General features: G+C 39.4%; 3 protein-coding genes and 1 pseudogene across 5 annotated transcripts; all 4 read left to right on the top strand.

The window, feature by feature from the left end:
* The first annotated feature begins 9,001 nt into the window (after positions 1–9,001).
* On the top strand, positions 9,002–29,159 carry slc2a11.3.S (solute carrier family 2, facilitated glucose transporter member 11 gene 3 S homeolog). Its single transcript, XM_041580296.1, has 12 exons — positions 9,002–9,256; positions 12,670–12,768; positions 13,259–13,419; positions 14,709–14,833; positions 15,664–15,793; positions 17,000–17,145; positions 19,128–19,315; positions 19,982–20,092; positions 20,607–20,708; positions 23,709–23,784; positions 23,985–24,112; positions 27,954–29,159. Exons 1-12 carry the CDS (start codon positions 9,233–9,235, stop codon positions 28,158–28,160), a joined length of 1,497 nt encoding a protein of 498 aa, XP_041436230.1. The 5' UTR covers positions 9,002–9,232; the 3' UTR covers positions 28,161–29,159.
* A 16,321-nt stretch (positions 29,160–45,480) lies between these two features.
* Positions 45,481–49,573, top strand: ddt.S (D-dopachrome tautomerase S homeolog). Its single transcript, NM_001093982.1, is given in 3 exon segments — positions 45,481–45,603; positions 46,871–47,046; positions 48,639–49,573. Coding segments are annotated over 3 exon segments (357 nt in total). The 5' UTR covers positions 45,481–45,495; the 3' UTR covers positions 48,712–49,573.
* A 12,620-nt stretch (positions 49,574–62,193) lies between these two features.
* LOC108705126 lies at positions 62,194–122,801 on the top strand (annotated as a pseudogene).
* A 7,403-nt stretch (positions 122,802–130,204) lies between these two features.
* On the top strand, positions 130,205–143,343 carry vegt.S (vegt protein S homeolog). 3 transcript variants are annotated; one of them, NM_001088202.1, is given in 9 exon segments: positions 130,205–130,283; positions 138,737–138,884; positions 139,579–139,681; positions 139,951–140,115; positions 140,232–140,378; positions 140,523–140,593; positions 140,919–141,007; positions 141,124–141,298; positions 141,753–143,343. In NM_001088202.1, coding segments are annotated over 9 exon segments (1,368 nt in total). In that variant the 5' UTR covers positions 130,205–130,207; the 3' UTR covers positions 142,147–143,343.
* Positions 143,344–144,179: the final 836 nt, after the last annotated feature.

Genomic DNA, 144,179 nt, shown 5'->3' with positions numbered 1-144,179 from the left:
AATGTTCAGAGGAACCCTGGCAATCATATTTAGGGTGCTTTTTCTTAGTATGTAATGATACATGGGCGATATGGTGCTGGGAAGTTGAAGGTTTGAGGCAATTTTCAGATATTTCACCAAAACCGACAATTCTGGGAAAGCCTTGCGACTCAGTAGTTTGGAGCAGAAAGGCATGGGTACCCATTTTAGATTCAGTAGAATGTGTACTTTCCAAAAATATATGGGTTTGGGGGGTAAACATATATTTTTGTGTTTTTACCCCACAAAAAATGCAGTCAATGTGTTGATTTCTCAGTAGCTGAAGTAAAGTCCTGAACAATTTGGATGTGCTAACTTCATATTGGTGTCTCTAAATGCCAGATACTTTGGTAAACCTATGCATAATGGGTATCAAACTGTTCAGTGGACCCCTGGCAATCATATTTCAGGTGCTTTTTCTTGGTACCTAATATAGTTTGGGATATGCGGAGCAGCAAAATAAAACCTTTGAAATGATTTTTCAGAATTTTGAATTTTTTGTTGAAAAACCGCTATATTCAGACAAGGTTTTATGTTTGGTAGTTGGGAGTAGAGAGACATAGTTACCCATTTTGTAATCGGCAGAATGTGTACTTTTCAAAAATGTATGGTTTTCTGGGGTAAACCTACGGTTTCAGGATTTTTTGCCTTAGAATCTAAAGCATGCCGTTTTCTGCCTTAGTGCTTTCAAAATTCGGTAATATACTGCCGGGAGTTTTTACTGTACAGAAATCCTAAATCTCCCTAAAACTATACATATCTGGTATTGGCACGTTCGAGAGACATAAGGCTTTCCAAATCAGTTGGATTTTCATCCGTAAAATGAAATATTTTTCTGGTATAAATTGATATACGATGAAAAATGGTAATTTTTCATTTTTTTTTGGTATTTAGCACTATAAATTTTTTTGCACAGGGGGAAATACATGAAAACTCAGGCAGATTTAGAAAGCTCAGTTTCTACCGAAAAAAACAATGTATAGTTTTCCTAGGTAAACTATAGGTTTCCCCTCAGAAAATGCCCCTAAAGTGAGAGAGCACAAAATGTTTCAAAAACGGCTGGCATTTCGCGTAACCAAAATGTGAAATTCTGCTGGCACTTAAAGGGTTAAGTTAGACATCAGACATTTTTATAGGATAGTTTCCTTGACCGTTAATTTCACTGTAAAGACAAGTGTTTTGGTCCCCAGCTTATGTGAGGTGATGGTATTGCTCAGCAAACTCTTCACTCAATAATAACTTGTCCAGCAGCTGTACTGTGGTCAAGATCACAAAGACATCTTGCACAATCTGGAACTGGAGCCCTTCTGGTAGATCACAATCTACATTTCGTGCAACACTGCCTTGTGGCAGCTTTTTCTTCAGATTTATTTTATCTGTTGTTCTGCTTATCCATATACCTGAATTCCTCTGTTTTAACCCTTTTTCTCAAGCATTCTTGAAAGTTAGATGACCCTTAATTTTTCAAAAAAAAAAAAAAAAAATTGTAGCACCCTATCCTTGTCTCTGTACATACAGTTGTACCAGGCATCAAAATGTATCTAAAATTGCATTTTCCCACAAAGATTTTAACTGTTCCTTTCATCCCCCTTAATACAACACTTTATTTATAGCCTTTACAGGGGTATGTTTACAAGGGTTGTTTTTTTTTAAACCCCCTTTACTCATTATGCAAAATATATATAACCTGAATCAGACGCTTGCACTCTGAACCAGTCTTCCATGAACGTGGGTGCTGGGTCAAAGTATTTATGTAAAGTTCAAGAGGACCCGCACACCTTAGTGAACCAAAAATTTCTTTATTTTTCAAACTTGTGCTTCCAACGTTTCGACCCACATTAGGGCCTTTATCAGGCCCTATAGTTTATAGTGGGAGGTAGAAGAGAGGTCACGTTTGTCTTTTGACATGTCATAACAAAGGACAATGAACTGAGGTTGTCTGAGAGCCAGTATATGCTATGTAGAAACACATAAACTAGAAAGATGTGGCATCCCTGTTTGTAATTCTCAGTGACCTGACAGGGCCACTGTCTAAGACTCCGTTTATGTTTACTGCTGGAGTCAGATTTATGAGAATCACAAGAGATTCCATTATCCTGGGACCAACACAGCAGCTGTGATGTAGCCATCCATTCCTCCAAAAGATATTTTTATCCCTAATCGTTATCCACCCACAGCCCAACCCAAGTTTTCTCTTTTAATCAGTCAAGTCATCAACCGCAATGAACGAGGAGCTTGTGGCTTAGGAGGCCTGTTTGCTGATAACTTCAAGATCTAGTGTTCCCATCCAAAATATTTTCTGTGCTTAATTTAAAAAGTTTGTTTTTTCTGTTGTCCCACTGTGTATATACACTACAACTCTAAAGCTTTGGAGCAAAGCATGATGAATTCTGTAACTAATTAAATGTAAAGAACACACAAAAACTGAATTAAGCTTTTGTCTTCAAAGAGCATTTTGGGCACATTTGGATAGTGCAAACACATGTAATGGAATGTAAAATACATTTCATCTGTCTAAATTTCACTAAAAGCTTTTTTTTTTTTAACTACAGGCATTGTAAAATCATTTGCAGACTGTACAGTTTATGCCATCTAGTGTTTAAAGTTTAACTTGCACCACAAAATATTATAAGCCCCAGTCTGTCATTTGGTCCTGTTGTATAAACTCCTAGATGTGACTAGGGTTGCCACCTTTTCTGGAAAAAAATACAGACCTTCCTATATATTTATCTTGTTTCCCTATTAATAACATTGGGATCTAAGATCATTTTTACCGGCCAGGCCGGTAAAATACCGGCTAGGTGGCAACCCTAGATGTGACTCAAAGCAAAGTGTTTGCAAAAGCTAATTTTAAAGCTGTGATTTTGGTAGGGTTTGCCACCTTTTGCTAATGCTGTCAGATTAGCAGTATACCAAACTGGGGATGCATAAAATCCATCATTTTTGGATTTGGATAAATAACCTTATCCACCACCAAAAACATTTTGGCGTTCACTGAACTGGATCTGATCTATGATATTCAGAATTTAGGAGAATCAAAAGATTCTATCAATTTTGAATACAAGTTCACATTCAGTTGGATTTGCCTGAATTCCGAAAAAGTGCTAGGATTCATCCAAATCCTAAACTAAATCCTGGATTTGGTGCATTACTGGCTTTTGTTTACTGTTACCTATTCAGTAATGCTGTGAGATCCATTGTGACAGTGATACCTAGGGACTGCACTAGGCAAATCCATTATGGAAAAGGACCTTGGAGTCCTTGTAGATGATAAACCTGGATGTAGCAAGCAATGCCAGTCAGCAGCATCAAGGGCAAATAAGATCTTGAGCTGTATTAAAAGGGTCAGGAAGAGGTTATTCTTCCACTGTATAGAGCACTGGTAAGGCACAATCTAGAATATGCCCTACAGTTTTGGTCTCCAAAACAGGACATTGTATTAGAGAGGGTACAGAGAAGAGAAACTATGTATAAATATATAAGGGGATCATATAATCTCTCTAATGCTTTATTTATCAGCTGACACAAGGTCACCCATTCCGTTTAGAAGAAAAGAGGTTCTGCCTAAATATTCAGAAGGGATTTTTTTTTTTTTTTTTACAGTGAGTCAGCTGTGAAGATATGGAATTCTCTCCCTGAATCAGTCATACAGGCTGATATATTAGATAGCTTTAAAAGGGGGTTGGATGGCTTTTTAGCACGTGAGGGAATACAGGGTTATGGAAGATAACTCCTAGTACAAGTTGATCCAGGGACTACTTTGATTCTGAGGCAAATTGGAGAGGCTTCAAATGGGGTTTCTTGCCTTCCTCTGGATCAACTGGCAGTTAGGCAGGTTAAAATAGAGTAAAAAGGTTGAACTTGATGGACTTGTCTTTTTTCAACCTAACTTACTATGTTGCTATGTAACCCATGCTAATATAGTTATACACATTAACAAATGACTGTAAAAACTTTCTTTTCTTTGTATTCACAAACAAATTAAATTGCTTGCTAGTGCCTTATAATGGTGCCATTTGTATCAACCAAAGTGCAGAACACATACTGTATCCCAGAGATCTCTCTCAATGATAACATCCCTAAAAGAAATTGCTCATTGGCCACTTTTGGAAGCCCTGTACGTGTATGAGAACCACATTGAAGAAAAGTAAAAGTGATCATACATGGGTGGTTTGGCATTGAGACTCTTTCCAGAATTGACACATGCCTAAATCTGAATTGGTGTAAACCAGTACTGAACTATCCAAAATTGCCCATGGTTTGTTCTTCTCTTGAAGTTTAGTCAAAGCTACCAACTTCTTGTACTATACAACTAAATCTAAACATACCCATTTCAAGTGACAACGGAATAGTAAAATATAATATGAATACAAATGTACATAGAGATTCTGTAGGCAGCATTCTTTGTTCCATGACCAATTCATGTGGCACAATTTATGCATTACAACTGGTTGGTTATAATTAAATGTGCAACACAACTATGCTTCTGCTGTGATAAAGTAGCAGTGTTTTTTCTTTAATTTGAACTGAAAAACACAAGCCCAATTTAGTGGTTATTTAGAGTTATCTATCTTTGACATTGGGAACCCTAAGGATAATTTAAATGGAAAAAAAACAATACTGTTTGGGTCACTCAACCAGGTGAGCCATATTCAGTACTGTAAAAAATGTCCCCCGATTTTGAATATGGGATAACATGAATCATTAATATCCGTAGGAACCCTTTCTTCAGGACACAGCTGTATTTGCAAATGTTTGTTTTATTAAAATCACTTTTATTCTTCCAGATGTGTTGCAATAACAAAAATGTTAGATAGCTTGGGACTTTGGACAGCTGTAAATACTCTTGCATAAACTGGACAAGACCTGTATTTGTTAATGATAATTTTTAAGCATCTGTTAAGCAGTGGGGCTCATTTATAAACTTCGCACAGACAGATTGATTCGCAGAGTAAATATATTTGTCCTTTGCATGGTTACATTTATAAAGCTGAATAAGAGTGTGCAAACAGAATTGCAATTTTTTTTTCACATTGCGAATGTCTATAAGAGCTTTTTAAACATGTCAAAATCCATTTGAATTACACCACAACTTTGGTGGCAGGGAGAAAATATTCGCAAATTGCGAATTTAAGTTACTGTAAACACTATTTTTACACACAACAACCTCGCACAGTGGGCGCACTCACGCAAACACCCATCTCATTTGCGAGCAATTTGCAAGAATTTATTCACAATGCAATTCTCAAAAACCGGAAAGACGGGCAGAGCAGTGCAATATATTAGCGTTCAGGAAAAAGCATCTGCAGAACAACCATTTGTGTATAAATATGCGCTGTGTAAACGTTATAAATGACCCCCAGTATATGGCTAGAAACACCTTTGTTTAACAAGGCTACAATAAATGGACTTCTGTGTAGTATATTGTCTAAATGTAGTCTATTATCATAATTAAAATAATTATATTTTCCTTATTATTTCTTATGAAGCAGTAAGGCTAATGTCACTCCACAAGCCTAAAAACTGCAGGTCCTTCCTTCTCTGTCTGTGCAAATTCAATCTTTATGTCCTGAGTCAACCCTGTGTGTACAGTGGCAGGCAAATCTTATTCATTCCTGTTAGGGTGGTTGTGGTTGATTTCGCTACTCACTCATGAAGAAAACTCATTGTGTAACATTAGGCTAAAGTCACATCAGGCTGTTTCTCAGCCTGCATATACGCTCTTCTCAGGCCACTCCAGCATCTGTACTAACTGCACAATAATAATGCAGGTCAAGGCACCCACATTCAGACTTTTCATCTAGTATATTGTTTGAAGCATCCCTTAGAAATGGCTTTCAACTAAAGATTTTATAAAAGGCTGGTATATTTTAAGGAGACTTTTGTTTTCTTATGCTGCCCCGTATTATGTCTATAAGGTTAGTCCAGAATATCAATAGGAGAAGGCCTGAACAGAAACAGGAGTAATAAAAAGCAATAACAATACATTTGTAGCATTGTTTTTTTTTTTTTTTATTTAAATGTTATAAGTGTCCAAATTTGAAAATTGGAAAAAAGTCAAGACTAAAAAAGCAATTAATTAAAAACTATATTAAAAACAATGAAAACCAATTGAAAAGTCACTTAGAATTGGCTGTTCTATAACATACTACAAGCAGGCCTGGATTTGTGCAAAGGCCTGGGCCTAGGGCGGCAATATTTTAGGGGCGGTATGCTGCCCAGCTGCATTGGGGAATGTGCTGGGGATGTGACGACTGCTCCCAGCCAACACTCTGCCACTGTTGGTCCAATCAGCCTAAGGCTGGCACTGAACTCCTGAAAGGCTGAGAGGGGTAGCCACAACAGTGAGATAGTGTGGAAGGGGGCAAGTAGGGGAGTTGGGGTAGAGAGCTAATTGTTGGATGTGGGCCAGGGGGTGAGGAGCAAGAGTGGAATCAAGAGGTACTTGCTTTGTCCCACTGCAACCAACTCAGCTATACCGTAAATCACAGCAACTTCCAGGCCAGTTTCATTGGGTTTCAATCACGTTTTATAAATACCTAACCCTACAAACTGACTATAACTTACAAATTAAACAAGAATGTAAATATTTAACTTCCCCCGTCATCAATTTATGTTTAATCTGCTAAAATGTGCCAGGTCTAAGACTGAATGTCGACTGGTAAGGTTCTGCAACCCATTCTGAGATGGCAGTGTGGCCCCACAACCTGGTAAGTATCCATACACAGATATACAGCAGCTTAGTGTAAAGTAGCTATGCATGTGCTCTGATGGTTGTACCATTATGCACTAAGGTAAGGGGTAGACTTATTAATGCACTTGTGCAGCATTATGAAGAATTTCATCATACTTTTATGGGAAGAGAAAAGGCGCCCAGGGCCTAGCCTAGCACTCGGGAACAGTCCCAGTCGTTTGTTATTCCTCTACAAAGCTTAACTATTAGCATCATGCAATTAAATGTTTCCACTGCTCCAAATAAATGTTTCCACTGCTGTGATCTTAACACCACTCCAGTTGATACTGGATAAGGTTTCTTTGCCTCTTTTCATTTATAAAACCCCAACACTCTCTACAAATAGTTCTTGTGCTGACATGGCTTCTGCAGTTTATAACTCAGCAGTGAATGTCCTAAGGACACATCACTTTAGTTAAAGTGTGTGCAATGTCCATATACTTTTGGCTAAAAATGCATTCAAATATTGTTTTGAAAAATCAAGCATGGTAGTAATTTTTCTTGGTAGTGTTGGTTTTTGCATGACAGACTATGAATCATTTTGGATCACTCCATCATGAGAAATATTGTTACTACAGCTAATGATCTCAACAGATACATACAGTGCTCCTTGCTTACATTTAGGATGTTATCTGTGCATCTTGAACGTTTACAGTAGTATGCATGTTGTAACTAACAACATTTGTTTGAGCAGTTTAGTTACAAACTTAAAGCAATATAGGGAGCAGACCCTGTGGCTGCAGAGAGCCAGACAAGGTCTCACATGCTGCATAGCACAGGGGTACCCATAATTATTTTTTTTTTTCCGTGGGGCCTTGGGAGGCCAGAATATAGTAAATATAATTATAGCATGTAGCATAAATTCTATTACGTTTGCCCTGTGCTATTTATTGCAACACTATTAATATAGCTTTTAGTATGTTATGGAACTGCCAATTCTAAGCAACATTTCAATTGGTCTTCATTTATTTTTTTTATAGTTATTTGCCTTTTTCTTCGGACTCTTTGCAGCTTTCAAATGGGCGTCGCTGATCCCTCCCAAAAAGCAAATGCTCTGTAAGGCTACAAATGTATTGTTATTACTCATTTTTATTCCTTATCTTGCTATTCAGGCCCCTCCTATTTTTATTCCAGTCTATTATTCAAATCAATGCATGGTTGCTAGGGGAATTCGGACCCTAGCAACCAGATTGCTGAAACTGTAAACTGGAGAGGTACTGAATTAAAAGCGAAATAACTCAAAAATCGTAAATAATGAAAAATGAAAACCAATTGCAAATTGCCTATTCTCTATATTATTCAAAAAGTTAACTCAAATGTGAACAACTCCTTTAATGTCATACATGGCAGTAATGTAAAAAAATCATAGTTTGTTTAAATTAATATACTGAATGGTACTTAATTCAGGGCAATGCCTATGATGGTGTAGTTGGGATCTACAGACTTTGAGCAGTACCGCACCCCTTGTGCTTCTATGTCTATAAGCTTGGGTGGACGGTTGTCGACCAGTCTGACAGCCAATGATCGCATACATACAGGAAACATATAAATTGGAAACTGAATCAGTATGCCCTTTATCAAATTTGGAGGGGAAGCAAGAGATGCACACTTGTACATTACTTACTTGTGAAAGCTGTGAGGATATTTAGTGTATTGCTTCAGTACTAATACTGTTAACATCTTTAGGCAATAATAGTCACCAAAAAGGCAACAGTTGTTTTGTATCCATTAGAATTACAATGCCACAATGAGCAGAGATGGATAATAATCTCTAAAAAGTGGCAAGACTTTAATTGATACGGAATGGATACAATAACAGCCTGGGGTATTTTGGTAACACGGGGAGGCCCATTTATTAAAGTCCGAATTTATCTCATTATTTTCTGAAAACTACTTCGAGCAAATCTGTACGGGTTTTTTTCCCCTTATTTATCTACACATTTTCCCAAAAATTTCCTATGCGGGAAAAAAACCTGTGAAAACAAAAAAAAACAAATTTCAGATTTTCCACCTGAAAACTCAGATTTTTTATGATTTTTAACTGAAAACCACAAAATCTTTGGATTATTGCATGAAACCCATTGCAGATCAAGATATCTTCGGGACTTCTCCCATTGAAATGCAGGATTTCCATCCTCGTGGTATAATAAATACTGAAAAATGTGTGGGGTTTTTTTCCACTAAAAAATCAGATTTTATAGTAAAAAAAACAAAACATTAATTTTTCGGGTTTTTTTGGCATTCGTAGTTTAAAAAACAACCCCCTTAAAATATAAACATTTTAGGTATTCTCTAAGAGCGTAAATAGAGTGAACTAGCTGCTAAAATGCAAGAATTCAAAACCAGAAACACATTTTTTTTTTATAGAATGTAACTTCCATATGAGATAAACGTGACATTGTCCTGGTCGTTTCATGCCCAGCACTTTACACGTTGCAGTGCCAAGTTCCTGGACAGAAAGACTCAAAAGAATATTGAAAAATGGAAAGTAGGCTCCAGGACCTGGTAAGTGCCCAGATGATTCTCCAGCTCTCCTCAGACCAAGAAAGCTGAGTGCATGACTGCGGTCCCTTATCTTTGCCTACTATGGCTATTAAGCTGTTTGGTAACATACTTTATATAGTTACTTACTATAGTTGTCTTTTATATGTTTCTCTGTTGGACTGAGAAAGTGATGCTTGTCTGGGTTTAATGTCATATAGTGTCACATGGAATTCTGATGTAAATATTAGTTTCCAGCATTAGAGCTACATTAACTGTATCATACATGTTAATACGAGACCTCTATAAATTAGAGTAAGTAAAGTAAGTGTTGCATGTAGATATGTATTAAACGGGTAAAAAGCAAAAATGCAATTTGTGGTTAAATTCTGGGGGTGCTGCATATAAACTGTGAGCAAGCAGAATTAACAGATTAACTACTGTATGTTCCTGACTGAATCAATAGGTGATGGGCTATGAATAATTACTGAATTACTTCTACTGTATATCTGGTTCATTTTGGTAGTTTGGGAGTAGGACTGTGCGATAAGCCTTTAGATAAATACTGCAATATTGTGGAATAAGTTGTACTCTAATTTTCGCTAGAACTAACTGTATAATTGATATTTTGCATAATGAAAGAATATTCTAAACACATTTCCAATATACAATAGTGAAATAAGTTTCATGATTTTAGAATTATTTGTAAAAGCAGTTGCTATTGAAGGCAGTATCATACTCCATATTTCATTTACCCTTGGACCACCAGATGAGGTGATACCAGTTACAATTTTTAAACAGGGATTCATTAAAAGGATATACAGATACAGTAAGTGTGGGTTTCATCATTAGAATGGGATGGGGCTTCCTACTGAGGAGGCTGATGGCAAAAAAGAGAAGTATAAAGATCTGTTATCATCTGTGGTATCTGTATCAGGCTTGCTATCTTATCAGTTCAAAGAGGAAATTTACCTTTAACATTATTTGCTTCTTTGCAGCCTGCAACTCTACAATACACTATTCTTTACCTATACTATAAATCTACTATTCCCTATAAACACTCTGAGAAACAGCTAAAATAGGCTCCTGAATATATTAATTCGCATAGGATTGGGTATTGTTTTATGAACTGCTTATACACAAAGCCTGGATTAGGATATTGGACTTGGTGAATGTAATATAAGTGCAAAGTTTGCATCATGTTTAGATACCCATAGCAACAAATCATAGGGTTGCCACCTCACCCATTTAAAAATGAACACATAAGGAATACACAGCCTGCATGGCTAATTAGCAATTCATTTAAATGCATGCTGCAGACTGAACTGCTTTATGTGCAGCCATGCATCTAAATGAAATGCTAATTAGCCATGCAGGCTGTGAATTTCATATATCTTCGGTTTTTAAGGGTTGAGGTGGTAACCCTAGGAAAGGGGCTGAAGGAAATTAAGCAAAGGAGTAAAGAAAAAAGGTAGCTGGGTGCTGGCCCGGACACACAACCCAGGAACAGGAAAAGTTAATAATGTCCCGGTCCTAAACATTGATTCTGTGATACAGGGTTTTTAAAACACTGTTAACCAATGGGCCGGTTTACCATTAACGGTATGGGGCAGGGTCAACCTATTTAAAATGGTAGACTTACCCAAATTTTTAATAATTTCTTCAAAATGCCCCAATAAGGATACCCCCGCAGGTCTTTAAACACATTGATGCTATTCTTTCCCATTTATCTGGGCAAACAAACCCCCTAGAGTCAACAGGCTAACACTCCTAGCTCTATTGGACAAGGGGGGGGGAGCCCTCCCGCCCGCACCTCCAAATGTATTACTATGCAAGCCAACTAGCGCTCATACAAAACTGGCTTAAACCTGACCCCGAAAACTCGCTTACAGCTCTACGTGCTACTGTGGCAGGATCCCTTGAAGCAATTAGGAACGCTCCCTACAGGACAGCCAAAAACACCCCCGAACTGCCCCCCACGCTAATCTGCCTGCAAAAAGTGTAGACGCTTGCCACCAAGGTTTTTTCAAAAGCTGTGAACCCTCCATCTCCCCATACCCCACTATGGAGAAACTCCAATCTGCAGCACTTACTACACCTACCGGACTTCAAGTACTGGCCAAAACTAGGGGTAAGACACTTATTAGATCTTTTAGTAAACAATATTTTTCTGACCCGTTTCCAACTAGCAACTAAATTAAACTACCCAAACATAGCTTGGTACCAATATTTCCAACTTAGACATGCTTTTGCGACCCAATTTGGTAACCTCGCTATCTCTACCAAAACCCAACCACATGAAGACAGGCTGTGGGTTCCAAATCCACAAAAACTTTGTTCTGGCCTGTACAAACCACTGATATCCACCATCAATAGTCCATTAAACAAAGCTAAAACTAAGTGGAATGATCTTATTCCTGCTCTAGACAGCGATACGTGGGAAGATGCAACAGGGGAACTGTACAGCTTTTTAATTTCTACAAAAGATAGGATGGTACAATTCCTTATCATACACTGCACATATATCACTCCAATCAGACTTAAAGCCATGGGCAGAAGCCCCACTGGAAATTGTCCCAAATGCCAACACCCAGACACTGGGTTCTTCAACATGCTTTGGTCATGCCCCCTGATTCAAAGGTTCTGGGCCAAGGTAGTAGCCTACCTGACTAATGAAATCCTTCTCCCTGGAGCACTAACACCAGAGGTGTGCCTACTGGGATTGGTGAATAAACTGGCACCTCTGAATAAAATGAAAAGTCTACTAAGAACCCTGCTTTTCTATGCCAAAAAGCAGATTGCCATGGAATGGATGAGCCCTCAACCCCCCACAGTAAAGCAATTGGTAAAACTAGTCAATACTAGGCTCCCGATGATTAAGTATGTGATATGTCTAGATATTTCTCAGTAAATGAAATCCTATTTTAGCATGCTTAAATCCTGTGAGAACAGATGCAACATGTACTACACACATGGACTCAATCTGTAACATACTTTATTTTCCAAATGTATAATTGAATGTCTTAATCTAATAAACTGTGGTCCTGCGTGACCAATTACACTCTTCATGAACAATGCCTTCTTTGTTAAATTTGTGCTGTTTAAAATGCAAAATAAAAACCTTTTTAAAAAAAATAATAATAATGTCCTGGTCCTGCCACTAGGGGATTGGCTAGGCTGCAAGAAGCTTCAAATTTCTTCCTCCAGCCTAGCCAATCCTCTTGAGTCTGTACTAGGACTTGCATCTTGAGGGGAAAAAACAGGAAGTAAAGCTCTTTTTTTTTCCTTTTTTTTTTTCTTCTTCTCTTGATTTGTCTACTCACAATTGTGCTGCATTATGTTGTTGTACTGGATCAAAGAGTTTATAACATGAGTATAATATATGCAATATTATTCAGTACAGTTTCTTGGTTCATTTGAATCTTTGTCATAACTAGGTTCAGCACCGGGGTCTTCTGATGATGATATTTGTGCTGGGAATAGGCGGTACCTTTCAAAATGGATTTCACATCTCTGTCATGAATTCCCCCTCAGTGGTGAGTGATTCACAGTTTAGCAATTTCTTAATCTTTCTGCAAGTCAAATAAAAACATTACAAATTTATTGACCTGTACTTGCAAAACACCCCAGATTTGCCAGAAAAGAAGCTCCCAAATGTGGTTGGGTTTTCAAGAATCCATAGGGCATTAATGGGCATACTGAATTAGCAGTTTAGGCTAAACCATATCACATTTTTGTTATAAAATGTTGAAATGTCTAAATGATTGCTATGAGTCAGCAGCTTAAACACTGTACACACCACCTAACAGGAGATTTTGCATGTTCCTGGTCCATCTGTGTATGTACAGTAACTGCTATAATAGTTTTATTAGCCCAAGTCAGATCTTGACACGCCTTTGTGGGATGCGCTTGCACAGTTCTCTGTGTATTCCAGGTGCCTTGCTAGTGCCACTATTCTAAAGAATTCCAGCTCTAATGACTTACTTTATAGAATGAGCTTCCAGCATCTTATCACTTCTCTTTCAGTTCATAAAGAGGTTTATCAACAACACATGGATATATCGCTATCAGTCCCCAGTTGAAGATAACACGCTCATGATAATTTGGTCATTTATTGTGTCCATATACGCCATTGGGGCCCTTTTTGCTTCACTAGGAGCAGGATATCTTATATCCAAATATGGCAAGTAAGTGAGATAGCTATGATTCTAACTTTTGTAGTCACACTATAGAGCTCAGGTTGGTCTGACAGTTAAAGGGACAACATACTCTGTATATACAGTAAATAAAATATCTATTCACTTTTTCTGTACAAGCTCAGTAAAATATATTGGCACAGGTTAATCTACCCAGTGAGCCTTATTTATCCACATATTTGTATGTATCCCCATATTAACAGGAGCAGCCATACTAATGCTCTGCCAAATACATATTTAATGGCATCCTTAATTAAGTCAATTACTTTTTAGCTTGAAGGGATTCTGTCACAAGAAACCCAGTCTTTTTACAAAATGCATCCTTTAATAGTGCTCAGCTCAACAGAACAATAGGAAGGTAACAAGATAACAGCTCCGTGTAGACAACTGCATTGCTAAAAATGTTTCCATGCCCATAGTGGCATATATGAGAATAGCATTCAATAGTAAAACACCTAAGTCCGGACATGACAGCTCTAGTTACATTGAGTATGAGAAACAATAGCTTATGTGATAGTTAGGGGGTGGCCATAAAATGGGCATGGTCAAAAATGTTGCTGCACTATGTGTGGCTGATATTTTTGTCCCTCTTTACATTTTTTCAAATGTTGAGGTATGAAATTGTGTAGACTGCAGGCCCGGATTTGTAGCAAGCCCACAAAGGCCCTGGCCTAGGACGGCACAATTTTAGGGGGGCCAGGCTGCCCAGCGCATCTAGTCTTTAAAGAGGACTGTGTGGAAAATGTTGACAACCTTTCAATCTCCTGCACGTGAAGTACCAGTGCAGCATATAGTGTTCACGCACTCAAGAGGGGGCGGGAGCAGAAGACAGGAGCCAGCTTAGGGGAGTTGGAAATTGAAATCCAGCCCTGGTAGACTGTCTCATACCAAAAGGATTGTTTCTTGCTGGGAAGTTCCTGCCCTCTTTATAGTAGTTTAAAACTTGCAGCTGGTTTGCTTGAGTTAATCCCAATAGTGAGAGGTCATTTGTTCCCCTTGTGTGCTGCTAAATAACTGGTCTTCTTAAAAGTAAATCCAGCAATCAGTATCCCTAGACCTGTGGAGTAACCCAGTCATAGTTACAGCCTAACACTTGTAGCTAAATATCTGTCTGTTGTGTGAGAAAAAGTCATAGCCCTGAGTGAGACTGTCTTCTGCAGCGCTTTTATTCACTGCAACCCCCACTGAAATTTTGGGAATGGGTTATGCCTATTAATTTGACGGCATCAGATATTTGGCTTGGTATGGATATCCTTTATACTGTACTTTTCCCATTACAGGAAAAGATGCCAACTCTGCATCTGTGTCATCCCTCTGGTTGCTGCTGTGTTAGCTGGTTGCAGTAGCTTTGCCAAGTCTTTTGAGCTGATCCTTATCGCTAGATTCCTTTACGGTATAAATGCAGGTAGGTGTCTCTGACACCCCACCCCTTTACAACAATGAACAGTTCTTCAAATCTGTACAACCGTTCTAAAAATCACCCTCAAAACTAAATACAAGGCCCTGTGTACAAGCTGGGAATAAGAACAAATGATATAATAATTCAGTTAAGGCAAATTCTTGCAACTATTTACCAAATATATATCCTTCTGTAAGAACATCATTAATACATTAACAGGCTGCAATACTTTTTCCTTGTGCTAGCAGCCAGCCACTACTTGAAATCAGCCCAAAAATCTTTTCTGCATGAGCCACACCCATCGCCAACCGAAGGACCTCACATTATTACAAATCCCAAGCTGCACCCCTGAATACATACTGCCACAAAATACATGTTATTATTATAGGCCATGTAAAGGAATGTGTTAAAAATGAAAAAATGGTTTTCCCTGAGAAGTCCACCCCTCTATAATTGTGCCCTAGGCTGGTGCCTACTCTGACTTCCCCAATCATTGCTCCCTAGTCAGGCACCCACTGTGCTTACCCCTAGTTCTGGCCCTGCAGCCGATTTACCAAGGTTTGGAGTGGGGAGCAGAGTGTGCTTAGCTAAATGTGAGGGCCAGGCCCCCAGAAGATTTTTTTGCAGTGAAGGCACTTGTTACATCATCACATCCCTGCTTTTCAGTAAAAGGGTTTGTAGATTTGTAGCATCCACTGTGTTTGAAAAATAAACATACAAAAAAGCATATAAATCAAGTTCAACCTTTTTTTCTAGCAAAACCTACCTGACTGCTAGTTGACCATTTGACTTGCACATACAGTGCACATATGAGTGTTTTATTTCTCTTTTGTTAGGAATTGGCTTTAGTCTTCACTCACAATATGCAGGAGAAATTGCATCCAAAAAGCTACGTGGTTTCACAAACACTAGTATCTCCATTTTTGTTACATCTGGAAAAATGGTTGGTCAGATATTTGGGCTCAGGTAAGTCTAGTACTAAATTGTCCCTTTATCTATGTTATACCAACCACTTCATCATTTCGTACTGTATTTAAAGGAAAACTATACCCCCCAACAATGCAGGGTTTTACAAATGTAGGCAGATGGTGCAGATTCCTTGCGCTTACCACTCTTCTGCAGCAGTTCCCTGTAATGGAGCAGGCACAGAGCATGTGTGCTGTAAGCCATTGCCTAGCAACCAGATGCATAGTGATCCGAGGGCTTGCAGGAAGTTACACAGCAGTCTGGGAGTGGCCGATAGGAGGAGGAAGCAGAAAAGCCTGGCAGAGAAGGGCCTAGCAGAGAGAACCATGAGGTGGCAACAGAAAGAGACATGTGAGATGCTGGAGGGCATACAGAGCTGGAAGGCCCCACTATAAGCTGTCATTTGGATCAGGCTGGCACAGGGATGCCAGATACTGTGTTGGTGAGCAATATGTTGCTTGTGAGCCACTGGTTGGGGATCACAGCTAAAGATCTTAAAGGAGAACTAAACCCCTTTCTAATAAAAACCTCTACCCTCCATAGTCCCCCTCCCTGCTCCCCCACCCCGCAGAGGTGTTCACACAAGTAAGCTGGTAATTACCCCTCATTGCAGAGTCAGCACAGCAGAGCTCACGGGGGGCAAGTTTTTAACTTCAGAAAGTAAGCAGCGCATTGATGCATGCGCAGTTGTAGCAATATTCCGGTCCCAAACAACTGCGCATGCGCCGAAAGCCATGGAAATTGCCGAAGGGACCAGGAGATTCCAGAAGCACCACAAGATGGCCCCCATGAGCTCCGTTGCGCTGACTCTGCAATGAGGGTAATTACCAGCTTAGGGGCATTTACGTGTGCGAACACCTGTGCGGGGGGAGCAGGGAGGGGGGACTGACTATAGGGGGTACGGCTTTTTATTAGCAAGTGGGTTTAGTTCTCATTTAATGGTCATTGTTTGTGTTTTAAATGAGGTGCGTATGTCCTAATGGTCCCTGCTAAAAGCACAGTATGGATAGCCAATCACAGCCCTGAAACAAGCAAAGACAGGCTTCAGTTCCCTGTGAAGTTCTGACATTCTTGTTTTTGGCACATTCTTGTTTTTCCCCCACAATATGTCTTCTTTAACCTAACTTATCTTACTATCATGTCAATAATCAGTGCAACAGTATGTTTCCTATCTGGAATCTTTGGATTTTCTTTCTTTAACTCCAGAGAGATCCTGGGCACAGAGTCTGTTTGGCCTGTGTTAGTGTCTCTGAGTGGCTTCTGGTCACTGATTCAGCTGTGCACACTGCCATTCTTTCCAGAGTCTCCATCGTACCTCCTCATGAAGGGTGACAAAGAAGGGTGTTTGAGAGGTATGTGATGTAAACACTGAACATATTTAGAAACTAGTTCCCAGTGGAAAAGTAGGAACTGATGAATGTACATTTCTGAACCCATATTTTACTAGTAATTCATTATGTGCAAGTGCGCGTAAAACTGCTAAGGTGTTTTAGAAAATGTATGCAATTGTAAAGAATGAATTACCAGTAAAACACAGGGCCAGGAAACTGCACCGATAATTCCCATTTTGGGTGAATGTAGCAATTTTATACAGATCAGTAGCACATTGATAAAGATGTGCTGGTATTACCTATAATAAAGCAGAACAATCTATACCATAAACTGCTCCTGCCTAGTGGTGCTTAACACTCTGGTCACTCAATGTGGAGAGAGAACAACCAAACCATAAAAACACCACCACACAGTAAACTTAAAAAATGATGGCAAGCCACTTTGTTTGCTAGTTTCAAGTAAAAAAAAACAACAACAACGTTTCAGGGATATAACCCTTTGTCAGGTGATCCATATTACATCCATCTATGTGTTGCCATAGAGCTTTACTCATTTACCAATATACCCCAATTGGGAAAGAAACACACAATATCTTGAAAGTAATAATCCATAATCAATTAATAATTATATTATTATATAGCTATTGCCCTATTGTATTATTATAGTTTATACTATCAGAAGCAACGTTCAGAAAGTGCAATACTCAGTGCTAGATCCCATCATCCAAAATACTTCATTAACATACCTTACAACCAGGTTTTGCAATTACAAAATACAAAGACTTTGCTGTACAGTTAAATAAGGGTTATGTGTTGAACAAACTATAAAAAGCTTTGAAAAGAGCATCATACACTAAGGGGGCAATTTGTCAACGTTTTTATTTAAATTTTTGCCACGACTCATTTTTTTGCACAAAAACTCTCAAATTCAAGCTATATTTTCAGTGCATTTTACACAAATAGATCCATTTCCTACTTAAAACTCAATGTTATTGTTTTTGTTAGGCACAAGGCAACCAGATGGCTTAAACTATGAATTTGATCTTCTGTTACGTCTAATGTATTTTACCTTAGGATTACCATGGGGCCTTTTCAATGATTTATAATCATTTCTATTTATTTAATGATATTGCTTGAAGCAAACTAAATATCCCTGTGATTGTTATCAAAAATACCTCCCCTTAATGCGATTGGCTTTATTTTTTTTAAAATATTAAAATGTATGTAAATCGATGCTGTTTAGCTCCTGGCAGGCACGAAAAATATAAGATTATATATTGTAATTATTGAAGGTGTAAAATAAACCATACCAGCTGCTTATAGTGGTCTGGGCCACTGCCAGCATGTCTTATATCTGTTCTTGTGACCTCTCTCTATGCTGAAGGTGTGGAGCATGTGCACCTGAGCCCATCATTTATAGTGGTAAAAGTACATCCACTCTATGTCGTACTGGATTTATTGTGATATCAACGGGAAGGGGTTTGCACAATTACATCAGCAAAGGGAAAGGGCCTGAAGTACTTACCAGCTGAAATCTAAGCTTGGGGCTTTCTTTCTATGTCTGAACTCGCGGGTCCCACAGATTTCGGGTCCACCTGCTCCTCACTACATTGTCTGATGCCAGCCACCTCATAAAATGTTCTAATGGCTCAAGACAGCTCCTCTCCTTTATAATTAGTATAATGGCACACACAGAGTTTAGTTCTGCACACAGGGGTGCTTGCATTGGCAGTGTGCATACTGAGGATTCTTCTGAAGCCCTGCAAATTATTATTATTTATTAAGCTTTACTGTTGGATAGAAAATTTCCTAGAAGTAAGTGAAAAGCATTTATGTTTCTCTTTACTGTATTTTTCCCTCTAGATCTCGGTGCTAGACTATATACCCAGCCGACACCTTTACAGTTTTTCTTATATAATCTGTTACTTTCTCCCTGATTTATTGACCTACTTTTCATTCTTCCAGCACTAAAAAATACTTTGTATTATTAATTATATGTACAGCTCTGAAACAACTGTGGGGTGATGGAGACTACCAAACAGTCATCAATGAAATGTCCAAGGAACAAGCTGCTAGAAGTGGTAGGAAAAGTCTAACTGTCCTGCAGCTTCTGCGGGATCCTTCCCATCGCTGGCAGCTCTATGCTCTTATTGCCTTGACAGTTGCTCTGCAACTTTGTGGGGTCAACTGGGTAAGAAATGAACCACATAGAGAAAGCTTTATGTTAAGCCATAAACTGTGAATTTGGAATTATCTGTATAAAATGTTCAGAACCTCAGGAAAAGGGTGGATTAAACTTGAACTGCACTACTTGGTACTTTAGAGATGGATATTCTAAAGCCCTTCAGATTCAATTTCAGGTTTTCCTATAGACTACTATAGAAAACCCCACAGTTAACTGTGGCAAACATGACCCTCCTTTTACTTAGAAACTCTCACTCTTATCTATATAAGTCTCAGGAACTCAGATCACTGCCATTCTCATCCATGCAACCAACACCACTGAGACAAACATAACTTGCTTCTATGATCATCCCACCCCTAAATCTATGCCTGGATCGCCACATAGAACTATATACAACAAGAAAACCAGAGGGGTTGGTTCGTCTTTCCTGCAGAGTTATTAGCCTTTGATGTTTAGATTTTTTTTAATGATCCAACAAAAATATTGTTCTGATATGCAATTCAATCTATAAGGGCAAAACCAATATTTATCATTGCCCAAACCTTCATGAATTGCTTATCTAAGGCCCACATAATACAAGGCTGTTGTGCTTTAACTTCCACTGTTTTATGAGGCAAACCCTTGAAATAATATATTTGGTATATTTATCAAGCTTTCCTCTATAATTCCCAGATTTATTTTTATGCATCTGATGTGTTCAGATCTGCTGGATTCCACAACACGCAAATCCCATATTTGACTATCGGCGTTGGAATTTGTGAAGCCACGTCTGTGATCCTATGCGTGAGTATCTAATGAGCAGGCAACTGATGGGAACAGAACTGTAGATGGAATGGGTCACACAAAATTTTAATCCAATTTGTAATTAAACATAATATATTTGTTAGCAGAGCCTACAAATGAATTGTGTGAATTATGTGAAATAATGTTAATGCTGTTAACCTGTAAATAATGGGTTTTTTTTTCTTTCACTCAGTGTCAGAACTGAGGCATCTGTAGGTTATTACAAGGAAGGGTACTTTCACATAAAATTTAAATAAAACAGAAAAAAAGCTTAAAGTGTCAAGGTGTTTTGATACTTATCACAGATTTCAAACACAGAACAATATAGTACCGATCCTAGGGATTACATATGTCATTATAGCATTAAAGGGGATAACCATCACATAACAATAATATTATTTCAGTGTTTTATATTTATGACGAATTGCTCAAAAACATAACAAATACATTGTTCAATTGTAGATCATGTTAAACATTTAAAGCACTAATTGCTCACTAACACTCTTCTCTACAGAGTCTGGTGGTTGATCGTTTTGGCAGGAGGGTCTTCCTTCTTGGGGGTTATACAGTGATGGTATTGGCACTGGGCCTTATCACCATAACAATCTCATTTCAGGTAAATCCAAAACTAGGCTTATCTCAGTAACGGAAAAAGAGATTAAACCATTGCTTATTCCTTATAGTAGTAGAGCGGGTACTCAATAAGCAATCTTCCCACCAGTTGTGTAAAAATTTAAGAAGGTTTATTTGGTATACATGGAAGTAGCCTTATGTGTTTTGTGTTGCGAGAACACTTCATTATTCCATACCTTATCAGGAGAACAATAGACATATACCAGCAAAGAGTATATTTTTTTTATGCTGGCCTAAACTCTCAGGGGTAAATTTACTTAAGGGCGAAGTGGCTAACGCTAGCAAAAATTCGCCAGCGTAACGTCGTTTTGCCACTCCGCCGATTTACTAACGGTCCCTGGCGTAAATTCGCTAGTGAAGTAGACAGACTCTAGCGGTACTTCGCACCCTTACACCAGGCGAAGTTGTGCTCTGGCAAAGGGACGTAACTATGCTAATTCACTATGTTGCAGTCATGCTAAAAAGCACATAAATGTTGTGCCAATGATACTATTAACTCATAGTATTTGTGTCCAAACACTCTCCATGCACTCTCACATAGCTGCACCAAGTGCCATTGCATGCATGAGGCCTCTTTTGCTGAATCTTGCACGTGTGCAGCTTTGTTGGAAAAAGAAACCTATCCTCAGATTGTGGGGTTTGCTAACAAAAGTGCTAAACTGCACTAGTTAAGTTACCTTTACCAAACATATATTTCACTAATTTGGAGTTAAGTGATGAAACTGATTTGCTGCTATTTGTTGTGGGTTTTTGCACTGGTGCCTTTGCAGTTAATGAGCCCTTGTATAGCCTGTGTTATTTCTCACGAAATGCTTTTTAAACCCCCTTTTCTCAAAGTGTGTACCTATGACTCCAATTACTCCTACCCTGATACATTGAAATGCAAGTGTTACCTCTTGTGGCCTAGTTTAACTCGTATTAGGGTAATGACACAGTGGGTGCTTCGATTTGCTTTGAGAGCTGCGTTTTTAACTAGGCAAAAACACACTGCCACGACACCCTTTGTCTTTGATAGAAAAGCTGTGTTTTACAAGCAACCATTGCATGACAAGAACTTGCAGTTATGGGTTTTTTGGTGCCACCTTCTGGGCTTCCTAAAAATGCAGTGTTTAAAGCACCCTGCCATTGTGACTTAAAGGAGAACTACACCCCCCCTACCAAAAGCCCTCCTAAACTTTCAGGCATTGAATGCCTGAAAGTTTGGGGAGCTTTTGGTAGGGGGATTAGATCTCCTTTAATATCATTGTCAATCTACCATCACCTTTCATGTGTCATAAACTCCTAGGTGCCTTCAACTTTCTTGCACGCCGTTTTATTATCTCCCCAAATGTTGAAAACAGTCTATCTTAGGGTTGCCACCTTTGTCAGCAGCTAGGGGTAGAGCAGATAAAACTGGGGGTGGGACAGGGATATTGGGTTGAGTGTGCACTAATGCTGGTGGAGTTATGACCGGCTATTGCATCACTTAGACATAACTAGGGATGCACCGAATCCAGGATTCGGTTCGGGATTCAGCCAAGATTAGGCCTTTTTCAGCAGGATTCGGCTGAATCCTTCTGCCTGGCCGAACCGAATCCTAATTTGCATATGCAGTTGCATATGCAAATTAGGGGCATGCAGGGAAATCGCCTGACTTTTTGTCACAGAACAAGGAAGTAAAAAAATGTTTTCCCCTTCACACCCCTAATTTGCATATGCAAATTAGGATTCGGTTCGGTATTCGGTCAAATCTTTCAAGAAGGATTCGGGGGTTCGGCCGAATCCAAATATTCGGACATAACTGCCTGTATTTTTGTCCTTTTTTCTCAGTGTTTAAACTGCACTCAATATTCTGCCTGATGAATAAATCCAATCCTCTAATTACGTGTATGATCTATTATACAAAAATAAGTTATCCAGAAAGCTGTGAAATACAGCAATGCTAATTAAGAAAAAACAATGTCTTATTAAACGGAAAGTTGAGACACAAACAGGACTTAGAAAAACCGAACTGTTCGGGTCAAAACCGAACAGGTGGCAACCCTAGTCTATCTGCCTACTGATATTTAGATCTTCTGCCTAACTCCAGTCTCCTTCTCTTCTTAAACTGGCCATATATGTAAAGGTCAGATTATAACGCCCATTGGGAGACGACCACATTAATGTGCCAATGTCTGATAGATATCTGCCTAGTTAACATTCTTATATCTTTCAGGTCGGCCACCATAAAGGCATAAGATAAAATAAGATAAGCTGCTGACTTCTGAAGGGGCTGAATGAGCATCTTAAATCTGCCTGTGCATGGCCAGCTTTAGATAAAGATGGTTGGATTAGGTCAAGGTCGGACTGGGGGGCCCGGGGACCACTGTCCAGGCACCCCCTCCGACCTCCCCACACGCCCCTTACTATGAGGCGCTGCATGGTGTGCACACATGAAGGTGTGCTCAGCACGCTCTGCGCAGGCCGCGCGGCGCCGAAAGTTTTTTTTGTGTGGAATGCCATTATGTGGGGAGAGGGGGTCTGGCCTGGGCTAATCCGACACTGGATTAGGTATTTTACTCAACCCAGGTGTAATTTTAATGTACCCTTGCATTTTACATTTTGGAGCCTTTGCAGCAATGACAGATGACAAAGATTACAGTATATCATAAAAAATGGAAGCTGTGTCAACCTGAGTAACCTTACAAAATCCCTAAAAAATCACTTCTTTTTAATTGAACTAGAGTATAAGTCATACAAACATTAAGGATGAGTGATTGCAACAAGTGGGTAATGCTGTTGACTATACAAGCCTAACACATACATATATAATGAGTAAAAGCAGAACAACATATATAGCAAAATATATGACAAAAAAGAAAAATGTGGGAAGCAAAGTTGTTTAAGCTTAGAAAAGCTTACATAGATGAATATAAATAAGCAAGTTGACTACAAGTACTGTAGGGTATGCTATGTTGTCATATGAATAAGTATTATGAATAATAATAGTTTATTGTTTTACCAGGCACATGCTACCTGGCTGCCTTATTTTAGTGTCTTCCTGCTCTTTCTATTTGTTTTGTCATTTGGATCAGGACCAGGTAAGTGTTAAAGGAATATTAGTGATTACAAATTAGAATTGGCAGCTAGTATCACCCTAATTCCAGTGTATCTGGGCAAATTATATTTTCCATGTTTTAACGTTCTAAAGTCATAATGGCTTGCAGTCAGCTAAGTGATTATAAGTCTGGCTTACTGGCTAAACTTGTCTGGTGCTTTTGCTGTTTTGCTCTTATTTTAGGTGCTACCACAATGACTGTCCTAGTGGAAATATTTTCCCAGATTTCCCGCACTGCAGCATTGGTCCTAGTGGGATCAATACATTGGCTTCAATTATTCATTTTAGGCATGGCCTTCCCGTTCATACAGGTAATAGGTAGTTATTTTGAGTATGAAAATTTAGAGAATCTGCTGCAAAGCTTGGCACTGAGATCTGAATTAGTAAGCGTTGTTGGTTATTATGTGAATGGCATTCAGTCTGGAGACAGGCAAAAGTAGTTTTAAAATATGAAGCACCAATTGCAATTTAACTTGGAATATCACATATATCACTATAAACTATATTAAGCTAAAACTGGCCAGAGACTGGGAGATCTGCTTGTTTGGTGGATCCTTGCCCAATTTGGCCACTCATGCACTGGGCCAAATCCACATGATACATACAATGTTGCCCTGAAGCAGGACTTCCTCATACATGGGAGCAATATCCTGACAACTTTCTCTGAAGGGCCAAGTAGCTTGGTCAACTTAAAATTGACTTCAAGTGGAACTGCCAGTGTTAGGTTTAGGGGTTCGGGGCCCACCAGGACCACCAGCCTAAGGGCCCACAACCCTCACCCCCTTCGCAATCTCTTGCCCCCCCAACACCCCATTGCATACCTCCTCTTTCCTCTTGGGCTTCAAAAATTTCAGCCAGCAGGGGGGAAATGTCACAGTGGAAATTGTATGTATAATGCCCCCAAAATTCATAGCAGGATGGCACAATAGCAATTTCATATATTTATACAATTCCATGTATGAATTCCCCCAGAATTTATAACGGGATGACACAATGGCAATTTTATGTATATATACCCCCAGAACTAACAGAAGGATGACACAGGGGCAATTCCATGTATATATACCCAAAGAACTCATAGCAAGATGGACCAGTGGCAATTCAATGCATAAATTTCCCCTAAACTGATAACGGGATGACACAGTGGCAATTTTATGTATATATACCCCCAGAACTAACAGCAGGATGACACAGGGGCAATTTTATGTACAGGTATATATATCCCCAGAACTCATAGCAAGATGGTGGCAATTCAATGTATAAATACCCCCAGAACCATAGCAGGATGGTACAGTGGCAATTCCATGTATAAATACCCCCAGAACTCATAGCAGGATGACACAGGGGTAATTCCATGTATATATACCCCCAGAACTCATAGCAAGATGGTACAGTGGCAATTAAATGTATAAATACCCCCAGAACCTATAGCAGGATGGCACAGTGGCAATTCCATATATAAATACCCCTAGAAATTTCATGTATATACAGTGGTGTGAAAAACTATTTGCTCCCTTCCTGATTTCTTATTCTTTTGCATGTTTGTCACACAAAATGTTTCTGATCATCAAACACATTTAACTATTAGTCAAAGATAACACAAGTAAACACAAAATGCAGTTTTTAAATGAGGGTTTTTATTATTTAGGGAGAAAAGAAATCCAAACCTGTGTGAAAAAGTAATTGCCCCCTGAACCTAATAACTGGTTGGGCCACCCTTAGCAGCAATAACTGCAATCAAGCGTTTGCGATAACTTGCAACGAGTCTTTTACAGCGCTCTGGAGGAATTTTGGCCCACTCATCTTTGCAGAATTGTTGTAATTCAGCTTTATTTGAGGGTTTTCTAGCATGAACCGCCTTTTTAAGGTCATGCCACAACATCTCAATAGGATTCAGGTCAGGACTTTGACTAGGCCACTCCAAAGTCTTCATTTTGTTTTTCTTCAGCCATTCAGAGGTGGATTTGCTGGTGTGTTTTGGGTCATTGTCCTGCTGCAGCACCCAAGATCGCTTCAGCTTGAGTTGACGAACAGATGGCCGGACATTCTCCTTCAGGATTTTTTGGTAGACAGTAGAATTCATGGTTCCATCTATCACAGCAAGTCTTCCAGGTCCTGAAGCAGCAAAACAACCCAAGACCATCACACTACCACCACCATATTTTACTGTTGGTATGATGTTCTTTTTCTGAAATGCTGTGTTACTTTTACGCCAGATGTAACGGGACGCGCACCTTCCAAAAAGTTCAACTTTTGTCTCGTTGGTCCACAAGGTATTTTCCCAAAAGTCTTGGCAATCATTGAGATGTTTTTTAGCAAAATTGAGACGAGCCTTAATGTTCTTTTTGCTTAAAAGTGGTTTGCGCCTTGGAAATCTGCCATGCAGGCCGTTTTTGGCCAGTCTCTTTCTTATGGTGGAGTCGTGAACACTGACCTTAATTGAGGCAAGTGAGGCCTGCAGTTCTTTAGATGTTGTCCTGGGGTCTTTTGTGGCCTCTCGGATGAGTTGTCTCTGCGCTCTTGGGGTAATTTTGGTCGGCCGGCCACTCCTGGGAAGGTTCACCACTGTTCCATGTTTTTGCCATTTGTGGATAATGGCTCTCACTGTGGTTCGCTGGAGTCCCAAAGCTTTAGAAATGGCTTTATAACCTTTGAAATTGAACTCAGGTGTGATAAACCACAGTTAAGTTATTTTTTAACAAGGGGGGCAATCACTTTTTCACACAGGCCCATGTAGATTTGGAGTTTTTTTTCTCCCTTAATAACGTAAACCTTCATTTAAAAACTGCATTTTGTGTTCAATTATGTTATCTTTGACTAATAGTTAATGGTTTTTGATGAGCAGAAACATTTAAGTGTGACAAACATGCAAAAGAATAAGAAATCAGGAAGGGGGCAAATAGTTTTTCACACCACTGTATACCCCAGAACTCATAACAAGATGGTAAAGTGGCAATTCCATGTATAAATACCCCCAGAACTCACAGCAGGATGGCACAGTGCTGATTCCATGTATAAATCAACAGGATGACACTGTGGCAATTTTATGTATATATACCCCCAGAACTCATAGCAGGATGGCACAGTGGCAATTCCATGTATCTATACCCCCACAACTTACAGCAAGATGACATAGCGGCAATTCCATGTATATATATATATCCTCAGAACTCATTGCAAAATGGTACAGTGGCAATTCCATGTATAAATACCCCAGAACTCACAGATGGTACAGTGGCAATTTTTTGTATAATACCCTCCAGTGACAGAACCTTACTGGGAAAGCATCATCAGGTCAGTAAAGAGTTGAGGTGAATACTTATTGAATGTAGCAGAGGCACAGATTTGCCTCTGTGACCATCTTTAACAATGATTGTTGAGCTGAACTCGGGTAGACACCAGGTAAAGGCAGGGAGACATGATTTTGCCTAACCGCAGGGTCTGACCTGGCTATCCCTGTAACACATTATGGCAGCAACCGCAAACTTATCTACAACAAGCAAATAGTCCACTTCTGTTAAGCTGGCCATAAACGTGCAGATTTTAGCCTTGTTTCTGACAAACAATTGGACATTGCAATCTTCTGACCTGCCAATAACCATTCAGATTAAATAAGGCAGTAAAAGAACAAATCAGACAATGTTTTGGCCGTGACAGCAGTCGTATGAAAGTTATGCCCAACAAATAGTAGTGTCAGTGACCCACTGATATTGTCAGAAAGGCAATACTTGCAGAGATCTTATCGTTAGCTGACAGAAATCTTCTAACCTGTCCAATCGACTAAACAACCTATTGCCATGGTATGAAAAATGTTAGGACGATCCACATATGGTTCAAAATCATATGAAACTTTGATTTGTATGACTTTATCTTTGCGTCTATGGCCAGCTTGCACCGTGTTGCTTCTGCAAACCAGCGGAGTTCCCTTTCTCCGTAGCGTGCTATTATTAGCCTGTCCTTTTATTAGTATCTCAGGCCAGCCTGGGGTCAATACAGCAATGGGTACTGATTATCTTTTGTGGGACTTTCATATTTATGGCACAAATTTCAGGGGGTGTTTTATTTAGTTAGTTATTAAGTGTTTAATTATAAATGATGGTGCTTTGAATTTCTTGACCTTACAGTGTATTTCCATTTGCCTTGTCTCTCTAGGCTGCCATTGGACATTTTTGCTTTCTCATTTTCCTTGTCATAATTGCTGCCTGTGGGATATATTTGTACTTTTTCCTCCCAGAAACAAAAGGAAAATCTTGGCTGGAAACGAAAGAGGATTTTGATAAATACAGCTGTAGGAGACAAAACATGGTTGAGATTTCAGAGACCCTGCCAGATATCTATGTAATATCTAGCAAGCTTTGAACAGCAAACATGGCTGGATTACATCCTGGAATTAATAGTATGGAAACATCTCAGTTTAAATTGGGAAGCTTATGTGTGCCTATAAAGCTCTTGTATCTTTTCCAACTCATATTTATAACATACTACATCTGACAATGGACTGATAGACATTAACTAATAAATGCCAGGAGCCAATTTTAATGGTTTAAAAAACATCAGCACACTGCATTACAAGCCATTCTACCCCCCAAACTGAAGCGATGTCATGTTCACTGAATGTGTAAAATACACAAAAAATACTGGAAACAAGAGAACTAGAGAAGTTAACTCACATTCACATTGTAACTGTTGAAGTCAGAGGTGCTACTAAGAGAATCTTGGCTCAGAAGGCAGTACCCCACACATTATCTGGGTAGCAGAATGGCGCTACTGGTAACTTTAAGAGCTGAAATTCCAGTTTTGTAATTGTGCTTCCTGCTCAAGCAATGTAGCCCCCTCTCAACTCAACCGTAGCTTCAGAAGGTAAGCACATTCCAGGGGCATTAGTAGCCCAGTGACAAATCTCCTCTTATTGGGCGACTAATCTCCTCAAAATGCCTTCCCGTTGGCAAGAATGTGAATCTCCGGCAGGATGGCATAGTAACGCTTTGTTTTTCGAAGTCGCTCAAAGTTTACTGAGGAAACTTTCATGGGGACTTAAGTAAAACAAAGCGATCCGTGGCACTTTGTTTCCCGATGAAACTTCGGACGACTTCGAAAACCAAAGGGAGATTAGTCACACCTGAAGAAGAGGAGATTTGTCGCTGGGTGACTAATCTCTTCAGAATCGCCACATGTGCCACCACCCTAAGGCCAGACGTGGCGTTTTTACGTTGCGCTTTTAAAGAAGAACAGCCAGGCATAAATACGCCACTGAAACCACATGCGACCATCAACATGCGTTTTTCATACGGTTTTCAGCACGTAGGATTCTTTTCCTAACATGCACATCTCATTGTTCTCATTGAATTTGGACACCATATTTAAAATACGCTGCATATTTACGCAAAGTGTGGTTTCAAACGTGCAGATCCCATAGAGTCTATTGATTTGGTAGTTTCTTGACATATTGACGTTTCTGCTAAAAAAAACGCCAATACTGGCGTCCTGTGTGAATTGCCATAGTGTGTTTTCCATTAGTTTCAGTGGTAGTGCAGTTTATGTGTAAACTGCACTACCACTGAAACTAATGTTCTTTTTTAAAAACGCAACATAAAAACACAGCAAAAACGCCACATCTGGCCTTGCCCTAAGGGGGTGGTGTAAGAGATGCCCCTGGTAAAAGTAATGTATATATGTGCTGTATGTATAAGTTTATTTGTAAATTGCTGTTAAGCAGCTGCAGTGCCTTACAATGCATAAAAGTACAATATAAATAAAAGTACAATATATAAAAGTACGCAATAAATATACACAGTACACATAGTTCATATAAGGACACAGCTATGTGATAAGAGACACAGGGAAGGAGATCCCTGCCCCTAGAGCTTACAGACTAAGTGGGAGGGTGAGTAACATAAAGGCACAAATTGGAGGGGAAAAAAGTGCAAAACAGAGACTAATGTTCTAGTGCTTCAAAAGGTTGACTTTAAGGGGTATATTTATGAAAAAAGTGAAGTTAGAGATTGCCACAGTCCTCTAGAGTGAAATTACACCACTCTCCATGTATTTCTATATGATTTTTTAAAGAGTATTTATCAATGGGTGAAAGTGAAAGGTCTTCCTTTGATAAATACGCCTTTCAAAATCCCATAGAAATGAACAGAGAGAGGTGGAATTTCACTCTAGATAGAAGACTGTGACAATCTCTCACTTCACTTTTTCATAAACATACCCCTTAGTTTTTTCATGAAGTGATTTATAGAGAGAGAGCACTCCTTACGGAGGAATTCAGAGGGGTATATTTATCAAAGAGAGAAGTTAGAGATCGCCACAGTCCTCTAGAGTGATTTTCCGCCAATTTCCATTAATTTCAATGGGATTTTGAAAGGCGTATTTATCAAAGGATGAACTTTCACCCAGTGATAAATACTCTTTTAGAAATCCCATAGAAATGAATGGAGAGTGGCTGAATTTCACTCTAGCGAACTGTGGTTGATTTCTAACTTCACTCTTTGATAAATATTCCCTAGAGATGGAATTCTAGAGGTAAGGAGCAGCCAGATAGAAAGGTTTTAGATCAGAGGTGGCAGTGCATGTAGATGTGTAAGAATATGACTTTGAGAGGAGCGGAGAATGAGGTGAAAATTTCAAATATCAGTATTATGCCACACACTGCCAAACAGGACTGTCACTGTGGGGGGGTACAGCGGGTACTGCAGTCAGGAGCCCTGAGATGGAAAGGTATGATTTATGAATGGATCAGGGCCATGATTTTGCATGTAATGCATATTTTTTCATTCAGGCCCCAATTTCCTTGTTGGCAGGGCCACCACCCAGGGAGCCCAGATGACAGAAAGACTAATAATTTGGGAGAGGGCCCTGCTATCTTAGCAGTATGGTGTCCATTATTATTTATGTTGGCCCTGCTCCTACGGTTGATAACCACAAAGTATTCTAGTAAAGCTTATAATACTTGACTGTGCTTTGCTGCTGTTTAAAGTTGACACATTTCTCTGGACTCACCTACAATGGTTTATTATGCTATCTATGTATGAAAGTATATGTAGTCCCTGGTCATTTAAGGAGAAGATACAGGTGAAATGCCATAGAAATGAAGGAAGAGTGGTGGAATTTCACACTAGCAGACTGTGGCCATCTCTAACTTCACTCTTTGATAAATATATACCCCACAAACTGGACAAATAGAATGAAACAGAAAGCCGATAAAATAACAGCATAGTGAATGTATGGGGGTTGCTAGCTGCACTACTACACTACTACTCTTATGGAGGCTCTGCAAATATTCATTGTACCTACAGGTTTAAAGGGAAATTTATCATATAACCCCCATTTGAGCCCACACTGTTTATCCCTCCCAATGTCAAAGAACCCTAATCAGAGAACTTTGGATCTGTAACTGATTCTAGAGATATATACCTGGCTCTGTGCTGCAATGGTATCTTCCAGCCTGTGCCCAGGTAGAGATATGTACCTGACTCTGAGCTGCAATGGTATCTTCCAACCTGTGCATGCCCGAATTTGTGGAAAGGTCTGGGCCTAGGGTGGCAGAATTTTAGGGGGCAGCATGCCGCCCAACCGCACGCGCCTTGGTTCAGAAGCACCTGGGGATTTACATGAGATACAATAGTTTTTAAAATTTCCTGTGCACCAGTCCCCAATACTCCAGACCAGATGCTGAAAATTTGCACATGTACACAAAGGAAGAGGACCAGATATGATACCCTGGAGGTAAGAAATCGATCAATAAATCAGCATGTGAATATTCACAGATTTATTTATTACAGGCCAATAAAATAGAGAGGATAAATAGCATGCCGGTTCTTTGATGTGTTTGTACTCATATAGCTCTTTCTCATTGGGTCACATGCATTTCACACTGCACTCTGTACACACCCTGTATGGCATGTGTAGAAGGGACCATTTTGCACTTAATTGATTTTTTTTCTTTCATGATCCTACAGGGATAGCCATACAATGCGGCAGTTGACTGGTGGTCATTTGGCATCACCATCTGCAAAATGGCCACCGGAAAGGCCCGCTTTAACAGCTACAGTGAGTTCAGCTATTCCATCATGTTGTATGATCCTGAAAAACCTCACTTGGTGGATCTGATAGATCTTATGAAAATGGTAAATAGCAAAAGTGGGATCAAGTAGAAGGGGATGGCATTGTAATACAAATATGTTTATGACCCATTCCTGCTCCTTTGCCTTGGATAAAGCGGAACCGAAAATCTCTGAATCTGATTTGTTTATCAGAGTTTATCACCTTGGCATCACCTTTTGGGTATGAAAAACAGTGGAACAGGAAACAGAACTTGAACTGAAAATGCATTCAAAAACCCATATTTTAATTTTTGTTTGCCATTATAAAGCTATTTTTTCCATCAGCTGCATTTTTAAAGGGATACTTAAACTGATAGCTTAAACTGCCAGATTCTTGCTAATCACAAGGTTTTAGAGTAGAGCTGATAGGCATTATGCCAAATTAATTTCAACAAATGTGAATATCTAACCTGCAAACATAGCTATGTTAGTAAATAAAAAAAACTTCATTATTAAAATGTCATTTTATATTTTAGCTCCTTGAGTTGAACCCAGAAAAGCAGCTTGTTGTGCAAGGAGACATTAGGTGCCATCCATTTTATAAATCCATTGATTGGATGGTGCTGAAAGAGAGAGGAGCCCAACCACCTTTCTAGTCGTGAGAAGTAAGAACATGATTTGTGAATAACAATGAGAAATTAAGCCCTGGGTGAATAACAATGACTAGTGAACTAGGTGGGTCAGAAAGCAGTAGATTTCGTTTGTGGAAATACTGTCATGGGAAAAAACATTTTTTTCAAAATGAATCAGTCAATGGTGCTGCTCCAGCAGAATTCTGCGCTGAAATCCATTTCTCAAAAGAGCAAACAGATTTTTTTATATTCAATTTTGAAATCTGACATGGGGCTAGACATTTTGTCAATTTCCCAGCTGCCCCAAGTCATGTGACTTGTGCTCTGATAAACTTCAATCACTCTTTACTGCTGTACTGCAAGTTGGAGTGATATCACCCCCTCCCTTCCCCCCCCCCAGCAGCCAAACAAAAGAACAATGGGAAGGTAACCAGATAACAGCTCCCTAACACAAGATAACAGCTGCCAGGTAGATCTAAGAACAACACTCAATAGTAAAAACCAATGTCCCATTGAGACACATTCAGTTACATTGAGAAGAGAAAACAGCAGCCTGCCAGAAAGCATTTCTCTCCTAAAGTGCAGGCACAAGTCACATGACCAGGGGCAGCTGGGAAATTGACAAAATGTCTAGCCCCATGTCAGATTCAAAATTGAATATAAAAAAATCTGTTTGCTCTTTTGAGAATTGGATTTAAGTGCAGAATTCTGCTGGAGTAGCACTATTAACTGATGTATTTTGAAAAAAACATGTTTTCCCATGACAGTATCCCTTTAATGTCAGCAGTTTAAAAGCAAATACGTGATTGGCTGCTCCTTTTATTTCATTACCCTTCATCTGACTTTTCAGCCAACATATACTAATGCTGCATTTGTTAATCCTTTTCGGTTCTCTGGTTCTGACTCTTGAAACAACATAATAAAGCCTGTTCTCTTCAGGTTTGTTAATTAGTTGGCTTCTGCTACCTTGATTCGGGAGTCTGAACCAGATGTGTAGAAACTATAAACAGCCAGACAGATACTGCTGTTAGCAACAACTACATTTACAAGTATCTTGAAAACCACTGAGAAATGCAATTAATTTACTGTCGGATGTTGTTTAAAATTACATTTTCCGTTAATTTGCATAGTGCAGTCGCTCTTCTCCGAATCTTCTCCAGTTCATCATTGTTCTTTTTACAGATGTACCCTGTACATAAGATTCAGTCTGTTGATTCATACAAAGGATAAGGGTACGCTTCCTCCAATAGGATCAAATGCTATCCAGTATCCAATACAACAGAATTTTCCTTGAGCTTGACTAAACAGTCAAATGATGGAGCACCAGTATGGGGTGCCGTTTGTCCCAAATACATTAATTCTGTGTAGGGATAGTTCTGTATACAGAATGCATTTGTGACAAACGGCACCCCATATATCTTGGCCTCACTAGGTTATAAATCTCGTGGCCGGCTTTCTTAAAGTAGAACTAAAGCAAGGATTTAGGCTAGAAATGCTACACCTGCCCTGGCTGCTGTCCATTAGCCTCACACTACACAGGATACATAGAATATAAACAATATAGAAAATATAAAAGAATATTGTAAAAGACTGATTAGCAATTAACTCAGATTCACAGAATCATGTTCCTTTTATAGTGGTTACCAACGCCTTATTAAATTCTGTGCCAGATGTAGCTTCCCATTAAGACAAAGGGGGGGAGATGTAATAAAAGTCGCAAAGAGCAAAACAATTCGTACCAATAAGAATAAAAATCCACATCTCGCAATGTAATATTGTTCCTTAAACTGTTATTGCCTTGCAAATTGTAATTGCGCACTCATAAGAAGTGCTTGAAGGTGTCATATTCTTTTGGAGTAAACTTAACGACTTTTTCAGTAAGAAGTTTTATTACATTTACTGCGCATTGGCGCAAACTAGAAAATTCACAAACAGTCTTCCACTCTCAGAAGTGGTCACTAAACAGTTTCCGGGTTCGCAAAAGCTAGATTAGATCAGCGCAAAGCAAAATTTGATCGCGTAAAAGCATAACTTTTCAATTGCAGATAGTTTTTTCATTAACGACTTTTATTACATTCCCCCATAACAGTGTAAAATCTATTTCTACAATACACAATGGTAATTAAATGAATTACACAACAAACTTACATATCCAATTTTATGTGGGAACATCAAGAGAAAATCGAATGGGTTAGCACTGTATTCATTTGTAGAGTGAGTTCATCCATCAAAAAATATATATAAAAAAACAAGGGAAAGTTGTGCTCACCACTAATTTTTAAAACCATTAGGCAGGGGTGCAATGAGGGTGTGACCACAATATACATATAGACAAATACAAAAGTCCTTTGTCTATATTTATTTTGTGGTCACAACCTCATTGCACCCCCGCCTAATGATTTTAAAAATTAGTGGTGAGCACAACTTTCCCTTGTTTGTTATAGTTATACAGGAGCAGTGACCAGCTCCATGTTGTAGCTCCCACCCCTCCCAGCTATAGTCAGGTGATCCCACTTGTGTCTAATAAAAGGGCAGCCAAGTTTGGGAGTTTTACTTTGAAAGCAGCTAGTAAGTTGCAGGTAAAACATAGTCCCTTTGTAAAATGTATAATGAAGCAATAGAATTCTTAATGAATCAGATGAAAATTGAGCATAGGACTGGCCAGATATGGGATGACTGATGTAGTTGGCCAGCTTAAATACATTGCAATACAGTGGTGTGAAAAACTATTTGTCCCCTTCCTGATTTCTTATTCTTTTGCATGTTTGTCACACAAAATGTTTCTGATCATCAAACACATTTAACTATTAGTCAAAGATAACACAAGTAAACACAAAATGCAGTTTTTAAATGAGGGTTTTTATTATTTAGGGAGAAAAGAAATCCAAACCTGTGTGAAAAAGTAATTGCCCCCTGAACCTAATAACTGGTTGGACCACCCTTAGCAGCAATAACTGCAATCAAGCGTTTGCGATAACTTGCAACGAGTCTTTTACAGCGCTCTGGAGGAATTTTGGCCCACTCATCTTTGCAGAATTGTTGTAATTCAGCTTTATTTGAGGGTTTTCTAGCATGAACCGCCTTTTTAAGGTCATGCCACAACATCTCAATAGGATTCAGGTCAGGACTTTGACTAGGCCACTCCAAAGTCTTCATTTTGTTTTTCTTCAGCCATTCAGAGGTGGATTTGCTGGTGTGTTTTGGGTCATTGTCCTGCTGCAGCACCCAAGATCGCTTCAGCTTGAGTTGACGAACAGATGGCCGGACATTCTCCTTCAGGATTTTTTGGTAGACAGTAGAATTCATGGTTCCATCTATCACAGCAAGTCTTCCAGGTCCTGAAGCAGCAAAACAACCCCAGACCATCACACTACCACCACCATATTTTACTGTTGGTATGATGTTCTTTTTCTGAAATGCTGTGTTACTTTTACGCCAGATGTAACGGGACGCGCACCTTCCAAAAAGTTCAACTTTTGTCTCGTCGGTCCACAAGGTATTTTCCCAAAAGTCTTGGCAATCATTGAGATGTTTTTTAGCAAAATTGAGACGAGCCTTAATGTTCTTTTTGCTTAAAAGTGGTTTGCGCCTTGGAAATCTGCCATGCAGGCCGTTTTTGCCCAGTCTCTTTCTTATGGTGGAGTCGTGAACACTGACCTTAATTGAGGCAAGTGAGGCCTGCAGTTCTTTAGATGTTGTCCTGGGGTCTTTTGTGGCCTCTCGGATGAGTTGTCTCTGCGCTCTTGGGGTAATTTTGGTCGGCCGGCCACTCCTGGGAAGGTTCACCACTGTTCCATGTTTTTGCCATTTGTGGATAATGGCTCTCACTGTGGTTCGCTGGAGTCCCAAAGCTTTAGAAATGGCTTTATAACCTTTACCAGACTGATAGATCTCAATTACTTTTGTTCTCATTTGTTCCTGAATTTCTTTGGATCTTGGCATGATGTCTAGCTTTTGAGGTGCTTTTGGTCTACTTCTCTGTGTCAGGTAGCTCCTATTTAAGTGATTTCTTGATTGAAACAGGTGTGGCAGTAATCAGGCCTGGGGGTGAGTACAGAAATTGAACTCAGGTGTGATAAACCACAGTTAAGTTATTTTTTAACAAGGGGGGCAATCACTTTTTCACACAGGCCCATGTAGATTTGGAGTTTTTTTCTCCCTTAATAACGTAAACCTTCATTTAAAAACTGCATTTTGTGTTCAATTATGTTATCTTTGACTAATAGTTAACGGTTTTTGATGAGCAGAAACATTTAAGTGTGACAAACATGCAAAAGAATAAGAAATCAGGAAGGGGGCAAATAGTTTTTCACACCACTGTATATGGACAAACAATCCCTGTTTTGTTTAAAGGGTAAGGCATTTTTCAGTAGCAGTATGCACAAAATGTCTCTGTCTTAAATATATTGATAATGGGTTGAGTGCAGAGGACTCTTGTATTTATCTATTGATATATAAATATATTGTTTATTTCAGCAATGTGTCAGTAAGTTGGGACACTTAGATGGCAGGTGCACCTCTAGGCTAGAAATACACAATTAAATCTATAGTTCTAATTTGTACTGCGGCACAGCAACATTTGTGTTTCTTAATGAATCTACATTTTCCCAACAGCCTCCATAAAGAGTCTCCTTTATCTTACTCTACATATTCTAAAACAAAGAATTACTCCCAGGTCTTGCAGTATTCACAAGGCTACTTTTATACATATGGGATTTTAGATATGCTTTTAAATGTATACTGTGAGATGGTAGTTGATCCTATCTATCTATCTATCTATCTATTAGTGATGGGCGAATTTGCGCCGTTTCGCTTCGCCGAAAAATTCGCGAATATCTCGCAAAATTCGTGAAACATCGAAAAATTCGCGAAATCGCGCCGGCGTCTAGTTTTTTTTGCCGCGAATTTTCGTGGGCGTTTCGTGAATTTATTCACTGGCGGCGAACCGCACAAATAAATTCGCCCATCACTACTATCTATCTCTGATTGACATATTTCTTTGCCGTTCATGTTTCACCAGTGAGTTCTGACTAATTCTGTGCCTTCCAGGGAGAGGTAATGTGAAAGACTGACAGTTGCATATGTATTTATAGTCAGTGTGTTGAGGGAATTTTCATCATATAGTGATGTAGTCGCTTATTATAATAATGTATGGTTTAAAAAGTTAAAACCTAGATCGCCCCTAGAATGACCAAAAAGGGCCAATACTGAATTTGAATTAAACTGAGATTGGGTGTACGCATTTTTTACTGTTCAGACATTCTTGTATCCATAGCTGGATGACTCAGACAACAGCTTGAAATAATGTTAGCCTTACTAGGATGGCCACTGACCCAATGTTGAACTATAACGAGGTAATTGAAATCAAAAGTCTTAAAGATATTGGTTCAAATTTCAAGGGGGTCAAGGCATTTCTTCTAGGCAGTTCCATCAGCAAACAATGATTCTCTAGAAGCCTGTTACCTACATACGAGGTACTGGTTGTATTTAATTAACAGAGAATCATACTGGTAAGCTAGGTTTCCTATAAATAATGGGTCCAGAAGAGAGGGATGGAGGTATGAGTCGGTGTATCTCTTTGAACAAAAAGGGGAAAGAGGAGGTCAGTGCTGACTAGATATGCCACAGTTGCCATAAGCTGGGTGTCGAGTAATGCATTCTGTTTGTCCAAAATGATAACACATTTTAAGGAACATCTAAACTCACTTCATGGCTTGGCTAAAAGTACTCTGCCCGGGGAAATACATATCCTGTATCTACAAAAAGTACTATGGTCCTAACTATCCAATTTTTCAATGGTCAGGTCTTCATATAAGTTTTCACTGGAGACTGAACATGGATTTTTTTTTTGATTTTTTTGCACAAGTACATTTCTTGTGGATACTTCCATTGACTTGTCCTCTCTGCATCTCAGAGCAATTACTGAGCGATCCTATATCTATACTGCTCTCATACTCTGACAGTCCTTTGGTTACAATCTACTCAATATTATTCAAACACTTGATTCTCTCTTGATATACCTCACCTCCATTTTTCTGATGATATTTCCCAAGATGATTTTGTCCCTGGAAAAAGAAAACAAAAACAGGAGTTTGGTCACATTGTGCAGTTGTTTGGAGCATCTGCCCTTGCTGAACATTTTATTCAGTGTTATTATGTGTTTTTTTGCTCTCTTAAATGAAAGCCTTTTTGCCTTAGTGAATCCCCAAGAACCACTAATCACGTAAACAGAAAAGAGAAGTATTTCGTGGTCTGTGTTACGTTTCATGGAGCGATGTGACACTGTGGTTTTGCAAAACACATTTGGCTTTTGGGGTATATCATTGGAGCATCCTAATTTACAGTAGCAGGTGCACTCGAATTGAATTGCTTTTAAGCACCTGGCTGGTGTTAACAATATAAATATGTTATATTGTCTGTTTTTTCTACTAAGTATCATACGTAAGTGTGACTAGAGTTTCTCTTCTCAGCGTGCTTACAGTAGGACAGAGCTGCTACAGTATATGTATGGTGCTACAGTGTCCTTCAATGCACTCTATTTGTACTTCTTTCAGGGGGCAATACCAGTGCTTGCTCTGCCCAAAAGCAAAAGCTGCAACTTGACATAGAATTGTTGTAATCCATCCACATCAACTGCAGCTCAGATTGTAAAGGGCATGATGGGTGAAGGAGATCCATGGGAGTATAACTCTAAAGCCTGGGGCCCTGGAAGGAATTGCAGTTGCCATGCAATTTGACTTGTTTTGCTAAGTGATTGGCCCTGCCATTACACCTAGTTGCTTATGAAAAATATAAACATATGCTAGTGTATGCTTAATCCTATGGTGCTACATTGCAATGGTCATTCAAATTAACTCTCTCAGAAACAGACAGCATAATTTACCCAGGCTCAAACTAAGCTTTTGTCTAAATCCAGCCATGGAAATATTATGCAACAAACAATTTGTTTTTCTCTCAGTCCTCATTAAAGGAAGCACTAAATGCAAACACTGTCCTTGTCAGATTTAATTAGATGCATCTGATGTAGGAGCCCTGTTATCTCTTGGAGAGGACAGGGGCGTATTTATATTAAGGCACCCGAGGGCCTGTGAACTCCATGGACAGGACCTGCGCAGAGGGGTAAGTAGCAACTTAGGGGCATTTGCCCGGGGGGAGGAATTTTAGCGCCGAAGGGGTTGACTTCTCCTTTAAGGCGAATGCATGATACATGATTGCTCCTGATACACCATCTGAAGACTCAGTGTTACTCCCATTCCATTCATTGTCTGTGTGCAGAATTTCTGTTCACAAAAAAAACAATCTGCACCAGTGATGAATGGAAGCCCCTATGCATAAATTACCTGTTTTGTAGCAGAAGCCAACAGCTTCAGTCAGAAATGATTTAAGAGATGGCAAGGATTTTATCTTGAACAGAAATCTCTGACCCCTTGTGATCTGCATGTTCCCAAACTGCTATTGTGTAAACCTTAGTAATGATTAAACTGATCCCATACTGGAAGTGGGTCTGTGTCCGCCTAAAGGTGACCATACACGACTACAGATCCTTTACAGATTCGGTAGGTTATCTGCCAGTTTATGGAGCCCTCAGACAGGCCTCCCCAAACGATATCTGGCCTAAAATTGGCCAGATCTCAATAGGGAAGGCTTGTTTTCTCTGTCGGATTGAGGACTGCATAAGCTCATACTTTTCGCATCCCCTTCATTGTAATGTGATTGTTTCGCCCTAGGGACAAATGATTGCATTACCACGATATTGCTCACCCAAGAAAAAATCAGAATTGTAAAAGTTTTTATCGCTGAAGACTTTTCAGATTTGATGCATGAAACCTGCGGCTTTTTCAGATTATTGCTTAAAAAGCACAACATTTCCGGATTATTGAATGAAACCCAGTGCAGTTCAGGATATCTTCCAATTGAAGATCTTCCAATTCCAAAGACGGGACATCTGCCATTGATTTATATATCCTTCCCAACAACACCTCCTCCTTCATAATTCATTCACCGTTTTCTTTTTCTCGCTTTTTACCCAGCTTACAGGGTCCTAAAATCTTCAACAAAACCATCCTTCAAAAATGTAGCAGTATACGTTTAACCATGGGATCAGTTTTCTGCTTTAATTGGGTTTGGCTTCCTTGCCGGCAGTGCTGGGAATAAACTACATGTGGCAATTGATTCCACAGTTATCTGATGCATAGTTACCCCCACAGCAAGAACAATTATGCTTGAATTTACAATCAGCCCCCTCACGTCAGTTTTCATTAAATCACCAAAACACCTTTTTTGCCTTAAAGGGATGCTGTCATAGGAAAACATGTTTTTTTCAAAACGCATCAGTTAATAGTGCTACTCAGCACAATACTGCACTGAAATCCATTTCTCAAAAGAGCAAACAGATTTTTTTTATATTCAATTTTGAAATCTGACATGGGGCTAGACATTTTGTCAATTTCCCAGCTGCCCCATGTCATGTGACTTGTGCCTGCACTTTAGGAGAGAAATGCTCAGTCTCAGTGGGACATGGGTTTTTACTATTGAGTGCTGTTCTTAGATCTACCAGGCAGCTGTTATCTTGTGTTAGGGAGCTGTTATCTGGTTACCTTCCCATTGTTCTTTTGTTTGGCTGCTGGGGGGAAAAGGGAGGGGGGTGATATCACTCTAACTTGCAGTACAGCAGTAAAGAGTGATTGAAGTTTATCAGAGCACAAGTCTTGGGCAGCTGGGAAATTGACAATATGTCTAGCCCCATGTCACATTTTAAAATTGAATATAAAAAAATCTGTTTGCTCTTTTGAGAAATGGATTTCAGTGCAGAATTCTGCTGGAGCAGCACTATTAACTGATGCGTTTTGAAAAAATGTTTTTTTCCCATGACAGTATCCCTTTAAACTGGTGACCTGTTTATCATTCACAGCATCCCCCCACCCACAGCATCCAAACCTCTATGTCTTTCAAGTAAAAACTCAGTACATTGTTAAATGAAAGAATTATTACTTTAAGTTGTGTACACGTTTCAGCAAATTTTTTGGATGCTCAGACATAATAAACTTAGTCTTTTCTTTTCCTTCCTGTAAGCTTTACCTCAAATATATCATTGGACTTTTCTGCATGTATGAACTGTTTTCTTCGCTAAATGCTTATGTATAGATAAAATACTATATGTATCTCCTGCTGAGGCCACTTTTATTATACTTTGTTTTTCAGCTACAGGCCATTCTTTAACAATCCTGGGATATTTTTTCAACACGTCAAGTATTTTTGACCCTGAAGAACCACATGTAGCCTGTCCTGCCTGTTCATCCAGGTTCAAACTTGCTGACCCTTGTTACTGTTAAATTTCTTTTCTTTAAATTATATTCTCATTGGTTTTAGCTGTGTGGTCAGATTTTCCTTCATGTTCGTCTGCTTTACTTGTGCTGCAACTTACGTCTGCAAATAAACAAGCATAATGGGGCCACATGCTCATTGCTAACCATTTTATGCCTATACCCGTCTGGGGACCTGCTCCTGTACTTCATGGCCCTGCTGCGGAATTTATATTGCTGGGCTGTGTTGTGTTGCCATCTGCTTCCACAATGGCAGTACCTATATTTCATACCTCCCAACTGTCATGGGACAGTCCCAATTTTTACTTTTCAGTCCTAGATTTTTTTGTCCAAAAATTCTCCTTAATCTCCAACACTGATGCCAGAAAAAGATGCAAAGTTTCTGAAACTTAATTAAAATAAGAGACTTTTTGGCAGAGAACCCAGAACAATCAGCAGCTTAACAATTTAAGATAAGCAAAGATACCAATGTAACTATTTAAGATAAACAAGCATCTTATGGAAACTGAGACTCAAAGCTTAAATGGCAATTTCATCTTCATAAGTGTCAGGAAAATGGGTGTCACGGTCGGCACCCAACACCAGAACAAATGGTCTTGGCTCGTGCTTCACCTGTAGTGTGACCGCCTTTGGCCACAGGAGGAGCCCTCAGCTACTTGGATGCCACCAGGACTTAAACGAGAGGTGCAAGACCAGATGTTCTGGATAGGCAGAGGGGCACGATTGTTAGTGAGAGTCTTTGGGCAGAAGGTCGTAGTACAAGGCGTTAGGCAATAGAGTAGTCAGATCAGGTCGGGGCAGGCAGAGAATAAACGTAGTCAGGCAGGCAAGGAACAAATCAGGAAGTCAATCAGAAGTGTTAAGGAGAAGAGGTAGTCGGTATTCAGGCAAAGGTCAGGATCCAGAGGTCAGAATAGTCAAAAAGCCAGGCAGGGGTCACAACAGGAATCAAAACAGGTTCAAAACAGGATAGCAAACGCTCAGAACAAACTCCTATAATGGGCAATGTGTAAAAAGAAAATGTACCTCTAAGTACTTTTAAATTTCGTACCATTGCGCGCTGAAATTATAAGTCGGCGCGCCTTTAAATCCAAAGAAGGCGCGCTGCACGCTCCCTAAAGTACCGGCGCCTGAGGCGCAGAAGATTTGTGCGGTGGGCGTCCCCGCCAAGGGTGCGGCAGGCGTCCCTGCCGTCCCCCCACTAGACCACCAGGGTGAGTCTTTATTACAATGGAACTCTTAGCCACATGTGACTCTTGGGCATGGTCACAAAGGGTTACACTCAGTCACCTTACACATGGGTTAGACTAACATCAGACAGCCCAAAACATACCGACACCCAGAAAATGTATTTGCTGCCACCATCCATTACCAACTCACAATACACCAATGCATCAGCCACTCTCTCCTGCTGTAGTCATGGTTAGTTCTCACTAGTTCAACAAATACTCCAGCAGCCAAAGGGTTAAATTACATTTATACTCTCACACTATCTGTACTAGTAATTTAGCATATCAACAGATAACTTTCCCTTTCCACGCCCACACAGAATTAATACACACAGGCACAAGTTTTTATTCAATTCTATATTAAATATTACAGAACTAAGCAGTGTTTATAGATTTTAGAAAAGTTGTTACCAAGAAAACATACTTAAAATACAAATATACAAACAGTTAATAAAATAAAAGGGATTAAAACACTGTGAAACTGTGTAAGAAGGTTGGTGTGGCTTTGTCCAGGACTATGACTTATGATTCTGTGCATCATTCTGGGGTTATGGAAGTGATTGTGTTTGGGTGAATAAGGGCTCTTACACACGGCTGTTTTTACCTGCGCTCCCCTACGTTGCGATTTCAGACTCGCACAGAAGCATGTATGCCCCGAACGCAGGTGAAATGCAACATGCTGCGTCCCAACCTGCGTTTGGCGCCTACATGTGTCTGTGTGAGTACAGCCTCCTTCAATCTAATTGACTGCGTCTAATCCTCCCCTGCGGCTGAACGGAAAAAAAGCGCAATGCAGGGGAGAACAGGTAAAAACACCCGTATGTAAGAGCCCTAAGGAAGCACCTCTACTTCTGGAACTACGAAGTGGCCAAGAGAAACTTGAGGTGCAATCTGTGATGGAGTGTGGCCTGCAGGCATCCCTCTGAATCCTATGCTGCCCAAGCTGCCTCCTCTCCTGGTGATACAAGTTATGTGATGGCATGTCGGAAGGATGGCATACTGTGGGGGCTAAGTTGTTCCTCACACCACTTCCTGTGCTCAAAAGGATCTGCCATTGTGGCTCTTACGAGACTTTGCGCGACCCATCATGGAGACAAAGTCTAGACCACTGATGTTCAATCCAGAAGTTGGTTTCCTGCATTCCGTAGCATGTTCAGAGTCTGTATAGTAAATGATTAATTTTTTTTTTTCATTCCAGTAAAAGGATGGGGGACCTGCAGAAATATTTTGAGAAACATCAGCATCGGAGGGGGTCAAAGGGGAGCTACGGGACATCGGCTCTTTGTGACTTCTGCGGGCTTCCCATAGCTTCAGCAATGTCAAGGTGGACCCGGCTATTTTAAAAAGTGCAGTACAGCTGGGCCCCCCTTCAGGCCCAGGCCCCATACAACAGTGCCCCCTGTGCCCCCCTGATGGCGTTCCTGCCTGTTGAATGCAAAAAGAAATCATGTAGAGGGGTTAAATTGAACTGGGAGGTGTGGGGGACAAGTGTAGAATGGAATATAGACTGAATATACTAGCATAAATTGGGAAGTAAATGGGAGCAGTACTGAGAAATAGCAGGGGTAAGTTTATATTGTGTTAAATGGTGGAGTAGGGTAACTGAGTAAAGGAGTTAAAGTACTTATGTGTTAAATACACCCTAGACACACAATTTGTCACACTTATACAAATGCACAGACTCGCTCACTTGCACCCAGGCCCCCTGCATTAATCCTTAATAATCAAACACCTGCGTGTGAGGGCCATAAGAAAGATTCACAAACATCTACATTCAAAAAGGAACCTGAAATATTTGGAGGAAACAGTTCATCCGATTCCTTGTACTGTTGAAGTGCTGGGACTGGGAGATCCTTATAAAAGGAAGGGTTAAGATGTGTAGCATATTTTTTTATTAGTCTGAGTAGTTTAAGCAGGGCCCATTTCTTTTTGAAGGGGGCTTCACAAACATTTAAGCACTGATTTAACTTGTTGGACCAGGTTTTGATGCTAAAGCTGATGTAAAAAAAGGAATATATACTGTATATGTATGCATTTAAGCAAAGGCAAATATTTTTTCTTCTGAGGTACAAACTGCCCTTATTTGTGGACGCAGAGCCTCTCCTGCTGAGTGTGCATGCCTGTGAGAATGGAGTGCTGCTGGCTAAGTTTGCACAGGGAAATGGAGGGGTTGGAGAGGGGAGCTGACTAGAATAACAGTTTGTAAAGATCCACAGTATTCAAAATCCACTTGTAATGTTGACATTTCTGTATGCTATATATATATATATGCTAATAATTTTATGTTTTAGTCTTTCATGTAAAATATCTGTGTTACTGCTCCTTTAAAAGAAAGCTCAGAATTTGGGAGGTGTATCATGGTTCAGCCAATGAGAAGCCTGCATCCGGTTGTGCTTTAGTGTTGCTGCTAGAGGAATATTTCACCCTCATTTCAGCACAGAGAGGTGCAAGAGAAAGGAAGAATAATGCCGTTTGTAGAGCTGGAAACAAATCTGCCTTCTCAAAATGTACCCCAGGACCTGGCAGAGAAGCTCTGCTCGGCCACCGCTACCATTCTGGGCAAACCAAGGGAGGTGAGTTGGCATTTACAGCCCAGGCTTGGCACTGGCTGAAGCAGAAAGTAAAGGAGTGGGGCACATATTACTCATGTGGCTTCTCACTGGGTCCCTGGGTTTTGCTTGCCTGCTTTTATTTTCATGGCACTTCATACTCAAGCTACATGACAGGAATAACTATTAGTTATTGGTCATGTAAAGCAGGGGAGAGCTAAGTTGGAGGGGGGGCAGGGCAAAATCACAGGATGGAGAAAGGCGTCATTCACAGGCCTGGAGGTCATAGAATCAGATCCCAATACAGTGAATGACCTGCAGCCTCAGCTCCTTTTTTTTTCTGTCTTTGTACACGTCTATTTGGAAGTGTTACTTCAGTTTTACTCTCTCTGTATTCTGCCTGTAACAAATGACTGTATTTATTATACAGGAGAGTTTATTGTGCTTCCATACCTCCCAACATTTTGGAAGTAAAAAGAGGGACAAAAAATTTTTTTCCGCACGCAGCGCAGCAATTTTTTGACCACACCCCTTTCTGTGGCCACACCCCCTAATTACCATGTTTGTTTTACAAAATTTGGCAGGTTATGAAAGTTTGAAAATATTTCTCCTTATCTAAACTTTGTTTTTGTGTCTCAAAATTGTTACAAAGTATCTTATTTGCACCTGTTAGCTGTTCTGGGCTCTCTGCTAAAAGAAAATTAAGTGAGAAACTTTGTTTCTTTTTCTGGCTGTTCAGTGCAGAGAAAAGAGGGACTTTCCAGTACAAATGAGGGACTGCGGGTTGAGCTGTCAAAAGAGGGACTGTCCCTCCAAAAAAGGGACAGTTGGGAGGTATGTGCTTCTCCCCTGTAGAACCAGTACTGCCTGGAGCCCATTGCAATGGCTGTATGGCTGTAACACTGCTACTCATGCTTCCTCCAGCTATACCCCTCCTCACTCTACACTACATTACACAACTAAGGCCCCACATACGGTTCTCCCCCTGGATTTGAAAGCAGAGCCAGAGCTACTGCCCAACAAGAATGAGGAGTCAGGAAAAGGGATAATTTTATGCCATTTCAAGCATGTTCATTGTAATGTTAGAAATGACTGTATATGTATTATGGGATACATTATTGACCCCTTGGTAATGAACACACAGTATAACTTTTATGTTCCAAAATGTGACTAATATTGGACTATACTGAATTCTGCATTCCTGTGCTAACTGGTCCTAATCTGGCGGAAAGAGGTTCTTGTCACTGTGTGGTTTTTCCTGTACCACAATTTTACTTGTCTGTCTCCCCAGAGGGTAAATGTGACAGTGAGGACTGGAGTCTCCATGGTAGTGGGAGGTTCTTCAGCGCCATGCACCCAGCTGTTTATCTCCTCTATTGGAGTGGTGGGAACTGCGGAACAGAACAAGGAACACAGCGCTAAGTTCTTTAATTTCCTGACAGAACAACTGGGCCTTGCACAGGACAGGTAAAAATGGGTTCCGTGTGATGTATTGTTATATTTTTATATCACACCTTGCAGAGAATGTTTTTATCACATTAAATCCTTGGGTTATAGAGTTTACAATCTAAATGCTAGACCCATTCTGGGATTACAGACTTGGCAGAATATATATGTATGGAGCTGCCAACTGAATTAAACCCAGGATTTTCTACCAGCACCATGACACAGAATCTACATTTTCCCTATAGGTTTGTGCAAGTGAAGGTTAAAGGACTCTGGTGGAGAAAGGGTATGAAAATGTTTTGGGAGTACGGCTAGTGCCACAAGGACTGAAATCAACCTGCTGAATTATACAGGCCTTTTCCTATTCGGAACCATTGTGTCAGCTTCTGCACAAACATACTCTGGCAAAGAAACACTGGACTTAGCATTTTGCGCTAAATTCAGCAGTGTGTGTGTGTGCCAGAGTCGACACAACGGTTCCGGATCCCAAAAGAAGAGGAGGTTACAGCCCGTGTATTTTAGCAGGCCAATTTCAGTCCTTGTGTGGCACTAGCCTAAATGCTATGGAAAAACCATATCTGTTTGGCTGTTTATAGTGTCTTCTTATTCTGATTTCTAAAACAATGCAATGGAAGCCAGGTGATTAACTCTTCTGATATATTGTTTCAAGAGTCAGAACCAGGAACAAGAAAAGAGAACAGAAAAATATATACTACATTCAATTGCAATTACAAATAATAAATGTAACAAATAATAAGACCACTGAAAATGTTTAATGTATGTTGGAGCGTTATCCCCATGTTGTTTGTAGAGCAGGCCCTCAGAGCAGTCCTCCATGCAGTTACAGCTAAAAAGCTAGTGTTTAATGAAGTACAAACATAAATTACAGCCTTACGCGTTTCGTGTTCTCACAACACACAAATCATAGGCTCCCTGTCGATGTCTGTTCTTCAATAAACACCTGCTTTTTAAGTGTAACTGCCTGGAGGACTGCTCTTTGAGTGCCTGCTTTTAGGATATCCTAAAAATCCCATAGAAATGAATAGCGTATTTAACTCTGCCTTTAGCTAGTAAAGAAGCATAGGGCAGGCAGAGTATGGCACACACAGGGAGCATAGGGAAGGCAGAATAGAACAGGAGACAAGGAAACCTATCAGGACTAAGATGGAGAGGTCATACTGTGCTACATACAGTGACACAATGCTGGTGCCCCTCCAGCAGTTTGTGTGAGGTGTGAACAATGTGGGCACTTTCAGTCTGACGTGTGAAAAGTACTGGGCTTTAGGGATGTGAACAATAAGTGTTACAGGTGTGAACAATGCAGGGGGGATTGCAGGTGTGAACAGTGCAGAAGCTCACTGTCTGAATGTGAGGTGTAAACAATGCAGGGGCCAGTTATTTTCAGTACTGATACTTTTAAAAGCTTTAACAAGGGAAGTAGTCAGACCAAGCAGACTTTCAAAAGGGGGGTTCGGCCAGTTGGACAGCACTGCTCTTAGATATAGCTGATCCATAGAAAAACATAAATTGCTGGGTAATTGTGTCTTCAGCTGAACCCTACTGTGTGCAGAAAGAATTATTCATTAATCATTTCTTTCTTTATTTTTTCAAAGGATTTTGCTGAGATTTGTGCCAATAGAGCCATGGCAGATTGGAAAAAATGGAACTGTTATGACTTTTCTATAACTTCTCATAAGAAATTAGAGGCCACGGCTGCACAGAATCATCATATCCATCTCTACTCTAATCAAGATACTAATTGTACAGTCATCTGTATGCTATATGTCACCTGACAAGACACAAGCCATAGCATAAAAAGCATTGTCTTCACAAAAAAAGAGCCTGAACACCACAGATTGTTTTACAGTGAATTGCTCTTCATTGAAATACATTTTTGAAGATTTCTCACAGTCCTGTGTGCCGTTGGAATTCCTTTGCTGTACTCTGTTGTGGGGCTGCCAAACCTCTGCCAGTGAGCACCAGGCATATTGCTGTTATCTGTTGGGTGTGCGGGATCCTGCTTTGTTCCTAGCACAAACCCATAGGTCCATCAGCATGTGTGGAGCTACATGGAGCGTATATTGGCGGAAAAATGCACATGCATGCATTTTTGTGTCTATCTGTTCCATGTAGTGGCGGTGAGCACATTAGAGTGAATCTGATTTCCACTGTCACATTCCATGATGCTCAGGCCCTGGTATTTCAAGGACAGACAGGACCAAATGGCCTCCAACAGGCCCAATAAATAGTGACTGTCTATGGCATATTATTATCTGCAGTGCCTGTGGCATTTGCCAATAACCAATTTCTATGTGGTGGGAGTGCAGTGGCCATAGCTATCGGCTATCTCTCAAGAAATGAGATCCATCACACTTGTCCTTTAGACAAGTCCATAATATATTGCCATAGTCCATATTTTTGTGTGAGTCAATTTTCTGCTTGAAATCTAAATACATAGTACACTTAAACTGATCCTGTGTATTTAGTTAGTGATTTACTGAAAAATAAACATTGCTGGTGTGTGAGGCTCAGGCCAGACTGTGTCAAATTTATGTATCCAGTATATTTCTTGATATTTCTTTAGTAATCTATTGCCACCTTTTATTGGTACGTCCACTTTATCTATGACTTGGAATTTGAGTTGGCTTATTGAATGTCTTGCCTGATAAAAATCTTGGTGGACCTGTAATGAGGTTTCTCCTCTAAGTATTGTGGATTTGTGTTTTGAAATGCAATCGCTGCCCGTTTGTGGAGTTTTTCATATATAAACCAAGCCACATGGGTGCCCCCCCATTTTACGTTTTAGAGGGGACTAGGAAAAAATTATGTAAAATCCAGGAAAATATAAAATCAGGAAAATGTGTACTAAAAGGATATAAGCACAGTAGTCAGTTTTACTTTGAGATACAATATTTACTATGTTAATAACAAGGGTTAAAAATTGCAGCGTTAATATTGCACTATGGGGGGCATGTGCAAGACTCTCTGTCACATACACAAACTAAAGCAATAAGTGATTGGTGCAGGACTGTATAAGGGGCAGACTCATTGGAATTAACCATTTACAGGCAGGACCATGGCAAAATATACATCTGGTTAATAGGGATGCACCAAATCCAGGATTCGGTTTGGGATTCGGCCTTTTTTCCTCAGATGCAAATTAGGGGCTGGGAAGGGAAATCTAGTGACTTTTTGTCACAAAACAAAGAAGTAAAAAATGTTTTGCATATGCAAATTAGGATTCGGTCAAATCTTTTGCAAAGGATTCGGGGGTTCGGCTGAATCCAAAATAGTGCATTCGATACATCCCTACTGGTTAGTATTTTAAACCTCTTTATTTCACAATTAACAACATTCCTAGAGGAAAAAAAAACAGTTTTTGGGGACATCAGGACAACATTTTGATGTAAAATCGGGGAAAATATTACTTAAAATCAGGGAAATGCACCCATTGAAATGCATTATAAATTGGTGGGACCACAAATAAAAAATGGAAAATGCGGGAAAACTTAAAATCAGGGGACTTAAAATCGAGGTTTCACTGTATATGACAAAAGTTTCACATGTGAAATAGTTCCTGATTGGAAACTGTTTACCAGTATGTGGATAGTAAAAGTAATTGCCCTTTGTCACTTAGTCACGCTGGGTACACTGTGAGCATGGAAAGCTACCATACTTTGAGTTCTGTAAAAAACATTGTGTTTATTTCTTTTGTAACCCTGTGTGAGGCGCAGCCAGGGCCACCATCAGAAATCATGGGGCCCCGTACAGCAACATTTTCTGGCCCCCCTGGCCCCGCCCATCCCAGATCCCACCCCACACCACAGTAAAAAGTCCACACATACACCAGCGCTAAAAACAGTAAACCCCTCACTCACAAGTTTTTTAAAAAAAACATTGGTTGTCAGGGCCCCCCTACAAGTTAAAAAAACATTGGTGCCAGGGCCCCTATTAAAATTAAAAAAAAAAAAAAAACATTGTTGGCCAGGGGTTCAATACAATAAAACATTGGTGTTCAGTGGAACTTATCCTAGGTTCTTCTTCAGTTTCCTTTCGTAGCATCGGGTCTTTTTGTGGCTTCAGGACTTCAACTTCGGGTACTTTCGTGGCTTCAGCTCTTATGCGCTGCTTTGGGTCTTCGGCAAAGACAATATTATGATTGATGTAAAAGAAGGTTTCATTTCTTCATTTCTGGTGTCAGTATCTCTTTAAGGTCCATCTGTTGGAAAGGGCCCCCCTGGAAGGTCCAACCTTTGTTCATGAGATGAGTGTATAGGTATAGTATTACATCAGAGTGTCAGTAATTCTGTCATTCTTCATATCTATGGCAGCAAATACATATTACCCCCTTTCTTACCTTAAAGGGGTGGTTCACCTTTAGGTTAAATTTCAGTATGTTATAGAATGGCCAATTTTAAGCAACATTTCAAGTGGGTCACTGACCCCGTTCAAAAACTAATTTGTAAGGCTACAAGGTTATTGCTACTTGTTACTACTCATCTTTCTATTCAGGTCCTCCCTTATTTATATTCCAGTCTCTTATTTAAATCGGTGCATGGTTGCTAGGGGAATTTAGACCCTAGCAACCAGATTACAGAAATGGCAAACTGGAGAGCTGCTGAATAAAAAGCTAAATAAGTCAAAAACCACAAATAATAAAAAATAAAAACCAATTACAACTTGTCTCAGAATATCCCTCTCTACATCAGTTAATTTAAATGTGAACAACTCCTTTAACTGACCTTCAAGCTAGGCTTTTTATTTCCTTAGTAATGCTGCTTATGGTTCGATTAAAAAATTGTAAACTTTTTTTTTTTAACTTCTAGAATAAGCAAGCAACATGAGCACTAGAAAGATCTGCCAAATAATAAGGTAAAACAGACATACTAGGATAGAATGGCAGCAATACTAGGCTGGTGCTAAGATGGTTACACAAATACAGGCTGGAAAGAGAGGCTCCCAGTGCCAATGTTACAATACCTGACTCTTCTCCACTGCTCAGTCTGGAGTTGCAGGGTGAAAAGCTTTCCCACTCCCTCCCTCCTTCTCGTCCACATCAGTAATGATATACCTATAAATTGCTCCTGCTGAATTGTGCTCAGCCTCCGTGTCAGCAGCAGCAGCACCGGAAGAACAAGAGAGTGTCCTTGCCTTGCCACACAGAGTTTATTGAGTGACAATTAAGAAGCAGCAGGGCTTCGGATTTTCAGCTGCACATGACCAGGTGACCTTCAGTGCTGTTAAGGGGGGCCTGGCTAATTTGAAAAGTGTAACACAGCCGGGCCCCCCTTCAGGCCCGGTACAGCTGTACCTCCTGTGCCCCCCTGATGGCGGCCCTGCTTACATTACTACAAAATCTTGTGGAATTTGTCTGTTTCAAGTCTTTCTGTCGTCAGATATTGTGTTCAAATGCACTGGTGTGACAGCATGGCTATAATAACCAATCTTTCTTTTATACATACTGTATATGGCTGTAACTCTTTACTTTGCATTTTAGTTTTAGAGTATTTTATACTAAAGTACAACTGACATGAATATAGCGTATGTGTAACACTACAAAGCAGCAATGTAGAGTGCAACCGATTAATGTTTGTAGTACAAAAAAAACAAATGACACAACTGAAATCGACAATTTAAATACTTTATTGCCAAATTTTATCTGACCCAGTTACTGATCTGTCTCACTGTAAATAATATTATTTTTCATTCATAATTGTGCAGTATATCCCCTTCATGGTCAGCTCTTTAAGATTATCTGATGTGACATCAGTTTTTTAATATTCTGTATGATTTTGTTTTGTTTCCTCCATTCATTATTGTATATGCAGTATATTCCTTCATGGGACTGTGTAATGCAGGGGTAGGGAACCTGCGGCTCCAGAGCCTCATGCGGCTCTTCATCCTGCTTGCTGCGGCTCAGTCTTGCGGCTTTGCCTGCCAGGTCGTATTTACAGCCCTCGCACCTGCTGGTGGCTTCTTGAGTGTGCGACCGAGGTAAGCTAAGCGGGCAGAAGGTGCGAGGGCTGTATAGACGTCCCAGGAGTGACAGGTAAGACCGAGCAGCAGCAAGATGATTCATCATGGTCCTTACCGCAGTCACACACTCAAGACAAGAGAGAGACGATCAGCATGGAGCTTCAGAAACAGAAGTCACATTAAACATATGAGAACACTAGCATTTAATAGGGCTATTCAGTGTTTAATTTATTTCAAAGTAGCCCTGCATATACACAATGCACAAAAGTTTATAAGCTGTGTTATGTTTTGCGGCTCCAGACTTTAGTTGGAGAGGGGCAAAATGGCCCTTTTGATAGTAAAGGTTGCTGACCCCTGGTTTAATGTGTCTGTCTATTTCAGTAACTATAAACATTTGAGGTATACAACTGTCTGCTTGAAAATTCCTGTCTCAAACACTGAGGATAAACCCCCCAAAAAAATCCAAATTCTTTAAAATGATTTCCTGTAATGTAATAATGTAATAAAACACTCAAAAGGGAAAAAACAGTTTCTGCGAGTTTGAGTCCCACAACTCAAATTAATCTAGTTTTCATCGAAAAAGAAACTCAAATCACTCAAATCATTCTACAGAACAGGTTTTAGATGGTGAATTTTCGGATCTGAGCTTTTTCCATGGTCGAGGTATAATAAATCTCGAGGCGCTAAGTGTGTATACTACTGCCAGATGCTGTAACTCCTATGTTTATTGCCTTCTGACCGCTGCCTCTCTCTGTCTAGTCGCCACGTGTACACTCTCGTGCGCGTAGTCCTCCGCGTCTCTTTCCAGCTTCGTTATTTTCCAAGATACTCTGCCGGAGTTTATCAATAATTTCCCGATGGCGTGCATGTAGCCTAGCTGCTTCCTCCGCTCCCACGCCTGCTGCCAATTCAACTCTGCGTGTGTCGATCTGATCTTTAAGTGTGGTGAGTCATTACTTGCTACAAATCACACAACATGTTTCGGGCATGTTTTTCATTTAAGGTGGGGAAAGAGACTGGATACATATTGCAGCACCATTATTAACTATTTATTTTTTCTAGCAAATGGATTGTCTTGGCTTTTACATGTGGACTTTTAAAAGACTGTGTTGAATATAATGATATGGACACACCTGAAGATTCTGATTGTCCACTTGGTGGGAGGATGGGTGCGTTTAAAAGTTTTCACGCTTTACACTGAGATTACACTTGAGAAAGGGCTATGCCCAAAACATGTCGTGTGATTTTAAAATGTTTTAGCAGTATCTGCTTCTATGAGTGCTCTCCTCTAACTGCTATTTCACGAGTTTATATGGGATTGCGGTAATCCTTCACTGAGGATTGAAGCACTGACAAATTAACCCCAGCATGGGCAGAGCGGAAGAACAATCCCCCCTTTTTTTCATGAGGTACAGTAATTGTAATAGCTAGATACAAATAGAATTCCTGGAGGAGCCGACTTGCCTTATAGATACAATAGGTCCATGTCACTGCTCTCTTGCTGATTTATTTGCTTTACATTCTGTTCCTCCAGCAAAAGCCACACCACAGGAGAATCGGCTGCTTTTGCTTCCAATAAGGATTAATTATATCTTAGTTGGGATAAAGTGCAAGGTACTGTTTTATTATTACAGAGAAAAAGGAAATCATTTTTGAAAATGTGGGTTATTTGATTATAATAGAGTCTATGTGAGACGGTCTTTTCTGTAATTAGGAGCTTTCTGGGAAATGTGTTTCCGGATAACGGATCCTATACCTTTATACTAAAGTACAACTGGCACGCATACAGTGCATAGTGTATCACTCTTCTGTCTTATACCAAATGTCAATGTAAAGTGTAACCGAATATAGTTTGTAGTACAATAAACAAATGAAATTTCAAATATTTTTATTGCTGAATATTATTTCACCAAGCTACTGGAGGGTCTTTGTTTCAGTGGAGCGAGTCTGTGAATAATATTATTTTTCATTCATAATTGCCCTGGATGGGCAGCTCTTTATGGCATCACTTTTTAATACTCTGTATGATTTTGTTTTAAGTTTCCATTCCATTTCCATTCACAACTGTGTATGCAGTATATCCCCTGCACTGGAAGCTCTTTATGATGATTATAGCAAGCAGAACTGATTGTGGATGAGAGGGAAAATCGTTGTGAGAGGATATTTCCAGCAATGTTCCCTTTAATTCCTTCTCAGCTATATGCGCAAATAAATTCTTTTGTGCACACCACAATCTGTTGTGTGGATTGGGTTCAAAATTTCAGATTGGAAAGTAATATAACAATTATATATATATACAGTAGAATCATTTCATATTTGCTTATGCAGTATATCCCCTGCATGGGCTCATTGTATTTCAATAATCCTGTATATAACCATTCGTGGAATACAGAGTTCTGCGTAAAGATTCCTGTGTCGAACAGTGAGGGTAATTCCTCTGATATCATTTTGTAATTGCAACATTTCATTGTGGTAAGAGAATCTGAAGACAGAAAATTCAAACAAATACATTATTATTCCACGCAGGATTGATTGTGAATGTCTTATGATGAGTTGAAAAATCATTGTTACTTTCAGAGGATTTTATATGATCACTTCAGATTGTCTGTTTGGAGAGCAATAAGGAACACGACTTGTATATACAGTTTTTACTGTTGTCTTCTGATTTTTCTAACCAGGACTCCCCACATTATATCTGTCATGTTGGCCTGAGTTCTGCTTGTAAAGCATTACACATGTACACAGAACACAAAAAAGAGGCAGGAGGCCACGCCCTAAGTAATAAAGCGCCACAGTCTTCCAAAACGAAAGCACCTCCAGAGCGAACTTTAAAGTTTTTCATTTATGAGAAAATTTTATACAGATATGGGATCCTTTATGCGGAAACCTGTTATCCAGAAAGCTCAGAATTATAGAAAGGCTGTCTCCCATAGACTTTATTTTATCCAAATTTTTAAAAATGATTTCCTTTTTCTGTGTAATAATAAACAGTAGCTTGTACTTGATCCCAACTAAGATATAATTAATCCTTATTGGACGCAAAACCAGCCTATTGGGTTTATTTAATGTTTACATGATTTTCTAGTAGACTGAAGGTATGAAGATCCTAATTACAGAACAGATATTTTCCCTGAAACCCCCAGGTCCCAAGCATTCTGGATAACAGGTCCCATACCTGTACCATATTTAAAAAAGGAATTCTTCAGGTTTCAGGACCAAAGCCAAGAATGAACCGTCAACCAAAAAAAAAAAATACAGCAAATGCAGATAAATACCATTTAAACAATATACAAGCCAGCCAAAGGTACGCAGTTTATTCAAGTAAGTTGCAGGTAAAACTTAGTCCCTGTGTAAAATGTATAGTGAAGCAATAGAATTCTGAATGAATCAGATGAAAATTGAGCATAGGACAGGCCAGGTATGGGATGACTTTGACGTAGTTGGCCAGCTTAAATATATTGCAATATATGGACAAACAATCCCAGTTTTATTTAAAGGGTAAGGCATTTTTAGTTGCAGTATGCACAAACTGTCTTAATGTCTTTAATATATTGATAATGGGTTGAGTGCAGAGCAGTGGCGTAACTAGACCCCAAGGGCCCTGGTACAGAAATTTACAACTGGGTCCCCCCTAAAAGTATTGTTCATCTATGAGTTACATTTTAGTATGATATAGAGAGGGATATCCTGGCACTATTTGCAATTGGTTTTCATGTTTTATTATTTGTGGGTTTTGAGTTATTTAGCTTTTTATTCAGCAGCTCTCCAGTTTGCAATTTCAATAGTCTGGTTGCTAGGGTCCAAAGTCCCCTAGCAACCATGCATTGATTTAAATATGAGACTGAAATATGAATAGGAGAGGGCCTAAATACACAAATGAGTCATTAAAAATTAGCAACAACAGATAATGTAAAGGTTACATGAAAAAAGGACATTAGACGTCACTGAGGGGTTGTTCTGTGACCATATAAAGACACAAGGCTGCAGGCTGAGTTATACAGGGAACTCTGAGTATCACTCATGTATTATAAGGGATAATGTACCCCCACTGTAAATGACAAGGGTATTAGAAGCCGCGCAGCCACTGCGGAGTTTGTGACTTGTCTCTAGTGATTATCTGGGGGGCGCATGTGCAATTTCACACTATTAAAACACCACTTATGTAAACTGGCAGAACTGCTCTCATCAATATCACTCTTTATGCCATTTTGAGCCATGCTGAAAGGAAATGTCTGTGCACAACTACTATGAACGCAGTGTCCCAAGTCCCAATAGGAAGAATTGCCATATCAGTGCCGCATTTAATGTTCCCGTTCACATCGGGCCAGGTTGGGATGAGACGCATACTATTCAGGGCTTCCCTGTCTGTGCATTGTCTATTGTGAAATCAGTGGCCCAAGACTATTAAACCCTTTCAGCTCCCCTGCTGCTTATTCAAATAGGCAGAATTGCAAAGATACCCACTTTTATGCCCAGGGCAGCCATAGCACCATAGCTATACTGTAAATCAGCGGCCCAAAGCCATTTACCCCTTTGAAACAGAAGTTACTTATTCACAGGACCCAACAATATACTTATTTCACTTTGATGGGTGCCACTTTGCACTCCCAGTTATTTTGGGCCTGGCTTGAATGAGATGTACCTAATGCAAGGCATCCCTGCCTACAGGTTTATATAATTTAAATCATAGGCCCAAAGTCATTTTAACCCTTCAGAACCCGTTACTTATTCAAAAAGACTAAATTGCAAAGATTTCCACTTTGATGCCATTTTTCCTGTGCAGATCCTTTTCAGATCAGGCTGGGGATGAATGTAATGCACGGCATCTCTGGCTGCAAATGTATAGGTTCAAATCAATGGCTCATCCTCGTTTAACCCCTTCAGCACCCGTTACTTATGGATTTTATGCGGGAAATCCCTTGCTGTGCATTATACTTTGAAATTGGTTACCCAAAGTCATTTAACCCCTTTTGCACCCCTGTTACATATTCAAAAAGGCAGGATTGCAATGATGCCCACTTTTCCTGCCCAGAACCCTTTCAGGCCAAAATGAATTTTATGCAGGGCATCCTTTTCTGTGCATATACACTTTGAAATTGGTGGCCTAAAGTAATTTATCCCCTTCAGAGCCTATGTGACATATTCAAAAAGGAAGATGCCCACTTTGATGCACTTTTCTGCTCAGAATCCATTTGGGCCAGGCTGGAAAAAAATGGGTTTTATGAGGGGCATCCCTCTCTGTACATTTATACTTTGAAATTGGTGGCCCAACATAATTTAACCCTTTAAAGCATTAGTTATTCACCAGTCCAAATGAAAAAAGATTGCCACTTTGGTGCCACTTTTCATGCCCACAGCTGTTTTGGTCCAGGCTGGAATAAGCTGTAGTTTATGTAGAACAGCCCTGTCTATAAATGTATACTTTTTAATCCATGTCCTCAATTTAACTCTCTAAAACATCAGCAGGGCCGGAACTAGGGGCAGGCAGAAGAGGCATCTACCTAGGGAGCAACACCCCAGGGGGGCTGAGCAGGTACCTCTTGAAAAGCCTTCTACCTACCTTTGTCCGGGATTTCTTGCTGCCGCTGGCTCTCCACAACTGGCTCCCTAATTTTCAAAACCAGCCAAAGTCAGCTACATAACCAGCCCAAAAGGCACTTCAAAAGTAACCGAAAAATAGTACAATATGTGCAGTGAAAAAAAGTCTAAAAAAAATAAATGAATATGTGTGAAAATAAGCCTTCTTCAAAATTTCCATGAAGCAAAATGGGACAGATTCAACTGTCACCAGGGGGCATAAGTACAGAGGGGGGCCCAGGAGGTATAGGGGACCCATAAGGCCCTAAAACATATCCAATTTCAATAAATATTGGTAAACAGGTCGACCTCAAGACATTTTGGTGGCCAGCAGATTTTTGCCCCAAAATTGTCTGAATTGAGGAAAGTCACCGGAAAATTTGAGAACGCTTAAGAGTGATGGAAGGCTGGGGTACACAGCCCAAACTCTGGTAAACCCCAACTTCTACACGTCAGTCCCATTGCATGCTGGCTATTGTAGTCTTACATTAAACTCAGCAGTCGGCCAATTGTTAAACAAAAACGACATTACCCAGAGATGCAGGCTTGGCACATTAGTGAAAGAAAAACACTTTGGTTGGTTTCCAAAGTACAAACAAGCCAAAGGCCCAAAAAGTAACCCATATCTGTACCTTGGCTACTTTGTTCTTTTAAATCCCGCCTGGGTTTTAAAATAGTAGCCCAATTTGGCTGGAAAACCACCAATCTGACAACCCTGGTGCTCGTGCACGTTTACATAAGCATGCACTGGGAGGTGGGCTGGCTGTCTGGGTTGCCTAGGGCATCTGGTCCACCCCAGAACATCAGTTACTTATACATTGACTGAATAAAAAATAAAACTTCAATGCACAAAACAGGTTAAATAAGAATCTAACTTTTGGCTGCCCTTTGAAAAGTAGAGAAGGCCAGAACGTTAGGTAAACATGCACAAAGTTTAACCAAGGCCACATTACATGAATTGCAGTCATTGCTAGGACAATGACTGCAAATTCAGAACTGAGTAGTGGACTTCATAGACGCCACCTTCTTCCACTTCAACCTCTGGGGCAAATTTACCAAGCTCCGAAAATTCGCCAGCGACGGCTTTGCTTGGACGTATATGCTGCAGCAAATATATTACACTACACAAGCCCGGGAAACCTTAATAAAAGAAAATAGAGTTGTTATATTGCCCTACACATGAGCCCAGTGTATAGTTTATGTGCCATATGTTATGAAAAAGGGACTTAGAAAAATTTTCAACTATTTTTTGAATAACTCCTATCTACTCTATTGCACTTCGCCGGGTCTGAGGTGGCGAAGGCAAGTCTGGCGCAAGAGGTAACGTTCAGTAAAATGTGCATCTTAGTGAATTTGCGTAGTTACGTCCATTCGCCAGATCGCAAATTTGCCAGGCGTTAGGGAGCGAAGTAGCGCTAGTCTATCCTCTTCTCTAGCGAAGTTATGCCAGCGACCGTTAGTAAATCGGCGACATACCAAAACGACGTCTCGCTGGCAAATTTTCTCCCACATTAGTCACTTCGCCCTTTAGTAAATTTTCCCCTATGTGCAATATTGTGCATGCAGGGTGATCCCCATGAGAGAATTTGCAACACACACGGAAAGAGCTACAGCAAATGTAAAAGAAAATAACAGTGACTAAGGCAACTAAAGTTAAAAAAAAAAACTTAGTAAGAGCTACTGTAGCAAAGAATTCGGCGGTAGCTATTGAACTAAACACCGGGAGCTGAGGCTCTGTGTTGGCAGCAAGGACAAAAAATGTTATTTTTACCAGTAACAAAGTAGGAGCTATGAGCTGCAGAAACAAAAGGAAAATAAAAATTGTAAACAACGCAGCTCGCAGTCACCGCCACTAAACCATATTGCCTGCGCTTGAATGAACTGTACGTTGTGCGACAGTAGTGCGCTTATATATGTGTGGCGTGACGTCACACGCCCGCGAGATGAGACTTGTGACATCTGGATTAGCGGTACGGAACTTGGAATGCAGCAGCTGAATGTTAACGGTGTTGCGGGATATTGGTAACTGGGCGCTGTGATAAAAAAAATCTGGACTGTTGGGCGGTATGTGAAGAGGAGAATATTTTGTACAGAACCTGGCGCCATGCATAGTTGTCCCTGTTAAGTGTGCAAATGGAGATGTTAGCTGTGCTGCAGTGAGAAGAAACTGAATGTTGAGCTGTAAGTATATGAATGTTTGCTTTGCCATTAATGTTTTGCAAGTGCACTTAAATGTGGTTGCGCTGTTAGAGTAAATCACCGATATTTAGTGCAGTTTCATGTCCTGTGTGTGTTGGAAATGCAGTATGTGCTCTATCTGGGCTTTTGAACACTGTGCATTCACCTCATAAAGTGGATATGCCCCCAGATATGAATATAAACACTCCCAAACTGCATGTACACAAATAAACATGTTATCTATGTAACCTTTTAACCCCACCCAAAGCTATTTATTTCATTATCTGTCTATGACCTTATTCTATCTAATACCTAATCGTTGGACATTATCTTCTTAGAAGACTTTTGCCTTAAAGGAAAACTAAAGCTTAACTTGAGAGTTGAGAAGTAAGATAGAAATGTTGTACATTATGTTTTGGGTTTCTGTACCAGCTCAAGGCAACCACAGCCCATTAGCAGTAAAGATCTGTGTCTACAAAGATGCCCCAGTAGCTCCCCATCTTCTTTTCTGCTGATTCACTGCACATGCTCTGTGATGTTGTCACTTACTGAGCTTAGGGACGCACTCACAATATACAATACACATAGAATAGAAATGTCACAATATAAGGCTGATTAGTAATTAATACAGATAATTACTACAATGCAGCACAGAAACCAGTGCAACTAACAACAGAATTTAAAGGGAGACTCCGGCTTCCAAACAAAAATATGATAAAGAGGCCTACATAATACAGAACCCCTAAAATATCCATCACAGTTACCTGTTTCTTCAAAAAGTAGGAATACATGAATACATGAGGGACTAAACACTGATTTTACAAATTGTAACAACTTCTCCACAGCTTACAGGCAGCATGCAGGAACTACATAACCCACAAAGCATTACACTGTTATGTTCCTGTACTTATTGAAATCACATGTGTAGGGAATTGTGAGGTTTGGAGGATGCAGGCTAAGGACAGCGGGCTTTTTATACAAAGTAACAGTAGTCAGCCAGCTCAGCAACGTAGTTGGCCAGCTCAGCAGGAGAGCAGGGGCTAGGCTTAGGGAACTGTTCCAAACTGTAAAAAATCACAAAGTCTGCATATTTTTTAATTGATTATATTGCAAAGTTGCTTGCAATTATGTTTACTTTTCAAAAAGTTTGTTACATTTGTGTGGAGTTCCCCTTTAAAATCTGGTAAAAAATCAGATGTTTTTAGCCAAGCTCTTAGGAATTGAAACTGTATCTTTGAAATACATTTTGAGATTAAGCATTCTAGAGAATTTAAAGAAGTCTACTTCCCACCCAAATGGGTCCAGTTTGTAATGTGGTACAAACCCCAAACCTTTATTGATAGCAGCAGTTTCAGCTGCAGACAGGGAGAAAGAGGATAGATCAACAACGACTTGCGAATTCTTTCCCTGCGTGGATATGGTTCCCTGGGTCCTGGGATGTCGGAACCTCCACCAAATTTGACAGTAGGTAACAGGTGTTTTTCTTTGAATGCAGTGTTCTTTTTCCACCATGCAAAAAGCTTTTTTGTTATGACCAAATAACTAAATTTTTGTCTCATTAGTCCAAAGCACTTTGTTCCAAAATGACTGTGGTATATCTAAATGAGCTTTTCCATATAACAAGTGACTCTGTTTGAGTGCAGAAAGGGCTTCTTTCTCATCTCCCTGCCATACAGATGTTCTTTGTGCAAATTGCTCTGAATTGTAGAACGATGTACAGATACACCATCTGTAGCAAGATGTTCTTGCAGGTCTTTGGAGGTGATCTTTGGTTTGTGTGTAAGCATTCTAACAATCCTCCGCATATGCCGCTCCTGTATTTTTCTTGGCCTGCCAGACATGGGTTTTACAGCAACTGTGCCTGTGGCCTTCTATTTCATGATTACATTCCTTACAGTGGAAACTGACAGTTTAAACCTCTGAGATAGCTTTTTGTTGCCTTCCCCTAAACCATGATACCGAACAATCTTTGTTTTCAGATCTTTTGAAAGTTGCTTTGAGGATCCCATGCTGTCACTCTTCAGAGGAGAGTCAAACAGAAGCACAACTTGCAATTGGCCACCTTAAATACCTTTTCTCATGATTGGACACACCTAAGTATGGAGTTCAAGGCTTAACGAGCTACTCCAACCAATTTGGTCTGAAGAGTCAAAGCCAGAACATCAGAAAATATAGACAGACTAGACACATAATGCTTTACGTAGATGTTACATTTGCCAATAACTTTAAAATAATTGATCATTTTTATTTTTCTATATGTTGGAAAAATGCTTTGAATTGCATTTTCTTTTGTTATGAAAAAACAGGATATTGTCCACCACTAGAGTATGTTAAAGTGATTTTATAGATTTTATAGCTGACTTTTTGGTGGATCCTAATTGCTTTTAATATTTTCCTATTTTTGTATATTATATTTTGACCCATAGATTGAGAACAGTCTTAAATCCATAGAGAGGTGCCAGTCACTAGAGGAGATTCAGAGGCTGCATGAAATGGCGGACTGCCCCAGAGAGACCACAACAGCTTCTTCTCATGCAGGTATGGAGTATAGTTTATGATTTCAAGTGCTATCATTAACACCTACCAATAGTTAACAATACGTTGTTTATCACAAAGAAATAAAATACATTCCCTTTTTTTCTTGTACAAGCAACCTCTCTAATACTGATTTTACTAGGATGTGTCTCATGTGTTCACCTTCACAGGACCCACTACTAAAGCTAGAAGACTTTACACAGTGTTTTGAGTGCTCAGAAGTTGCTTTTCATGAATCAGTCCGGAGAATAATGAACCTGACGTCAACCACGGTGAAAGACGAATGGGTTGACACAGCAACACAACTCCTCACAAGGATTGATCTGTCTTTGTCATCTGACGGCAATATCTTGCAGGAGCCCAGTCTGACACCAAGGCTGATCTGCCTGAGCAACAACCTCATACAGGTAACTGTCACCAGAGGCTTTTTCTTCTTTGCAGACTATATGTACAGTAAAAGTTGATCGTAGACAGAAGTAAAGCATCGTGATATTTTTACCTAAATCATTTAATCTTCAACAAACATCTAACTTATTTCAAGTCTGGTAAAAATGATAAGCTATTTTCATGCAATGCAGGCTTTTTAGTTAATCAGTTTAAAGGGGTGGTTCACCTTTAAGGTAACTTTTATTATGTTATAGAACGGCCAATTCTAAGCAACTTTTCAACAATTTTTTATAGTTTTATAGTTATTTGCCTTTTTCTTCTGACTCTTTGCAGCTTTCAAATGGGCGCACTCTCTTCTAAAAAACAAATGCTCTGTATGGCTACAAATGTATTGTTATTGTTACTTTTTATTACTGATCTTTCTATTCAGGCCTCTCATATTCATATTCCAGTCTCTTATTCAAATCAATGCAAGGTTGCTAGGGTAATTTGAACCCTAGTTACCAGATTGGTTAAGATGCACATTCAAGAGCTGCTGAATAAAAAGCAAAATAACTCAAAAACCACAAATAATAAAAAATGAAAACCAATTGCAAACTGTCAGAATATTACTCTCTACATCATATTAAAAGTTATCTCAAAGGTGAACAACCCCTTTAATGCTATGGTGCATAACATATGATCAGCCTTGATGTCTTAAAACTCCCCAGTGCATGCCTTAAAGCAGTGGTCCCCAACCAGTAGCTCGCGAGCAACATGTTGCTCACCAACCCCTTGGATGTTGCTCCAGTGGCGCCAAAGCAGGAGCTTATTTTTGAATTCCTGGCTTGGAGGCAAGTTTTTGTTGCATAAAAATCAGGTGTACTGCCAAACAGAGCCTCTTGTAGGCTACCAGACCACATAGGGGCTACCAAACAGCCAATAACAACCCTTATTTGACATCCCCATGGACTTTTCCATGCTTGTGTTGCTCTCCAACTCATTTTTACATTTATATGTGGCTCACGAGTTAAAAAGGTTGGGGACCCCTGCCTTAAAGAGAGCACAGTTGCACAGTTTAAAAATTACACCCTTTCTAGTTGTAGCAAGGAACAGCCCTTGTTCTGTTTATCGAACGTGGTGGGATATACAGCAGTGGGCTAAACGTTGAGCTTATTTCCTTTTTTTTTTTTTCTAATTTAGTCAATTAATTGCAGTAGTATGGCCATACAGGAGGACCACAAATAACCTTCTGGTTCCTCTGTACTTCCCTGGATCATCCTGCATCGAATCGTCTAGTACGAGGAGGAAGCATTCCACTACATGTGCCTTCAACCACGCATCAGTAATGGAAAGGAAGGTGATGAATTTTACTGTAACATAGCTGCATATTCAATAAGGGTATGGTGCCATATTATTTGTTGAAAGTTGAATCTCAGCTGTTCAGCACTACCCAGGCATTTTCTCATTTGAGTAAACTGCAAAGAAAACTTGTTTTTTTTCCTGGTTATGTTAAAGTGCCTACCTGAATTTATCTAAACATTTTCTCTTTAGGCTTGGGCAAGGAGACACCTTCTTGCCACTCCTAGTCTGCCCCTCTTGACTACAGAATACATTTTGGCGCTCATGGTGTATAGAATGGATCTCAAATTGACACCAACTGCTGAGAAGTTTCGAGGGTTACTGGGTGAGGGCAAATTTTTGTTTTTGGTATATAGTATATAAAAGATAGTTACTGCAGTTTATAACTATATTATAACGTACTGGGAAGTAAACAAATTTGTATTTATTTATATTTCATAGAAGACACTAACACACCAATGTTGCCACGCTCTCATGCTTCTGAACACAGCTCATGAGTACCTTGGTAGAAGGTCCGGGTGTTGTAACTCAGATGGAGCCCTTTTGAAGTTCTATGTAAGCTTGATTCAGACAACTTTAAAAGAACAGTCACTCCAGGCTTTATAAATTACATTTTTTGCTAACTAACTATATCATAAACATTTTTACTTTGCACAGCCTATCTATTTACCTACTTGTTTATTGTTGTGCTTTTTGCTGAAAAAATTATAGAACAAACAGCATGGATGCACTAGGTGGCTGATAAGTGTGAACTTCCTTTAAACTTCCTGTTTTCAAGAAGTAGAGGAGTTTTTTTTGGTCTCATTCTATTATCAGTCAATATTTTATGATAGGATGTAGGGAATATTAAGATTAAAACTATTCCTCCACCATTTAGTAGGGCCCAGAGGCGTTGGGAAAAGGTATTTCCTGCTCTTAGTGAGGAACAGTGGGAGGAGGCTACTGACTCACTTTATTGTGATTTAATTTCTTTGCGTGACAGGCTGGTCCAATACAAATCTATTCATCAATTATATATAACCCCTAAAAAGCTTCAGACAATGGGTAGAGAATTGGAAGCCAGATGCCCAAGGTGCCAGTAGTTAGATGCATCTTTTCTGCACCTGGTGTGGCACTGTCCTCCAGTGCAGCAGTTTTGGAAGGATGTGTTACAGTATTTGGCTGATAACTTAGCGTTTCCCCAGGTGCACTAACCGGAAATTTGTTTATTGGGATTGGTGGACGATCTTGTACCTTTAAGCAAAACCAGAATACTTATGAGGGTTATACTGTTCTATGCTAAAAAGTTGATGATAATGAACTGGATGGGTATAAATAGTCCCACTGTCATCCAATGGGTTAACTTAATTAATAAAATACTTCTGTCTATTAAACTTACTTATCTGGCTAGAGGGTGTATGGGGAAATTTGAGAGAATATGGGAATCGTGGCTGGATATTAATCCGATGGGGAATTCTTAGAAAGTGGAAATAGTATGTCAGTTTGAGGAGGTACCTATATAAGAGATAGTATATAACATGGGCAGAAGATAGGGGGTGGCATAATATAGTGTATTTATGGTGGCAACAGTTGCTTCTTATGTGAGGGCGAAAGGAGGCACTATTGCTCTATTCCTAATAATATGCGAATTGGGCCTGCATTGGTGGGAACATTTTATTTGTTTACATTTGTGATAAGAAGATATGCGATAGAATACTAAACATGAAACTGAGATAAGTGAATTCCCTCCTTCCCCTTTTTGGGTTTTCCCTTTTTTTTTTTTTTTTTTTTGTTTCTGTGTTGTCGCTGGGTTTGTCTTTTTATTTCTGTATGTAGTGAAGGTGTGTTCTAATTGGGTACAGTTGAGATCTGGAAGGAACAAATAGTTTAAGCTTTTGGTTGGGAACCAACATCAATTCCCTAAAGAACACTTGCACCTGTTAATTATGAGTAAATCCACGAGCACTAAATAATTAGGCGTCGATATGGGTTAAGTATCAAGGGTAATGCGCCGCAGTATTACAAGGAATCGGTGGGTATATTAGCATTGGCACTGGCACTATTGTTCACTGGCATTAATTAATTATTTTTTCCCTCCTATTTAGCACTATTAGCACTGCCACTTGGTTTTAAAGGGGAAGAAGAACTAATAAATGGAAGGATATAAGTTTACAAATAATATATGGTAAATTCACAACAGTAAATTTAAAACAACACTGGTATTTTAAATTCATAATGCACAGGTATCATGTATAGGTATAGTGAATTGTAACAATATTGGTAGTTGTATACAGAGACACTAGTTAATAATATCACATCAAAGGAATGTTAATTGATTGGGGTTCAATTGTATGATGGGATGGTCCTTTTAAGATTCTATTTTTTCAAACTTGCTGTACAGGAATGTATGTCATTTAACTGTTGAAAATAAAAAAATAAATTAAAAAAAAAAAAAAAAAAAAGATTAAAACAATATTTGTCACTCTGCATGTCTTGACTTCTACCCTCATGTAAATTATTTTAGGTACGTGTGTTGCATAAAGAACTGTCTGCCTCCAATATTGAAGACACCCATCCTTACAAAGAAGAGTTGGAGATGGCAATGGAGCAGTGCTTCTACTGTCTCTTTGGCTACTCTAGCAGGAAAAGCAAAGCTCGCTACCTCAAGGAGCACTCTGTGCAGCAGGTGACCTTTTTTTCATATTATGTGACTGATAATACTATCCTTGTTATGTCAGTTTGAATTTCTTGGTTTTCTGTATTGTTGGGTCAGTTTGTGCAACTTGTTGATTTTGTAGCTTCATAGGTATAAGTACAGTCCTTTGTGAGCCTTTTTTAATATGTCCATAAGTCTGTTATATAAATGATTTATTTTCTTGCCACATTCTCTCCCTTCTTGGAGAGTTAATGGAAGTGTGACCATTATTAACAGCACAGCTTTTTTGTAAAGTGATCTTTTACTTGACCATTTCATTGGTCCATAGGGTCTCAAAATTGGGAGCTTTTTGATGCTATAACTTTTATTTCCCCTGCTGTTACACTCCTACCCCTTGCTTCTTGCAGACATTTATGTTTTTCTTGGTCTATAGTCACTCAGAGATACCCGAATTTCCGCCCATTAACTTTCTTCACTTTTACCTCAAAAACTGTTAATTAATCTTTCCATGTATTTGTTAGGTAAAGCAGAAGAGACGAGGATAGTTCTCTCCTTTTATTCCTTCTGTGAGTACTCCGCCTGCTAGAGGTTAAATATTTAATGTGTAGAATGAAATGTCATAGTGCATAAAAACCAGACCTCTAAGGAAGTCGGTGTCAAAATGCATCAGGCTGTGACACCACAGTGGTGCACATCTACTGGGAATCACGCAGAGAGGTCGAGACACTGACCCCCTATTGAGAGGTAGGAATGCACTGAATTCAGATTCGGTTAAGGATTCGGCCATTTTCAGTAGGATTCGACCTACTGGTTTTATGCAATTTGTCATTATATTCTACTTAAAAGTGAGTGCAATATTAAACATTTTATGGTTTAATAAAAGAGATTTAATTCTGTTAGCGCTATTATGTTCTGCAGTACCCAAAGATTGGGAAGCTGTACTCCATCTACCAAGGTACTAATAATTGTTATTAATGCGTTATTTGATATATAACCTTGTTAGTATCAATCTGCGGTAAATGGTAAGGTTCTTTTTTTTTTTTTGTTTAATCTTTTTAACACACATTCTATGCCAACCTTGCCCTAAAGTTGAACCGTTAACACCTTGGTGCCCAGTAAAGTTGTTAATCCAATCTGTGCATATAACTGGTGAATAGAATAATAAAATGCACAGTACGTTGGAAAGAGCAGAGGCCTAAAGCTGACCATAGATGCAAAGATCCGATCATTCTAATCCTCGAATGATCGAACTTCACCATCTCCCGACCTGCCACTAACCATTCAGATCAAATAAAGTACTAAAAGAACAGATCAGCCGATGTTCTGCCCTTGGCAGCAATCGTACGAAAGATATGTCTGACAAAGCTGGTGACAGTCTCCCACTGAAAATTGTCATATCGGCAATACATGCAGAGAAATTATCGGCAGCCAACAGAAATCTTTTAACCTGGCCAATCAACCAAACGACCGATCTCCGTGGGACGAAAAATGTCAGGGCTCTGCACACATGGTCCGAAAATCATATGAATCCTCGATCGGATCTTTGCATCTATGGCCAGCTTAAGTCCATTGCCAATAATTGTCTCCTGGTCTCAAAAACTTTTCATTTTGATTATTCCCTTCCCTGAATTACTGTAACAACTCATAAGTATATTTGCTCTTTTTTTCTTTTTGTTTACTGTAAAGTAGCTATCCTCCATGGAACCTGATCGGAAACCTGTATTGACTTTACAGGGTAAAGAGCATATAGGAAAGTTAATATACAAACCAAATGAGAATCATCGGAATATTTTGGTGTTGATGGGGTTACAGAAGAGGATTTACAATAGCAATTAGTGTTTCCAAATGAATGTAATGAAATATTTAGTATTTACTTGAACCCAGCCATCTAAATGGACACTGAATATTACTTGGACACGCATCCTAAAGTAGTCAAAAGTGGGAACTGTTGTGAAGCACAACTTTAGAATGTTACTGTACATTTCATACATGTATTATTCCCTTTCATTTTAGGTGGACCTGCTATGGGAAGATGTGGTTATCATGTTTGAATACTTCAGACCAAAAACTCTTCCCGAATTTGACAGCTACAAAACCAGCACTGTATTTGCTGATTTAGCTAACTTGTTAAAGAAGATGGGATCCATTGTACCCCAATCAGAAAAGCCAAAGCTGAGCATGGAAAGCGTGTCTGCTTATATTGAGGGCACAAGTAGTAAGGTATGCTGTTGCTTGTCACTGAAATGCTGGTGCTTCTTAAAAGCCAAACAACACCAATAATTATTGTTCAGGTAAACACATTTGATTTAAGCTTTTAATTGTGGTTGCTCTGAGTTCGGATGTCAACAGACATTCATTATATTGCTTACAAAATGCAGTCTATGCAGAATGGAACTGTAGAAAACCCATATTCATGACTTGGGTCTTAAATAGCTACAAATATGGGAAAAAAATGTCATGCATTCTAATAGGTAGATTCAGGTTAATATCAAATCAACCCATTATTTACATATTCAGATCTGTGCTTAGTTGGCAAAACTGCACATGGGTGTTTTTGTTATTTGTGCTAAAAAATACTCTTTTGTTGGTGTCACCCCCGCTGGAGAAGATTTAGCTTGAGTGTCAAAACGACCTGTGTGCTGTCACCAGGGCTGCCATCAGAGGATGGAGAGGTGGAACTGTTGTCTCTGGCCTGTTAAAATCATGGTCTGTAGGGGCCCCCGGGTGTGTAGCAAATGTTATGTAGCTTGCATTAGTTATGTATAAAGTTATGTTAAAACGTATGCAATTTATGTAACTTTCGCAAAAACTGCTGTGGCTTGCCATACATAACCTATATAGAAGCTAATAGAACTTGTGTATCAAGCAGAGAAGCTAGGCAGGGGCAAACTTCACTGACCACCAATCAATTAGCAAACTTAAGGTAAATTCCACTGACCCCCCCTCCCCACAATGAACTGAACTTATCATTTCATCTATTTATTCAGTCTACATGAATGAATAGATGAAAGATGTTCCAAACAGATGCCAGCCTTAAAGTTATGTGACTAATGGTTCTATGGGCTAAACAGATTGATTTTGCACAATGTGTCAATATCCAGGTATAACCACATTCAAATGTGCTGTTTTTTCTTGTTCTCAGCCCAAATTATTGAATCTAACAGGAAGCATTTTAAGGCCAGTATTTGCTCCTGTCCATCTTGTCCATGTAAGTCATGGGGCATATTTAAATGCATAGTTAAAGGGGACATGTCATCCGAAAAATATACCAAATCCTATTTTATCACTTTTGTCAAGCAAAATAAACTTTAATTACACTGTATAAATTATTTGAATCTTGTTTCCTTTGGTCTGGAAATTCATAATTATAGCAAGCAGGCAGGAGCCATATTGTGGACACTGTTATGATTTTGAGATGATGCAAGGCTTGCTTTAATGTTTGTGCACCAGAATGGAGGTCCTGATGTCCATTCCAGTGCACTGGTTACACAATTAAATGGTAAAGAGAGGGGGAATGTGGGGAGTGCAGTGACATCTAGTAAGTGCTGAATGGAAAGTGAAAAAAGTAATTGTCTGCCCACCTCTATGCCTAAAGCATAGATGAGGGGCAGACAATATTTGATTGACAGCTAAGATTTTTATAAATATATTTTATTATTACATTTTTTCAAACAAGAGACAGAAAAGGAAAAATAAATTACAGGAAAAGAGTGGCATTCACAATATTTCCTATACATAACAACCCACATCTAAATGATAATAAACAAGAAAAAAACAAAAAAAAAAGAAAGAAAAAAACAAAAACAAAATCCCTTTGGCAACCAGGGTTTTACAACCTTTATCTTTTTAGCAGTGGTCCTAATTATTCAGTTCTCATAGTTCCAGTATACTTCTTTAAATACGCAATGCTAAGTTGAGTGTTGTATCTTTTTCATATATTAACCATGGAAGCCAAGTTTTTTCATATGTTTCCATATCATTTAGTAATATATGACCCAGTTTCTCATTGGCTGCTATCTGAATTATTCTCGTTTTGAGAGATGCTATAGGTATATCTGTCTTTTTCCAGTTACTGGAAACATTTATCCTAGCTGCCATAAGAATATGTTGACACAATCTATATGTTATTTTAGGCATCTTTTTTGGTCTCATTCCTAACAGCATAACAAAAGGATCCTTAATAAATCTAGAACCTATCACTTTTGATAACAGGTGGACTACCTTATCCCAGTATTTAGATACAACCTTACATTCCCACCATATGTGGGCCATGGTTCCCCTTTCAGTACACCCCCGGAAACATCTCGTGTCACATGAGGGATAAATTCTATGCAATCTAGCTGGAACCGAGTACGCTCTATGTAGCAATTTTACCGATGTCTCCATGACAGTTATACAGTTACTTCCCTTATTCGCCATTAAGTTGCAATTTGACCACTGTTGGGTTGAAAGTTGGTCACTAAAATCTTTTTCCCACTCAAGCATATAGGGAAGCTTCTTATTGTTTGAGACCAGTCGATTTAGTTTTTTTATATACAAGGCTAAGTATCCCGGAAGCCAATGGTGTTTGTTTACACACTGCTTCAAAACTTGACAGAACTAGACAGCTAAGATTTTTAAATCAGTTTTGAATAGCTATGAATACTTTAATAAAAAAAGAGAGTTTTGATTTCTTGGTTAATTTGAAAAGGACTTTTATTATACAGAGTGACAGGTCTGCTTTAAGCGGTTCTACACAGAAATCCACTTCATTCACCAATGCTGCCTGTTTAAATGCACACAAGACAGGGCAGATGGGAGCAGAACAGCCTTTTCTTTCAAGGGGGAAAGTGCTGCATATGCACCTGGCCTTAAAATACAACATGGTACTATATGTCAACTCTGAAGTGACATATATGCCAAGATGGTGGGACAGTATCATCAAAATTACCAAACTGTATGACCAAATATGGATATGTTACTGGATAGTAGAATCAAAAATCAAATGGATTTTCAGATTCAAAGTATGCATTCTGATACTGCTGCTTATTCAAGCTCATGCCTGATTGACAAACCCAACAATATGCATGATTCAGAATGCATTCTTGAGTACTTAGAAAGCTAAGGTTTGTTTTAGCCAGGCCACTGTTTTTGATTTTCTCACTCTCATTTGGAATGGTTGGTAACTATGAGTTGGAAGAAAGCTGATTGTAATTCCAGTATTTATAAAAGAATTACATTCTCAGCCAGTAAGTTTGGCATTTGTAGTCTGGCATTTACTTGAAAGTTTCTTAAAGGAGAAGGAAAGGATCTAAATGAAAATCACTTTAATATAATTTATCATTCGTCCGACATAAGGATAAATCTACACACTATGGTCAGCTTTGGTCTAGTTACATAGTTACATATAGTTAAATCGGGTTGAAAAAAGACAAAGTCCATCAAGTTCAACCCCTCCAAATGAAAACCCAGCATCCATACACACACCCCTCCATACTTTCACATAAATTCTATATACCCATAACTATACTAACTGTAGAGTTTAGTATCACAATAGCCTTTGATATTATGTCTGTCCAAAAAATCATCCAAGCCATTCTTAAAGGCATTAACTGAATCAGCCATCACAACATCACCCGGCAGTGCATTCCACAACCTCACTGTCCTGACTGTGAAGAACCACCTACGTTGTTTCAAATTAAATTAATTTTCTTCTAGTCTAAAGGGGTGGCCTCTGGTACGGTGATCCACTTTATGGGTAAAAAGGTCCCCTGCTATTTGTCTATAATGTCTGCTTGTTTTGTCTATACTGTACTTGTAAAGTGTAAACATGTCCCCTCGCAAGCGACCTTTTCCCTCATAATTTAAGTCTTCCAACCCTCTAACCAGTTTAGTTGCACTTAGTCTCTGCACTCTCTCCAGCTCATTTATATCCCTCTTAAGGACTGGAGTCCAAAACTGCACTGCATACTCCAGATGAGGCCTTACCAGGGACCTATAAAGAGGCATAATTATGTTTTCATCCTTTGAGTTAATGCCCTTTTTTATGCAAGACAGAACTTTATTTGCTTTAGTAGCCACAGAATGACACTGCCCAGAATTAGTCAACTTGTTATCTTCAAAAATCCTTACATCCTTCTCATTTAAGGAAACTCCCAAAACACTGACATTTAGTGTATAACTTGCATTTATATTATTTTTGCCAAAGTGCATAACCTTGCATTTATCAACATTACACCTAATTTTCCAGTTTGCTGCCCAGAAACAGTACTTTCGATGGCCACCTCCAGGTCATTAATACAAAACAAGTTCGGTTGTATGAACGGCATCATCAAACAGGATTTTAATAATTTGCAATTTTAATTGGAGTGGTTTTATATGCTGGACTCCTGTAGGGGGCACTTTAGCTTCTGATGAAGTGACATTTGGTCACGAAATACGTTTGTTCCCCTGCCTGCTCACACAGTGTGTTTTAACATTTGAATAATAAAGATTTTCTATTTGTTTTTTCCCATATGCTATATTTACTTTCTTTTTTTTGTTTAAGGGGGCCTATCAGCCTGAGAAATAACTCAAAATCCTATTTTATGAAGTTAGTCAAGCAAAATAAACTTTACTTACATTATATAAATCATTTAAATATTGTTTCTGTTAATCTTGGAATTCACAATCACAGCAAGCAGGCAGTCTCCATTTTGTGGACACAAGATTTGCATCATGCCAAAATCTTGTTTATGCACCAGAATGGGGGACCTGATGCCCATGCCCATGCACTGGTTTCATAATTTAACAGTTACAAGGGAGGGGCAATATGGGGAGTGCAATGGCATCTTGGAAGTGCAGAATGGAAAGTAAAAGTAATTGCCTGCCCCTCCTAAGGCATAGATGAGGTGCAGGCAATGTGACTGAATTTTTGACAGCTGAGCTTTTAAATAAGTATATGAATAACAGGTATGGATGATTTATTAATAATAATAAATTGTGTGTCTTGTTTAATTTTAAAAGGACTTTGATTATACAGCTTTGTATGTCTCTCATCTCCTGATCTCAACCCAGAACTCCTAACTCGCGTCTCCTCCTGCCTGTCCGCTATCTCTACCTGGATGTCGCAACGCTACCTTAAATTAAACCTCTCTAAAACTGAAATGGTTCTCTTTCCTCCAATTAACACCAGTAGCATCCCCGAAGTATCCATCATAGTTAACAATTCCATAATCACCCCCTCTCCCCAGGCCCGGTGCCTTGGGGTTATCCTAGATTCTGCCCTGTCACTCACTCCTCATATCCAATCACTTATTAAATCATGTCACTTCCACCTAAGGAACATATCCAAAATACGATCATTTATCACCCAAGACGCTGCCAAAATTCTTATTCACTCTCTCATCATATCGTGTCTAGACTACTGCAACTCTCTTTTAATTGGCCTCCCCCTCCAGAGACTGTCACCTCTCCAGTCCATAATGAACACTGCTGCGAGGCTCATACACCTCAGCAACCGCTCCTCCTCTGCCTCTCCATTCTGTCAATCCCTGCACTGACTTCCGTTACCTTTCAGAATCAAATTCAAATTAATGACACTGACTTTCAAAGCACTTCACAACTCTGCTCCACCCTACATCTCTGAACTCATCTCTATATACTCACCCACTCGCTTACTACGCTCCTCTACTGACCTGCTACTCAACTCTTCTCTCATTACCTCCTCACATGCTCGCATTCAAGACTTTGGAAGGGCTGCACCCCTCCTCTGGAACGCTCTCCCACGGTCTGTCCGACTTTCTCCCAACCTTTCTGCTTTCAAAAAATCTCTGAAAACGCACTTCTTTCGAGAAGCCTACCCTCACTCTGCTTAACTACCAAATGCAACACCACATACAGTACCACATTTCTCACCCACTTACTTCGATTTTGCCCACTCCCACACCTTTTGTATTACTCCCTTCCCTTTAGACTGTATGCCTATGCATAGGGCCTTCCTCACCTCTTTGTACCTGTATTGATTGTGATGTTTGTTACTCCATATATTCTATATATGTAATTCATGTGATGTAGTTGTATAATCACATTTACTTTACAGTGCTACGCAATATGTTGGCGCTATGTAAATACATGTTAATAATAATAATAATATGTCTGGATGACAGACAGATGCACGAGCAAGCCATATCCCAGATAAATTAAATTCAAATGAACTAAAGAGTGATGGTCCTATCTGGAAGCACGCTACTCCTGTCCTGAACTCTTTTAAGAGGGCGCTTGAGATTGATAGTTCAAATCTGTCTCTGTGGATTGAGTATGGTTCTTTGTCCTACACACTCCATACCTTTGCCTCTCGCCAGCTGTCTCACTTAAAGAGGTGTCTCCAGAGGTGGTGACTCACATGACACTGTGCAACTTGTAAATTGTAGTCATAGAGGCAATAATTTCTAATCAAAGAAGCATAATGAATTCACTTCAGTGCAACCAGTGTGTAGGGTGTACCATCATTTCTTACCAAAACAAGCAAGTGTTGCATAACAAAATAAAATTACATCAGTTTTTACTCACAACCCGATCACTAATTACAAATAAAAATGGCAAATTTTGTAAGAATAGCAGGTGATCAGTGCATGACCATACACATGTTGTAAGTTCATATAGCATAAAATAGTTGTTGCAAAGTTATACGGTAGGTACTACTCCTAAAACGAATTAATATTCCTAGATGGTTTCTGGAATTTGTTATAAAGGTAGAATTAAACGGCTAAATAACATGAACTCTTTTTTCCAAGAACAAATAGATGTTCTTTGTTGTGAACAAAGAAAGGTGCTCTGCCTTTTAGATTTAGCAATTGACCCTGTTTATAGGACAGTTTAAGTTGTATTTACTTGCACGTGTGTAGTGGTCTTACTACTGGCAGAATTAAATAAGATAAATATTTCAGAAATGTGCCAGTAGTGCTGCGTCTTTAGAACATTTAATAAATCTCTTTATTTCTCACAAACATGTCAACTTGCCTTGTTTTATTTTTCTTATACTATTAAAGGAGAAGAAACAGAAATATAAAATGTTTCTACAGATTCATGCATATTTGATTATAGCTTCTTTTCTATTACACGGTTAAAAGAACGGCGGGACAGCATGCTGCAGACAGCCAAACTGTGCTTTACTTCTACTTCACGCTGTGAGGGAGATGGGGATGAAGAAGAATGGCTGATTCACTACATGCTATGCAAAATCTCAGAAAAACAAATGCTAGCCTCTGAGGTTTATCTACAGCAGTACAAACAGGCTGCTCACTACTTGCACAAGGAAGCTACCTGTTATGCCAAAAACAATTCATTACCATATCCTCCAGAGCTGTCTATGGAAGCACTAGAGGTAACTAACTAGCAGAAGCACATTGTTAGGGGTGCATGTCATTATGTTCTATGATGCACAGGGCCACGTCATGTGTCAATTTTCAGAAAGAATGCAAATCATATAAGAGATTTGTATTGTACATACCGTAATATATTATATTATCTGCAGATATTGGTTTATATTATATAAATGCATGGAATGGTAGAAAGGATGGCAAGTGTTCCACATTCCATGTCCTCAGGTTCCAGGGCTGCTGGTTGAAATGTCTCTACGTTGACCTTGCTTTCTCTAACCTATGTTTATTGGCTGCTGGTGGAGGTGCAGTCTGCAGTTACTGATGTGGCTCATTCTATTTCTTTCTTTTTCTAGAACATAGCCAGGACAGCATGCCAGTCATCTTGTCAGACTCCAGCTCCACACAGGTTACATTCACAGAACCTGCGAGCTCCCAGGACAGCACAAAGCGACCGTTCTTAGAAAAGAAAGCCAGCTGTTCATACACTGCAGTTCATTTCCGAGAGATTCATGGAACCAGCTGATGAAAGAGGTATGGCATAATCTGAAGAGCTTGTGGTTTCTTTAGCTATTCAATTATCCATTTGTGGCAAGATTGTATATACCAAGATTAATATTTTGTCATATTTTCTAAAAACAATACCTTGTTGATTTCATAAACAAGCTCATTGTGTATGTGTTTGGTATCGGATCTGAACATTCAGCCACACGGCTGTCTAAAAATAAAAATAGACAGAATGTATGTATTCATGAATTTCTAAATTTGTGTTTTTGTCGCTACGTCTTCCTCAGTATGTGCTGCACAGAAAAGGTTGGTATTTCCCAATAAACTGATAATGATTATAAAAATATAATTTATATGAAAAAGAAGATTTTGCTTTATACAGAACTTTTATAGAGGTTCTGTTTCATAGCCACAGACAACAATCAAAAAGACCTGACTCCTGAGATATTCTGCAATTATTATATTGACAGTTGGTAAGAGCTTACCTTGCCTATGATCTGGGTGATTCTTGGTGAACATTAATTAGTATGCTTTTTCTTAATTCAGTATGTAACCAAGAATTGATAACTTGTACACTTTAAATATCAAATGAGTAGTACTGTAAAATACTAATAAATTGTATTATTTGCAGGAAAAATGGAAGATCATATGGATAACCCTTCTACCACAGCGGAGTTAGAAGTGCACCCTGAATCTTATATCGATGTTACATGTACAACACCTATAAGGACTAAGGAGTAAGGACTTTCTAATGGGAGATAAGAAGAAGACAGAATCTGTAGGGGATGTGTATATATGGATGTGAATATCCCCAAATTCTCCCTGATGGATTAGAAGAGCAGCGCAAAGTTCTTTTCGAGCAGTGCATCAACTCCTTCAGGTTGTGTCTGAGCTGGTTTTCTCAGCACTGCAAGAGCTTGTACAGATTAGTTTACCTGTATACCCACAGCAACACTTGCCAGGTAAGTGCTGTAAATGTTACATTATATTTAATTTAAGTATAATTAATTATATTAATTATATTTAAGTGCATAACCTGTTACTTTTTCATGGATATTGTATAGTAAGCTTAACTAATCATGTCAAAAATGGTTCACCTCTAGAAAGGCCAACTGAAAGGGCTTTACCGGGCAGAACAGCAACTTGTATTTGTTAGATGTTATTATAAAATTAACTTGTATCCTTTCAGAGGATTTTGGATAGTACTATGAAACACACTTACCCCTCCCCAGGAGAAAATTAGCCCATGAGTAGTAGAGTAGAAAAATTTGAATTCTGTAAATCGGTATATACTAACTAGAGCCCTTTCCCCGGATGTTGCTGAACTGCAACTTGTATTCTTAATAAAGTGCTAAAGCATTGTGGGAATTGTAGTGCAACAATGTCTGATGAAGGTCTTTGGGAATCTAGATTTCATAGAACACTGGATGGATATGTGGTATAATGAGAACAAGTCTTATGGATCCCATATAAACTAGAGTTGAATTAACTTTAAATCATGCTGTGCTGGCCCATGATATATACAGTATCTTGTAATTTTTAGGTGAAAAACTTGAAGAGACACTGTCACATTAGAGACTTTGAAACACAGATGCTGTATCACTGAAGTAACGGGGAAGGTGTAAATTTAGTGAACAGAATAATAGATGGGTAAAAATAAAAAAACAAGAATAGGGAAGTAATTTTGCATGAAAATATGTGTTCAATATACTAAAAGTGTGCAATGGAAAACAAAGTTTTAGAGGCAAGATGCAGGAAAGAACAAGATAGAAACCAGCATAGCAAAGACATGTTAAACCATCTAAGGGGAAAAGTATAAATGTTAAAAAGTAGAATAGTTAAAACTAGATTAATGGGCAGATTTATCAATAGTCAAAGTGAAATTTAGAATTTTCACGTTTTTTTATGGCCAAAACTGTCAAAATCGACTAGGGAATAGTTCAAATTCTATTTGAGTTTTTTAAAAAATTTGAATTCGATTTTCGAGATTTATCATACACTGGCCCTTTAAGAACTCGACTATTCACCACCTTAAACCTGCCAAATTGCTGTTTTAGCCTATGGAAGACACACAGGAATCAATTTGGAGTTGTTTGCAGCCTTCCTGACATTCAATTTTTTTTGTGCAGAAAAAACTAATCGATTTTGAAAAACCCTAATCGAATTCTGTTTGAATTCGAGTCGATCCTATTCACCCAACTTTGAAAAATTTGATTTTTTTTTTTTAAATGCAATTCGATAAATCTGCCCCTAAGAGTAACAACTGTGTGATGTAAATTTAGAGAAGCCAGTGACGAGCAATTTGCACTTATGCTCTTAACAAACCAAACTATATTACTATACACCAAAACCACAGACCGCTGTCAAGGCGCTGATCAAGAATATCAGGAATCCGGCACAATTAACATCAAGATTCGGCTTTATTCACACATAGGAAGGATAACAGTGGAGGATGTACAATTCTAACGCGTTTCATGCCCCATAGCTGGGCACTTCATTGACTCTGATGAAGTGCCCAGCTATGGGGCATGAAACACGTTAGAATTGTACATCCTCCACTGTTATCCTTCCTATGTGTAAATAAAGCCGAATCTTGATGTTAATTGTGCCGGATTCCTGATATTCTTGATCAGCGCCTTGACAGCGGTCTGTGGTTTTGATGTAGTAGCCGGCAAGGAGTGACCAGCATATCGCGAGAGCAGTGATCGAGCAGGACGGCACTTTGGTCCGGGTGAGCTCCGCCATTGATGCTCCGTGAGTAGAGCTTATATTACTATACACCTCTGTAACAGTGCAGTGGATTGTAGGCGAGACCAGGGGATCACAGTCTGGGGTGACCATGTCCCTGTCATGATAGGAAGTATGAAAAGTAAAGGCAGACTAATCCCAATAAAGATGTATATATAACAATTAATTTAAAAAGAAAACTAGCATTCACATTCCCCATGAACAATTCTAGAAATGTGTCTGTGATCTGTAACACCTGTGCACAGATTTGTGAAGAGGTGAGGTTAGGCCATGTTCAATAAGAATATCATGATAAGAGCATATGCAGGCATGTCAGCAGAGACCTGCTTCAGTGGGAGACAACCCTGCACAATCTTCCTGCAGTTTTCAAACTTAAAAAACTTGCAGCAGAGAAAGATCCACTTTGTGTCAGCATAGCCTGATTCACTGCTTATCTGCCAATGATTATGAATTAGGGAGTCGATCTCAGCAAGGCAGCTCAGTTACGTAGTGACTCATTCAGCGCTGCAGAGAACACAGTTTGAAAAACTGCAGAGGACAATTTTGGAGTTATGTCAAGGGCTGTTTTTTCAGAATGAAATGCAACTTGAAGCTTGAACTTCGTACATAACATGTTTTGTGTCTTCAGTAGCAGCTTCTTCTGGCTATTCATTCATACCTCCCAACTGTCCCGTTTTCAGAGGGACGGTCTCTCTTTTTGTTCTCTGCTCTGAACCGCCAGAAAAAGAAACGATGTTCCTAACTTAATTGGCTTTTGTCAGAGAGCCCAGAACAGCCATTTTTGTAAAATGAACATGGTAATTAGGGGGAAATGAACATGGTAATTAGTGGGCAGAAAAATGGGCGTGGTCAAAAAAAATTCACTGTGCTACACGCGCCAACTCTTTGTCCCTCTTTTTATTTCCAAAATGGTGGGAGGTATGTTCATTGGCTTTTCCTAGAAACAAACAGGGCACATTTTGGTGCAAAAAGTAAAATGTATGTCAAAATCTGTTGAGTGTGTGGGCTCACAGGCTGACTGTCTGTTAGTGTATACACATCAGCAGAGAAAAGCTAATATGCTGACTTTGCACCTCCAGTGTTTTCACTGACGGTACTGTTGGTGAACATGCGAGAACAAAAAGGGATGGGCTGTAATGCAAAAGGGGCGGAGCACCGCACAGTAACACAAAAGGGGCAGAGCAATACGCGCAATTGACAGAAACCTGAAAAAAAAGGTAAGTACTGAGCGAATTGGGGGCGGGCCAAGGGCTTTTTCTTTAGGGTATTACAAATTACTGGTAACTACATTGCCGGTTAATTTGTAATACCAGCCCCGGCCTTGGCAGGTGTTTTACCTGTAAAATACCGGCCAGGTGGCATCCCTATTCACTGGGGATATGTGCCACTTTGTCCCCTGTTTGTAATTGTTGGAAACCCAGACTAAGTTAGAAAAGATATGCACATTTTTTTTCCAACCTGCAGTGTGGTTTTATAAGATTTTGTGTATAACTGAGAGTGCATATTGTGGCACGTTTCCTCCTTTTAGACATACTGTAATGGTAGAGAACATATGCGTTTGTTAGCTGATGTTTGCACTGTTTGGTTCCTCTCGTTTATGTACAATAGCAAGCCTGTAATGATTCATCTTGAGCATGGGATGGCAGACCCGTGAGAACAGAGCTGTCTTCCTACAGGCCCTTCCACATAGGAATTAATATTTTCATAGCCCACGCACTACAGTCACCAGCAGCTCCCAGTGAGGGAGCAAGGGGTGGTTCACCTTTAAAGTAACTTTTAATATGTTATAGAACGACCAAGCAACTTTACAATTGGTTTTCATAATTTATTTTTAATAGTTATGTGACTTTTTCTTCTGATTCTTTGCAGCTTTCAAATGGGCATCGCTGTCCTCTTCTAAAAAAACAAATACTCTGTAAGGCTACAAATGTATTGTTATTGTTACGGTACTTTTTATTACTGATCCTTCTATTCAGACTCTCTCCTATTGATATTCCATTCTCTTATTCAAATCAATGCATGGTTGCTAATTTGGACCCTAGTTACCAGACTGCTTAAAATGCAAATTGAAGAGCTGCTGAATAAAAAGCTAAATAACTCAAAAACCTTCAATAATAAAAAATTAAAACAAATTGCAAATTATATCATTATATCACTCTCTACATCATACTAAAAGTTATCTCAAAGACTGGTCTGGATGGTACACAAAAGTGAATGGAGACCATGATAATGTTATGGGATTCTGAATTAGTGTGACTTGTGCTCTGATAAACTTCTGTAACTCTTTGCTGCTGCACTGCAATTTAGAGTGATATCACCCCCCCCCCCAACAGCCCATCAGTAGAACAATGGTAAGGTGACCAAATTACAGCTCCCTGATAGATATAAGAACAGCCCTCAGCAGTGAAAATCCAGGTCCCACTGTGACTCCTTCAGTTACATTGAGTAGGAGAAACAATAGCCTGCCTGAAAGCAGTTCCATTGTGCAGCACTAGCTATTTCTGAAAGCACATGAGTAGCCAAAATAACCTAAGATGGCTGCCTACACATCAATATTACAACAAAAATGAATACAGAGCTCTAAAGACTTTTGGTATGACATTGTAATAATAATATAGTCCAACCATTAAGCATATTGTGCATTGTGTTCAGCCACCGGCCTTTCTTCCTTTATTATTTTACTGTAACGCATTTATGAATGTTTTTTTTACCCTTACTACCTACTGTGGTCTCCCCAAATGAGCTAAACCTTCATCTAATCACTGGCTTTTTCGTATAGTTTGTTATAAAGGGTGTTCAAATAGAAACATAGTAACATAAGCTCAGGAAATGCTTCCGCCCCACTGTTGTTCTGATGGAACTATAGAGGTGGGATTAAATATAAAATTAAAGTCCTTTGAATTTATACTGTTTGGTTCAGCATTTTGTTGCAAAACAACAGGATTTCCATCACAATTTATTGGCCAATCAAAGTTTTGTTTACACTAGAAAATAATGTATAAGAGGGCATAGACGTTAAGATTTTTCTCTCCCTCATGACCAATTTAAGTGTGATCTGATGAATCCATAAATTATCATGAGGTTAGTGGGCACCCAACGATCGTGCATCTAACGATTTTTTTGTCTGACATTGTCAGAAAATCAATTGTTCAGGTTAGAAAATGTTCATTGTTTACAGTGAAATTTATCCAGTGTCCAATTGTTTGCAGGGCCAAGCAGGCAGCTACCCACAGTTTTCAGAGCTTCAACCAGACAATATTGCTTGAAATTGTCTTTTTAGTTGATGAACAGATCGTACTATGCTTGCTTGAGGCCCAAATGATTTCCCTCTGCTCATGGGTGACCAAATAGGGTAAAGATGCCCTTGTTTTTCCTTTTCACCAGCATATCTGATGACACACATGTCATTTTGATTGTGTACCATAGTTCCTAAAGTGAAAAAAATGTTTACTTTATAGTAGTCACAATTATGTTTTTAGAAAAATCTTCTAAGGAACAGGTACACATAGCTTAAATTGTTCAGTAATTCATTAAGCTGTCAGCTTTATTAAAACAAAATAGGCATTTAAGGGAGGACAGGTGGATGTATCAACCAAAAGGTATACAGGGACTGTTAAAATAGCATGAGGTGCAGGAATGGAACTAAAATAAATTTAGAAGGCAAATCTGAAAGGTGAGTCTACCTGTAACTGCTACACAAGCCAGAAGCCAAGAATTGAGTGTAGAGGAGTAAAAATGGCCATAGATGACAAGACATTGGTTGCTGTCTGGTCAAGTCTTGAACGAGTCAGCTAAGGACTCTGTATCAAAACTATACCCTCCTTGATCAATATCATCATGCCACATATGGGTTTTAAAATGGAGAATATCTGCTCTGTATGAGTTTTTCAGCATATGCAGTACATATGTTGTGTGAAGAAATGGCATATGTTTGTGTCTAAATATTATAAAGCTGATTTCTGTCAACTCCTGGTTTGAACGCACCATTGTGCCAGTGTTTGACAAAAAGTGAGAGTAGAATCCAACCATTAAAATTTTGCATTTGCCCTGGGCATGATATTACTGACACAGTATAGTGATACCAGTACAGACACTTTTTAATTCAAAGCACTCAGTTTAAAGTATCTGATGGTGTAAATATTTTAATGGAATGATAAGATTTAGATATTTAAAGGAATTGTTCAGTGTAAAAATAAAAACTGGGTAAATAGGCTGTTCAAAATAAAAAATGTTTCTAATATAGTTAGTTAGGCAAAAATGTAATGTATAAAGGCTGCAGTGACTGGATGTGTCAGAACACTACTTCCTGCTTTTCAGCTCTCTTGGTTTATACTGACTGGTTACCAGGCAGTAACCAATCAGAGACTTGAGGGGGAGGCACATGGGTCATATCTGTTGCTTTTGAATCTGAGCTGAATGCTGAGGATCAATTGCAAACTCACTGAACAGATATGACCCATGTGGCCCCCCTTCAAGTCGCTGACTAGCTCAGAGTTATAGAGCTGAAAAGCAGGAAGTAGTGTTCTGGCTATTATATTAGACATCCAGTCACTCCAGCTTTTATATATTACATTTTTGGCTAACTAACTATATTAGAAACATTTTTTATTTTGCACAGCCTATCTATGTACCCTGTTTTTATTTCCACACTGAACTGTTCCTTTAAGGATAATGCAAAATGTTAAATAACTAGAAAAGAACAATTTATGCTTCTGTTGCATGTACAGTTGTCTCTTTATTTGCACTAGTTCACAAACTTGAGAGGTAAATGGGGAGGACGATGGAGGTTAAAGGAATAGTTCAGAGTAAAAATAAAAACTAGGTGAATAGATAGGCTTTGCAAAATAAAAATTGTTACTAATATAATTAGTTGGGTAAAAATGTAATCTATAAAGGCTGGAGTGACCAGAAGTCTTACAGAACCCAACTCTTGCTTTTCAGCTCTCTAACTCTGAGTTAGTCAGTGACTTTAAGGGGGGCCACATGGGACATAACTGTTCAGTGAGTTTGCAATTGATCCTTAGCATGCAGCTCAGATTCAACAGTTATGACTCATATTGCCCCCCCTCAAGTCACTGATTGGTTACTGCCTGGTAACCAATCAGTGGAAACAAGAGAGCTGCAAAACAGGAAGTTGGGTTCTGGACATTATTTTAGACATCCAATCACTCCAGCCTTTATACATAACATTTTTGGCTAACTAACTATATTAAAACATTTTTTATTTTGCACAGCCTATCTATTTACCCAGTTTTTATATTTTTACTGAACAATTCCTTTAAAGAATGATAGGAGAATCCAAGCTTTAAAGTCTAAAGTGAAAGAGCAAAGTATCTGAAGGACTTAATTCAGCAGGCAACCCTCAGTGGCTGGCTGGAGGGTGGAGAAGGGAGCTTCTGGGGAGTAGTCTAGAAGCCATGCATGAAAGCTGTGAGATTATTCATATAGGAGTTGAGGTTAGCAGTACAACGGTCAGGCTTAAGAACTGATTGTGAGGTGGACTGGAAGGAAGCTGATGGTAGTAATCATAAGAGTCAAGCCTGAGAGGCAAGTGGTGTGATCAGCTAAGGAAAAAAATGGAAAGGGGTCAGCTAAGGGAAAAATGGAAAGGAATTGGCTAAGAGAAATAATGGAAAGGGAAGGCATGCTTTAAAATTAAGTAGGTATGTACCTAGCTGTGAGAGTAGGGAGAATGGAGATTAGTAAGGGAAGTAGGTGATTTGGTGGTAGTAGTAGGGGACTGAGGTAATAGCCTAGAAAGAAGCATAGGCATCTAGGCTGAACACAAATAGAAATAATTATTAAACCAAGTTAATAGAAAATGGAAATGGAATGGTTCTGTTTTTACATTTCCTTTTTTGGTATTATAAAGAGTTTGATATGAGATCTAAGGCATTGCTGTATTGTCTATCATTGGTACACAATTGGTATGCTTTCTCTTCATGTATGTGTCATTGAGTTAGGGCTATGTTAGAATGTATGCTGTTATTAAGGATGAACAATGGCGATAAATACAGTGGGGATGATTTACTAAGAAAAGCGCTAAATTGCAATAGTGTAGTTTTGAAGGGTTGGAAGAAGGGGATTTCTGGGGAGACGTCTAGGAGCCATGCCAATTGCTTTAGATGTTTGTACTAGATACTATATATCATGGCCTGGATGAAGGAAAATCTTAATAGACAATTAAATCTTTGTTTCCCACGTACTTATCTAAGTGCTGGTGTGTCCATGTGGTCTTGATAAAATTCTGCTTACACTGTTCTTTTAGCTTATCTGTCGGTCTGTCTAGGCAGAGCTCAGCTGTTGTGTATGTCTAGGCACTGTGTGTATTTGGATGCTTGCAATAGGAATAGCTTGGCAGTCACATTGTACATAGTTTATTATTTCAAGCTGCTTTTGTTTTGGTAACCGAATATGTCACCAAGTGAGCAGTCTGGATTGTTTTCAAGGAGCCCTGTTTATTTGTCTCTCTACCTCACTATTCCTTACTGCATCTCACCACCACCTCACCTCTCACCCCTTATTAACTTTTTCTCTAGGTTTCTCCATTAGAGTGGAGGTGCTAAAGTAGGAATGTCATTAAGCATATGGTAGAAGAAAAACTTTAATAAACTGTATTTAAGCTACAGAGGCAAGCTCTTTAAAATAGCCTTGCACAGGTTATGCCATCCTTTATTTTAGCAATACCCCAACAATTTTCAAGGACATCTTCACAAGGCTTGTGTTACTAGTTTGTATAATGCCATGAGACTATAGATAAGTGTAAAATGCATGCCTGTGTGGAGTATATAAATGCATACATAACTAGTGTGGGTTTAAACACACTGATGAGAGATAAAGTACATATTGCATGTATAAGTATAGTCCAGAAGGTACTGATTACAGGAGACCTATTGTGTGAAAACCAAGAATGTGCCAGTGCACTATACTCTCTTAAAAATAAAGAATGTGCTTATTTAAAACACTGACAGCTCAAATATAAGGATCTCCAATACATGGGCAACTTTTGAAGATCATATTAATTTAAAAGGGCTTTTCCCTTATCCTATATGTATCCTTTAAATGAGTTACATGGGGGAATAATTGACTACAATAGCTATAACTGAGGGGGGCAGGTATGTGTATGTTGTGTAGTATTACAGTCAATAACATTTAAAAAAGATGCAGTAATACTTATTGCACTAAAAGTTCCAAGTACAGTTATAATGTAATAAACAGACTAAATTAAGAACAGAGATAGGTAAATGGGGGTAATTGAATTGATACATGAATTACACAGGGATTTGCTGAAATAAAGGAGTAACTTGCAAGGAGAACCAGAACTAACAAAAGCAGAAAAGTGGAATTTGGTGCCATTAAGTTACATATTATAGTGGGGTTTAAGACATAATGAGGAGAAAATTGTAACCCATCTAAACTGAGGGAGGCAAAGATGGGGAATAAAGCAAAATTCATAAGGGAGGGAGCGGGAGGTGAAGAAGGGGAATGGATACTGAATGTAGATGTAGGGAGAGCTGCAGAGATGCTGTGACTCAGACAGAATGCTATTAAATGTAAAACAGAAAAGGGTAGGGGGACTATGAGGCATCCGTGCAAATTTATTATATTCCGACTACATTCTGACACCCCTCATTAAGAAAAAAAACATTTCATATCAGGTTTCTGTTCCAAAAGCCTGAATTCTAAACAAACTCACTCCTTTGTTACATAGGCACACAATATTTGTAGGTAATGTGTATATACTGTATTGTGTTATTGAAATCAAGGTATGAGAACATAACCAATATCTCTCCTTCCGTCTACTTGTTGTCTTCTTAGAACCTGCAGTGGGCCAGAGATGTGTTGCTAGGCAGCAGTATCCCGTGGCAGCAGCTGAAGCACATGCCAGCACAGGGACTCTTCGATGAGAGGAACAAGACCAATTTCTTCAATGTAAGTTGTAGTCTGTGACAAAGGTCAGCTGAGGTGTCACTCTTGTAAAGCCTCAGACCGAGTCGGCAGCTTATTGGCCCGTGCGTGGGGCCATCTGACGGGCGTCCCTGATCGATATCTGGCCGAAAGTCAGATAATTAAAGGTCATAACACGTGCCAGTAAGCATATTAATCAGGGCTACTATTAATAAAACTTTGGTTCTATTATTCAAGCCTTGTTTTTTTTTTAACATTTACTTTAATATTTGGGCTTTTCCCCTTCTGTACATCCTAAAATGCATTAGGAATTCTGCTAGAACTGAATCCTCTAAGACAGAATACCCTTATCTGTCTGTAAGGTTAAAATACAGAGATCCTTACCCCAAATCAAGGTTTTCCCATGTAGAATTATGACTGGAAGTTCCGAAGTGACATATTAACCTTGGTTATGATTGCTGTATTATACTTGACTATGTAATCGAATCAAGTAGTATATCACTACTTATCCAGCTTCAATACTTTGTAGATTCATATGATACTGTGAAGAGCTCTATGAAGAATGGTACTAGAAGTGGGGTAGACCATGCAAATTCCAGTCATCTTGTTCAACACTATTTATTGTACACTACACATGATTTAATACAATACACCAGATCGATAGGTTGTTTTGTCTGTAGCTGAATTGCTATGTAAATTATAGCCTTTAAATTGTTAAATGAACTCTGACTTGTTAGTAAAGGTATAGACTCTATTGTCTAGAATGCTTGGACCTGGGTTATATATTCACAATAACAGGGAGTAATGGTCCCCATACACAGGGCAATAAAAGCTGCAGAGAGACCAGGTCGGCAGCTTATTGGCCCATGTGTGGGGCCCTTCGACGGGCTTCCACAATCTATATCTGTCCGAATCAGGCAGGGTTACCGGCCTAGCCGGTAAAACACCAGCCAAGGCCGGGGCCGGTATTACAAATTTACCGACAATGTAGCTGCCGGTAAATTTGTAATACACTTAAAAAAAGCCCGTGGCCTGCCCCCAGCCTGCTCCAAACTTACCTTTTTTCCTGGGCTTCTTCCCAAATTCACGCGTTTGGCTCCGTCCCCTTTGAGGTCACGATCCGGCCTGCCAATAGTGCTCCCCGGCCCCGCCCCCTTTATCGTCACGGCCCCACCCCTTTAAGACCACCCCTCCACCTGCTGGTAAAGGTTATTTTAAAAGGTGGCAACCCTATTTATGTCTGATGCCCCATGTTCCTGAGGGGGCTGCCATATTTGTGTAGCAGTAGTCTGTTAGCATTAGAAACTTTAACTGACAGGCTGAGATTGGACAGTGAGGTTGACAAAACAGCCAGGTTTAGAAACTTCTGCTAACAATTACTTACAAAAAACAAACGTCTCAGCAAAAAATTATCCACATGGCCTATAGGTAACATTTAATTTACATTCATATTTTAAAAATTAGTTTTTTTAGTGTCAGTATCACTTTAACATATAAACGTTAAGAACAGGTACGCTAGAATGTGTACTGAAGGTATTCAAAATCAGCTTGTCTTCTGGGAAGGAGGGGGTTGCTGTGAACAGCTTAACCAAGTTATTGCTATTGCATATGTAGGGGGAAATTTACTTACCTCCAAAAATCCGTTAGCATTGTCTTCGCCGCACTTTGCCAGGCGTAGATTCGTCAGGACATTGTAAATTCATGAAGATCATGAAGTTCCGCATAAGTTACCGATCGTATACGAAGTTTCACTAGTGATGTTACAATCAGCAGTCCGAAGTTACACTAGCGAAGGCTAATTTGCATACGGCGCCAAATTTAAATATGAATGGACACGTATGCTGCAGCGCATAACTAACACTACACAAGCCCAGGGAAAGGGAATAAAAGTATATAGGGGTGTTCTAATGCCCTACATGTCCCCGCAGTATAGTTTAAGGTGCTATATGTTATAAAATGTAGGGGGGAAGGTGGGCACCCTAAAAAAAGCGTTTTTTTTTTGGGACTTAGAAAATTTTTCTCTATTGGACTTTGCCTGCTCTGACCTGGTAAAGTAAACTCTGACGAAGGAGGTAACGTTCAGAAAAAAAACAATCTTAGTAAATTTGCGTATTTTCGCCCCCTTCGCCAGAGTGCAACTTCGCCAGTGTTAGGGTGCGAAGTTGCACCAGCCTATCTACATCACTGGTGAATTTTCGCCAGGGTCAGTGTCAGTAAATTTGCAATGTGCAAAAATTACATCACACTGGCGATTAGCCAATTCGCACTTTAGTAAATTTGCCCCATAGGGTTACTAATACTTATTTTTGACAAGAGTGAGGTTAAAACCAGTGCTGGTCACTAACCCAGCAGTAGTTAACTGCTTCTGTTTACATAAGTAATGCATCTCTGTGTTAATTGCTAAATATAGTTATTTGTTTCTCCATTATATAGCTCTATTCTATAGTAATTCAGAAATATTTATAGCTACATATGCAACCACTAGATGGTGCAGATACAAAAAAAAAACCTTCCCAGCTCAGCTTTTGCCACCAACGCCACCCATTCAGTAGCTTTGGTAAATGAGTGTATTAAAAAAGATGTATATATACCCAGTTGTGACATACATTTTAGGTACACCTATGCTAAAAATTATCAAACTCTTATAAACTTTTGATCCACAGGCAATTAGATATAGTAAATAAAAGCTAAAATGATTATTATTGTTATTTAAGCTTTTACTTTGAAATGACCTCATATAGAAATAGCGTATATACCCTGTTTGACATAAAGGATAAGGAAAGCGCATTTCATGGAGGAAGGTGCCTCCAGTGATATAAATAACTGCGATTCTTACCAATACCCACTTTGTTACACTCAGCTCTATATTCTTCTTAATATGATAACTGCCTTCTTAATATGATAACATGTTTTAGTACTCTAAACACCTAAATACTTTACAATGTCAAATTACACATATGAAAATTTGCACAATCCATTACATACAAATATTGACTGATACTGGACGTAGAGAGGGCTACCAACATTTGTTTTGTGTGTGTATTGTGTAAAAAAAAAGTGTCCTACAAAGCATAACTGAAAGCATAACTAAAGTATTGTTTAGTAATATCTTTCTATGCCTGCAACTGTATGAAGCACATATGCATAGAGAGAGAGAGAGACACCTGCACCAGGGGTCTTTTTGCATCAAATAAGCAGTATATTGTGTTGCATGTAAAACTGACTGTTGAAAAAGGTACCTTCTTGTTATGTTTTGGGTAGCCCAGGATGAGCAGTGTATAACAGTGCTTTATTAGCAGGCTCTCAAGCAGCCATTACACAACAGTAACTTTCACTTTTAAGCTGTCAGGAAGTATGCACAGTATGTCTGGGCACAGTGACATCTACAGGCCATTTGTATAAACCACATATTCCCCCTATAGTAGGAAAGCATTTGGGCAAATGTAATAAACAACAACAATGCATCTTAAAGCAATAATATACATTATTCACATCACATAGTCCTGGGTCCATACAGGTAGTTTTCTGATTCTCTCAGTACGCCTTATAGGTTCACTTTCTTCCCCTATTGCAGTTGACATCAGGAGTAGGAAAACGTCCTTCGTCAAATGGAGCTTCTCCAAAGTCATATCTAACAGGAGCAAGACGACTTGCATTCCATATGCGTCCATCAGACAATTCATATGTGTATGGTCCTCGCTGGCGTCTCACTTCATCTACAGGCCATTTGTTTAAACACCACACTTCTCTAATACAATAATGTCCTGTTTGAGTGATGGAGACCAAAACTCTACGGCATATTCTAGATGGAGCCTTACCAGTGCTCTATACAGTGGAAGAATGACCACTTCCTGCCGCAAATTAATGCCTCTTTTAATACAGCTCAAACATTATTTGCCCTTGATGCTACATCCAAGTTTAACATCTACAAGGACTTTTTACATTATGGATTTGCCTTGTGCAGTCCCATTAAGGGTATAAGTGGCTTGGATATTTTTACATCCCAGGTGCATGACTTTATATTTATTAACATTGAATCTCATTTGCCACTTAGCTGCCCAGATTGCCAGTTTGTCAAGATCCTGTTGCAAGTGCCACATCCTGGATGGAATTTATTAGGCTGGATAGTTTTGTGTCATCTGCAAACACTGATACATTACTTACATTACCCTCCCCTAAGTCATTAATTAACAAGTTAAATAAAAGTGGACCCAATACCGAGCCCTGAGGGACCCCACTAAGAACCTTACTCCAAGTGGAGAATGTACCATTAACATCCACCCTCTGTACCCAATCCTGTAGTTTCCTATACATGTGCAAACAACTTCATTAAGCCCAACAGACCTTAGTTTGGAAAGCAGTCGTTTGTGGGGCACAGTATCAAACGCTTTGGCAAAATCCGCATAGATCACATCTACTGCCGCCCCCCTGACCAGCATCCTACTTACCTCATCATAAAAAGCAATCAAATTTGTCTCCAGCAACTGTCACAGCAATATACAATTAGAGTAAGACATAAACGGTAAATCACACATTTAAAGACAGGTATAAGGTGATGAGAGCACTGCTTCTTAGTTTATGTAACACATTTATAATTATGCTGTTAATTTAAACTGCATATATTCTGTGACCTTAATATTGCCAAACAACCCCTTCCATTTGATGTATGTCATTTTATGGTTTTCACTCTACAAAAGTGAATGTGACAGCTAAAAAAAATAGAAGAGGCTCATTTATTGAAATAGGTGTTAAGCTGCTTGGTTGGTAGCTTATTGTCCCTTGTATGGTGTCCTCCAACTGCCTTCCCCAACCTATATCTGGCCCAAAATCAGGCAGATATTGATTGGACAGGTTTAACAATCCTGATATAGTAAGGGCCACATTGGCTCGTCCTCCAATAACGGCCTGTATCTCCGTCTTTGTGATCGGGTCAGCCCGATATCGTCCACCTCAGGGTGGGATAATCTATGGAAGGTCTGCTTGTTTAGCAACCTCACCAAGTGAATGGATCTTTTAATGTATGGCCACCTTAACCCACTTATATAATATAAGCCCTTCTCACATTTAAACACAATTCTGTGTGAGCAATATTTCACTGTGAAATTTGACACTTTATTATTGTGATGTTTCTTCATAGATTTTGAGGATCAGAAAAAATGCAATTGTAAATTTACTGCATTAGTTACATAGTTAAAGGGATCCTGTCATCGGAAAACGCATCAGTTAATAGTGCTACTCCAGCAGAATTCTGCACTGAAATCCATTTCTCAAAGGAGAAAATCTGACATGGGGCTAGACATTTTGTCAATTTCCCAGCTGCCCCCAGTCATGTGACTTGTGCCTGCACTTTAGGAGAGAAATGCTTTCTGGCAGGCTGCTGTTTTTCCTTCTCAATGTAACTGAATGTGTCTCAGTGGGACATGGGTTTTTACTATTGAGTGCTGATCTTAGATCTACCAGGCAGCTGTTATCTTGTGTTAGGGAGCGGTTATTTGGTTACCTTCCCATTGTTCTTTTGTCTGGCTGCTGGGGGGGGGGAAAGGGAGGGGGGTGATATCACTCCAACTTGCAGTACAGCAGTAAAGAGTGATTGAAGTTTATCAGAGCACAAGTCACATGACTTGGGGCAGCTGGGAAATTGACAATATGTCTAGCCCCATGTCAGATTTCAAAATTGAATATAAAAAAATCTGTTTGTTCCTTGGATGGATTTCAGTGCAGAATTCTGCTGGAGCAGCACTATTAACTGATTCATTTTGAAAAAAAATGTTTTTCCCATGACAGTATCCCTTTAAGTTAGCTTGAAAAAAGACCCAAATCCATCAGGTTCAGCCCCTCCAAATGATCCACAGTGCACTTACACACTACTGACTTATCTCTACACTCACATAAACTACATATACCAATATCTATGCTAATTGTAGATTCTAGTTTCACCATATCCTATGATATTATGCTTGTCCAAGAAATCATCCAAGCCTGTCGCTATTAAAATCATTTCCACTGCACCAGACCATCATACTAACATTGAATAAAATATTTCTCAGCATGAATATAGTATTAAATCAGTGACTTGGTCCACTCATCTCTTCAAAGTGATTTAAATTAACAATGAAATTACACAAAATTCCAGATTGCATTAAGTATTCACCCCCTTCAAGTTAGTATTTAGTAGCTGATAAACCATTACAGCTTTCGGTCTGTATGGAGAGGGGTCGTAAGTGAAAGTCCAGCAACAATTCCCTACCCTGTTGGATTTAGAGCTTGGGCTCTAATTCATGGACATTAACATTGTTGCTTTAAATCTGTTCTGTAGTTTTGGCTTTATACTTGAGGTCATTCTGACACAAACTGCATACAGATTGCTTAGAGGGGAATAGTGAAAAATAAATTGGGAGGCACTAAGGATATATATGTAATAGCATGTGCCTCTTACATCTGTTTCCCTATGCCTAGTTCTGGTTATTTTTTTTGATGATATATGATTTTGATTGATGTATAGTGTACTGCTATATATAACAAGATCATTTTTTGATACCACCTTTTTCTTTTATTTATTTGAGTGTGCAAACCGAACACATGGAATATAGCATAGAAAGCAGTGCCTGCTGCATCTGAATTGACCAACTATTGTCCCTTGAGCCCTGAACAGCATCTCCTAGTATTAACAAACCAGAACTTTCATAAATAGCCAAAGCTGGGAATTAATTTTGTCTCACTTTCAGGCAAATGTTGCTAGAAACTATTACACAGGCCCTTAAATAAGAAATAGCTTTGTCAAAGCATAATAGAAATAATTTGTCAAATCTCCTCTATGTTAAACTTAACTGCCTGTGCCTTTTTTTTTTGATTTTCTTTGTCCCTATGATGAAATGGAGTAACATTACTCACAGCACCATAAAAAAGACTAGTTAAAGTGTATGTAGAGTTCCTTGCTGTGCATTGTACATGCTCTTTATTCTGAGAAAGCAATGACCAGAAACTGTTCCTCCAGGTATGTGAAAAGCATTCTCTTGTTTCACAAACTTATTTTCAGGAATTACTGCACCATCTTAAAACCACTTTGATCATTGTGTTCCATGTCTCCAGTAGCCTACACAAATAAGTGGAAGTTTAAAAAGCAGGATGCTGCTGTGAATAACTATAGAGAATACTATATGAGAATTAAAATAGGCCCTGGCATTTCAGGTACACAGAGGCCCAATCAGCCCCCGCCAACCCACTAAATACTGACTTTCTATGGCACCTTATGGCCTTTGACAGAACCCACAGATTGCCAGTCCAGGCCTGGTTTATTGGCTCCACTTTTCTCAGCCTGTGGTTTTTTGTTTTTTTTTGCGGCCCAATCTCTGCTTCCATTTTGCTCTGTATTGCTACAAGCCGGTGAAAGCTGCATGAAGAGGCAGAAGGGAGCTGAAAAAGGAAGGCTGAGAGCAGAGCAACACTCAGTGTGCCCTGGCCCTTAAAGGAACAGTGCAGTGTAAAAATAAAAACAGGGTAAATAGATAAATGTTTTTATTTTTATACTGAATTTTCCTTTTAATGCAAAATAGCACTGCCTGCCTAACTAACTACCCCCCCCCCCATTAATCTCTTTGTTGTGTCTAGATGTTTTGGAAGGCGATAAGACCACATCCTTTTTTTATTCTTTCACAAACAGGACATACATGTCTTATGCAGTAGTAATACTGAGTTCATAAGTTAAATGTGTACTTCTAGTATTGCAATATTGAGTAGCTGCCATTTTGGGCCAAAAGCACCAGTGCCTTTCTTATTGCATCACTTTAGAGGGCAAATTTATTGAAATTTCGAAATTAGAATTTATCATGTTTTTTTATGGTCAAAACTGTCAAATTTGACTAGGGAGTGATACAAATTCGATTTTAGTTTTTAAAAAAAATTCTAATTTGATTTTCGAGATTTATCATACTCTGGCCCTTTAACAACTTGAATTTCGACTATTCGCCACCTAAAACCTGCCGAATTGCTGTTTCAGTCAATGGGAGACATCCAGGGATAATTTTTGAGTTGTTTGTAGCCTTCCTGACATTCAAGTTTTTTTGGAGGAAAAAACTAATTGAGTTTTAAAATTCGAATCGGAATCGATTCGAGTTTTCGGGTCCATCGTATTCACCCAAGTTTAAAAAAATTCAATTTTTATAATATACTTTCTTTATCAAAGGTTGAATTTCGAGTTTATGGGAGTTTAAAAAAACTCACATGAATCCGAAATTTGACCTTTGATAAATGGGCCTCTACGTGTGCCATTTTGCACATTGTCAATAATGGCTTCAGCTTTCCAAGGTTTTGCTCCATGTAAGGGAAGTTTTGATGTTCACATGCATGCAGCTGTCACTTTCATCACACTTTGCATTTATCCAGATCTATTTATTCACTCAAACCTTCTAAGAACTTTAACACAGCTGCTATTTAAACAAGGAATATTGGTCTATTTTGGATACTTGCCTTGTCAGCAAATAGGGATTTTAAGTATAGTTTCCCATTTTACTTCATGCTACATATAGCACTATGTGTTAATAGTGTTGAAAAATAGTATATTTATATTTTTATGTATGTTATTTTGTATCAGTATTTGTGCTCCATGGATTAAGCATGGCTATGTGTGTTTCCAGTTTTTATATTACTATATCTTTTGTAGGACTAGCCATGGCCCCACATATTACCTACTGTGTCAAGCAGTGTGTCTGGTATTCCAGTGTTGAGCAGCCCGAGCACCAAATCAACAGTCATTCTGCACTAAGCAGAAGGGATATGTTGGCATTTCTTATACCATCTATCTAAGTGCTGCACGTAGATAGATGTATTTGCCCGTAAAAAAAAATTAGCTCAATTTTGCTAGTCATTCCGCTTTTTAATACTTTTTTATGATTTTTCTAAAACTAGCATACATTTGTGTCATAGTGATCATAAGTTCCAGGGTATAGGATTAATCTGATCTGGAATTTTTGGGGACTTGGGGTTTCCGAATAAAGGTTCTTTCTATAATTTTGATCACTATACCTCAAGGGGGTGATTTATCAACATTCAAATTTGAATTTTTGCCACGATTCAATTTTTTTTGCATAAAACACACAAATTTAAAATTATGTTTTCAAAAACTTGAATGTTTGGTATTTAATAAGCACCAAAAAAATCAGCCATCTTAAAATTTGTTAGTTCTTGAAGAAGTCAATGGGAGTTGTCCTAGGCAAAATTCAAGCTGTTTTTTAATTCGAGATTTTTGAGGGGTTTTTTTTTCAACCTTGTAAACGCACAAATTTCTTATTGTGTTGCTTTTTTAAGCTTGTAAACTCTTGTAAAAAATTTTTTTTTTTCACAATTCTATTCAATTGAGGTTTTTAGATTCTGATTGTTTATATAAAAGTTCGAATTTATTCGAAGTAGGTAAAAACTCTAAAGGCTTCTACTTTTCTAGAACATAAGTCTACTAAATAATTTTTTTTTAAATTATTGTTTTTCCACCAATATTGATTTGTGCAGTGAAGCTACCATCAAGTTTACAAGGTAGTGTGTTTTATTATTACAGAGAATATGTCCAACTTTTTGGCATGAGTTTATTCAGCCGGGTTCTTGAAAAAAAAAATGTTGTTTAAACACTGTCTGAACCGCCAAAAAAAAAAAAAAAAAATTAATTTTTTAATTTAATATTATTTTTTTCCCCACACATTCATAATTACTTCGATTGAGAGGAAATCATCATAGTCTAATTTAATTGTATGAACCTTTTCTCAGACCCCTTTCGGCTGCCAGTCATTAAACCACTGTTATGGTAATTATGAATTCTGGATCTAGAAGTCCCTCGCATTCCAAAGAATCTGTGCACCATCCACTAGGAAAAGCAGCAGGACTTAACTGCATAAAAATCATCTGATTGAGCTTAAATAATGTTTTTCACTTTAAAGGAGGATGCAACCCCCCTAACTAATAAAAACCCCTACCCTACATAGTCCCCCCTCCCTGCTCCACCCACACAGGTTTTAACACCTGTAAATGCCCCATATCATGTAATTAATGCAGAGTCAGCGCAGAAGAGCTCACGGCGCCATCTTCCGGCGCTTAGGTAATCTTCAGGTCTTCTTCCTTCCCTTCGGCAAATTTTGTAACTTTCGACACATGCGCAATTTTCACAAAGCGGAAGACTGTTCCAACTGCGCATGCACCAATATGGCACTTACTTTCCAAAGAGCCAAAGATGGCGCCTGTGTGCTCTGCTGCGCTGACTCTGCAACGAGGGGTAATTACAGGATATGGGTAATTTACAGGTGTTAACACCTGTGCGGGAGGGGGGGGAGCACAGGTGTTAACACCTGTAGGGGGACTATGTAGGGTAGGGTTTTATAAGTTAGGGGGTTGAATTCTCCTTTAAAACCATAAAAATCGTTTATTTAAAATTAACTTTATGGGAAATGGCAGTGCTGTATTTCAGAGCATTCTGGGTAATAGTTTTCTAAACAATAGCCATACCTTTACTAAACTAAGCAAAAGCAAAGTTTCCACTATTTTTTTATTTGACCAATAGTTTTTAATCTTGAGAGGGTAAGCTGTATTGCAGCTTCTACATATAATAATAAAACATATCTGTGCAGGCAAATGTGCAGTTTAGCTTTAATACAGTACAATGTGGTTAGGATGTTAGCTGTCATCCTGATATACCAGGGCAATTGTATATAATTGTATATCATTGTGGTTTCATGTAAAAGGTCTTATGCATATTTCTTTCAATGCTTTTGTAAACTGTAGTTGTGGACTTTCTATTGCTGACTACACACTTGTTCCTTGGGAATCTGTTAAGTGCTACTAAACTTTGTGCAAATCTGTTTTCCTAATGTAGTGGTGTTCTATAAATCGTACTTTCCAAAGGCACTTGAGAAAAATGTTCCCATAAAAGCAGCCTGGGTAAAATTCTTGCCTGTAGCAAGATAAGATATTTCAGTGGATTATACAAAACATTCTTTTCTTTAGGATATTTTTTTTTAGTCTGGTGTAATATCAGTTCCTAGGGTGCAAACAAATTGCAGTCAAAAATCATTTTCTAAACGTGTTTGCCCTGCAGTGTTGTTCTGTGATTTATTTCAGCACATAACAAGGAATTGATCTCATATTTGTAGATAGGACGCCTGTACATGGAAGAGGGAAAATCAGTGCTGAATGCAGTAAATATTGAGCAAGACCTATTTTAATTGGTGGTGATCACCACCCTTATAGGTGGATGCATATGAAATATGCAATCAGTTAATCCATGTGATACCATGCTGACATGTACTGTTGGGTTCAGAATAATAGCAGTGTTTAAAAAAGTGAATCAGCTCAAAATCCTTATAATAGCTTTTATTTCCATACACACAAATGCATTGGGAACACTGCAGATTCTATTCCAAATCAAAACAGAAAGTGAAGTATTAGGCTTTTCCAAAAAAATGACAGTTTCTGCTTTCTTCTTTACAAACTCAAACATTCACGGTATAAACTGAAAAAAAAAAAGATTTTGCTTTACTTTTAATCAATGAACTAATATTTAGTTGTATAAGCAGTGTTTCTGAGATCTGCTGCACATCTGTGTTACATGGAGTCCACCAACTTCTGGCACCTGTTACATTCCACAATTCTTCTGCATTTCTTAGTTTTGTCTCAGAAACAGCATTTTTGATGTCACCCACAAAATTCTATTGGATTAAGGACCAGGGATTGTGCTGGTCACTCCGTAACCTCAATCTTGTTGGTCTGGAACCAAGGTGTTGCTTATTTACTGGTGTGTTTGGGGTTGTTGTCATTTCAAGGGCAATTCCTCTTCGGCAAAGGCAACATGACCTCTTCAAGTATTTTGATGTATTGAAACTTGATAAATAGGCCCAACACCATAGTATGAGAAACATCCCCATATCATGTGTCTTCACACTGTCTTCACAGTGTATTGTGGAATTCAGTGTTTCAGTGTATTGTGAATTCATAGCTTGGGGGTCGTCTGACAAACTCTCTGTGGCCTCTAGACCCAAAAAGAACAATCTTGCTTTCATCAGTCCACAAAATGTTTCGCCATTTTGCTTTTGGCCAGTCAATGTGTTCTTTTGCTTGATCCCAACCAAGATGTAATCAGTCCTTTACTGAAAGCAAAATCAGCCCATTGGGCTTATTTCATGTTTACATGATTTTCTAGTGGACTTAAAGTGGACCTGTCATCCAGACTTAAAAAAACTGTATAATAAATGTACTTTTCAAAGAAAACATGAAACCCAAATTCTTTTTTTTATTAAAGCATTCATAGCTGTTGTAAACACATTTAAAGATCTCAGCTGTCAATCAAATATTGCCTGCCCCTCCTCTATGCCTTAGGCATTGAGGGGGGGGGCAGACAATTACTTTCTCTTTCCATTCAGCACTTCCTAGATGTCACTGCTTTCCACACATTTCCCCCTCTTTGTTCACCATTTAATTGTGTAGCCAGTGCATGCCATTCTGGTGCACAAACAAAATTTTGAGATGATGCATGGCCTACCGGCAGGCCCGGTCTGGCAATCTGTGGGTTCTGGCAAATGCCAGAGGGGTTGCTGTAAGATTCCATAGACACTCACTATGCAGCTGGTGGGGGGCTGTTTGGGCCTTTGTGTGGCCTGTTGGGGCCTTTGGGTACCTGAAATGCCAGGGCCTATTTTGATTCTCAGTCCAGACCTGCCTACCGGTCCACAAAATGGCGCCTTCCTGCTTGCTATAATTATGAATTCCCAGACTGTTGGTCTTCTAATACTCTACTACACTTACTAGTAAATAATTTGCCATGTAGAAATATAATTTCTGCCAAAACCAGTGATTGATTAGGTTATTGATGTAGGACTGCTATTCTGAACACAACTGTACATTTAAAATATGCTTCTGGTCTGACAGGTGTATAAGGCAGCAGAAGTCAGAAGACATTCTATTGGGGAAATTGGACATTTGGTTCTGTGGTACAGATACTTTAGTTGCAAGTGGAATATGATCATGAAATCACTTGGCACAAATCTAGAAAACTCCACATTCTGATGAAATGAGAAAACACCACATCCTTTTATAACACTAATGAGACAAGAAAGTGGCATGTCATGGCAGCATATTGCAGTAGGCTTTTAATTTACAGTCATTTACTTCATAATCTAGGGAAACTGACCATTAATGCAGTAAAATCTTTTATTAGATTATGCTGCTTTGGCATCTCTCTACTATACAGCAATGTTTGATATACTGTATGTACTGTCCTGTACCGCCCTGTCCCCATGGAAAGGTGGCAACCCTACTCTAAGGTTGTTGGTCATTTTAGGGTTCAGTGCTTGATACTGGTGCTTTGTGCGCCAGCCTCCCAGTTTATCCACCCCCCCAGTTTATCCACCCCTGATACAAGGTAGAGACAAAGCGATTGACAAGTGTGCTCCCATTCCTTATGTAAACATGGGACAAGAATTATTCACTAAACTTCTGGGCCAGGTCATAGGTTTCCAGGGCCCGGCTAAGCCTGCTGAACTCCCTATTCATCCTGGCCGGCCACTTCGCTCCATCTCCGCAATGACGTCATGTATGCACACTTGTTTGCTTGGTGACCTCACGCAGGGCGCCAGAGAGCGTGGACCTGACCTGGTGTTTAGTGCAGAGAAGGGGGCCCAGGCTAGGGGTGAAAGGAAGAGGTATGTGCCCGGTGCCCCCTTAACCTTTGAGCCCTAGGCACGTGCCTCTTCTGCCTACCCCTAGTTCCAGCCCTGTAGGTTACAGACATATATAGTATAGGCTACAGCAGGAGTACTAGATTTAGTAATGCTAGGTTTACTTTTACTGATGTCCTATTATGATCAACATCCATAATAGCATTGTTATCATTATGTTTCATGCAAAATATTACTAAACTATTAATTTATGAGAAAATGTATATTGTTATATTTAAACATATATTTTCTATGTTCCCTTAACATAATCTGAATGAAAAGCATGAAACAGGAGGGTGATTTAGATTTTTTTTTTTTACAGTGTCTTTAGATCTACTTTTCACCAGCTAAAGGTCTACTGGTAGACCCCAATCTACCTTTTAGAAACCCCTGGGTTACCGGCATAGGTTACAGTCCCCTTTAGTCAGATAGAATAGGTCAATTTATCAATGTTTTGGGGCCTTAAATTGAATTTTGTTTTCCATGAACAACTAGGTACAGAAGCTAGGTACAGGAAATAATGGGAAAGGGGTTATAATAGTTATGAGCTAGTTTCATTTAATCAGTATAGCAGCACTTGAACAAAGGTCTAAGAAGCCATTTATGTGCAGTCTTACAGAGGTCTAGATCCTCTAGCTACTGGGCACATATTTTCTCATTGTTACATGAGATTGTTACATTGTTACAGAGGTCTAGATCCTCTAGCTACTGGGCACATATTTTCCATTGTTACATGAGATTGTTACATTGTTACAGAGGTCTAGATCCTCTAGCTACTGGGCACATATTTTCTCATTGTTACATGAAATAGAACAGTATTGTTATTATTGTTAGGAAAATCTGTAAAACTTTTGTTGATGAATACAGAGCATGTACAGCCAGGATAGCATACTGACATTTTTAGAATTTTCCCAGAAAAATTGGCCATTAGGTACATTGTTTCACTGGAGTCTATGGCCAGTATGTCATTTTACTTTGCTATATGGCAACTCCCACAATTGTTAGTCTCTCTTAACACCTTCTACTTTTAGGCTGTAAGCTCTGACAAGCAGGGCCCCCTTTATCTCTTGAATTATATATATATATATATATATATATATATATATATATATATATATATATATATATATATATATATATATATATATATACACTAATAATTAGCAACATTACAACATATGTTGTGCATTATACTTTATTGTTAACAGATAAAATAGGCTGTGTGTGCAAAATTACCTTTTTCTGTAAAAATAAACAAAATGTCAGTATGCCCTGTGGATAAATAAGGTTTATGTTCCCTTTAAAGCCACTTTATTGCAGCGTGTTATTTTATGTAGCTATGTAAGTGTGAGATGGCCTATCCTTGTATTCATTTGCTTATTAATATTTGTTTCTAATATGCTTGAGTGTTAAGGGTAAATAGTCGAACTGTGTTCAGTAAGTTGTATATTTTACATAAGGAAAGGCACTTGTATGATTGATATGGTTAAATGTATGCAGCGTGTGCACAGATTGCTGATACACATACAATAGAACCCCCATTTTAAGTTTTTCAGGGGACCAGAAAAAAATGGTGTAAAATCCAGGAAAATGTAAGATCAGGGAAATGTATTATGCATAATATATAGGTGGGACCAAAAAACAACAATGTAAAATGAGGGAAACTTAAAATGAGGGGATGTAAAATTGAGGTTTCACTATATGTACATATATTAAACAGATTTTATTGCACACAGTGTATGTATCTGCACAATGCACTTGTATACACACACACACACACAGAGTGAGCTGTTTGTATACAGTGTATGTGTGTGTACTCAGCTTGCTAGGTGCATTAGCTCTATGGCTTTGTGCGTGGGTGTATATGTAGGAGGATACACTGGTAGCGTGTGATTGGTTGCTTCTGGCTATGGGCGGCCCTAAGGAAGCCCACACACACACACACACATACTAACAAGCTGGACTAGTGCAGGGTCAGGAGGGAAGAGGGGGGGTGCGTGGGTGTGAAGCGGAAGGCAGTGGAAGATACAGACAATCCTGTCAGTGCTGCTTCCTAGGCTCTGCCAGGCCTGAGCGGCAAACACACACCCAGCCTCCACCGCCTGCACCTCACTCTAGAGTTGCCTCAAGTCATCTGGAAGGGATGTGACACTGGAGGGGCCTTTCCTCTCTGTGATGGTGAGTTCTTTTCCTGCCCAGATGTGAAAGCTTCTTGTGTAGTACTCTGTGTGTGTTTATCTACAGTCCCCTATGCTGTACACAATCATATCCACTCACCGCTGTGTGCTAAAATATGCAACTGCCTCTTCTTCTATGTCTGTATAGAATATGTGTGAGGCGTGATACGGCATTAGTTACTAGTAGTGTCAATGTGTGGCATGTGTATTATGTGCTCTAGTGTACAAAAGAGTGTCAGGACTGAACTGGAGCACCTGTGGTCAAAGTTTCATGACTTTTAAGCAGATTTGGACTTACTAGCGAAACTGTAAGGCAAAACCCAGAAATAAGCGGATCCATTTTAATAACATTACTAATAACAGCTCCTAGCAGTCGATTTTCTGCTTGATATGCATTTGTCTTCAGCAGCCTCCTTGCCTCTGTCTAAAAATGTACATCTCGGTCAATAGAGCCATGTTTGTGAGTGTGTATTTAACAGAGCTCTGTGAGTGTGGGTCCTCTCCTCATTTGGCTGAATGACTTTTCCTGTTACTCTATAAATAGCACTTGATATTGTTGGTAAAGTTCTTCAAGGAACGCTCAGCCCTCTCCCCCTGTAAGTGTTCAGGAAGTGTGGGGGATTTCCCACTGCTGCACCTTTCCCTGTGTCTCCTGTGCACTGTATAGCACCATAGTTTGCTCTTCCTTATTTAACTTCATAGTTTTATCTTCTTTGCAATGCTCTTCTTTCTCTCCTTTTAATGTAACTCACTTTCTTTCACTCCCTCTCTCTACTCCTCCCCTTCCTTGCATGCTTTAGTTGCACGGCTGGCTGTGTTCCTGTGTCTGATGTTTGGTTTTCTCTGCGGGAGCACACACAGGAAAATAATGAATTATTCAGCAGCATTGCACTCTTTCACTGCTCCCTAAAGTCTGGAACTGATAACTTCCATATCTAAAGCAAAAGTCAAATCTGTTCCCAGAACATAAAACCTGGCCAGCCCCAGTTCCCCTTACTTTATGATTGTAATACAATGTTTCTCTCTATTATACATGTTTGGCATACATTCTTCTGTAGGTATCAGAGCAGCCTGCTGAACACTGTGCAGTGCCTGACCCATGGATCTGTCTGCATGAAAGTCTTAGGAAGTAAAACAGGCTATGGGGAGGGCTGCTAAGCTGTGTGTGCCTGGGATCTGTGCTTCTGTAAGAGCATGTACTGCAACCCTGATTGGGATTCATCTGAAGACCTGGAATCGCTCAAAGCCTTACAAATCAGAAAAGTAGCAACAGGGACCTTGAAACAACAGTGAGTGGATTTCCAAAAGCAGTGCAACTGAGAAATAGTAGGTTCAGTTTCACCAAGCAGGTGACCTTTAGAATATAGCCTTCATATTAAGACTCTCCCTGAATTGACATATTGTAGGTTCCCATCCTGGAGGCATTGTCAAGTCAGGCCAGTACAAAAAGAATGCGCTCTTTCCTATTCTGTGATATACTTTACATGACTTGATTGGAATAACATTACTCCCCAATATATAATACATCGTTTTTATAACTGCTTCTTTGCAGGTAACACAAAAAATGCAATACTGTCCTGCTATAGGCCTATGGTCTGGGTGCCTCCCTCCGAAATACAAGGGCTCTCTGTACAATATCATTCATTTTTTGTTTAATAGTTACTTGTTTTATTTGTAGTTATTTTATTTGTAGTTTATGTTGGGTACCATTATGTAAACTAAAGTACAAAAATAATTGCTTTACATTTTCTCATAAAGTTATATACTATTTTAGCATTCAGTTAAATGGTTTTTCATGACTTGGTGACTATCATAGACCGGCTATCATGTACTTCTCTTTTAATGGTAGCTTCTTTTTTAAATAAACCATGAACCCGCATATACCAGGGAATGAGGCTGTTTGAGACTTCTGTTTGGTGTTGTCAGCTCAGTGGACTCATTTGCTAGTAAAATAGCATTTTGCAAGTTCTTTAAAATGTATTCACACAGGGGAAGGCCACACAGTTTGACGGCTGTATTTTAAGAAAATATGTATAATTATTTTCATGTCTTGCTGTCGGGCATGGAAGGACCTGTCTCATGGTAGAGCAGGAAAAAGAAAACATTAGTATCTTGAAAATTGCCCTAAATATATGGAAACGCTACAACATGCTTGTTTATTTGAACTGGGTGATGATCATCAGGAACATGGCAGCATGTTTGTATCCGTGTAAAGCTGGGCTAAGTTTATACTTCAGTATCCATCTAAAGGCAAGGCAGGACTGGGGAGAAAAATGTGTGAGGTACCAGGGGCAGGGCTCTATACACACACAGAAACCTCTTAGGATTCTGCTGTTTAGGAAGGGCACCCTTACATTTGGTACTGTATAAATATAGTGTCAGAATGAGGAGTGCCAGTCTCTTTCCCCCCATGTCTCCCCCCCCCCTCCTTCCTCCCACGCCCCTTCCTCCTACGCTTACTCCATCAAGATGTTTGGGTGGCTTACTAATTAAGCACAATCAAGCTAACCCAAAAATAAGCAGTGGAGGCAGCCAGATTATGTGTTATACTTTGGGGGATCAGTGGGAAGTGGAAGAGGGGGGCAGGTTATAAGGGCTGACTAGGTCAGCTGGTGCTTTTCCATTTCAAATATAAATTTATAAATATTAATTTGCTTTCTTTTTAGTTTTGTTGAATTCCCTGCATAAAGATGTCGCCCTGTTTGCCAGTGTGCTGTGTGTGTGTATTGAAGACATGCTGGATTGTTTATTGTGATCCCTGAGACTGAAATAATCCAAGCATTAATTAAGGTTTCATTGTCAGTGAAAGGATTCATTCAGTGATTAGAGAGCAAGACAGTTTTCCGTTCTGAAACGCAGCACTGTATTAAACAAATTAAAAACAGAGTAAACAGTCACGGCTTTATTACGTATTTCCTCGTGGGATTTACCCTGCTCATCTTATACAGATGCGCTATTTCCCACCAGACTTGGGATCCCATGTCTCTGACTTTGTAGCTAGGGCTTTGTTTTCACCTGGGCACTTGCAACCTTTGGCAAAGTCTTGCACTACTCAGAGTTTTACGCTTTGTACTAAGGGCATGTTTCTGATCTGTAGCCAGGGTGCACCTTATATCACAACAATTGGTATGTATATTTAATTTTTGCATGATTTTTCAACTTTCCAGCTTTCAAATTAGGGTCTCTGACTCCAGCAGCCATCAATAAATATAGGCTACATTTTTAATATTGTTACTTTTTATTACTGTCCTTTCCATTCAGGCCATCTTCAGACAAAGGAACAGTAGCACCAAAAAATTAAAGCATTTAAAGTAATGAAAAAATAAAGTACTGTAGCCATGCACTGGTACAACTGGTGGGGTTGCTTCAGAAACACTACTATAGTTCATATAAACAAGCTGCTGTGTAGCCATCGGGGGAGCCATTCTAAGATGAAAAAGGAGAAAAGGCACAGGATACCCAGCAGATAACAGATAAGCTCTGTAATATACAATGGGATTCTTCAGAATGTATCTGTTATACGCTGTGTGTCCTGCACTAGAATGGCTGCCCCCATGGCTACACAGCAGCTTGTTTATATAAACTATAGTGGTGTTTCTGAAGCAAACACACCATTTTTACCAGTGCAGGGCAACATTACATTTTTATTCCTTTAAAACACTTTAATTTTTTGGTGTTACTGTTCCTTTAACGCTCTTGCTTAAACCTCTTTGTTGTTGCTAGGGTGATCTGGACGCTAGCAACCAGAGAGCTGCTGAAATTTCAAACTGAAAATTATTTAAAAACCCATAAGAATTTAAAACCTATCAAAAATTGTCTCAGAATATTGCTCCATGTCATAGTAAACCTTAATTTAAAGGTGAACTCCCCCTTTAATATAAGTTGGGCAACTTTGCCACAACATAAAGTAACAAGTGATTGCCAGATCAGAACAAATGTCATCAATACTGAGCAAAAATGTTCAGAGCTTTAATGTCACCTGATTTTAAGGATCCAAATTTAGCCAAATTCTAAACATGTTACAGCAAATAAAGACCCATTTTTTAATATAATTTACACTTTAATTCTTTCTTATATAAATAGCTACTGTAGCCTGAAGCAACATCCCCCTTACTAACCCATTCTGCACCTGCTATATCTTTTTCCCAGAATGCCCTCTTTCATAGCTCCATTCTGCCATTTCCCATGATAGAACCTTTTACCATTGTAGTTAAGTTCTGAATTCTTACTTTTTTTTTTACACCCATTTGTTGTTGTATAGCAATCCCTTTATTTTTCACCCAGCCAAAGAAGCAGTTTGAAAAACGATGGAATCAGATTTAGAACAGCAGCGCATACCACCATAATATATTATATAAATGATAGTTTGTAATACTTGGAAGCAATATGTGTGCCTGCAGGCAACTTGTATTAAAAAGGGTAGGAAAATTCTCTCTTGCCTATATATGGTATCAGTTTGTTCTTTGCAATCATTTTTTTTGACAGTGGTGTGTTCTAGTTGTTTGTTATAATACCATGTTATGTTAAGTCAGTTGCTCAAGAGCAGATCTGTCCAGCTGTAGACCTGTGTGCTGGACGTGGCCCTCCAATTTTTTCTTTCTCCCAGACTGCTTGACTGGCACTTTCATTTTATCAGCAGTGCTCCTGTAAATGTGGAATAGTGGATATCTTTCTAACAACTTGGTTAGAGTTACACTTTCTAGACTCATTGCTCTGGGCTGAATTCTCCACAAATGCTAATAAACAAAATTATCCAGGAAACGCATATTATAGCTAGTGGGCATTAAATAAAGAAAACCCTTAGAGGGCTGGATCCTAAGCATTTAGTTAGGTAGACCTATAATATGCTTGTTGCCATTGTTATTTATATACCCATATGTGTTACAGGAACACTAGAATCTACCTGAAAAATATTAATAGAATTTGAAAGAATGATACTTTTTTTTCATGTGTTTTTTGACCTCCTCATTGTTTTCCATCTAGGGAATCTGGCGAATCCCTGTGGATGAAATAGATCGTCCTGGCACTCTTGCTTCCCATATGAACTGCTCTATTGTGTTGCTTCTGGACATTCTGGCTCAACTGAAAGACTCCAATACACTGTTCAAACTCTTGTGCATGCTTGAAAGGACCCCCGACCAGGGGAAGTAAGTGTCCCCCTTCATTCAATTTGTCTGTTAGTCTGTAAGTCATAAGTGAAAATGTCTACACCTTTGTGGAAGTGAAAGAAAGTGGTTTTATTGCCCCTGAAAACAGATTTGGCTTAGTTTAAAGGGGGTCTTTCTTAGCTTCTGTGAAGCTTGACCAAATGATCGACCTCCAATGTAGCCTATAACTCTATATAAAATCTATTGTTTTGTGTCATATAGAATGAATAGGATAAAGTGTGTTAATTAGATAAGTAAGCTAAAGGAAGACAGAAAAAATCAATGGTATTTTAAAAATGTTTTTAAGAGTAATGCTAAGTGGCATTTTTATTAGGAAGAGAACATTCCAAAACCACTAGGAATTTTCTCACACCGCTTTCCTGCATGAATTATGAAGATTGCTAGGCTTATAGTCAAAGTGAACAACTATCAAAGGAATACGTGTAGATCCACATTTTGAGTCAGGCCTGGTGTTCACAAACAAAATTGAATGGGAATGGTCATGGGGCCAGGGACGCAATAATGGAGGTATATCCTGAGCCTGGTCAATTTATGACTGGAGGAAGCACAAACTCACGTAATCTGCACAATGTACATATAGTATACACTTAGGGAATTCACATAAAATCTTTCATAACTTCTGTAGAAACATTAGTAAAAACGTCTGCATCAAGTAGCTCAGAGAAGCATGACAGACAGGAATATGCGTACGTTTTAAACTGTTTTAATTAATTGTTGCAGTGTAGCTGGCCCTATATATATATATATATATATATATATATATATATATATATATATATATATATATATATATATATATATAGATATAGATATAGATATATATAGATATATATATATGTCCTCACTCAAACCGGTCTTTCTTTTTTCATGGGAGCAGGGTCAGATTTGGCACCATTGCTGATCGGGCTAAGGTATTTCAATGAGCACAGATTCACTTGCAAACTGTCATTGATAAAGGCCCTTACAGTCTGAATTTCAGGTTTAAACAATGCAGGGGCCAGTTTATATCTGTACTGATACCTTTTAAAGCTTACATATCATAAGCAGACACATCAGGCAGACGTTCATATGGGGGGGGGCACACAAGGGAGACCAGTTGGACAGCCCTGATCTAGAGGAAGGCAGAAAAACCCATTTGAAGCCTCTCCAATTTGCCTCAGAGGGGGAAAAAAAATCCTTCCTGACTCCAAATTCGGACGAGTCCCTGGATCAACTTGTACTATGAGTTATCTTCCATAACCCTGTATGTATCTAATGTATCAGCCTGTACGACTAATTCAGGGAGAGAATTTCACATCTTCACAGCTCTCACTGTAAAAAAAAACCCTTCTGAATATTTAGGTGGAACCTCCTTCTTCTAATCGGAATGGGTGTCCTTAAATAAAGCATTAGAGAGATTATTATATGCTCCCCTTATATATATGTATCCATAGTGTGTGTGTTACTACTGTACCCGAGAAATATTACTTGTACAGGGCCCCAAGTAGTGGTGCCATCAAGGCCAGGTCCTATATTACAAATTTACTGTCAATGTATTGCCTATTCCACCCTCTCGTGATCCCAGCCCCATCCTGCTCACCTTGGCCTGGAATATTTTAAAAGTAAGGCCACCCTAGCCCCAAGACTTCTGATGGCTGCCATGATAGGGGGCATAGAGCACTTGCATTCCTAGACTTGCATATTGATTTGTAAAATGGATTATGTAATAAAGTTTAAAAGAAAATTGTTTAAAAATTGTTTGTGTGCCATGGCCTTCAACTGCTCTATAGTTTCATCGAGTACCTAGCAGCATATGATAAGATTGTGGAAGGGGCTGGTTTTAATGATTTGTGGAGCACTTGTCACAATACCATGAAATGGGGTTATTAGGAGAGTTTCACTACTTTTAGCTTTTAGTGTATGTCATAACGGCTGACATAATTCAGAATCCATATATAAATGTTAAGTTATGGGTGAATTTAAGAAATATATTCTGGAATAAACTAAATCAAGAAAAATAGGGAAAGAAATATGCATCCTAACCACAGAAAAAAATACATATATTTATGCAAAATATTCTTGTATCTTGCTTCCTAAATAAATAAATGTATTTTTCCTCAATGTATTCGCAGGAAATATTTGCGGGATGTGGATCGCCAGGTCTTGGCGCAAAAAGCTTCCATACTTAACGTGAAAGTGTTAGAGGACACTCTGAGTGAACTAACTGGGGTAAGAGCATCTGTGAGGTTTTGTCTGTTACACTTCATGTTATAAAAGATCAGTCGTGCGCAGCAATTATGACTCATCACTCACAACATAATATAGAAAAAAATAAAGTATTTGCTTTATTAGAAAGTCCTAATATAGCTATGTGTGTTTAGCTGTACATTTCTGTCCTTCCAGAGACACCTATATGCTTGTATTACGCTATTTAATAGCACCAAATTATCAGCTTTTATTCTAAGCTATCTGAAAAATCTATATGTAAATCTGTTATAGTTTTGGTGATGATGTGTTCTGTCTATGACTTTGCCTGGATCCAGCAACAAAGTCCTGAATGAATACAATCCATTAGTTTACAAGTTGGTTCAGATGATTAACCCTTTTTGTGCTGAACATTTTCATATATTTGTCCTCTCCACTTTCCAATATGAATTCAATGAAAGGGTTCAAATTATTTGCATGGGATCATATCCAAGAGGCAATATGAATTGAGAATCAGAACCAATTCCTACATTTATTTATGGTATTAGTACCACTAATACAAGACGGAAAGTATTGCCATTTTTCATAATTAACTTTTTTTAGTAAATAACAGATTAAACTGCTTGTTGCAGGTGTTCAGCTCAGTAATTCTCTTTTGAAGGCCTAGAACAGTGATCCCCAACCAGGGGCTCATGAGCAACATGTTGCTCACCAACCCCTTGGCTGTTGCCCCAGTGGCCTCAAAACAGGTGCTTATTTTTCAATTCCTGGCTTGGAGGCATGTTTTATTTGCATAAAACGAAATGCACTGCTAAACAAGGCCTCCTTTAGACTGCCTGTCAACATAGGGGCTACCAAATAGCCAACCAGAGCCCTTATTTGGCATCCCCAGGAACTTTTTCCATGCTGGCATTGCTCCCGAACTTTTACTACAATTGAATGTGGCTCACTGGTAAAAAATAAAAAAAAAAAAGTTGGGGACCCCTGCCCTAGAGTGTCAATCCTATCTATCTATGCATTTCCTGTATTTAGCTTACACTCAGCTTGCTGACTCTAAGTTGAGCAAAAGCCTGGTATTTGCTGTCTAATGCTGCTTATATCTTTAAAACCACTAAAAACAGAAAATGAATGTAAGAGCACACTTTTTCACTCATGTAATATAGGATTAACCGGTTTGAGGTATATTACTAATTTTTACTTGCCTCGCACTAGGATCTGCACACTTCAGACCCCAGCTTGTTTCCATGACAACAGACGTGTCAGGCCGGCCTGCATCGGAGGACCGGAAAGATGTGCCACCAAGGAAGAGCTCAATGTTGTGTGAAGGTGTCGCCTCAGGACCAGAGACTGGAGGCAAAGAGAAAATACAGGACTCTGCTCTTCACACCATGGTGACAGGGGGATCCAGGAGTTTTAAGGAGTCAGTTAATTCTCAGACTACTGAGCCTATGGACCAAGATTTGCATTTTAGTGATCCTGAGAGACGAGGAGAGAATCAACAAAAAGAATTGCCCAGATCCCTTAAAGACAAGGGCCCTGAGGGCACAGAATTGTCATTAGAAGAATTGAGCATTAGTTCTAAACAGCAGCAGCCTGCTGGGAGCTGGGTCTCCATGCCTCCTCACAGTAAGGATCATCCACCAAGAGCTAGCCGCAAACGTAAGCTCCTGGACGATACTGAGAGTAGCAAAAATCTGTTGTTGGAGGCCTACCGTGTGTGGCAACAGGGTCAAAAACTCACAAAATATGATATGGGAAAGATTGAAAAAATCATGTGTAAAACCTACATGTTGATCAAACAGGTAAGCAGTGTGAAATTTTTTTCCTGAAAGTAGTTAGCAGCCCCATGAACCATTTGAAAACAGCAGCGATTACCTCTCCAGCTCTGTGCAAAATGAGCAACTTTAGTTTCACGTTGTGCTGGGTTTAGTGTACTTATTTCATAGGTTGTGTACACATGTAAGCCATAATCCTACTCATGGAAACATTGTACAGCCCCACCCCAGCAAGAATGAAAAGGGAAGTTTCATCTGGTCATAGTGTTTTTAGGGATAATTAGTTCTGAGCTGAGGGCTGTTTATAGGCATTAAATATCCCAATTTTTTTTTATAATTATTTTCTATTTCGCTGTAATAATAAAAACAGTAGCCTGTACTTGATCCCAACTAAGATATAACTAATCCTTATTGGAAGCAAAGCCAGCCTATTAGGTTTATTTAATGTATTTATGATTTTCTGGAACACTTATGGTATGAATATCCAAATTACGGAAAGATCCATTATCCAGAATACCCTAGGTCCCAAACATTCTGGACAACAGGTACCATACCTGTAATACTGAAGCATCCCTCTTTATTATAGGAACATGTCAGTATGACGTTTCTTTTAAGGGCTGCCTTGAGTCCAGCGGTGCTGAACTCTGCATCTTCCAACAGACCTTTTATCCAGAGCACAGAGTGCATGATACATTGCCCCATCAGCAACCACTGGCAAATGCTGTGATTTTGTGAGAGTGATACTTGTCAGCTAATATGCCTTGCGTATCTTTACGTGTTGCCTGTGTATTTCAATTGCTTCTCGTATCATACTAAGTTGCCATTTTTCTCTAAACCAAAGTTAGGTAAATGGCCATGTTTGTCACATAGGGGTTCTCTAAGGTCATTCTATTACCTCTACTACAGGACATTACAAGTTATCTGTATGTGCTATGTGCTTAGTAATGTTGCTACCTATCTCCAATTTCTTATTTCCCAGGTGGATGAAGGAGCTGCGCTAGAGCAAGCTGTCAAATTTTGCCAATTACAAATGGGGGCTGCAGCCCAGAAACAGGTGAGTATCAGAATGCATTAAGGAAAGTAAATTTTGAGACAATTGATTTGCTATGTATTTAGAAATGTTTTTATATATTTTGTTTAAAATATAACAAACATATTTCATGTATGATTGCTTCCTTTAGTACAGTGATCCCCAACCACTTGCTCATGAGCAACATGCTTAATTATAGTGACTAACAATGACACTGCACCGCCCCCATGTGTTCCAATCTGTAATTGTAGCTGTTTAACTTTTGCCAGTTCTTAATTTTTTTGGTGTAACTGGGGCCCACCAAAGAACCTAGGGGGTGGGCCATATTCCAGAAGTGCTTGCTATCTTTCTGCAGTGTATGATTTATATCCTTCTTCTAAATGGTGCTGAACTCTGATTTGAGAGTAGAGCTAGGATGTCCAACTTGCCAATTAGAGTGGCGTACTATGAATAGAAGGAGATTATGCACTAATATGAATCTTAAATAGATACTGACATCGAAAAATAATATTTTCATATCTATCATAACATTGTATTTGAATGTTATTTATAATTTTGCTATAAAAGTGTTTACCTGATGCTTTAACATTTTTACTTTTCTTACCCACATGTTCCTCTATGAGGAGGCTGCCATATTTGTGCAGCCGGAGTCCGTTAGCATTAGAAACCGGGACAGTCAGGTTGGCAAAACAGTCAGGTTTAGGAACTTCAAGTAACAATTACTTAACTATCATTGAAAACTATTAAAATGACTTTTAGGTAACTTTTAATGCAGATTAATATTTTCATAAGATAATTCAAAAGTATCACTTTAAATTATGCGTGGGAGCTCTGGCTTTTAAAGTATAGTGAAAAGAGGGGTGTGATTTTGCTGAAAGGAAATCCTAAGGCTATAGTATACAAAGGCATTCTTGACAATTCTGTTCTTTCTACTTTGTGGCAATGGGTTGGGGATATAGCACAATTATGCCCCATGCATAAAGCAAGGTCTATCAAAAACCAGGTTTCCTAGAAGAACCTGGCTGACCGTATACCTGCAGAACAGCCCTGATCCTTAACCAGACTGATGCTCTTGTGCCTGAATGGAAGCAAATTTCATCAACATTAAACATGAACAGTTCCAGTAACTCTACAGACAAAAAGAAAACTGTTGTGATGTTACTGTGCTCAGGAAGGAGATGGAGAAGGGGCATCGGAGATGGAGAAGGTGCATCTAAAGACTTCTTATCTCTTTTCTGAGCAAAGCAACATCAGAACACTTCTCTGTTTTCCTTCTGAAGGTGTATCTTTTTCCATGTACAGTTATGACAACCGACCAGCAGGTGCTGCTGTTGATACAGAATACAGTGTATTAGCCGTTATTAAAACGTAAATAGCTCTGAACCTGAAAACGATTATTTGCCAGGCGACTAATCTCCCCGAATATGAGCATGTGTCCTGACCCTTAACTGTTCTAAATTGATACATTTAGTTGATAGATTTCTTATCTTTGTCCCTGAGTTTCATTAAAGGAGAAATCAACCTGTGGGGAAAAAAACCCTACCCCCACCCCAGGTAGACCTCCCTCCTCCCCCCAGGCTAACTACCTCCCCCCCCGGGGAGATGCCCCATGCTCCATACTTACCCCCTTAATATGAATGAATTTTGTTACAACAGTGCCAGCTGCTGGTCAGTTTCTGACCATCAAGTAGAGTCCTGCAACGGGTCAGCTACCCACGGATTACCCGCAAAAAAAGCGGGCACCCTGCGGAATGAGGGGAGGATTTTCAGGTGCCGGTATACCTGCGAATCGGGTTGCGGATCTAAATTTCTTATGTTATGTAATATTGTCTATATTTTACTCCTTCTAAAGTTTTACAAAACTTGTTTCTGTCCTCGCCCACTTTTGAAGACGTCACTTCCAGTTTGCAGCACCTTCTGGCTGGTTGCGGGTTGAGTTGCGGATAAGGCAGTTGCGGGGTGGGTAGCGGATCAAAGTGGGCAAATATGCGGGTTGCGGTTCAGGTTGCGGGGTCGGAGCCAGGTCTTAGAAATTGTTTCCACGCAGGACTCTACCATCAAGTAGTCAAGGAAGGTGTCAAGAGAAAGAAAGAGGCTGATCTGATGTTCTGCTTGGGAAACAAAATTAGAAACCTTTCTCAAATCTTTCCTAAGCAGAAGAACATTAGAGTAGCCTCTTTCTTTCTCCTGACTACTTGATGGTCAGACTGGTCAGAAACTGACCAGCAGGTGGCGCTGTGGTAACAAAATTCATTCATACAGTACATGTATCCCTTAATATCTTCGAGAAAAGAAAAAATGAATGTAAACTACAAAAGTGCTTAGAATAGCACTCTCATCTATTTTATATTCGCTTATTTTAAAGGTTTACTAATCCTTTAACAACTTATGAGACAGTGAGTACACCAGTTCCAGGGATAAGTGAAAATGTTGTGCGTCTGTCTGATACAGTTCAGTCCAATTGCATCCATGCTACAGTGTTGTTAGTATGAGGGAGGCCTTGATCACTAGTCACACTCTATGTTTCACATTTCCTGGCTGTACCTATTTTAGGAAACCTGCTGTTTCCTCCAGAACTGCCCTGTGTTACACTTCCGTGCTTGTCAGGCTTCTAGCTACAGTATCACACATGGCAGGTCTGACTTTTGTCCTCTCTTCTAAGTCGCTTCTGCAGGCAAATATGATTAAATAACTCAAGGCTATTTAGTTGTACAGGGTGGAACTTTTTATGAAATCATTGCTTGCTAATGAGCCCACACATTCTTTTTTAAAGCTTATGGCCTCTCAAAGCTCACATTATAATGGTAGTAACTTATTCATTATATGACACACGTCACAGGCTTTCTTATATTTGCTGCAGAGAGAAAGGCCCTTAAAGGAAAACTATACCCCCAAAATTAATACTAAAGCAACAGATTATATCATATTAAGTGGCATATTATACAAACTGGTATATATATTTAAGTAAATATTGTCCTTTTACATCTCTTGCCTTGAACCACCATTTCCTGATGGTCTGTGTGCTGCCTCAGAGATCACCTGACCAGAAATACTACAACTCTAACTGTAACAGGAAGAAGTGTTGAAGCAAAAGACAGAACTCTGTCTGTTAATTGGCTCATGCGACCTAACAAGTATAGTTTGTTTGGTTTGTTTGTGTGCACCGTGAATCATAGGATCCTAAGGGGTGGCCCTTATTTTTTAAAATGGCAATTTTCTATTTATGATTACCCTATGGCACATGCTACTAAAAAGTATATTATTATGAAAATGGGTTATTTACATGAAGCAGAGTTTTACCGTGAGCTGTTTTATGCAATATATTTTTATAGAGACCTACATTGTTTGGGGGGTATAGTTTTCCTTTAACTGATATGACAAACAGAATTTTTAAAGACAACAGGCAATAAAAAAGCTAATTGAATTTGTAAGAGATGTGAGATTGTTCTTTTTAGGCTAGGGTCAGGCATATCATATCTCGGCCTGTGGAGAAATGCAGGCAGAGAATATGCTCCTCTGCTGTTTCATGTGCCTGCACCCAGATACATTGCCTCGGCTCAGGTACAGACAAAAGCGGCAGATTTCGACGCCAAAACAGTTTGCATTGAAATCCTCTGCATCTGCCTGCACCCAAGCAGAGGCAGTGTATCTGGGTGCAGGTACATGGAACAGTGGAGGAGCAACAAAGGAGCCAATCCACAGACCTAGCCTGATAGTTTGGGCTGTGTGGGCAGCTTAGTCACCCAGTATGGCTGGTTCACACTCTTCCTCGTACAAAGAAAATAAATATTGCCATTTATCACCTGAATTGCTAAGATCATTGAGATACTATTACAATGCTGACATGCTCAAAAGAGCCAGTTTTGGGAGCTCTGTTTCATCCACTCACATGCAGGAAAAATAACCCTCTCCAACAGCTTAATTCACACAAACTTAACTCACTACCCACATTTATGACGTGTGCTTTAAAATTATTTGCAAATAACTACAGAGAAATAAACTGTATCTCATTAAATATTGAGTGTCTATGGCATCTAACATCAGTCCTTCTGGCATTTGCCAGAACCCACATGTTTTACTGCCTTGTCTACTTTTAATGCGTACTCTGGAGCAAAAAAATCTCTCCTAAATTTCATGAGTTTCAGTGCAATTAAGTATTCATATAATATGTGAAGAATTAATTAAAGGATATCAGACTGTATCACAAAGAAACTGTATGTGGAAATGAAATGTATGTAGGGTTTTTCCCAAACATAGCACTGCAGGAGAGAATGCTACAACCCTCTAAGCTGGCTCGTGTGAACTGTCCTATAGCATTCAATGTGTTGCAGCTGTATGAACAATGACAGTATGTGTGTTTGGATTGATGTGAGTCTGTGTGTTTGGGTTTTTCACAGTCACATTTTCCTGGTTGTGTGTGTGAGTTTGGGTTAGTGTACAGATTAAGCTGGCCATACACAATAATGATCTGGCCATCTACATTCTGGACCAAATCAGGCTGATCTTATCTTTTAGCCCTTGGGCCAACAGTTGCATATAATAGGTCCCTGTGCAAGCCCCTCTGGAGAGGACCGCATCACTATACCAGCATGGTCCAGCTTCGATTAAAGGGCCAGAGGCACCATCTTAAATCTGGTGTACTTGTGTTATAGATCATATATATGCAGTTGGCTCACCATCTCTCTAGCCATGCAGCGATCTGATGTTGCAAATAAACTGTGATGTGTGCTGGACCATTTTCTATATATGTATATAACTGGATAAATATTTTATATACATATATCTGACTAATAAATTTCATGAAAATGTTGCTGGAATTGTCCCATAAGAGTTAAATGTTGCTGGAATCAACCAATAAGAGCTAAATGTTTCAGTAGAAATCAGCCCTCCATAGCTAGAAACAGCGAATGTAGCTGAGAAGATGCAGGAGGCATTCTGTGTTTCTCCTCTGCATGGAGACCGTATCCCTGGTTGCCATGGTGCTCTCCCTGGCATTCGCATGCTTTTCTCCTGCACAGGCTGAAAAATATCTTTCTCACTATAAGCCACAAATGAATTGTAGTGAGAAGAGACAACACCCCCCACCCCTGTATGGAATCCAAACAGCTGATACTGGGCCAGTAGAAAAGGGCTGCTCCTTGGGACACAAAGGTGGAACTAGGAACCACAAGTTCTGTGCCAAGGTGACTGGGTATATTCAGGAATCTATGGATTTGCACTGTGTATGTAAATATTTGGTGTGGGAATCCAGCTGAGAAGTATACGATATTAGAATTCATGAGGAGTTTTCCAATGAAAGCTGTGTGCAGTTATACAGGTCAGGATAACTTCCAATATTTCAGTCAGGGGTATATTATGTTTAATAAACATCAGTGACATCAGTAATGGATGAATATATATTTATTACAAGTTATTTATGACTCCTATATTTCACTGTATGTGTACAGTATGATTTCATTCACAGATGTATCCCAGACATCCTCTACATCTCCTCTGATATACTCTGTGCAATGTTCCCACAAAGTCATAGGTGAGCGAACAAATTTTGAGGCCAGCGCACATAACAAATTGTGGTGCGCACAAATAAATTATTGTGAAAACTCTAAATGTTGCATTTATTCTGACCACAGTTTTTAAAATGTGCACACAAGTTTTAATTGTGCACACTAAAGGGTTTTTTTTTTGGCACACATAACTGAGAAGGAATTAGAGGGAACATTGACTTTGTTTGTTTAATAGCATGTGTTTTTGGCCTTTCCCTGCTGCTGTTAAGTGAGGAATAGTGCTCAGATACTGTCCATCTGCTGTGGTCCAGCCAAAAACCTGCACTAACTACAACTACACCCCACGGATTGACTAGTAGGTATGGTCAGATCCATAGCTCCTCATACTTATTTTCCTTTGTGAGATAGATGCAGGAGATATTTATCTGTTTAAAGTGATACTGACACTAAAAAAAAAAAAAATTTCAAAATATTTATCTTCATTAAAAGTTGCCTATAGGTTATGTTGATCAGTTTTCTCTGATACTTCTGCTTTTGTAAGTAATTGTTACTTGAAGTTCCTAAATCTGACTGTTTTGCCGACCTGACTGTCCCTTCTCAGACTGTCAGTTACAGTTTCTAATGCAAACAGACTCCTGCTGAACTAACATGGCAGCCCCCTCTTAGAGGAACCCGGGGTAAGAAAAGTATCAGGCAAATACTTTTATGGCTAAATTATAAATAGCATTCAAATACAATGTTATGATAGATATAAAAAAAGGTTATCTTCTGGTGTATGTATCTCTTTAATATCCCTACTTAATCCAGTGGTTGCCCCTGCTGCTAGTCTGTCCATGACATGACTGTCAGCTATACCTCTATATTATAACATGGCAGTACAATAAGGAACATTTTTATTGTTTATTTATAAAGATAGAAGAGATGCAGAAACCATGATGCTCTTGTGAACTAATACTTTCATAACTGCTTTCTCTCCAAACAGCCGCTTTGTGATACTCCCAGCACTCCAAAGAGCACCAAGGACACATGGGACATCTCCTTTCCTCTTCCGGCTGTGTCCGTACAGCTTACTCCCCTCAACCTGTCCTCTGTCTGTCCCGAGACCCTCCTGCGTCTGACTGAACACCAAGCAAAAATAAAGATATCACCAGCCGCTACCTCTTCCCAGCCTGACTCTGCACGTGGGCAAAGCTCAAAAATCGGCATTGCCATGGCTCAAGCAACCAGAGGTAAGCATAAAGTCTGAGGAAGGAACTCACTTTTCTACCTCTCTGGAACATTATTTCACTCATTATATGATTTAGAACCATTATCTTGAATTAAGTTTGAGTTTAAAATCCTTGCTTTTCATTTTCCCACCAAGAAGGTGAACATTCGGAAGATACATCAGGATTTCCACTTCAGTATTCCCAAATCTGCCAACCAGTGAAAACTACAACTGTTAGCCCTACAGCAGACCCTTTTCCGTGGCACTCAGAACTTGTAACAAGCACAGCAGCCTTTGCAAGCTCCAGTCGCACAGACTCAGGTATCATAAACCTTACAATACAAACGTTTCTACTTGGTTTATTATGTTATACATTTTGCAAAGCTCCCTGATCTGTTCACCAGGCATTGACTGATTTTCTAATACTTACTGCAGCCTGGGATTCCCCTTATCACAAACACAATGTTTTTAACTACTTATGGGATTGCAAATTGATCTACAGTAAACTGTATTTCTTTGAATGAAAAGCTGTATATTTATGAATTGATCTTTTAATTTTATTTTTTTAATTCATGTAAAAACAATATACCCTTTGGCTACTGTTATCTTAAAAGAGATAAATTCAGGGGGATATTCTAGCTTTAATAGGAAAAAAACAAAGCACACTGTGCGTTATTGCCGTAAAAGTTTGTAAATCAGGATGTGCCGTCTTAGCTGGGATTTTAGATGAGCTGAGAACTACAATGTTCATATCACAACTAGTTTTCTCAAATGGATAACTTTTGAGGAAACTTTGGCATCTCTGCTTGCAAATCCTTGTATAATAAGAATATTATTTGTTGATTTTGTTAGTCACACTGATAGCATGGAAATTACATTTTCTATATGTTTGCCTTTGCCATCAGCATGCAACTCCAAGTCTACAACAGATGCAGGTGTCCAGTCCAGTAAAGGGGACAGTGTTCGTAATAAAGCCCGGTTTCCACCCCATGTGCCAAAGCTCTTCATTCCTTCCTGCAGTGTTACCAAATTCCCTCCAGAGATCACAGTGACTCCCCCAACGCCAACCCTTCTGTCACCGAAAGGGAGTGTTTCTGAGGAGACCAAACAGAAGCTCAAGGTGAGATGAATGAATGATAGAAGAATACGTGGATAGGGAGTGGGATTTCTAGTAAATGAATGGGAGGATCAATGAAGCCAGTTGTGCTGAGCTGCTTTTTTACCAGTTCCCCTTTCTGTTCTTCTAGTCAGTCATCCTGTCTTCTCAATCTGCTGCCAATGTGAAGAAAGAGACTCTGTGCCAGCCTGCCCTCGAAATCCTGGACACTTCGAGCCAGGAGTCATCAATTGAGAGTGACACAGATGAGGATGATGATTACATGGACATTTAAAGACTGCACTGTGCTTGCAATTTAACATCTTGCAACAGAAAAGGCTGCACTCTGTGCTTGCATGTTACAGCTCCCGGCATGTGGATTGCTTTGCAGCTCCCCCAGTACAGCCACTGTGTCTTATGTGGGGTTTCTCTTATGTCTGTGGCCGTTAAACAATATAAGGTCAGAAGCCCTCAGAATATCTTCTGTCTCATTTCATCCAGGGTGTTTCACCTTTATTAGTCACAAAAATTGTGACACGCAGAGACCCCTGAGACATAGAAGAAGGAAACTGACATAAAAGTATGTTTTGATTCTACTGGAATCCTGTTTTTAACATCACATAATGAGATCATTCCTGAATGACCAGACTTTAGCTGTGATGTGCCTAGGATATACCTGGCTCACTTGAGTTTCACGTGAAGCACAGCAGACATTTAACTTGTGCAGATCCCAAAAGGCTTTATAGACTTCGTTAAAGCTATGGTTTTTTTTACAGAATGTGAAGTTTATAAAATAAAATAAAAAAATTTAAATTGGGGGGAAAGTGAAAAAACAATATCACAAGAGATTCTACACCAGTTTTCTAATAAAATGGTCATAAAATTTCCTTGTATTTTTCTGAAAGAAGCACAGGATTTTTGCCTGTCTCTCTGAGAACTACTAATCTGTTACTGGTATTAGTGGCTTGTGTCAGAAGGCTCTTTATGGCCATACAAGTACAAGGTTTGTATTATTCAGAATACTGACTGACCAAATCATGTAGTTGCTCTTCGTTTTAAAGGACCCTATACACCACTTTTCAAAATAAGTTTAGTGAACAAGGCTGGTGCTGAACATTGTTTTAATTAAGAAATATCTACAATATATTTATTTATTTTTTATTCCTGGCACAAAACAAGATAATGAAACCATACAAGTATTGAAGGCAATGCTCAGCTGTACCAATCGCTTGTTGTAGCATCAGGTTCAGGCTGCTGGCCCCACTGCGCAGGGAGCTACGTATAATTTGACAAGATTCGGAGTGCTGCAGCCTGTTCATCTTCAAGATAATGAAACCACTTCCTGGTTCTGCTGAGCATTGAAGAACTGATAAAAACAAATTACCTCTCCACTGAGAAACCATCTGATAATGATATATTTAGCTTAGGGAAGAGAGGCGTTGTTTGTTTAATGGTAGATCAAGAACTCTGGACAAAATAATGTGTTTATAATGAAGGGGGACCACAAAAATATGGATATTAATTAAGCAAATAAGCTGAATGAATTTTCAACACAAGTCCAATTTACTGTGCTCATCTTTAGCAAAGGCTATTCCTTTAAGGCTGCATGTATAGTCCAGTAGAGTACCATGAGAAATACTAATCGGATGCAAAAGCTCTCCTGGATGGCAGGAGCAATTTAGGAAAAGTTAGCCACACCCACTAAACAGTTGTCTGTCTCTAATGGTCATTTCCTTAGCTTTATAGAAGGAGTCCTGGGAGCCTACCAAATCAGCATAATGAGCAGTGTTGGTTGTAGTGCAAATGGCTGGAGTTTGGCATTAACATACCCTTATTTACCTTGCAGTCTGAACTTCTCGGGGTTAGTTCTTTGTAGACAGCATGTGAGTCTGTTCTCTGTGTATAACACAATGTGGGGCAGATTTAAAGGTCGAATTGAAAATTAGAATTTTTAACATTTTTTATGGTCAAAACTATCAAATTTGACTAGGGAATTATCCAAACTTGATTTGAGTTTTTAGAAGAAAAAAAAATATGAATTCGATTTTCGTGATTTGTCATACTGTGGCCCTTAAAGAATTCGAATTCTACTATTCGCCACCTAAAACCTGCTGAATTGCTGTATAAGTCAATGGGAGAGGTCCAGTGAGCAATTTGGAGATGGTTGTAGCCTTCCTGACCTTCGAGTTTTGTTTTGGAGAAAAAACTTGAATGGAGTTTGATCGAATTCGATTTCGATTCCAGTTTTTGACTCGATAAAATTCGTCCAAGTTTAAGATATTGAATTTTTATAATACATAATCGAATTCATGTGAGTTAAAAAAAAAACTCACATTAATTAAAAATCGAGTATTGATAATTGTGCCTCTGTTTGTACGCAATACGTTATTGGGCATCCCAGCGTTTTACAAGTCAGGAATCCAATTATGTTGAAGTTAGTTTTGAAGTGTTTGTTTCCCTTTAATTCTAAGCTATCCATTATGCTATGGAAATCCATGCAGGACTTAATGATACATACAGCCTCCAGCTGTTATTCAACTACAGCTGTCAGTCAGGGGATACTAGAAGTTGTAGTTTGGCAACATTTTGTAGGCCACGTACTGGTCAGCCCTAACATTCTTGTTTATATATGGTTTCATTCTGGCTAGCAATGTGTGTGTATTGTACCCTCCACATGTCCTATATTGTCATTCCATTTAATCATTTAATCCCATTTAATAATTACATCTACTATATGTGCATTTGACCCAGGGGCAATTATACAGAAAATAGTACACAATGCAATATGGTGCCAAGAACTTGACCTTTTTGTCCTATACTCTAAAATTGACAAGGTCATGGCAAGCTCTGTGGGCAGGCTCCATGGAAATGAGGCACACAGTGTTAATAATCACATGAATTGAAAGTTTTCTAAAGGTGCTCTGCACCAATGAAGCCAGGTGAGTTTACAGTGCCCTGCAGGTTTCCAGGGGAGACAAAAAGCCCCTCTTGATAAGTTTCAGCTTTTTCAAACCATAGAACAGTCTGCAGTCAGCCTTGCATTTGTAAGTGATTGTGCAGGATTACTTCTAGGTGTAGCATTACATTCTTACATTGCTTTTCAGCTCTGCCTTTTGCCCCAGGGGTACAGTATATGTGCTGTTTTGGTGAATGTCCTGTTATATCAAAATCCACACTTTCCAACATCCCCCGGAGGCCAATAATATTTCAAAATCAGCCGAACTGTTCAGGCAGAAGTTCAGTGGCTGTACTGGCTTTTATAATTACATTTCCGACAATATTATACTGTGATCAGTGAAATGATCCCATTCGGCATCACATGGATACAGTGTGTTTGTGCAGTGACGCTAGTCAGACACCACTCTCATTCCATGTAAGGGCAGCAATGCAGGCAGAAGGAATGGCTCCGTGGTTAAGTCACTGGACTCTTACTTTTTCATTCCTGCTTGTTACTCCTGTACCAGCTCCTTGTGGTTAGCCACTTAAATTGGATATACCATTAAAACTAGTATGCTGTAGCAATGTTTTATATGCAGTGGGACAATAATTTGTCATTATACATAGTAACATAGTAAGTTAAAAAGACACACATCCATCAAGTTCAACCTTTTAACTCTATTTTAACCTGCCTAACTGCCAGTTGATCCAGAGGAAGGCGAAAAAAACACCTCTACCCCTTCTGAAAATTCTCCAATTTGCCTCGGAGGAGGAAAAATTCCGGACTAGTCCCTGGATCAACTTGTACTATGATCTATCTCCCATAACCCTGTATTCCCTCACTTGCTAAAAAGCCATCCAACCCCTTCTTAAAGCTATTTTATGTATCAGCCTGTACAACTGATTCAGGGAGAGCATTCCACATCTTCACAGCTCTCACTGTAAAAAACCCCTTCCGAATATTTAGGTGGAATCTCTTTTCTTCTAATCGGAATGGGTGACCTCGTGTCAGCTGGAAGGACCTACTGGTAAATAAAGCATTAGAGAGATTATTATACGATCCCCTTATATATTTATACATAGTCATCATATCACCCCTTAAGCTCCTCTTCTCCAGTGTGAACATCCCCAATTTTTATTAATAATAATAATCCATAACATTTATCTGCATCGTTGCCCTTCCTTCTCTGTACCCTCTCTAATTCAATAATGTCTTGTTTGAGCACTGGAGACCAAAACTGTTCGGCATATTCTAGATGGGGCCTTACAAGTGCTCTATATAGTGGAAGAATGACCCCCTCCTCCCGTGAATCAATGGCACTTTTAATACAGCCCAAGATCTTATTTGCCCTTATAGATGTCTGAGTGCCAGATACAAATGCTGACTTTTGAGCTTTTAGCAGATGGGCATATCATACACATCTAGACCTGGCATGCCATCAATGTTTGCTATGGTCCCACAGTTCCTAGCAACCAGGTTGTTTGAATTGCAGATACTGTCCAATCTGTAGTAACAATATAAATCTATCCTTAGAAGGCAGGGGAAGCAAGCCTGGTAAGCAGAGAGCACAATACAGGGCTGATCACAGAGAAGTAGAATAGAAAGGCAATTTATGCAAAAGAAAATAGAAATGAAAGACCAGTTAGAAATTATTTCAGAATATCAATGTGTGCATCATAAATAATAAAAATCTAATATCTATATGCCTCAGGCAACAATGTCTTATATTGCAAATGCTGTACCTGAATAACTGATTATAATTTGTAGCAATCATCAGTAGCAGCAACAACAAGGGGAAAAATATTTCTAGTACTTCCTTTTATGGGTAAAATTTATCAAAGAGTGAAGTTCCGCCACTAGAGTGAAATTCCGCAGCTCTCAATTCATTTCTATGGGATTTCTATAGGCGTATTTATCAATGGGTGAAGTGAAAATTCACCCTTTGATAAATACACCTATAAAAATCCCATAGAAATGAATGGAGAGTGGCGGAATTTCACTCTAGTGGCAGAACTTCACTATTAACTTCACTCTTTGATAAATTTACCCATAGTCTGAACTCTTTTCACTGACATTTTAGTATGTTATAGAATGGCCAGTTCTAAGCAACTTTTCAATTGGCCTTCTATTTATTTTTGATAGATTTTTTTAAATTATTTACCTTTTTCTTTTGACTCTTTCCAACATTCAAACAGGAGGGTTCACTGACCCCATCTAAAGAAATCAAAGTCTCTGTAAGACTACACAAATGTATTATTACTGCTACTCTTCTTTCTTTTTAGGCCTCCCCTATTTATATCCAAGTCTTTTATTCAGATCAATGCATGGTTGCTAGGGTAATTTGAACCTTAGCAACCAGATTGCTGAAATTGCAAACAGGAAAGCTGCTGAATAAAAAGCTAAATAACTCAAAATCCACTGCTGTCCCAGGGCCCCCCTCCGGCTTCTCTTGCTGAGCCAGCGCACCGACATGCTGCGCCGTATGTGTTTGCTTGCGTGCTGCCCCACGTGTGTGTGCATGCGCGCAATGTTTCTGCCGCGTCCGCCCGACAAAGGGAGGTCGTTGCACGAAGAAGTTTCTGAATTTCAGACCTGGGTGTGCCGCCGGACCACCGGGTTTTTTCCCCAGTCTGACCCTGATAATAATAGTTAACTCAAAGGTGAACAACCGCTTTAACTGAGCACTAAAGGAACTAAAGGTCCTTAAAGTAGACTTAAAGGAGAAAGAAAGCCGTTTTATACTTGGGGGTTTCAAAATTTAGGCACCCCCAAGTGCCCTGGCCCGGGTTCTTCCCGCAAGCACCACGGAGCGATTCTCTTCCTGCTTCTTCACTCTTCAAATTTTCTGGGGCAAACACCTGCAGTAGAAGGTAATAGTCAGCTTTTCGCTCTATTGCGCATGCTCCGCCACGAGAAGAAAGAAGAAGCAGGAAGAGGATCGATCCATGGTACTCGCTGGAAGAACCCAGGCCGGTGCAGTTTTCTGCCGATAGGAGCACAGACCAAAGCGTCAGGTTATTAAATACAATCACTTGGGAGTGCCTAACTTTTGACACCCCCAAGTATAAAATTACTTTTCTTCTTTAATATGTTTGGGTTCTTAATGGTGAGGGAAGAGTAGGGTCCCTAGCACCACCATTCCACATAGATTGATGAAAGTTGTAGGGCAGCAGGTTGGAAATCTGTGATGATTTTACTAAGGGCTGTTATATATTGTTATAATAAGAAGCTTGTGATTTCTAGTATGACACTTACTGACTAAGGAGGGCAGGCCTTGACTGGCAATTTGTGGATTCTGGCAAATATCAGAGGAACTGGCAGGGAGCAGCCATAGACAGTCACTGTTTATTGGACTAGTGGGGAGCTGTTTGGCCCTCTGTCTTATTGAAATGTCGAGGCCTATTTTGACTGCCAGTTAGGGCCTGAAGGGGGGCGGATATCAATTCAGAGAGCCTGAGCAGATAATGTATATCCAGTGGCCCTAACAGCATTGAATGTGTGTATGTATTTATGTTACTTTCAAATGGCAATTCACAAGGCCACACAACTAGAAACGAGCACTCACCCCCTTTGGCGCCAAGGGCCTAACCAGCTCCCTGTGCTGACTCGTAGTAACACCCCCGGATCTGGACGGACTTTATACGGAGCACCAGAAGCTTGATTCAAAAAAATCTTTGTTTATTTCAGTCTGATTTCAGTTTTTTAATCAGACTGAAATAAACGAAGATTTTATGAATCAAACTTCTGGTGCTCTGTACAATTTGCAGTGTTGTCAATTCACAAGGCCACAATCATAATGAAAGGGATATAAAAACATGCTGGAATGAAATAAAAGAGATTAAAAAAAACAAAAAAACATTCTGGAGTGGATGTAGATCCTGGTGAATTGTTCAAACATATCCGCTAGCAGCGCAGGAAGACGTATCCACGGGATAGAAGAAGTGCCCAGTGTGTGGGGCACGAAACGCGTTAGTTTTTGGCACTCCCACTACTATTATACCACAATGTATGTTTAAATAAAGCCAGATATTGATATTAATCCTACCGTCTCCCGTGGATACGTCTTCCTGCGCTGCTAGCGGATATGTTTGGATGTATAGGAGTGCTCGGTTGAGTGTTGCCGGGATCCTGCGATAGCTGCGGAGGACGTGGGAGAGAGGAAGGAGTGGGGAGAGCTCCGCCATCGACTCCTCTTTTTGTTATCGGTGCCTGGTGAATTGTTCTTTACAGATGATGCCATTGGGCAAATCGTGCTTTTTGGCCATATAGAAACCAAATAGAAGTCAAACTTCACAATATTACACAATATTTATGCAATGAAAAGGAGCAGATTATATTTCATAAATGGATATAGCATGTTTAATTGTTCATGTTTGTACAATCAGATTTATGTAGGGGAATATTTATGTTAAAACCAGAAATGATTGAAACGAATATTTGGCTAAAAAAACAGGGAGGTGTTTATAGTGACTACTGTATCAATGACTGTACTTTTCCCACTGTGCAGAGAAATCTGCACAGACCAGTGTTTTATATAGAGGCTGTGGGGGCTGTTTGGACCCTTGTGTACTTGAAATGCACCAATCACATAGTCAATGTGCTGCTTATGCGTGCACCCCTAGCAAACTCCATTAATGGACATAGGCCACCAACATATAATTGACATTGCAAGAAGGTACTGTGGGACCTTCTTGGGTGGGGCATCCCTTCAGTTTGGGAACCATTGCCCCAGCCTAATGCCAGAATACACACTGCATGTATATGAAAGGGCTCTGTATAGCATTCTCATGTATATGTCTCTGTATATTGATAAACAACATGAATTGTTTTAGTGTAAAGTGACTTTATCACTTCCTGCTCAATCTAGACATATCCCACTATAGGCTTCTGAATGAAAAGGATGATCTTTCAGGGGAAAACTGCTCCCCAGGTTGCCTCTTGAAATTTCCCTGAATTAACCACATGGTCACAAATTCAGCCAAGCCGAAGAACAGTTTTAATGTCATCACTTCACAAAAAAACAGTGTGGCAGCTCTCATAGAAAGAAATGTTTTATAATGCAGATGACTGTGGATTGTTTGGGTCGTGAAACTTGTGCTCATCCATTTTTCTGACCATGGCTAAGGAAATGGAGTCATTCCTACAAATACGTGGTGTGCTGTGGGTTTAAAAGCAAGGAGGCGGCTCCCTCCCATCATCACATTAGCAGGGGAACACCTGCAGCAGATTATATTGAGCATTCACCTGCAGGGGCCCATGTGATAGCCTATAGCTACAGTGCTGGAATGAGAAACTGCTGTCGGGAACGTGGATTCTCTGTGGGGCGTCTGGAACCAGAGACTTCCTTTAGCTGTGCATCAGGTAAACCTCGCCTGGGTAGAGGCCTTTGATAGAAGAACCCAGTGTGCAGAGCATTGTACCTCTCCCTAATGTGGGGGCAGGCCCAGACTGGGATTCAAAATAAGCCCTGGTATTTCAAGTACACAGGCCCAAAAAGCCCCCCACCAGCCCAATAAATAGTGACTGTCTATGGCAGTGATGAGTGATGGCTCATGAACAACGTTCTCCAACCCATTGGAATACCTGGTGTATCTTGCAGCATTTGACCATTCAGATGAAAGGATTCTCTATGCCTGTACTAAATCACACTTGGTATGGTCTATTATTTTTAGTATAAGTTCTCCAACATTATTATCATGTATACAGATAAAGGAGTAAGGCCACATTACTGTGACTATTTCCATGCAGGATTTGCAAGCCCCTTATTTATAGCCAAGTCACAATTTTAGGGTATGTAACTGTCCTGTTACAAGTGTAGAGTGACTAATTCCACAGGTTTAGGATTTCTCACATCATGAGACTCCAGTGATTGCACCAAATTAAAAATATAAGTGAGTTGTAGTTCACGTTTCTCTTTTGTTCAGCAGAGTCAGAGCTATAGATCACAGAGAGGAGAGCCACATAAATCCGGCTATAATACTTTGGTGGTTGTTATAGAACTGCTGCTCTCACCATCTCTCCCAAAAGACTTTAAGGAACAGTAACCCCAAAAAAAGTGTTTAATGTAATGTTCTGTTGTACTGCAACTGGTGTGTTTGCTTCAGAAACTCAATGCAACAGTTCAGGGGTGCCCAAAAATTTGATTAGATCGGGATCTACCAGTAGATCTCAAGACACTGCCAACAAACCGCTTGTCTAAATCGCCCTCTGTTTCATTCTTTTCAGTCAGATAATTATGTTAAGGTTATGTAAGAAATAGTAGTTTGTTAAATATAGCAATATTATTTTTCTCAAATCAATATAATTAAGTAATAATTAATATTTTCGATGGAACAGAATGCTAACAGTGCTTTTATGGATGTAGATCATAATGGGACAACATCACTAAAAGTAGACCTCACATTTGTAAAGTATGGGCACTCCTGCCATTGTTTACATAAACAAGCTGCTGTGTAGCCATGGGGGGGGCAGACATTCAAAACTAAAAAAGGAGAAAAGGCACAGGATACACAGCAGATCACAGATAAGCTCTGCAGTATAGAATGGAATTATTTAGTACTTCTGTTATCTACTGTGTAGCCTGTGCTTGAATGGCTGCCCCCATGGCTACACAGCAGATTATTTATATAAACTATAGTTGTGTTTCTGAAGCAAACACACCAGTTTTGCCATTGCAGGGCACCAGTCCATTCTATTGTCATTCCTTTAAAACACTTTCATTTTTTGGTGTTCCTTTCATGTAATTATAAATGAGCCCTCCAGCTGCTTTTGAAAAAAACAATACCCTGTGGAACTTGGAGTTCAGGCCAGATGCCCTCCCCTTATAAAATATACGTACTTGTTCTAAGAAGGGTAGGGGTCTCCCATGCCCCCAGCTGAGAATGTAAGTCGTGATAAGCAGATGAGCAGTTTTATTTCATGCAGCAAATGGCTAGGATAGGTTAATTTCCCAGCATTCACTGGTGTAAATAATGGGTAAATTCACAGCAGCTGGAGATGTGCAGGGCTTACATCCTTGTTTTACAGGCTATGCTCCAACAATAGTGGAAGCAATAAGACCAGATAACCATGGCTTGCCATTACCTCCTGCAGATTTTAATTGATATGTCATCCTTTTATTAATTTACACTGTATCCGCACAGCATGGAGTATATATTCTATCAGTAATATCGATCACTCCCTAATAGAATGCATACCTGGTCTGTGATTCAATTTTGGCCTCTGTTTTTGAAATGCCAAGGCTTTAACAGCCCCCCACCAGCCCACTAAACAGTAACTGTCTAGTGCCCATACTTTACTAATGGGAGGTCTACTTTCAGTGATGTTGTCCCATCATAATCTACATCCATAAAAGCATTATTAGCATTCTGTTCCATGGAAAATATTACTTAAGTATTATATGGATTTATGAGAGAATTTATATTGCTATATTTAATAAACAACTATGTTATGTAACCTTAACATAATAAATATCTCAATGAAAAGAATGAATGCGGGTGATTTAGACAAGCTGTTGACTGTGTTTTGAGATCTACTGATCACCAGCTAAACTGGTAGATCTAATGGTAGATCCTGATCTACCTTTTGGCCACCCCTGGTCTAGGGCACCTTAAAGCAGCCCCTCTGCCAGAACCCATAGATTGAGTGTTTGAAACTTATTTGTCCAATCACAGATGCCCATATTGGATAGACCACACTGCTTTATAGACACTTTTCCATTGGCATGAGCAGAACTGCACCATGACCATGAATATATTGCTATTGTTGATGAAGAATCCTTCAGCTGAGGCGAGCAGTGTGGCAAATATGCAGAATAAAACTATTGTGCACTGGCAATCTTTCTTCCTCTTATGAATGAGCCATGTATCTGTTACCATCTCTAGTTTTTCCCCAGGTAGGGATGCCATTACAGACATGGCCTACAGTAAAAAAGGATGCCCTTCAGAAATGTGCTCCAGAGTGTGAAAGCCATTAATAAAGCTAAACAGGTCTCCGCCCTGCCAAATCACACAGGTACTCAGGCTGCACAATACAGTCTGATGCTTTGTCATATTACAATGTGGCTTTCCCAGGCCCTCAGGAAACTGATTTCTTGGCAGCTTTATTCCACCCTAATCAATAGTTATTGTGTCCCACGAGGATCTGGAGAGAGGTGTTAAAGTAGTTGATTTGTTCCTTGGCTTTTCTCCCAAGCTTCATAGCTCTCCCAGCTCCCATCGCCTGCTTGTGGATTGATGGCTGCTAAATATCAGACAGAAGCTTCATTAACGCATAAAACTCACATCAGACATAGGATAGTCGTATAAATCCTAAGTGCCACCGCTGCAAAGTGTTAACCCTTTACTTGCTTACTGTAAATGTAGACCTATTTAACATTGGACAAGATAGTGGGCAGTCTGAATTCTGACAATGCCAAGGGGGCTGCTGTAATATGTCACAGACAGCCACTATTTATTGGGCCTTGGGGGGGGGGGGGTCTGTGGGAGCTAAGAGTATTCAAATGCCAGGACCTGTATTGACTCTAATACACAAAGTTATTTCCTAGTACATAGCCTCAATGCTGCATGTAGGGACATGCCCTCTATACATAGACTTTCCATACTGACCACTCCTGCTGATTCTTCTAATATAGACAAATACAAGAGTCCTCTGCACTCAACCCATTATCAATATATTTAAGACAGAGACATTTTGTGCATACTGCTACTGAAAAATGCCTTACCCTTTAAACAAAACAGGGATTGTTTGTCCATATATTGCAATAAATTTAAGCTGGCCAACTACACCAAAGTCATCCCATATCTGGCCAGTCCTACGCTTAATTTTTTTCAAGTGTAGGACATCTCCAGATATGGGATGACTTTGACATAGTTGGCCAGCTTAAATATATTGCAATATATGGACAAACAATCCCTGTTTTGTTTAAAGGGTAAGGCATTTTTCCGTAGCAGTATGCACAAAATGTCTCTGTCTTAAATATATTGATAATGGTTTGAGTGCAGAGGACTCTTGTATTTGTCTATATGTATTTTGTGGTCACAGCCTCATTGCGCCCCCGCCTAATGGTTTTAAAAATTAGTGGTGAGCACAACTTTCCCTTGTTTGATTCTTCTGATATATTAGGGTGGTGGCTAGGGTTGCCACCTGGCCGGATTTTACTGGCCTGGCTGGTAAAAATGATGGCTGAGCCCAATGTTATTAATAGGGAAAAAATGATAAATATATAGGAAGGACAGTATTTTTTTTCCAGAAAAGGTGGCAACCCTAGTGGTGGCAAACCCCAGCCACACATCTTCTCTACTATAGGCGACTAATCTCCCCAAAATGCCTTTCCGTTGGCAAGAATACAAATTGCCAACGGGATGGCATACGAATTGCTTTGGATTTCCAAAGTTGCCCAAAGTTTCCCTGTGAAGCAACTTCGGATATCCAAAGCATTTCGTATGCCATCTCACCCGGCAATTCGTATTCTTGCCAGCGTAAAGGCATTTGGGGAGATAAGTCGCCCACAGTAGAAAAGATTTGTCGCTGGGCGACTAATCTCCCCGTCTGCCCTACTGCTTATGTGAAAACCATACACAGCAATTGCCTTAGGGTAGCCTTTTCCTATAGTGTGCCTATGTTATATGCTAAATGCAGGATCTTGGTTATGATATAATAGTTAAAGCTCAGCTTAACAGCTGGCTTATTATGCTTGTCTTTTGTTTCATACCGTTGTTTACTCTAATAAAGGCAGTCTGGGACCCAAAGCTGCAAGCAAGAATTCTGTGACCTGTCCCACTTGTGTGGTATTCAGAGAGGCATCAGGGACTGTATTTCTCACCACTGCTAAATATTACCCATTTCGTAAAAGTGAGCAATTGGTGATGATACAGGAGGACTTGTGTATTGGTTACCAGGGAATAAGAATGTGTGAACATGGACCTATACTGACCAATAAGCTACAAGTATGTGTGTAGCAAAATAGGTCCATGATCTATGTTCTTGGAATTGGGCTGAATGACACTCAATGACATGCATCCTTCAAATAATATTAAATTACATGGGTAAAAAGATCCATTATCCAGAAACCCCCAGGTCCCGAACATTCTGGATAACAGGATACATATTGTAGTAAGAAAACCTGGAACTGCACTTTACTTCACCCCCATTTCTGTAGTTGTCTGGCTTTGGTATGATGTTTGGCCTCTATTACATAAGGCAAGAAACCCCAAATTAAGTTATGGTGCCTGACTCCAAGCTTCCATTTAACTCTGCTTTTATCATTTTTATTATCAGAATTCGCATCTTTTTACAAACCACCCGGAATTGCTTTCAATATAAATATCCCCCAGTGCCAGGCCTACATCAATGAGCATGTACTGAGCAGTATCCCAGCACTTTGTGCCATCATAAAGCTGTCCCCTGCAATATTCTCATCAATTGCTGATGGATTAAGCACTTCCACTGTTTCCATTACCAAGTGTTAAAAGCAAAGTGCCGATTGCCTTAAAGTCTTGATAATGCACCCAAGAGGGAAGTGCCATTTACTGCAAAACCTACAGTGTTTGCTATACAACAAGCTTATTGCAGGGCTGCCTTGCCTTTACATATGAAGATACATGTATGTGTGGTAGCATTTTGTGGTTTTATATACGTGCATGTGTGTGTATACACATATACATATATAAATACATACATACAGTGAGTGTAATTGTTTTGTATATAGTTGAATTCAGGTAACAGAGCTAAGTTAAGACTTGTCTGCCGTTGCAATAAATATACATTCAGATAAGATGGGAATGCTATATCCTAAAATTATGCAAGTACATTTGTTTTTTTTCCTCTCTAACCACAATGAAGTAAAATTAAAGGGAACATATCCAGAAACAATTGGCAAAATATTGTGTCTTAAAAGCCAACTAGCTAAACAAACAAAACATCATGTAGTGTCTGTGGCCACAAGGCAGATGCAACAGTTGTATGTGTATTTAGCTACAGTAGCTGCTTCTATTGTACTGTTCTGTCTGTCCTGCCTTGTCCAAATGTGCTGCTCTTGTGGATTTAAAGACATTGAGCTACTAGTGTATGTGATCTTGACAATAGGGGTCTGACTGGGCTGGGACACAGCATCAATTAGGGGCATTAGGAGTTGAAAGGAATAGAGAGATTGAAGTTCCCAGATTACTTTGCATTTGACTCTGGCCATGTTCATAGCCTGAGGGGGTTCAATGAGACTCCTTGCTGTGTGTGTGAATGCTAAGTAAGACTCAAGGATGCTTCAGTTCCTGCTTCAGTGAGGGACAGAGGAACTGCACCTTGTGTCTAGACCCATCAATACACAAAATGACATTCCCATAACCAACCCCTGTAAAAATATTCTGCTTGAGCCTCCACTTTATAAAACTGGATTTCCAGTGTAAGATCACAACCATGAATTTTCAGTGTTCCTATTTTCCATTAGAAATAAACGTTTTTTTTTTTTTTATTTGGATATTCTGTTTAAAAAGGCCATTCAATATAATTCTAGAATGTCTTTCCTAGTCTCGGTTAATAAATCATGGCTACCAGCTGTGTTATACTTCTCTCTAGTTGCAACTGAAATTACAGATGATCACATGACCCATATATATATATATATATATATTCCTCAAGCCTAATTTGAGGAATATATCGTTTTCCTACAGAACGTGTCCGTAATTATTTATATAAACCTTTTTATACTTTAGGTTTTCTTTACATTTGTAGTGAAACAATACTCCCACCTATAAATCTGAGTTGAAAAATAAATTGAATCCCCAGTTCTATTACCAATCTCTGGTACATTTTTTGTGATTTGTGGACTCAAAGGTCTTGCAGATATGTCTGACCCATAACTGGCTGCTATAGGCCAGTGCTTTGTATTGGCAGGATTGGGGCTGTTAAAAATGCATGGCCTTAATACATCACTCCTTCAGTACCAAAGACTCTTAATGGCCACAGATTAGTACTATGGCGGGGGTGATGTCCTGTGGATTTCTTTAAAAAAGTAAATGGGAAAGATGGCATTATTTTAGAAAATGATGCAGATTGTTTACTTTATGCATGATTGAGAGATATCTTTTAAAGAAAGCAACACTACCATATTTATGACTTGACCAGCTCCAGTAAAACACTTGCTTAAATGAAGGTACCATGCTGAACAGATTTTTGTACTTTATATTCCTCCAAAAAAAAGCCAAGTTCCTGAAACATTAATTCCGTTAATTCTTGCACGTATGGCTATTGGGCCCACGTTTATCTATGTAATAACACCTGATTCAGACTGTACCGTCTAGCTGCCGGCAGCACATTTCCCTCTGATCTGCAGGTGCAAGTTACTGTACTGATGAATGACTATGCGGGTGCTGCTCTGTGCCTGGTGTTGCGGTTCCTGTGGCGCTGCTCATTCAGTATATTTAGTTATTTCAATGGGCAGTGAGAAGTTTCTCAGCATTCAGTACCTATAGCCACCCTCTGCCCTACACCAGCCTCCCTCACTGTCTTCACTGAGTGTAACAGACGATTTTAAGACACACACGGACCCATTTGCAAGCACTGGGCCTGGACTGGCAATCTGTATGTTCTGGCAAATGCCAGAAGGACTGCTGTAAGATGCATTAGACAGTCACTGTAGAACAGGCCCGAACTGGGGCTGCTGTAACTTGCCACAGACAATTACTATTTATTGGGCTGGTGAGGAGCTGTTTGGGCCTCTGTGTGGGCTGTTTGGGCCTCTATGTACCTAAAATGCCAGGGCTTATTTTGATTCTCAGTCCAGGCCTGCTGTGGAGTGGGATGTTGGGGACTGATTGGGCCTCTGTGTACTTTTAATGCCAGGGCCTATTTTGACTCCCAGTCCAGACCTGTACTGGGCAATGAATCAGCCTGAAAGTGGTTTATGTGGCCATGCCTAGTACTGCCTGTGAGCTGGGTGCCAGGGCCCAGACCAGTATGTTGCCCGAATCTAGGATCACTAGCACAAGGGATGCTGACTAACCCAGTACCATGTATGTGTGGCACACTGGAATAAAAGCTTTCTTTAAAGCCAACCATCGCCTCAGTGGCAGGTGAGTGGGCAGCCACGAGACAGGGTGCCATAGTTTGTTTTGCAGTGAGTTAGCACTAAATCAGGGACATTCCCCCTGCAGGGTTTCCTGTGTATCAGGCCCATGCTAATCACTAGCCCGCCTGCCCCTGTCATTAAACAGGATCCTTCCTCTCTTTGTGTCAAAAGACATCAAAGGCCTATGTGTGACTTCAGTGTGAGGAGGAGGGGGCGTGGCCCACACTCCTCCCCTCTGCCTTAAATAGAAGGAGTTGAGGGAGCAGCGAGTAAAAGTGAGGTGGATTAGCTGAGGGACATGACTTCTCTTGCAGGTAAGGAGCTCGCTGTGGAGCGGGGTTTGGGGCTTTTGAACTGACAACACAGGGCAATCTGCAGGGTGACCTATAGCCAGACTTCTAGATGCAGCACGGTATGGGCTTTTAATTCTAACTTTACTTAATTTAGTGGCAACTTTGTATCTCAAGTTAGATTCTGTGCTATTTGACAGGAACATTTCCATGGTGGTTGTGAGATACAGGAGCAGGAGATCACGTGGCTATTTGGGGGAAACCATAGGCACATATTGGGATGTATGAAGGGGCTACCAGACACCACCAAATACAATACACATAGGTTGCCAGGTGGTGCCCTCTTAACATTTTCAAGGACCCATTGTTCCCTATGGCTTTATAATAAGCAGCCAACTCCATATGTAATGTTACACTACAGGGGCTGAATAATAACTGTGTCCTCTTTCCTTCCTCATTAGATGTAAAGTCTTCCCCAGACATGGACAGTGTCTCCAGCCAAGACTCCCTCTACCTGCCCAACTCTATTGGTGCCTCCCTGGAAGACCAAAATCTCTGGACCCAGTTCCACCAGGAGGGGACAGAGATGATCATCACTAAGTCTGGAAGGTACTTACCTGTGACTTGAGGGTGGAAAATAATTATGTGCGGCATTAATATACAGCAGGGTTTGTGCATTGACTGGCCAATGGCACTTGTTATATACTCAGTAATATGTCTATTCAGGCACAGGCTGCCAATCTGTGGGTTCTGGCAAATTCTGGAGGGGCTGCTGTAAAATGCCATAGAGAGTGACTGTTTAGTGAGCTGGTGAGGGCTGTTTAGGCCTATGTGTACTTTAAATTCCATGGCCTCTTTAAACTGCCAATTCAGATCCATGTCTAGTAGCTCTTCAGGAGAGCTCCCCAGTTTCTCTAGCAGCTAATGGGGTAGCACACATTATACAGCAAAAGATTCACTGGCACATGGGTAATGCTGGCATCATGCTTGATAAAGGGGGACATCCCCGAAACGTTGCATGCTGCATTAAATAAATTTAAAGCAAGGGTATCACTCTGCCAGCATTAGCCGTGTGCCAGTAAATCTTTTGCTGTATACATTTGTTAGGTGGCCGATATCTATCTCACTGTGCACCAGGACTTCGTGATTGGAGGACCAGGGTGTGCGTCTGTATTTGAACTTCTCCGTAGCGCACATTATATACATATATTCATATACAGTTAGTTGCATTTCAGCACGTACTGAGCTGAAGTGTCTCATTGCTTTGCTGCTCATCCAAACAACTGTTTTCTCTTTTCATCAGGAGGATGTTTCCTCAGTGTAAGATCCGGCTCTTTGGTCTTCATCCTTATACCAAGTACATGCTGCTGGTGGACTTTGTTCCTCTGGACAACTTCAGGTATAAGGTAAGCATGGTGTGACTGTAGGGCTTCTAATTGTATACGCAGGGTTTCATTGCAAAAAGATTCAACATGGTTAGAATCAATTGGTTGAAGTTTCCATGAGTGTCCCATTGCTCTAAATGAGTGTGGATAAAAAGTGAAGTTGGTTATTAGTTGATAGATATTTTACTTAGTATTTTTGAAAGCCATGTTGACTGCCTTAGTGAAGTTGCATAGTTGTCTGGTCTCCATTAGGCACTGACAATTCCATTGTAACCCCCCCTCCTCTTTAGTGGAATAAGAACCAGTGGGAAGCAGCAGGCAAAGCAGAACCTCACCCACCCTGCAGGACGTATGTCCACCCAGACTCGCCTGCCTCTGGTGCCCACTGGATGAAGGATCCAATCTGCTTCCAGAAGCTCAAACTCACCAATAACACACTGGATCAACAAGGCCATGTAAGTGTGAACACTGTGTGAGGAATAAGTTAGATGCCTATGGGTGCATGCCTAAATGTTTATTTAAGTTAAGCATTTCTGAACTTTTCCATTAATGTTTTTATTCTCTTTACTAGATTATCTTGCATTCAATGCATCGCTACAAGCCCAGGTTCCATGTTGTTCAGTCTGATGACATGTACAATTCTCCATGGGGATTGGTGCAGGTGTTTAGCTTCCCAGAGACTGAGTTCACTGCAGTAACTGCCTACCAGAATGAAAAGGTACAGTGGGTCATTCTCCCATGCTAGACTTCTGACTTCTTAGGGGAAAATATTAGGATCATGTCCTATGACAAGTCTTTGAGCCCATACCCTTTGTATTCTCTACGAAACATTCACTCACTGTATTTTTTTCTTTTATTGCAGATTACTAAACTAAAAATTAATCACAACCCATTTGCTAAAGGATTCCGGGAGCAAGAAAGGAGTCACAAGAGGTAAGTTCAGCACTTTTTTGCGGCTTGTTCATTCATGGTTCGACACTAGTGCAGGCACATAATGTATGAGGTGATGAGAATGGCTTGTCTGTGGTGCACTGGCAACACTAGGTACCCATAAAACGGATGTCCAGTCTAATGCCTTCCTGTATGAGTAAAATGTTAAGTGGTGAACGATGACCGTTGTCTTTGCTAGAATGGCAGGTTGGCCATTAGTGGGTTTTTTTTTTCCCCTCAAGTAGTTTGCCTACAGAACAGCTGTATTTACATTTTACTTTAAGATTAGCTCCAGTGAGTGTTCACCCATTGTTGTATTTTTTTCCAGGGATGATGTCTTAAAGACTCTACAACAAAGTCCCAGTAAGAGCCAGAAGAGGAAGAAGTGGGAGGACAGTCCCGAGGCTGATATTTCAGGTAATTCTACCATCTAAACAGTAGAAACGCCATGAGGCATCACTTTACATCTTTTACCCAAGCACTCTTCTCAATTAATCCTGCTAATATAACTTTGCCAATATTCTGCATTTCAGATTTCCCCAAGGCTACACGCATTAAGGAGGAATCCATTATGGATCCAGCAGGAGTTTACCAGAACTGGGTTTCAGATCATGAGGCTAACCAAGGCTTGACACCCCACTCCCCTGAGTCTGAGGGTGTCAATCAGGAGCAGCAGGTCCCCACATCTTCCTCGAACTTCTATATCAAGTGAGGTTTTTTTGTTTGTTTTTTTTTTAAAAAATGAGGTAAAGTAAAGGGCAGATCTTAGTGATAACCAGTCTAAAATGAAAGGGTTGTGGAAATGTTTACCACAGGCTACGTTGTGCTTTCTTTGGTACAGCCTGTATAACCTTTATGGGAAGTGCAAAACTTGAGAGAAGGAAAAAACGAAACTTTCTAGCTACTGCAGAGCTAATATTCCCAAATTCCATTTTTAAGTTGAGTGCTGCTATTCCGCATCAAGGGGGTTGGCAAAATTTGGTTACTCATGGCTGCTGTTAATATATAAATAGATATGTGACACAGGCTTAGATTTTTAGAATGTATCCATAGCAATAACAAAATGTTGAACCCTTAAAATGTGAGACTTTGGTCATTGAGTTTACAAATTTTATGCCTGGTGCTTATTTTTAATCTTTTATATTGAATTTGCATTTCTTAGGAGCCAATATCGAAGGAGTTCCCAACATCTTTCCTCACCATATGATTTGGGAGAGCCCTCTAGCAGACGTCTTACCCCTGATGTTGCTACAGTGCCGGATTCTGATCCAGATTCTTTAGCAGTGCTTCATGTCATTCCAACACAGAATTCTGCTCAGGAACGCACATGTTCTATGAACTTTTCCATGGAAACCCCAATGAAACAGCCCCTCCGGGGTGCCATATACAGCCCTTATGGAACAGAGCAGTGGATGGTTCCAGCTCAAGGTCCATATCAGCCTGTCAGCTATACTGCATACCCAACAGACTTAAGTGCACAAGGAGCAGTAGCTCACCCACATAGTGGGATGTCGGACTGGAGCCAATATTCTCTCTTCCCCTACAGCTGCTGGTAAAAGGAAATGCGTATCCACAGTCCTACCCTTCCATTCTAATACATCAGTCCTGATTGCTTGTTGGAGGGAGGTATATGGTATTGCATCTCTGAGGCTTCAGGACCTCATTAAAAACCGTGCGTTGGGAAGATTGCATGATGCAGTTTGGTTACAGTGTTTGTTGGACTAAAAGGTGTCGCATTATAAGCACAAACAGTAGGGTGCCTCCTGTGCGTGTGATCAGGGGAATCTCGACCTGTAATTTAACTAAATGTATTTATTTTAAAGATTAGCAAGTAAATGTGAGAATCAGAGGGGTGTGCATTAAAGCAGATCTCCAGAAGAGAACCCAGGAAAGAAGCTATGGATTTCTAGAACACAAGCAGTTTTCTCTTGACAGTAGAGGTACAGCCCTGTAACTCTCCATTCACTTAATGTCCCCAGTTATTGCCTTTCACTAAATCCTAAAATGGTCTTTTTTTTTTTTTTTTTTTTTCTTAACTACATAATTGTGATTGCAGTTTTGCACCTTACATTTTCCAGGGTGGTGGTTTGCAGCACTAATCTGTGAAAGAGTGTACAGCAGGTGTTTGTGCTTTTCTGCACTACTCGGGAAATGTGTGTGTGTATTTGGGGGAATGTGTGTTCACTAAAGATTGTACTGCTTACTATGAAACTAATGCTGTGCCATATTCACAGGGATAGGCAAAATTTGGTATTCCTTCTAAGGCAAAGCTACAGCTTCCGGTATTGCCCCTAGTGGAGAAGCAATACTTCTGCTACAGCAGGAGCACCAAAGACGGCCTAACTCTGCTTATTCACATTAGCATAACCTCTGGCAATAATTGGGATAATTGACACCAAAATTGTGAGAGACGTGATTAATTTTAATCCTCGCATTCTATGATATGTTAAATAACTTAGGATGGTTTCCTCTCTGTTCTACTGATTCAGTTGCAATTCGGTAGTTAAATGGTTCATGTAATTGCTTGTAAAGCTGGGTTTTGTGGGAGGGGGTACAGGCAGAATAGTATGTATTCTGTTTAGAACACATCTGTAAATAGATTTTATTTAAGAATTTTCCCTTTTTGACTGAAATGTGTTTTAATGTGACTTTTATTTAATGGAATGAACTGAGGAAACCTTAATGAAGAATCATTTGTTTTGTCTCCATCTGGATATACACAGTCAATAAATGTCTTCTTTATTCCAAATCAATGTTGTGTTCAGTATTCCGAATGCATTTATAGTACTGGGGCATTTACTATAAAGGATAAATGGAAGCTGCTCTGATATCAAAGGTGAACCTTCTCTTGATGGTAAGAATAAGACTATGGGCACACAGGCTGTTGGCTCTGGTTGTTGTAATCCTGCAACATTTTGCTATATTTAAAGGGACTCTGTCATCGGAAAACATGTTTTTTTCAAAACGCATCAGTTAATAGTGCTACTCCAGCAGAATTCTGCACTGAAATCCATTTCTCAAAAGAGCAAACAGATTTTTTTATATTCAATTTTGAAATCTGACATGGGGCTAGACATTTTGTCAATTTCCCACCTGCACCAGTCATGTGACTTTTGCCTGCACTTTAGGAGAGAAATGCTTTCTGGCAGGCTGCTGTTTTTCCTTCTCAATATAACTGAATGTGTCTCAGTGGGACATGGGTTTTTACTATTGAGTGCTGTTCTTAGATCTACCAGGCAGCTGTTATCTTGTGTTAGGGAGCTGTTATCTGGTTACCTTCCCATTGTTCTTTTGTTTGGCTGCTGGGGGGGGGGGGTGATATCACTCCAACTTGAAGTACGGCAGTAAAGAGTGAAGTTTATCAGAGCACAAGTCGCATGACTGGGGCAGCTGGGAAATTGACAATATGTCTATCCCCATGTCAGATTTCAAAATTGAATATAAAAAAATCCGTTTGCTCTTGAGAAATGGATTTCAGTGCAGAATTCTGCTGGAGCAGCACTATTAACTGATTCATTTTGGAAAATTTTTTTTTCCCATGACAGTATCCCTTTAAGCTCAATGTTGTCCGGTTAGTAGTAAGGTGATG

Source organism: Xenopus laevis, chromosome 1S (genome assembly GCF_017654675.1).
Source record: "Xenopus laevis strain J_2021 chromosome 1S, Xenopus_laevis_v10.1, whole genome shotgun sequence".
Taxonomy (NCBI): Eukaryota; Metazoa; Chordata; class Amphibia; order Anura; family Pipidae; genus Xenopus; species Xenopus laevis.
The sequence above is the reverse complement of the archived record's forward strand: the minus strand, read 5'-3'. Positions and strand labels throughout refer to the sequence as shown.

Excerpts from the sequence above, each read along its gene's own strand:
- slc2a11.3.S (XM_041580296.1), top strand. The coding sequence starts at position 9,233 with ATGGAAAGTAGGCTCCAGGACCTG. Across the intron at positions 14,834-15,663 it reads CCTTTACGGTATAAATGCAG|GAATTGGCTTTAGTCTTCAC; the intron begins GTAGGTGTCTCT and ends CTCTTTTGTTAG. Across the intron at positions 24,113-27,953 it reads TGGCCTTCCCGTTCATACAG|GCTGCCATTGGACATTTTTG; the intron begins GTAATAGGTAGT and ends TTGTCTCTCTAG.
- vegt.S (XM_018234187.2), top strand. Across the intron at positions 140,116-140,231 it reads CACTGGATCAACAAGGCCAT|ATTATCTTGCATTCAATGCA; the intron begins GTAAGTGTGAAC and ends TCTCTTTACTAG. Across the intron at positions 140,379-140,522 it reads CTGCCTACCAGAATGAAAAG|ATTACTAAACTAAAAATTAA; the intron begins GTACAGTGGGTC and ends CTTTTATTGCAG.